Raw genomic sequence first — 144,179 nt, forward strand, 5'->3', positions numbered from 1 at the left:
TATTTTTCTTTTATGCCAAAAATCATTAGGGTATTAAGTAAAGATCATGTTCCATGAAGATATTTTGTAAATTTCCTACTCTCAAAACTTAATTTTGATTAGTAGTATGCTTTGTTAAGAACTTTGGTCAATTTTAAGGGCGATTTTCTCAACATTTTGATTTTTTGCACCCTCAGATTCCAGATGTTCAAATAGTTGTGTCTTGCCCAAATATTGTCCTAACAAACCATACATCAATGGAAAGCTTATTTATTCAGCTCTCAAATAATGTATAAATCTCAATTTAAAATTTGACCCTTTATGATTGGTTTTGTGGTCCAGGGTCACATACGTAAATTACAATAAACTAAATTGAACTAGATTTCAACTGCAAAATTTGGATTTGTTTGTTGACAATAACAAAAAATAGCACCAGCATGTTTTTTGGACATGTTACTATGGTAATACAATGATTTATTTTCAGTATGTGCCATTGTATAATTTCAGAAGCATGGTATATGAATGTAGTAATCATTTAGTACCATGGTATTGCCATGGTACTTACAGTAAAGCATGCAAAACCACCATACCAATAACATTTGGACATGCACAACTGCAGTGTGATATTATTAGAAGTACTCTGGAGTACCATGAAAATACCGTGGTATTATCACCTGATACATTCACGGTACCATAGGACCACCACAATATATTTTGTAGTAAATTTCCATAACAAAAACTAAAGTCTTTTCATGTACAATAAATAAATAAATTAAATGAATAAAAATCATGATACTACCATTTTATTTATTTATTTATTTTGGACATTTACCGTTGTAGTACTATGACATTTTTTGAAGTATTAGCCCATCAAAACAAAACCTACAAAAAAGCCATGATACTACCATGTTTTTGTTTGTTTTTTGTCTTTTACCATAGTAATATTTTTTTATAAAGTAATGTACTTTGACATCTGTAAACTACAGTAAGCCAAATAAGAAAAAGCTATATTGTCTCTGATGAGAGATTTCTACCCTAAAATTGGGATTTTAACAAAGTAGTACCATGATACTACCATGTTTTGGATATGGTACTGTAGTAATACTATGTTTTATCTTCAGTATGTACCGTGATATTTTTTTTAGTATCTTTTGCTATCATTTCACTAGCACGGTATATGTGATTATGGTAGTCATTCAGTTCACGATTTGTTTGTTAAAACTAAGTACTGTCGTACTACCATTTTTGTCACTGTTATTTGTTATTGTACTGGTTTGAACACCATGCTGTTTGTGCTTTTGTGCAAGGTAAATAACCAATACATTTCCATAAACCCAGCAAAACAAAAGCTAAATGAGCTCACATTACAATATCAGCCTTTATATTGTACGGGCTTGAGCTTTGAATAAAAATGGCACAAATTCAAATTAGAAACTGAAAATGTCCCGGGTAAGAGATTGATGATTACTGCACAGACTCATATAACATTGTTAGCAGTCTGAGTTATGCTAACTTCATCAGTTGATATATTTCTGCAGACTCACTCTGGATGGATAACCACCCAGAATACTAACAACAACAACAACAACCAGTTCAGAAAATATTGATTAATGTGGGTTTTGAACTTGCAGATTTAAAAGCAGCTTTTTCTTCTGACTCATTTGGTCGATAATCAGGAAAGGACATTTCTGAAAATAAAGTGATACAGGCTTGTGTGTGTGCCTTCAATTAAATCATAGTTCTTGGACAAGACCTCTGCAGCCCCTCATGAATCAAACTGATGGATCTCTCTCTCTCTCGCTCGCTCTCGCTCCACGCTTTTGCATTCCAGAATTCTCCGTCGCCGCGTATACAGTTACTGTAGAAACCGGCACGCCGATCCAATGAGACATTCCAGATGGAGAATTCCAAACGACTGGCACCGCCGGGAATGGAGCGCGTCGTATTTGCACGAAAGCCGCACATCTTCGTCTAAGGCGGCGCTGCGGATTCATTAACATCTGAGAAATTTCCCTTTCTCATTAAGATGTGCAATTACTGTCTAATTGAGACTGGCAAAGCGTAAATAAACTCCGAGGTCACACTTACTACTCCGATTTGCCTTCAGATGGATCTATATCTCGACCGATTTCACAAACTTGATTTCACGTTTCGCGCTTGTTTTCTTCTCCAGCTGGCATACAATTGGCTGGCCAGGAGCGTAATTGTGTGATTTCAGGGCTCATTTCCCAGTCAATTCCTAAAAACAGCTTGGGAAACACTTTGTATTAAACAAAACACCAACCCTTGCTTACAGATATGGTCTGTAGCAGGAGAAACATTTTATTGGTCAAAGGTTCAAAGCTCTGGAGACATTGTCTCAGATGTTTCTCATAAATAATATTTTATAAATAATAACAGTTTTTGTCACGGAATGTAGCCTTAAGAGTTTTAGGCGAGAATGCACTTGTTTGAACTTTAAATATGCAGTTTGTTAATAAAGATAACGTCTATTTGAAAATTAGCTTTAATGTTTTCGGAGATGTGAGCTCCTGGGCGTCAGTGGCCGTTCAGCGCTCATGAATCCGCAAAGAGCAGCCTCATCCCGGCCATATTTTCTGGAATTTTCTGCTGGCTCTGATGTCTCTATAGTGGTTAAACATGAGATATAAATCATTTTGGGTAAATCTAATGGGCAGTCTTTGGTCTCATTAATCTATTATTTGTTTCAGAGAAGATAGTTTTGGCTGAGGGCAAATCTTATCACATTATATTTTATACTACATATCAGAGGGCTGCCTGTGCGTTTTTGACTGAATTGCCTAACACTTTTATGATGGGTGTTGTTTTTGTTTATTAAATATTATTATTCAATAAATAATGCTTTATATAAAAGAGAGATATATTGAAAGGTTATAAACAAGGAGGTTAGTTTTACTTCCAACAACATCTTGTAAGACGCAGCCAGCAAATGCAATGAGCAGTGCTGTCATCGGAAATCACCCTTAACAGATGAAAGGATGCTACGACAAAGATATCGCTTTCCTCAGCAGACACTGAAATGAATGTTTTATTGCGAAAATGAGCCGTATCATATCTCTCTCATAATATTTTACATAATACAGTGAGCTTTTAATACAGTAATATGGTCGTTCGTTACTAGTTCTAAAGTTACTTTTTTCAAATAAGTAATGGAGGCTTGGGCTCAGCTGTTAAACTGTCAAACTGAGATTTAAATCTATGGCAGAAGGAAACAGCTTCTGAAAGGTTCTTAAAGAAGTTTCTTAGGTTTTTAAAAACACTTGTTGTTTCTTATGTAAGCAATTTCAGATGGGAATACTGTGGTTATGCTTTATATAATAAAATAATGCATAATCATAATTCATGCAGTTGAAGTCAAATGTTCACATACATGTTGCAGAATCCGCAAAATGTTAATTATTTTACCAAAATAAGAGGGGTCATACAAAATGCATGTTATTTTTCATTTAGTAATGACTTGAATAAGTTATAAATGCAATGCATTAAAAGCCAGGGCGTGTAAACTTTTGAACGTAATGAGGAAGTGTACATTTTTCTTTTTTTTTTTTTGACTAAATATCTATCTATTTTTTTTTTTTTTTTTTTTTTTTAATTTAGTGCTGCACTTCAGAAGCTACAGAAGATACTTACATGAAGACAAAATAAGTTCAATTTACCCTGATCTTCAAATTCAAACCGTTTTCACCCTCCGGCTATTAATGCATGGTTTTTCCTTATGGAGAATCAGTGAGCGTTTGAACCTTCTGTAATAGTTGCATATGAGTCCCTCAGTTGTCCTCAGTGTAAAAAGATGGATCTTAAATTCATTCATTGTTGGAAAGGGTTCAAATACACAAAAATGCTGAAAAACCGAAGAATTTGTGGGACCTAAAGGATTTTTCAGAAGAACAGCAGACAGTTTAACTGTTCAGGACAAACAAGGGACTCATGAACAACCATCACTAAACAAAAAACACAGCTGTGGATCATTCAGGTTACAACACAGTATTAAGAATCAAGTGTATGTAAACTTTTGAACAGGGTCATTTTTATAAATTAAAAACTATTATTTTTTCTTGTGGACTATATGTAAATGTCTTTTATGTGAAATTTCTCATGCAGTTCAGTACGGAATAAAAATAACATGCATTTTGTATGATCCCTCTTATTTTGGAAAAATAATTAACATTTTGCAGATTCTGCAAGGTGTGTGTGCATACTTTTGACTTTAATTGTACATGTTAGTTAAGATAATATCGGTTCTGAGATCCCTGCATGTGTTATCATGACAAAAGAAAAAGATTGGATGTGACTTTGCAACGTTAGTAAGTGTTATTTATCTCACTACTCTCATGCTGGCGTCTGTAATGTTTATGTCTGGTGGCTATGCTTAAAAAAAGCGTTTTAATGATTATTCATCAGCCCTGTTTACTATTAAGTCTCTAACTGTGCAAGAAAAATGCTGTTGATTATTCTTCATTTACATTTTGAAACTCGTATGTAAATTCAATTGATTATACCTTATAAATTAGCATCTGTCAAGCAAAACTGTTACTTTATTTTGCATTCCATAGATGTGCAATGAGCAGCGAGCGCTCAGTCATACAGACATAACAAGCCACAGCGATAGTCATCCATCCTCTCCCGCCCCCTTCTCCTTCACACACGCTCACTCGACCCCGATCACCCGTGAACCCCGTGACGGCCAACTGCTTGCCCTTCTCACTCACTCCTCTCTTCCTGCACAAACTTTCCATCCCTCTCTCATTCCTCTGGTTTGGGTTACCACCTCGCTAGGCTCTGACCGGCTTCACTGGACGCTTCAGCCGAGGCCTGGCATGACACACTGTATTCTGAGTCCCACCCGTGTGGATCTTATTCAACTTTTTCCATAGTCATCATCCATTCCAGGTGTGAAATGGCAGATTTTTTCCTATTAACTGACTTGTGTACATACAGAAGCTGTCGTGACATTCAAATGAGGACTGAGCCATGATGTTTTGCACTTTAGCACAGTTGTTTACTTTTGAGTGCATGTATTGATGTACTGCATTAGTGCATGTTATTCCAAAGAAAAAAATATATTTATATCTAAAATATCGTCTTTTCTTTTCTGTTAGATAATGTTGGCCAATAGCCAATTATTGTGCATTATTTAATATATTTAAAGTGAATACTCACTTTCACTTCTTGCCCCATTCATGTTACACCCACTTTAACCAATGCAGTCAATTCTAGTAGATAAAATTATGTGCTGCCTTACATTTTTTCTCATTAAAAAACAAGAAAAAAAAAACAGTCTACAGTGTACAGTAATGCACTCAAAATGGATGTTAATTAATACATTCTAAAAGGTGCATGCAACATGCAGCTTGATTTTTTTTGTCTTTATATTAATTCTTCCATAATATACTCATGCAAATACTTTTTTAGGATGAACTTCTGGTATCGTAAATAATGAAAGCTGATTTTTTTTTTGCATGTAAACTACTGTTCAAAAGTTTGTGTTCGGTAAGATTTTTAAATTGTTTTTGAAAGAAGTCTCTTCTGCACACCAAGTCTGCATTTATTTGATTAAAAATACAGTTAAAAACAATGAAATAATATTACAATTTCTGATAGCTGTTTTGCATTTTAATATGTTTTAAAATGTAATTTATTCCTGTGATGCAAAGCTGAATTTTCAGCATCATTACTCCAGTCTTCAGTGTCATATGATCATTCAGAAATCATTGAAATAAGCTGATTTTCTGCTAAAGAAACATTAATTATTATTATTATTAATTCTTATTATTATTATGCTGCTTCATATTTTTGTTGAAACCATGATACAATTTTTTTCAGGATTTATATTTCTTTATTTACTTTTTTATTTATTTACTGATGAATAGAAAGTTCAAATGAACAGCATTTACTTAAAATATAGAAATTATAGAAATATGGAATTATAGAACTTCACTTTTGATCAATTTAATGCATCCTTGCTGCATTAATGTATTAATAAAAAAAAAAAAAAAAAAACAGGAGTTGAAAGATTAGATAACATATATATATATATATATATATATATATATATACGTTTTTTTGTTTGTTTGTTTGTTTGTTTTTTGGTGTGTGTGTATTTAAACATTTTTCCCTGTGCAATATCTTGTTCCTTTGGATGTCTGTTGTACATGCATCTCCGTTTTTGTTTTACAAACTGAGGTGTCAGTTGTTTTCTGTGATATTTTTTTTTCCTCACACTATACCACAGATAAATGTGCAATGGCAATTGTTGAACTTTAACTATTGCATTTAAAATTTAATGTCAAATTAGCTAAATGTGCTGTGTTTTTAAAAAATAATTTCAAAGCATTAGAACTAGGGATGCTACTGGTTAACTTTTGACATTAAGTAATCATTTTCACTGTTTTGATACTTTCAAAATGTTGTAAATACTGATTTTGAATATTACACCACAATCTGTTTCTGTGAAATACAACTAACAAAGCTGAAGGAAATGTGAAGGTCAAGGTAACAGCCAAGCTATTGTTTCATTCCGAGCAACAACTGATAAGTCGTCTATGATAACGCTGTTGACATGAGCAAACGGAGGCCCTGACTCAAGGGTCCGATTGAAAACACACCCACACTCGCTGAGCTAAAACACTCACACTTGATTTCGTTCCTCACGCACACATCCCCGACAGGCACGTCCAGGCACACCTCTTGCTCCGACCGCCACCGCTGCTCTGTGGTTAACCTGTGCGCTCTGCCGGGGTCACGCCAAATGAAGTGTGCTGGGATCCGTGTATTTTTCAGGTCAGGGCTCATTGGCATTGGCCTGTGAGCGCTGGGAATACAGTGAAGGATGATATATGTCTGCGTACAGTAACACACACACACACACATGTTCTCATTGGATCTCAGTTGAGGAGGGGTGAACATGTAGGCAGGAATGGTTACACACTCTCACTTTCACTAAATGAATAGAGTGTAGTGCACTTGTGTGTGTGTTGGTGAGATGAGTGTGGAGGCGGTCAAAGGTGGCGCTCTGGTCACTGAACCACATCTCAAATCTTCACCAGGGGAACCTCGGGTCATAAATCACTGAATATTTTGACAGAAATAGGGAAAGAAAACCCCCCTCTCTGATATATTTGGCACAAAGTGCTATATCTGATCAGGGTTATTATAAAGCTAAAGTAAAATTAAATAAATAAATAAAAATACTTGAAATAAAATAAAAATTAAAAAAATAATAACCTTTATTTTATTTCAGCAAGTTTCCAAGGAATGATTTCTCATTTTTCTTTAAACGTCATGCACTAAAATAACTGAAGCTGAAATAAAAATTATATACACCTATTTAATATTATTATTATTAATAATAATAATAATAATAATGAAAAAACACACAACAAGGGACTAATGTAAATTAATATGAAAACTAGAGATCAACAAAAATAAAAAATGACAAAAAATGAAATATAAAAAATAAAATTTAATTTTATTTCAGCAAATTTCCAAGGAATCATTTCTCACTTTAATTAATAACTTAAAATTAAAATGATATCAACCTATTTAATAATAACAATAATGACAAAAACACACAAAAAATACTCAAACTTAAATGAATATGAAAAAATTTAAAAAATTAGAAATAAAATAATACAATTTATTTTATTTCAGGAAGTTTCCAAGGAATCATTTCTCATTTTCATTTAAACTTCATGCACTAAAATAACTAAAGCTGAAATAAAAATTATATAGACCTACTTAATAGTAATATTAATGATGATGATGACAAAAACTCACAACAGAATAGTAAAACTTAAATTAATATTAAATTAATATATTTTTTTTATTTTTATTTAATTTCAGCAAGTTTTTAAGCAGTTTTCTCATTTTAATTAATAATTAAATTCAATTTATATAGACCTACTTAATATTTAATAATAATAATGATATTGACAAAACACAACAAAATACTAAACCTTAAAATAATAGGAAAAATATTAAAACTATAATAATATTAATAATATTAATCCAACCCAAATTATAGTGCATATAATTCTAGTGTAGAAAATAGTATGCCATAAATAATGATTTGCGAAGTTCGCATGCATACATATATCACCAAAAACTACGAAACAGCATCACTTTATTCAAATTTCTGTATTATCAATACAAAATAATATGCTTTTTATTTGTGCATCTTTCTTTATAATGTATATAAAATATTATCGGATGTTGTATTGCATGTGTTTTGGGCTAATATTCTCTACATCCCACTTTCCAAACCCTAGCTAGCAAAGCACCTATGTGTGCTGCAAGTATAAGTTTGTGAAGTGTGATCTATAGCATCCCTATAGTACTTACAATGAAATATTGAATGTGTCTCCAAGACATATTGACAGAAGTCTCTGAATCTGTCTATGTGTGTCTGATGACTCAGTAAAACGTGATGCTAGCTCAGCAATCTCAATTTAGCATCTCTGAACAGGGTCAAGCTAAAGTAAGCTAGCCTTATTGCTAATTTTGCTCTGAGGAAAGGTGCTAATGCTCTGACCTGAATGTTTTATGAGATGGAGTTGCTTGAATCGGCAAGATATCCAATATAGGCCTTTATCCTCAGTAGTAGGATTTAACAGGTCTGGCTTTGAGTGATGGATATGCTGAGACCATTTATTGATTTGTTACAATGATTGGTGTTGTTGTAAATTATTAATTATTATTTTAGTAAGTATATTTAATTTTATTTTACTTAATTTGTAGTATTTCTGTTTTTAATAATAATTTATATTTGTTTGCTTTATTTATTTAATTTGTTTTATTTATTTTCATTTCATTTTTTTTAAAATGTAATTTATTTTGTAATAATACTTATTTATTATTATAATTTATTTATTTTTTATTTTAATGCATTTATATATTTTAAACTTTTTTTTGCTTTAATATTATTATTGTTTTTATTTTTTATTTATTTTATTTTTTTTTTTTTTCATATTATTTTTTACTATTTTTATTTTATTTATTTATTTATTTATTTATTTATTTATTTATTTATTTTTATAATAATTATTTACATATTTTCTCCAATCCAGTGCATGTGTGTACTAGTGTAGTGTTGGGGGAATTTTGATGCAGTTGGCCTGTGTTAAGACCTTGTCTCAGAGCCCATGCTGTCGTGACATTTCAACATGAGAGTCACGTCTCTCTCTCTTTCTCTCTCTCTCTCTCTCTCTCACTGTTAGTCTTATTGTGGTTCACCTGTTCATTACATGTCAACAGAAAGTGACAGTCTTCCTCAAGCCACAGGTATTTCTCAACATTCTCTCTCTCCTTTCTTCTGTTGCTGTGGTCTGTAGACATGCTTTTGATATAGACTAAGTCTGATGCCTACACACTCATACATAACATGTACTACTGTGCTGATTTCAAGTCTTAAAATCATTATAAAATCAAAACAAATTCTGTTTTCTTATTTTATTTTTCATGCATGGTCATCTTATACACGATTCATCAGTGCATAATAATACGTGTGGGAATCTTTTGGTAGCTCAAGCTTCGATTCATATTGATTCCTGGGGTCACGATTTGATTAAAAATAGATTTGAATCCATTTTTTTATTTTTAGTCACGATTTACTATTTTTTTTATAAAACATTCTGTGCACAATGGATGTTAAACGCACCAGTATTTTGATACAAAAACACACCAGTCTATAGTATGGGTAGTCCTGACTTAAGAAATCCAGGTTTTCCCAAAAAAATCAAAAATATTTACACTTCCCATTAGGGATGTGTCCGAATCCAAATACTGTGTTCAGAAAGGAAATGACGTGAAACCGCTAAAGGAAATAAATAGGAGTTGGGAAGAAAAATACATGTCAATGCTTTCTCTCGCAGTTATATCGTTGGGTAATTATACTGTATATTAATTGAGGACATCAGGGAACGTTATTTGTTTGCTCACTTTTTACTTTAACTTTTAAGATTCGCGATCACACATACTGTGTTTACTAAAGAGCAGCAGTACTTACCACGCTTTTGACAAGATTAGACATTGCAAATCATTCAACATCATCCTACCAGTCATCTCTCCTTACTCTGATTATATAGTAAGTGAAAATGTATGTACTAATGTAACAGGCTTTAGTGACGCCGTAGAACGCGTTGTTCATTTTCCGCCTTTCCGAATACGATTCACTATTCGGGCACATCCCTTCTTTCTATAATAATAAAAAATCAACAGTTAATATAATAGTTTTCCAAACACTTGCGCTGAAAATGGGACAGGATGTGTTTGTTTTCCTTATCCATCTTCATGTTATTATTATATTAATTAAAAAATATATATTTTTTGGAATTTGTGAATCAAATCGTGATTCGCACATGTAAATCGATTGTTTCCCCACCCTTACATATTAAAGGAGAAGTCCACTTCCAAAACTAAGATTCACATATAATGTACTCACCCCCTTGTCATCCAAGATGTTCATGTCTTTCTTTCTTCAGTCGTAAAGAAATTATGTTTTTTGAGAAAAACATTTCAGCATTTTTCTTCATATAATGGACTGATATGGTGCCCTGATTTTGAACTTCCAAAATGCGGCTTCAAACGATCCCAAATGCGGTTGTAAATGATCCCAGCCGAGAAAGAAGGGTCTTATCTAGCATAACGATCTGCCTATATTCATAAAAATAATACAGTTTATATACTTTTTAATGTCAAACGCTCATCTTGTCTTACTCTGCCTGGACTGTTTTTTGTTCCGGGTCATGACAGTTTGGGTATGTGGAAAAACTCCCAGCTCATGATCTCCCTCAACTTCAAAATTGTCTTATATCGCTGTTTTACCTTTTTTTGTTAAGGGTGTTTGATCTTCTTTGCATGTTTACTTTGCAAAGACTGGGTCGGTACTTCTGCAGTGATGTAGGATGATTTTGAAATGATTTTTGAAGTTGAGGGAGAAAATACGATTTTTTCGACATACCCTAAATGTTTTGAGCCAGAATACACAGACTAAACGAAATTGTTTTTTTTTTTTTTTTTTTAAAATGAAAATAACCGATCGTTTCGCTAGATAAGACCCTTCTTCCTCGGCTGGGACCGTTTACAACCGCATTTGGGATTGTTTGAAGCCACATTTAAACTGCATTTTGGAAGTTCAAAACCATTATAAAATCAAATCAAAGTCCATTATTCCTCAAAAAACATAATTTCTTTACGACTGAAGAAAGAAAGACATGAACATCTTGGATGACAATGGGGTGACTACATTATATGTGAATCTTTGTTTTGGAAGTGGACTTCTTCTTTAATGAAACAATTAATATAATATTTTTCCAAACACTTGCCCTCGCTGAAAATGGGACAGGATGCATTTTTTCTTCTTCACCCTCATGTTATTATTATATTAACTAGAAAATCGATTGTTAAAATGTGTGAATCGATGCAAATCGCTTGCAGACTGAATCGCAATTCACATGTGAATCGATTGTTTCCCCATCCCTACATATTAATGTCAAAAAGATTTGTCTTTGTAATATTTTAACAATGGATAATGTTGAAAATGAGCTTAATCCCTATTTAGGCAATGCATCAGTGTGAATGAAAAAAATTAGGCATTATCTATCCTACGTTTTATTTTTCAATATCCCTTTTCTCTCAGAAATCTGAGAAGAAAATTCTTTGTGAAAGATTTATTGACCAAAGATAATTTTTCACAAAAAAAAAAAAAAAAAAAAAAAAAACAAAATATCATATATTAAGACAAAAGTGTGTAGTCTTTATACCAGTTGGCACACTCCTAGTGGGCAGAATTATCTTTTTAAGGACTGCAGTCCAGCATTAAACCAAAACACACACACACACACGAGTCTCCTAATGGCCAGTTTGGCAGTGTGTCTCTGCAATTATTTGCCTGGCTTTTACCCAAGTGCACACACACTCTCTCATGGTCTCACTCACCCACCGACACAGATACGAAAACAGACAAAGCATGCAAAATACAGATACATGAGCACCTTAACGAAGAATACAACATCTTTATTAAAAGACGCTTGACGTTGAGCAAGTAATTGTATGCTGACCTGAAGTGCAACGCAGATAAGAAATAATTTCAAGATCAGACCCCTAAAAGAGTGACTCTCACAGGCTGCACGAACACACACGCACACACACACAAAAGCAATCTCCAAATGGATCTTAAATGATGCCCAACATCCATTCTTTTTATACCAGCCCACATCCAAACTCACACACACACATAAGTGATAAATAGAGCCCATTAATGGTCACAGGCATTGGATTTATTTGTGGATAGCAGGCCGTGTGCTCGCAGTAGCACTTTAAAATAAGCTGAGCTTCTGTATTATAAGACAAAGGACACTGCGCTTAAATTAAGATCCATTTACTGCGAGGAAGCGCGAGAGAGAGATTGTAGGGAAGTGAAGGCAAAAAAAGAATCTTAAAAGAGACAAAAAGGCTGCATCGAACAAAAGCTTCCTGTAATATCGAAATGAACTCCTTATCATTTCGTAGCCATTGTCAAAGTAATTGCCTGTTATTGTGGGATTATTGGGTCATAATGAGTCAGCGCAAATACTAAATAAAGGTTTATCGAACTCAATTTGTGGCATGTTTGAAGGAAGAGCAATGCAGTTAGCAAACACAGCGCACGCGTCTACGTCTATTATTGTGTAAATGTGATTGGCAGAAGAATAAAGTGAGAGCAAAATTGTTTTTAAATTATTTTTTAATTGGTTTAAAATAATATGATTGCTTTTTAATTGGTTTCAAATGCTTAGCAATTCATGTCTGTAACATCCATAAAACTATTATTGCGGTCTAGAAGAAAATGTTTCTCAGAAGATTACATGTTGACCTTTTTCTCAGATATGTCTCCTAAAACTTAAACTCAAAAATAAAAATAAAATAAACTCAAAATAAGTAATAATGCAGTTGTTAATATAGTATAGAGCTAATACCAATCACATAAGTTGGTCTTAGATGACTATTAGACAACACATACATGGGTTTTTATTGAGATTTAAGAATTTTGATTCCAAACTTTGGTATGTTGGCAAATCTAAACACATTTCGGAGACGAAGTGAGTCGTGTTATTATTGGCCTCTATCAGGAGAAGCTAAACAATTCACATACTTAAAACAGCCTATTTGTGATTTTGTGTTATTGTAAATATACAATGCAAATAGTCCAATCTTTATTAGTAATAGCCCATTCATGTAGCCATTAGCGAGCAGATGGGGTAAATGAAATATTCAATTGTGTTTATGTGTTTACATGCTTGTATTTGTTTTTGCATGAGTGCTTTTCCACACAGCAGACATGTGCACACATAAAAATGATTTGCATGTTATGTTGTGTCACTAATGCTATTTGTGTACATTAAAACTCCCCTCATTAACTGGGAAAGACAAAACATGAGCACAGACTCATTCTCATTTCCATAGAAACTCCAATCAGTGATGCACACGCTAACGAGTCCCTCCTTCAAATCCCCCGCTTAACCCCCCACAAACCCACAGCACAAACTCAAATTCACTGATGCTTTTTATTTTTCCAGAGCGCTCTCTCTGCACTTCACACTCAGACCCATAAAAATGACATTAAAACTCTCACCAGTACTGACTGTGTTGTGATTTTTGATTCATTTTCCTTGCAAAACTCACAACCTCAATACCAGAATGCACTATAGGTGTTTTCTAATGTGTTTTGGGTTGTTGTTAGTTTTTCATGCTTGCTAGTTTGTTTTTTTTTTCATTAATTTTATCTTGCTTCAGCTAAAATATGGTAAGTGTAATAGCTTAAAAGCAATTGGACACTTGTCCTCAACATGACAAACAAATGAATGAACATTTGCACATGTATTTAATTTATTATTATGGTGGAGTTACACACCAAAGTTTAAAAGCTTTGTAGCGTTAGAGGTTTAATGTTTGACTGTACACACTATAGCATCTGTTCAGATCCGATTTGTGGCGCTTTTTGGTTTTGAAGACGATCTGCATTGGTTTCTATGGCAAAGCGTTGGTATGTTTACGTTAAAACAACAATAACAGCGATACGGTTTTCAATGCAGATGCTGTCTCACAATATGATGACATTTTGCCATCACGCTGGATTGTTACGCTTCACGAGCCAGCGGCAGAAACATAGGACGCGCCATCTCCACTGGTCTCAAAACTCAAAGAGGTGCGTAGACCAGCAGTATGTCGTCATTTTCCACTTGACTTTGACTCAGCAACAACATAACCTTGCTTCTGCAAAGACATCCAGCATGTTTTCCACAAACAACGTCTGGTGTGTTTATTGTTACGTAGCCTGAGAAAGTGACGTAAAGCGAGGCTACGCTAAATCCGATTTGAGCAGCGTCGGACTGAAACGGAAAATGTGTATTTCTTTTACAGAAATGCGAATTTAAATAGGAATCTGAGAAATGAATGTGGCTTAAAATGGATTTTTGCTATTCAGACTTGCTAAATATGATCTGATATGCACAGAAATCAGACTGACAGTCTGATACTAGCAATAACGCGTCATCAATGGGCTATATTGGCGGGAATGAACGTAAACAATGCTACTGACCTGAACGAAACTTGCATATTCTGCTGATTATTTCTGCTGAAAATGGTCAATTATTGTCATATTTTGGGCTGTACTAATCTGTCAGACCGGGAAAAACATTTGGAGTACTATAGACAGCCAAAAGCTATAACAAATCAGGTAGAAGAGTGCAAAAAAATGAGAAACAAAAGGTGTTTGTAGTTGGCCGAACTAAAACAGGATTTCCAGGGCAATAATCTTGACAGCATTCATATTTGTTCTTATAATATCTGGTCAGGTAGGTGAAATATTAGGCTAATATCCTAATTAATACTGCTTGTACATATCTTTACCAGCTATTAACTTTAGTTTGTCAACATATTGCACCCTTTCCTGCTTACTAAGTCCTTGTCTATATGATTTAGCTGCTTCCACACATTTTTCCAGTGGTTTAGACAGCATAAATTAGCCGAGCAACGTATTCAGTAGTACATTAACCGTGCAATCCTTGCTGTTGTTTACATCTGAGTATCATCGCTATGGCTGTGCATCCGGGTAACAGACCAAATAGTGACACAAGTGCAAACCCTCTATAGTAAATATAGCTTAGCAAACATAATATGCATTTTTAACAGTGCATCTTTAGACAAACTAAACAGGCTAAATAGGAATTTACAAATTTTAACAGATTGACTTATTCTAAGCCTCTTACAAAACATAATCTCAGTTCTAATTCTTCTTTTTCATCTGAACACTGTTATTTATCTGTATTTGTGATCTGTGTGTGTTTTCTTTATCCTCAGTTTGCTAACAATTAGCAGTGAATTGTCTCTTAACACCCATTGTTAACACCTCCTCGAGGAACTCTTCACTGATAACGTCAGCCAATGAGAGTGTGTTAATGAGTGTTTAGATGGCTCAGTAAACGCTTCTGTCTGACAGGAGGAGTGGCGGCTTCCTGTGACAGAGACGGATAGAGAGTCGAAGGAGAACTCCAAGAGGATTTCAAGAGGACCACATTGTTTAGTGGTCAAAGTAGCTGAGGAACAGCAGAATTTTCTGGCTAAAAAGCAGCTTCAGGGCTTTTCTGGTCACATTTGGGTTTTTAAAAGGTGGCATGGAGTAGTGAAAAGGATTGTTTTACACTATCAAGCGTGTTACATTACATGTAGTGTGTTGTTAAACCAACAGTGTATTTACAATGTTAGCAATGTCCCATGATGCATCTGAGAAGCGTATTGTTTTGATTATAACGCCCTTCATATGGGGTCACTCATGGTGTTTGTTTTCTGCCCTCAGCGTCAGCGCGAGCACAGCTTTACCTTCACATCTTATATAATCAGCTGGCGTCTGATGAGAATGCTGTCATGTCACCAGCAAAAAGCACGTCCATCATCACATCTCTGGCCAATAGCCTGAGGAGAGGTGGGTCTCGGGGCGCTGTGATTGGCTGAGAGGTCTCTGGTCTGCCTTCAGGCTAGAAGTATGTCTGTCTGTGCCTGTCCAGCTGCTCATATGTGTCTGTGTGTTAAGAACAAAGAAACATTTATACCACAACAAAAAGCATTGCATACAAGATACCTCATAGAATGCCATGTTACATGTCTAAAAACATTACACAATTGCCATGGTATTACCATGTTTTTTTTTTTTTGACATTTACCATATTAGTAATGTGGTATTTTAGAAAGTGCTTTGAAGTACCATATAACTATCATTTTACATGATATTTTAAATTATTACTGTCATTGTACTGCCACATAGTACTGTGTTTAATTGTCAGAGTAGTTTAAACTTGTATTACCATGGTACCTTTTTTTTTTTGGTCTGCAGATCTGTCTTGCTGTCAAACAAAGGAAGTATAATTGAGAAATGAAGTATAATGTAATCTTTGGCACTTTCTCTGGCCGCTGGCAGTCAACAGCCATTACTAAATGAATCTACTAATGAATCTTTTATCATCCTCTTAAGGTAAACTGACTACTTTAATTATTGTCTAGATGCTCTTTCCACAAATGGTCAGAGTGCGTATGTACACTCACAGGCTTGTGTGATAGCTACTGTGTTAGGCTCTCTTCCAAGCTTTCTGCATTAGCCACTAACATACTAAAATTAAATCTCATAAATTGGAATAAATTTGGTGTACGGACATTTTTACTTAGAAATCGCTAATTAATTTCACAAGCAATTACAAAGAAACAACAAGTAACACATCAAATTAAATGTGAAATTTTGAAGTAGAAAACTGAAATGCTCTTTTCTTGTAAAATATACTCCAGTAAGCAATTTTATTTACAACTTCATCAAAAATAAATAAATACATACATAAATAAGACCTTAAATAAATAAACTGAAATATTGTTTTCTTGTACATCGTACTCCAATAAACTTTGTAACTTTGTTTTATTTACAACTTCAGTATATAAATTAATAAATAAACTGGAATAGCATTTTCTCAAAAAACATACTTCAGTAAGTTTTGTTTTACTGATAACTTCAATAAATAATTAAAATAAATAAACTGAAATAAATAAATTGATTAAAAAAATAAACAGATTTTTTTTTTTTGTAAAACATACTTCAGTAGGCTGTGTTTTATTTACGTCAATAAATAAAATAAATAAAATAAATATAAATAAGTTAATGAATTAATTATTTAATTCATTAACTGAAATATTGTTTTCTTGTAAAACATGCTCCAATAAACTTTGTCTTATTTACAGCTTTTAACAAAATAATAAATAAATAAATAAATAGCAGGCCAAACTGTGCTAAACTGTTATTTTAGTTTTTGTTTATGTATTATTAGAGTATTTATTAATATTTTAATAAGCTTTGATTTTTATTTTATATTTTTAGTACACTTTTAATTTTAATTTTAGTTTAAGTTTTAGTAATTCTGTCCTTTAGCCATTTTTATTTTTATTTTAAATATTATTTTATTTCATTTTATTATTTAATTTTTTAATGTATTTTTATTTTAGTAATTTTAGTACTTCAACTTACCTAATTTCAGTTAGTTGCCATTTAAAGTTTTACGTTTTCATGCAATATTTATTTAGGTTTTAATAGTTTTTAAAATGGTTTTGTTTCGACAATAACAGCTGTGGTGTGTAAACATTATTCACATGAAGCAACTCCACTAATGCTCACAGCTGATTTACAGTAGAATCTGATGTTAGCATGTTGACTCAAAACCTAATAAATATTCAGTAAATTGTGCTAATATTTTTTTTTTTTTAGATAATTTCAAATTTCAAATATCTACCATACTGAATGAACATTTCATTCAGCATGTATAAAGGGAGACAACAAAATATTTAGCTTTGGTTGAAATTAACTGAACATTGCATGTTTGTTTACCCTAAGTTTTCATTTTCGTCCACCAAATTTAGTTTGAGATCATACAGTAATAGACTTCTGCTGAATCTCTGTTTACTGAAATTGAATTTGTTTCACAACTGTTGAATTTTACATTAACGCTAATATGAAGCTGCTTTGAAACTTTGAGTCTGTACTATATAAATCTCTGTGTAAATGTAAATGTGAGCTGACTTGAAATATTGCAAATACAAGTTTTTTCTTGTCTCTGTGGCACCGATAAAGTTTTAAATTGTCCAGCTCCATGTGAGGCTGAATGTTTGATCATGAGGATGTTATTGCTAATTAGACAGCATTCGTGTTGATTGTAATGTATTCCCACTGTGTAAAAAATAAGGTGCGATATAAACTCCATTGAGTGAGCGAGTGTGTGTGGTGCACTGTAAGGGTGGGTCTCCAGCAGGATAGGTAGATTAAAGGATACATGCATAAATTACAGTGTGATGGAAGAGCAGTGGGTGGGCTGGGACGCTCTGAAATGAACTGTGCATATTTTTAGAGGAAAGACAGGCTTCAGTCGACGCTCCGCTGTGTCTCGCCACTTGTGGAAGACAAATTATTGTGCACTGTTCGTAAACTACCTTAGAGGAGTTCTCATGAATAATAAACAATGCTGTTATTCATGGCAGTGCAGGGGCGTATTTAATGCTGCTTCATGCTTGTGTGTGTCATGGACCTTTAGACGTCATAGTATTATCTGTTTGTGTACTGAAACATCCTCAAAAGGAAATTTATAGGGGTGAACATGTTCACAAATGTGCGTTTATCTAAACTATTACATTGCTTGACTTTTGACTATGAACATGAATTTGCTTAGATGTGAAGAAGCGGCAGTGTTATCGGTGTTATTTATATACTGTTATAGTATTTATTAGTGATTTCAATTAGCTTTCAGTTGTCACATAAATTGTTTAGTTGTTTTAAAAAACGTGTTACGCGCTTTCGTTAGTTGTTGATTTAGTATTTTTGTATTTATTTTCAATTTATTCAGTTTCAGGTTTATTTTAAGTAACAATTGTTTCAAACTTATGCAACTTAGGTCTGTTAAGTTTACATTTGAGAAAGAACCAATGAAATATGTGGCAGAAAATTTGATGTGCTTCTGTCATTTATCACACATTTCTGACTTGCAACTGCGAGTTTATATCACGCAATTTTGACTTCATTTCCCAGAAATGCGAGATATAAACTCACAATTCTGACTTTTTTTCTCAGAATTGCAAGTTAGACAGCATTCGTGTTGAATTGTGAGTTTATATTTTGACTTTATAGCAATTCTGAGAACACATCAGTTTTTTTCCCCCTCAGAATTGAATTTTAATTGGACTTCTGATGTAATAACTTGCAATTACTAAAAAAACCCCCTCAGAATTATGTGATATAAACTCACAATTGCGAGAAAAAAAGTCACAATTCTGACTTATTAACTTGCAATTGCGAAAAAATGTCAGAATTTCGAGATATAAACTCAGATACAATTCTGAGACCATATCAGTCTTTTTACACTTACAGATGGAATTATAATTTAATTTGTGATTGTGAGTTATTAAGTTAGGATTGTGAGATATAAACTCGCAATTCTGAGAACATTCTGAGAACAAAATTGGACTTTATAACTCACAATTTATACTCATTGCAAGAAATAATGTCAGAACTGCAAGATAAAAACTTGCATTTCTGACTTTTTTCTCACAATTGCAAGTTATTACATCAGAAGACCAGTTAAAGTGCAATTCTGAGGAGTAAAAAGACTGATATGTTTGCAGAATTGCAAGTTTATATCTCACAATTCTGACTTATTAACTTGCAATTGCAAAAAAATTGCGAGAAATAAACTGACTTTATTTCTCGCCATTGTATGTTTATATCACGGAATTTTGACTTTATAACTTGCAATTGCGAGTTCATAGCTGCAATTCTGTTTATATCTCACAATTGTGACTTTTTCTCAAAATTGTGATTGCGAGTTAAGTCAGATTTGTGAAATATAAACTTGCAATTCTGAGAACATATCAGTTTTTTTTTTCCCACTCAGAATTGGATTTTAATTGGACTTCTGATGTAATAACATGCAATTGCTAAAAAACCCCTCAGAATTACGTGATATAAACTCACAGTTGCGAGAAAAAAAGTCTTTGTCGAGTTTGTATCTCACAATTCTGACTTATTAACTTGCAATTGCGAAAAAATGTCAGAATTTCGAGATACAAACTCACAAACTCGCAACAAGAACTTGCAATTCTGACTTTATAACTTGCAAGTTTATATCTCACAATTGTGACTTTTTCTCAAAATTGTGATAGCGAGTTATTGAGTCAGAAATGTGAAATATAAACTTGCAATTCTGAGGAACACATCATTTTTTTCCCCCTCAGAATTGGATTTTAATTGGACTTCTGATGTAATAACTTGCAAAGTTATTAAAAAAAAGTCAGCATTTGCGAGAAAAAAGTCCAAATTTTCTTGAAATTGTGAGTTTATATCACAATTCTGAGTAAAAAATTCAGTTATTACGTCAGAAGTCCAATTAAAGCCCAGCAGTTCTGCAATTCTGAGAAAAAATTCAGAATTGTGTTTCTATCATGCATTTCTGAGAATAAGTCTAAACTGTGAGATAAAAAATCGCAATAACCTGTTTTTTATTACTAAAAAAAACACCTAATTGGTTTTGGAATTTTTAATACATGTGTCACATTCCTCCATTTATATTTGTGTGAGTTGCCCATTTCTGTTGTATGTTATGTCTTTCGGATGTAATGTGTAATATAAACAGTTGAGACTGGTTTATCCAAGTTCTGAATTCTAGTAGGAATGACTTTTAAGACTGTAGTTCAACAGAAAGAGAGCGATGGTTGGAGATTTTTGTTTTTTTTCTCCAATAAAGATTACAGGCTGTTTCATTTGTATTCTTAATGTGACAGCACCACCGCCAACCAGGCCTTTAGCACACATCTGTTCCTCATCACTTTTCAATTATCCCCGTGAAAGTGACCCAGTCCCGTAGCTGTCGCCCCATCACGTTCTCAGTTTGTGCCATTCGAATGACAAGCAAAACTATACTACTTCTTTCTAATGTTTTCTTACATTTCCATTCCTTATTGATTGATTAACATTTTCAGCACACTATTGTTTGGTGACACTCAATGAAAACACTTTATTGAAATCTATGAAGCTGAAATGTCACATTTGTTGTTGGTTTTATGTACTGTTGTACCCTAAAAAACCTTGCTCCTTCCTGAACATTTAAAAGCAGAATTAAGGTATAAAATAGTATTTTGCTGTTGTCTTGAATGGAGAAAAAGATTGTATTTCTCATTGAACTCTTTTGTTATACAGATGCAAAATATAATAGTATCATCATGTAGAATCAGAGATCAAATAAATCATTTTCCATCAAAAGCAATGAGATTAAAAAGAGAGCAAATGGCTCCTTTACTCAGTTGCTCCTCAACGTTTTCTCTTCATAGAAAGATCTAGACGTTTTTAGTAGATATTTCAACAGTGTCTCAAACTGCTCAGATTTACCAAGATTGGAATTACAAATCAGCGATCTTAATATGAATTCAGTCATTTCTCATCTAATAATTATTCAAAACCAAACTATGCATTTAACTTTGGTACTGTATGTCAACAACTGTCTCACTTGGTATCTGTTTTATTTTTCCAGATGCATTTTATAAGAAAGTTAATGAAATTTTAGAAGTTAATGCTTAATGAAACACATGCGATCTCCATTACGTCTCAAAATGGCAAACCTCAGAGCATTAGATGTTCTTTAATGATGATATCTCAACATGTTTGACTCATGTTTTCCAGATTCGGATGGGGGAACGGGATATGTGGATGTGCATAATAACGTAGCTGTACAAATGAGATATTTCATGCTGACCTGTTATGGAGTAGCTGTGACTCATGTGCTTGCGTAAATACCGAAGTTCCTTTGAGTGTCTGCAATGCCGCAAGAAATAAACACACCCTGAGTCTGTATGTGTGTGTTTATGCAGTCATGCAACAAAAGGAAAGGAAGTGCACAAGGAAATACCAGGAAAATAAAGGATCTTATGCATAATTATTGAATCATACTTTAATTACACACAGGATGCATCTTACATTCTGTCTTGGCTGTATTTTTAGCAGTTTTTCCATCCACATTGACGTCTTTAACTGTTGTGTCATAAGTTTTTAATATGAATTCAGTGAGGACTAAAGGTTAGAAACAGCCCCTTGGTGTTGTATAGCAAGAAAAATGAAAGTCTCAGAGTTCATTTCAAACAAAGATGTATTTTTCGAAGGTATAAAACAAACAGAGGCGGCTGACAGCAAGCTTATGGAGTGAAACAGGATGTGACCTCATAGTCTTTGAAGCCCTGCCATTGCTCCTGTGTACAGACGGGTGTTGAGTGAGACAGACCTGGTGGCCAATTGTACACATGGTTCTCACACACTGGAAAAATGATTTTGTGCTGAAGTAAACATAGCAGAAAGTACTTTCGCTGAATAGGTTACTTCAAGCCTGGCTTGGAAATGTCAAGCAAATCCAACATTTGTAGTCAGTTCAAGCATGAAGAAATGCTTTTGTTTATGTGTCCTCATGAATTGATTCCAAAGCGGTAATGTATATTTACAGACGGAGAAATGAAATTAAACTTGCTAGTGGACTTACAGACTAGACAACATGCATCAGTGCTTGACATCATTGTGCTGATTCATAATGTTCCTTAAAAGTCTACCTGTATGATTGAATTTGTACATATTTTATATATTAAACGTCACTTTTAAGTTATTTTACAGTTGAGCTCATACATACACGTTGCAGAATCTTCAAAATGTTATTTATTTTACCAAAATAAGAGGGATCCTATAAAATGCATGTTTTTTTTTATTTAGTACTGACCTGAATAAGATATTTCACATAAAAGATGGTTACATATAGTCCACAAGAAAAAATAATAGTTGAATTTAGAAAAATTGCCCCTTTCAAAAGTGTACATACACTTGATGCCGGGGGTGAAAACTTTTTTGACTTTGAAGATCAGGGTAAATTTAACTTTTTGTCTTCTGGGAAGTATCTTTTGTAGTTTCTGAAGAGCAGTGCTACATAAAAATGCAAAGGCAAAATAAGAGAAACTGTACACTTCTCATTCTGTTCAAAAGTTTTCACCCCCTGGCTTTTAATGCATCGTTTTCCTTCTGAAGCATCAGTGAGTGTTTGAACCTTCTGTAATAGTTGCATATGAGTTTCTCAGTTGTCCTCAGTGTGAAAAGATGGATCTCAAAATCATACAGTCATTGTTGGAAAGGGTTCAAATATACAAAAATGCTGAAGAACCAAAGAATTTGTGGGACATGAGTTTTTATGAAGAACAGAGGGCAGTTTAACTGTTCAGGACAAACAAGGGACTCATGAACAACTATCACTAAACAAAAACAAACACAGCTGTGGATCATTCAGGTAACAACACAGCATTAAGAATCAAGTTTATGTAATCTTTTGAACAGGGTCATTTTTATAAATTCAACTATTATTTCTTCTTGTGAACTATATGTAAACATCTTTTATGTGAAACACCTTATTCAGGTCAGTAATAAATAAAAAATAACATGCATTTTGCATAATCCCTGTTATTTTGCTAAAATAATAACCGTTTTGCAGATTCTGCAAGGTGTATGTAAACTTTTGTCCTCAACTGTATGTGCTATCAAATCAGATCTGTAAGTTACTCTGTCAGCTGAAATGCTTTAAGATGCTTTTACTGACTTTATTGTTATGTCACAAAATGTGAAAATCTCTTTTGTAAATCTCTCACCCGTCTCTTTTTTTGGTTTAGACCACACATGCACATATACTACAGACAGACAGAAGAAATGCAGAAAATCAGCTTAACCAGGAGCCTTTTTGATGAAGATGTGGTGATGGATGATTTTTGCAGGTGACATTATGTAAGATGTGAAGGTAAAACTGAGGTCACAAAACATATAAAGACCATGCATTATAATCAGAAAAGTTTCTTGCACAACAAACAGCCATAATTTAGTTTACCCACTTAGTTTGACCTTTTCCACATTCTAAGTAAGTCATTTTTGTTAATATACCTTTAAGGCTTGCATATATATATAAAAATGGCATCTGTTAGATTGGCTCTTCACCATATGTCGCATGGGAATATCTGAACTGGTCATTAGCATGTTTTTATTATCATCATTTCTGATTTTGTGGGAGAAAAATCACCCTGACCTTGTTTGCTTAAAGTTAACTAACATTTGCATAAATGCATACAAACTAACAAAGTCTAGCAAAACAAGACCAATAAATTGGCCTCTTTGAGTCATCAGCACTAAAACTGAATGTCAAACACGCTGCTGTGTGTTGCATGAAAATCTGTCCTTCCACTTGCCTACTGTAAATTCCTGGTGTGAAGGCCTTCCCAAAAGCAGTTCTCGGTGAAGTATTTTCAGCATGGCATAGCTCTGCTGTGTCATTAAAAAACCCTCTGTGTCTGTAGTTAGAGCTTTTGATTGTAGAGCAGCTTGGCTTGGGTGGGGTGGTTCTGTTCTGTGGCCGCTGGTCCAGAAACATATGACGTTTCAGCCTTAGATTACGGCTCTCATTTCGTCTGTGCCAATGGGCTGAGAAACACACATTAAATCTTTACTGTGTGGTCTGCACAAAAGACATGCGTGTCGTGGCTTTAGTGTGGAACATTACGGGACTGAATACTTCACTTGTTTTTTTAAAATAAAGTAGATATTATTAAATGATTTATGTTTAAAGTTTTATGCTATACTTGTCACATGTGAGTAGTGCTCAGTAATCATCTGTGAAATTAAGTTAACTTGCATGTATAATTCAACTCAAATCTTAGCTTTTGGCTCAAATAATCTGTCAAAAATAATCAGTGCTGTAATTAATTTCGATTCAGTTGTCACACTGGAAAAGGAAGGTCAAATCAAGTACTTTGCATTCTATACTACAATTCAAATGAAGTTTGGGATGAGTAAGATTATTATTATTTTTATTATTATTTATTTACAAATAGAAAATAATACTAATAATGCATTAAATTAATCAAAAGTGACAGTAAAGCCATTCATAATGTTTCAAAATGTGACAAATCAGCATATTAGAATGATTTATGAAGGATCATGTGACACTGAAGACTGGAGTTTTGAAGCTTTGCATCACAGGAATAAATTGCATTTTAAAATATATTTAAGTGGAAAATAGTTATTTGAAGTTGTAATAATATTTTACAAAAAGACTATTTTTTTTTTTTTGCATTTTGATTCAATAAATAGCATAATAGACTCAAAACCATTAAAAAAGTCCAAACTTTTGAACTGGTAATGCAAAAATAACAAGAGTAGTATATTAGTATGCCCTTGTAAACATAGGCATTATGTATGAGTAATGTCAAAGACAAACAAAATCCTCAATGTATCCTTTAACAGTCTAAACAGATGAGATTTTTTGAAATAAGAAACCGTGAAATGTTAGTTCATCAGGAAGGAATGGCTATGCACCAGACATTAATCTAGTCCAACTGCTGTGAAGGTCGACAGTTCTGGCTATGCTCCTGCTCTGCCCTTGACGACCCACGTTGTTCAGGTCCTGTGGTCAGGTCTGTCCCCCTGCAGGTCAAATCACGCAATGACTTGAGATTTCTGAGCTATGGCAGAACATGAAATAAACATTGCCACTCGTTGCCTCATGTAATTGTGCATTGCACACATTGCCTCATATCATGATGACCATTACTATGCATGTGGGCAAGACTGTGATCTCTGCATTTGTATTGCGTGCAAGACACCTTTCTAGAAAGGTGAACTTGAATTTGTATGATTTATCATGGTTTCATCATATCATGTGATATTGTGAAAGATAATTGCATTTCAGGCTGTGTATTATTGTTAGAGAGAAAGGCCAGTCAAAATCCAAAAATAACATGCACTGTAGCTTTGAGTGTGCATGTGTGTGTGTTTGTGTGAGTCTGAGTTACTGGCAACCGATGAGGTACACAAGTGTGTGAGAGAGAGTGAGAGAGAAAAAACCAGTGCTGATGTTTGATTCACAAATGAATCAATGTTTTGAAATGGTTATACTTTTGAATATCACATGACTCTTAGAACACATTGACACAATGTGTCTTATTTAAAAACAGTGATGAAAGTTTTAAAAAATGGCTATGTATTACTTCCAATTGGATGGTTGCTGCATTCAACAGATGTTTTTTTGTATAATGATGATAAAATTCTTCATAGTGCACTTTTGTGCAACAGTACTTGTAGTGATAAAAACATTATTTCATTACAAATTTTAAAAAATGTAGACTAAAATCCAGCACCTTTTTCTTCCATGCGGAAGTTTGCTTATGCACTACAAACCAGTGTGTTCATAATTAAGATAATACATTAAAATAACATTGTAAGACACACCAATTTGTAATATCAAGCAGTAAGACAAGCTATTGTGTAAAGCTAAAAATAACTGGACGCGGATGAGTCATACCCATAAAATTTACTAATGGCCACGCCCACTCTTACGTGACTCTTAGGAACCGAAAATGACCGAAACAATTAATCATTTTTGAACTACTTAATTAAAACGAAATGCTTTGCTAAAATGAATCAGATGGTCGGAGCTGAGAAAGCAAGAGAAATAAGGATGAATTACAAATATTTTAAAAATCGTGTTACTTGTACCATTCATATTTATTTTTCTCCTAAAATACTACTACTGATAATAATAATCATAAACAGTAATGGTAACTTATGAGGTATAACTAATTCTATGGATCTTTTCACCGAAATGAACTGATTCTCACAATTTAGAATGCAAAAGAAACTGATTCACCATGAGTCTTAAGTATATGTATTTATGTAACTACTATTTTAACAACAAGAACAACATTAACCTCTTTGGTAACTTTTAAGCAATGATCGATTCAATGAATGTGTAAATCGAAACGAACCGATTCGCTAAAATGAATCTTTTAGCTTTTAGAACGCCAGAGAAAGATGGATGATTCACAAACGGATCATTTTATTTAAACAAATCCTTTTAATGAATCACTTGAAGTGTACATATTAATTTAACTACTATTTTAACAACAACAACAATAACCTTTTTGACATAATTTTGAGCGATGATCGATTCAATGATCGAGTGCATAGATTAAAACGTACCGATTCGCTAAAATGAATCTGCCATTTCGCTTTAGAGAAAGATTGATAATTCACAAACGGATAATTTTGTTTAAACAAATCTTTTTAACTGTACGTATTTATGTAACTACTGTTTTAACAACAAGAACAACAATATTAACCTCTTTGGTAACTTTTGAGCAATGATCGATTCAATGAATGTGTAAATCGAAACGAACCGATTCGCTAAAATGAATCTTTTAGCTTTTAGAACGCCAGAGAAAGATGGATGATTCACAAACGGATCATTTTATTTAAACAAATCTTTTTAATGAATCACTTGAAGTGTACATATTAATTTAACTACTATTTTAACAACAACAACAATAACCTTTTTGACATAATTTTGAGCGATGATCGATTCAATAGTGATCGAGTGCATAGATTAAAACGTACCGATTCGCTAAAATGAATCTGCCTTTTCGCTTTAGAGAAAGATTGATGATTCACGAACGGATAATTTTGTTTAAACAAATCTTTTTAACTGTACGTATTTATGTAACTACTATTTTAACACCAAGACCAACAGTAATAACCTTTCTGGTAACTTTTGAGCGATTCTATTGATCCGTTCACTGAACGAACCGATTCGCTAAAATGAACCGGACTTCTGAACGCTTACACAGAGAGAGAGAGAGGGGGAGAAAGAGAGAGAGAGATGTTCTCTAATCAGTGACTGAGGGGAGGCGGGCCAAGAAAGCTCAGTGTAATGCGATAGCTGCGCCGCTCAGAAATGCTATTACACACATACTGACTGACTCACTCACTCACACACACACATACACTCGCGATCCCCAGCACATCCACACGCGCTGCCACAGCTCTACGCGAGCACAGCAGTGCGCTTCAACACGCTTCTGTGCGCAACACCAATTCCAATCCTGTCTGGCAGTTTGGACAAAACTTGGTGCCTCCCGAGTATGCCTGAATGACTTACGAGAGCAAGAAGGTATCAGAACATTTAACCAAGGAGGGCAGCGTGTTTTAAGCGGAGAGATCCCCGCGGAAACCTCTATCAAACCATCGGAGACCAATAAGGCAATGGAGCGCAATAACGCACGCAAATCCGTGACGGCTTTATAACGGAATACAGTCGAAGACCTCTAATTTAGTCTTGTTTGAGGAAAAGCCGGCTGTTTTATGACAAAGCATGACTTTATGAATACATGAAACAGATCATGTTATGCACAGTTTGCATTTGCTGTGCGCAACTGGCTTAAGAGAACTGCTTTTGAATATGAAACTCTAAGCACTCTAAAGACAAAAAGGCGTATTTTCATTTCTTTTCTTTTCTCACTCTGTATTGTCGGTGTTTGTTTCTTGAAGAAGATCACTAGTTGAATACAGGTCACTTCTTCAAGGCAGCGCATTTTTGGAAAGATGGATTTCTGGATATCTCACCAAGGGATTGCATTTATTCTTTGCTTCGTTTTGAAAGTCAGCGCAAAAGAAAGTAAGTTTGTCTTTTTTTCATCAGCTTTCATAACGGTATCTGTGTGTCTAAATTCCCATCCAGTGAGGCTATCCGCAAATGGCAAACAGATTTCTCTCCTGGCGAGGCGAAGCGACGTGTGTTTCTGCTGTCCAGGCAAACCATGCTGAGAAAAGGAGAGCTTCTGGTTTTATTTAGTGGGGGAAAAGAGCAGATTTATATCTAATAAGGGGAAGCCACACAAATAAACGAGAAACACTTTGTTTGAGCCCAGCGGTCTTATATTCTCAGAATAAGTGCTTTGCTGGAACATTACATATTTGTTTTAGATGATTTTCATGTCTAAAGATGAAACAGAGACATTCTGACTTAGGAATCTGGACAACTTAAGATTTCCAGAACAAATTGGGCTGAAATGCATGTCATTTGCAATCATAAAAAGTACCCAACTTTCACTAAAAACTTAAAATAATGGTTCCGATTTGAATGGTAAAGGTTTGATGGAATAACTTTTTAGAAGTTACTCCAATAAATCATAATGTGCATACCAATAATTTAAACATTAAGAATCTTTTCTATAAAAAAACATGTAGATTGGTCTCTATTTAAACAGTACAAAGAACAATTTTAAGAGAGAACAGCCATAATCAGCGCAATCTTCGCATAAAATATCACGACTTCGCATTACGAGTATAAAAAACATGATTTTCGGATCTAAACTAGCAGGATTTATCTGACTTGACTGCTATGTTAAGTTTCTTGCACTCCTGTCGATATCATGGCATAGTTATATGCTATATTAGATACGTGTAGTAACCTATAGTATGCAACTAAATGACTATGATATTCATATTTGCAGTATTCCGAAGCACCTCAACATATACCGCCGTAGCTAATGTGTTAATATGCAGGACCATAGATGGGGATTTTATATTGTATCCACAGAAAAGCACCGTGTCAGTACGACTGAACCGTTACAGGCTAGCGTTAAACAGGAATACTCACCAAAACTATCATTTTATCTGAAATATGCGGTTAGATAAAAGGCAAAAGAGGAGAAGAAGCTCAGCAGATGATTTCCTGAGGTGTTTGTGTATTTGGATCCTCACAGTTTTAGTCGTAGCCCACTTTTTGAAACGTTGTTCTCAGTCATTGTTGGTCTTCATAAGGGGTTTTCACTTTCAGTCGATTGTTCAAAACACGTTTGTGTTAATTGCGACGTTTTTCGCCCGGAATTGCGAAACAATGGTTCATTAGAGGCTGTCAAATAAGCAAAGTGATAAGGCTGCAACAACACAATCTCGTCCAAGTTTTCACAGGAGATTGTTTTTACAGATATGTCAACAATACGTCGTTAATTTGAACGTTGACAGATATTAAGAGAGAAGAAAGCATTTTTGTAAATGGTCGTTTGACTAAAAATCTCATAGAGTTATTGTGATAATATACTTTTACAGTCATCTCTGTATGCTGTACTCCTCTCAAAGAATATGTAGCTAGCTATTCATTTACAGTGCAGCTGCACCTGCAGTTTTAAACCAACAGGTTCAAAAAAAAGAAATGATGAAGCAGCTAGAATTAGTGGTGAAAGGTCTTCAAATAATGGAAAGTTGCAGCTGCGAATGAATGAACCCTGCTTGCTTATGGATGACACTGTGGCTTGATTTAGGCTCTCTGCCATTGTTGCATTATTGCTCTTGACAGATAGGCTAGAAACTTTCATCCATGGAGCAGCTGGCTTACGGGTACGGTGGCATTGCAAATGATATTACTTATTAGGAATAACCACTTTAAAGTGGCCAAACTGAAATAGGGTTTGCACTGAGTTGCAGCAGCTGAATAGAGATGGCGTTTTACAACGTTGTTTATTTTCCTGTGATCATTAGCAACGTCTGCAATTACATTTTGATAATTGTTTTCATATTTACTCAGGGGGTGATTTGTGTAAACAGTTTTAATTTGTGAGCCCATATCTTGTTGCACACAATTACGCCATTATTTTAAGGTCGGGTGTTGAAAAACCCATCTGGACTGCAGCCTGGAACCGTACACATGCGGTGCTCTCGTAGGTACTTCTGTAACGCCCCCTCCAAAAGCGGCATCGACCGCAACAAGCGCAACACAATGTGCTGAATTATGGACAACAAAGACACAGCATCTCTTGTGTGAGATCCATGCCTTTAGGGGCCCTTCTCAGTTTTTTGTTTTGTCCTGGCCAAAAAGTGACACGCTGACCCACATAGAATGATATCAGACTGTCCATGTGTTAACAGTGTCTTTTTCTTTAATTTGCAAAAACATTACTTTCACCTGCCTCTCTTTTGTGCCTATTTACATATCGTCAAACAGTGCCCTCAAATCTGGAACCTTCTTAATCCTTCCAGGGTGCTTACCAGAGATCTATCTCCTGTTTAAAAGTTCAATATTAAGGCACTGTAACATTTTTTGCTGGGTATTTTAAGTTTAAGGAACCTGTAACTTATTTAGAGGTAGACATGTATTATATTTCACCTTGTATTTGGAAAACAAACTGGCAGAGAGCATATTAACCTGCATTTTACTCTTTCTGAGTGATTTTTGCACATGCAAAACATGCTGGCATTATGCTAGGATGTAATGAGTGATTGCAATGTGGTTTCAGATGTGTTAATATATATTGTCTATCTATGCTTTTGCTAGGATATTTTTAGGGGTTACTAACTTGTAACGTTTCTACTGGATGTTTTTGCCCATTTTATCCTCTGCCAGATAAAACTCCCACATCTGATTGATCTCCAAGCTGCACAGTCTGTGCAAGTTGAACCAAAGTTCAATTTTTAGGGTTTGTTCAAATCAGTGATGTAGTATTTATGATGCTTGCCTACGTTAGCAGCTTTTCTTTACCTCTAGGACAACTTTTTTGTGTCCACTTTAGCTTGGCACACCTGATTAAAGGATAAAGAGACACATATAAATACTTCATGCGAACAAACAAAGCACTTAGTTTTTCCCAGCATTCCTGCAAATAGACAGAAAGACGCACACACGTATCTACACACGTCTTCGTTTCATCTACAACACCCCGAGTGGTTGTGTATGCCGTTTCATCCTATTTTTCTGGGTTCCGTGAATAGGAGAAGTACTAATCTATGCAGAAGCTAGCAGTCTCTGCTCCGAAAAGAAGGTCAGAAATTTGCATTTGGGGCCAGGAAACCACGACCGGATCAATCCCTGCGGAGGCAGTGGGTGCTGAGAACTCCCTGGATTGCTTGAATTGAGGAGGAATTAAAAATATAGCATAAATAATTGAAGCGGCCCCTCCTAGTTAGTGTCATTTTGAGCTTTTAGTGGAGCATGAGTGTGGGTGTGAGAGGGAAGACAGACAACGTGACACATTGATGTTTGTAAATTAGGGCACCGCAGAAGTTTCGGTGAGTGATAACTGTAAAATTCATGATGCACGATCAGATGTACACTGGGAATTGGTGACTGAAATGCATTATAAAAGCTCTAAAATCTCAGTGGATGAACTGCATTTCTGAGTTTTTTGTAAAATAGCTAATGCATGGACACCGATCATTTGTTCTTTGTTTCTTAGAAACAGCCAAAAGTTGATCTAATAAACTTACTATTAATACGTTTAATTACTAATTGAATATTGACATTGAATATTGACCTTTTTATACCACTTAGTTCTGGACCAATTGATCATCTTGTGGTTTATGATGCTTTAACAATTTCAGTTTCTGAAGGGCAGTAGCTCTTATAAATTATATAAAAGGTATAAAGCAATATAGAGGACATGTAACCAGTTTCAGAAAGTGAAATCTATAAGTTTCAGGCATGAAAATTAAAAAAATATAATGTTCTTTAAAGGGATAGTCATCCAATAATTGAAAATTCTGTCATCATTTACTCATGTTTTTGTAAACCTTGATAAAGTACACCATAAAAGTCATGAAAGTGGTCATTAGGACTTGTGAAAAATGTGACCCTGGACTACAAAACTAGTTTATAAGTAGCACAGGTATATTTGTTGCATAGGTCAAAATGATTAATTTTTTTATGCCAAAAATCATTAGGATATTAAGTAAAGATCATGTTTCATGAAGATATTTTGTAAATTTCCTACCGTAAATATTTCAAAACTTAATTTTTGATTAGTAATATGCATTGCTAAGAACTTTGGACTTTACAGGTGATTTTCTCAATATTTTGCTTTTTTTATTTATTTTTGCACCCTCAGATTCTAGATGTTGGCTAATTATTGTCATATCCTTAAAACATCATACCTCAATAAAAAAGCTTATTTATTCAGCTTCCAGATTACGTATAAATCTCAATTTTAAAAAATTGACAAATTTGACTGGTTTTGTGGTCGAGGGTCATAAATATGTTTTGTGAATTGATGTTTATGCTATTTAATTCTGGTTCAAGTGGCTCATCTTGTGATTTATGATGCTCTAACAGTACCATTTGAGCACTTTTATAACGAAATTAAAAGGTTTAAAATGCTAAAAGATTTAGAACCTTCTCCAAAAAGCAAAACCAAGAAGTTTCAGCCATGAAAATGAAAAATTCAATGTTCTTTAAAGAGACAGTTCAACTGAAAATTCTGTCATCATTTGCTCACCCTCATGTTTTAACAAACCTAGATGGAAAAAGCAGACCAAGTATCATAAAAGTGGTCAATATGACTTGTGCGCTGTATTTCATGTCTCCTGAAGCCATATGAAAGCTTTGTGAGAGGAATAAAATGAAATTCAATTCGTATGGACGACTATTGGACTCTTTTGGTGAGTGCTTAGACGGTAGTGAGACTCACGAGAAAGAGAGAATGAGAAAGAGTGAGCGAGAAAGCTTTGGTAAGGATGAATGGATCAGTGCTGATTTCCTCACCGCGGGTGACAGCACTTTTTAATTAAGGTGCGAATGCAAGGATGGAGAGTGAAACGGAGAGAAAAAGAGCGGGTGAGAGAGATGGAGATATATCATGGTCTCTCTACATGGATGCAACTTACCGCCACAGTGACAGCTCAGCACAGCGATGATTCCATTAATAGAAATTAATACCAGCAGAGAGAAACACAAAACATCTGTGTGCCTGCTCAAAACATACGCACACAGAGCTATTCGTATTTAGGGAGCTGTACATTTTAGATCTCCTTATGTTTTGTGGCATTTTGACACGTTTAGTCTTTAAAAGCATCAAGTAGAATCTCATACTATTAAAGGATTCGACTAAAAAAATTTTTTTTTTTAGGTTCAAAAAAATTTTTTTTTGTTATTTTCCCACCTTTTATGTTGTTCTAAACATGTTTGACTTTCAGACTGAAATATGAGTCATTGTTTACTGGTAATCATCCCTCTAGTGATCCTTAACCACTGCAACAGATCACTAAGTCAGTGAATCAAATTTGAGAAGTGAATCAGTGAATTTAACACCATGTCTAGGAACTTTAAATAAACATGGAAAAATATTAACCAAATGGGATACAGGGTATTGAAAGAAAACAACGCAAAAAAGAAAACAAGTTGGAGCAAATTACTCTCCACCCATTAATTATCTAATTAACAGTGACACCACATACAGACCTTATACACACTTAAAAACTACACACACAGAGCGATTCATATGTAGACAGCTCTACATTTTAGATCCCCTTATGTTTTTTTGGCATTTTGATTATTGTAGTCTTCAAAAGCATCAACTAGAATCTCATAGTATTAAAGGAATAGACTAAAAAAGAGAAAAATCTTTCTTTCCTCACCTTTTATGATGTTCTAAACATGTTTGACTTTCAGACCGAAATATGATGTCATTGTTTACTGGTAATCTTTCTCTCTAGTGATCCCTAACCACTGCAACTGGATCAATGAGTCGAATCAAATCGAGTTGAGAAGTGAATCGGTCCAAACTATGAACAATTTTTTGTTTATTAATTGAAAAGAAAAAAATTAACATGGCTAATTCTCTCATGAACGTGAACAAGAGCCAAGGATGTCAAGATTGAGATGGTGATGTGCAGTATTGTTATTTAGGGGTATGATTCTTGCTTCGGGTGCGAGAGGTCACAGGTTCAAATCCTGGACGAGCCCCCAATTTATGTTATGACCAGCTTGTTCCCAACCGTAACATAAAGAGGATCACACATACAAATGAATTAATCTAATCTAACAGTGACGTCACATTCAGATGTAATGCTGCCACCAACAGGCAGAAAGGAGAAAACAGGGACGTAACTAGGTTCAAATCCCGGACGAGCCCCCAATTTATGTCACGGCCAGCTTGTTCCAAACTGTAACATAAAGAGGATCACAAATACAAATTAATTCATTTAATCTAATTAACAGTGACGTCACAGTCAAACGCTATACTGCCACCAACAGGCAGAAAGGAGAAAACAGGGGCGTAACTAGGTTCAAATCCCGGACGAGCCCCCAATTTATGTCACGGCCAGCTTGTTCCAAACTGTAACATAAAGAGGATCACAAATACAAATGAATTCATTTAATCTAATTAACAGTGACGTCACAGTCAAACGCTATACTGCCACCAACAGGCAGAAAAGAGAAAACAGGGGCGTAACTAGGTTCAAATCCCGGACGAGCCCCCAGTTTATGTCACGGCAAGCTTGTTCCAAACTGTAACATAAAAAGGATCACAAATACAAATGAATTTATTTAATCTAATTAACAGTGACGTCACAGTCAAACGCTATACTGCCACCAACGGGCAGAAAGGAGAAAACAGGAGCGTAACTAGGTTCAAATCCCGGACGAGCCCCCAGTTTATGTCCTGGCCAGCTTGTTCTAGACCGTAACCTAAAGAGGATCACAAATACAAATGAATTCATTTAATCTAATTAACAGTGACGTCACATTCAGACACTATACTGCCACCAACGGGCAGAAAGGTGAAAACAGGGGCGTAACCAGGTTCAAATCCCGGATGAGCCCCCAATTTATGTCACGCCCAGCTTGTTCCAGACTGTAACATAAACAGGATCACACATATAAACAAATTCATCTAATCTAATTAACAGTGACATCACATTCAGACGCTATACTGCCACCAACAGGCAGAAAATAGAAAACAGGGGTGTAACTAGGTTTAAATCCCAGACGAGCCCCCAGTTTATGTCCTGGCCAGCTTGTTCCAGACCGTAACATAAAGAGGATCACACATACAAATTAATTCATTTAATCTAATTAACAGTGACATCACATTCAGACGTTATACTGCCACCAACAGGCAGTAAGTAGAAGACAGGATCGTAACAAGTATGAACAAAATATTCAGTCAGATAGCAGATCTTTTATGTGAATTGTTTGTTTCGGTTTAAAAAACTGGTTTGAATATCTTCACACAAACTCACCGAACCAGTGATTCAGTCACAGCTCAATGACTTTCAGTCTGTTCCTCACAACAAAGATGGCACACATATGGACTGTGTTTATGGAGCTTTTATGGAGGCTTTTGGTCATATTTGTTTGTCATCATGTCCATTTCACCATCTGCTTTTGAGAGAATAAGAGAAAAATGTGGATTTGAAATTACATAAGCATGAGTAAATATTTTATTTTGGCGTGAAGAAGCCATTTAAAGCTACACAAACCTTATTTTTATTCTTTGTTCATTCTAGCAACCAGGTCTGAAATCTCTTCTCGAGGCTGTCTGTAGCCCCTCTCCCCGTCTGTCTCGCTACATGAAAGGAGAGATCTGTCTAAAAAAGTGCCTAGCACGCAAAATCCCCCCTCACGGATTTATCCTCAAGACCCTCTTCTCTGAAAACACACAATAGCGAGATAGACACAGCCAGAGAATACATGCAGACAGAATGAAAATGCCAGAATGATTGCTATCTGTCTGTCCTTTTGTGTTCCTGTAATATATTGGGTAATAATACTGAGATGAGGTGAGGAATTCATCGGAGGAGGGCTGCAAGAGAACTGTCAAGTCATCTTCAGCACAAAATAAGAGAGGAAAATCAGGCAGAAGAAAATGAAACCTATTTTTAGGACCTTTTTTGCACTATTTTCATGATGACTGTAACCACAAATCCCTGATTTAAACTAATGTAATGCAAAATACTAATAATGTAAATATTATTATTAAATCATTTTCACTGTATAGAGGGATGATGGATGGATGGGTGGGTAGACTTGAGTGTCTTTGTGTATGCACTTACATTTCACTGGCTAGCTTTTCGCTTTCAGAGGATGTAGTTGAAAAGGGTTAGCAGGATTCAGTTGTTGCCTTAAATGCCACCTCATTTTAAGTGTACCTTTTAAAAAGACATAATAGCAGTGGAAATGTCAACTCTTGAAAGAAGCCGCAACCATCCTCACACCTTTTATTCAGGCTCTTATGACTGGCACGTATGGGAGTATTGGCTTCGGGCGATACTCCACTCCTTGTCTCAAGATTTTCCACCACACCAATGCATGGCTCTGAAGATCTTCAATGTGGTTTTAGGATGCCCTGCAGCTCGCCTTTGAAGGGCAATTTCACAAGTTTGCAGAAAATATCTTATCTTATATTGAGAGTTTTGGAGTTGTGCATTTTGGGTTTATGAGTCTCATTTTTTTATTTGATTCTCCCTATAGCTGCTTTGCTATTTCTGTGTCGCTATAATATTAGAGACTCCATCCATTCTCATCTGAGCTATGATCGTGTAACTCATGCAATGTGCCCACTAGTATAGATTCTGCTGTATGCTAGAAGCTTTTACCAGATACGGGATAAGGATAAAGTAGTCATGAAGTTTGTTCTCTCAGAGAGGGGAGGAGTTTTCCTAACGCTAGCTAGACAGCCGTGTTTATCTATGTATTTGCAGAAGCCAACATCAGACCTAGAACTGTCAATCAAACCACACTCTTCCTCTGTTAACCTGCACTATTCCCAGTTTCCCTTTCCGACGTGTGCTGTGATGTATCCCGCCAAACATAAGCGCGTTAACCAGTTCCACTCACTTTTTGTAGAGGTGTACATTTTTATCATACAGAAAATGTAATCTTCAGGCTTGTCTTCTCATAAGGTTGATGGCAGTAATCATGTGTAACCATGTTCTCAATGTCTGAGTCATTCCTTTCATGCAGTACCTTTTTAACTCTCTAACCTTTAAAAATGAATACGCTGCTATTTAATGAAATATGCACAGGTCAAGCTCAGACACTTCAGCTTTATTCAGTTTAACTTGATTATTTATTTGCACAAAATAAACTGAAATAAAAAGCTAAAGTTAGACAGTGCTAAATGAGGGAGTGACAGTTAGCTTACTAGAAGATAGTTAAAAGCCATCTTTTTGAATGCCTTTCAACCCTCTACAATGCGAAATCACTCATATATGCGACTAAATGATTAGTATAGTGAGTATATGTTTAAAACATGACTATATATGTTTAGAACACAATGACTATAATACTGTGTTCTTACCTGAATGGTCCACAGCTGTTTTTTTTAGTGATAGTTGTTCATGAGTCCCTTGTTTGTCCTGAACAGTTAAACTGCCTGCTGTTCTTCAGAAAAATCCTTCAGGTCCCACAAATTCTTTGGTTTTCCAGCATTTTTGTGTATTTGAACCCTTTCCAACAATGACTGTATGATTTTGAGATCCATCTTTTCACACTGAGGACAACCGAGGGGCTCATATGCAACTAATACAAAAGGTTCAAACACTCACTGATGCTCCAGAAGGAAAAAAACATGCATTAAGAGCCGGAGGGTGAAAACTTTTGAACAGAATGGAGTTGTGTGCATTTTTCCTATTTTGCCTAAATATCATATTTTTTCATTTAGTACTGCCATTCAGAGGCTACAGAAGATCACATATTTCCCAGAAGACAAAATAAGTTACATTTAGCCTGATCTTTAAATTCAAAACGTTTTCAACCCCTGGCTCTTAATACATTGTGTTTTCTCCTGAAGCATCAGTGAGTGTTTGAACCTTCTGTAATAGTTGCGTATGAGTCCCTCCGTTGTCCTCAGTGTGAAAAGATGGACCTCAAAATCATACAGTCATTGTTGGAAAGGGTTCAAATATACAAAAATGCTGGAAAACCAAAGAATTTGTGGGACTTGAAGGATTTTCTAAAGAACAGCAGGCAGTTTATCAAACAAGGGACTCATAAACAACTATAACTAAACAACAACAACAACAACAACAAAAAAACAGCTGTGGATCATTCAGGTTAGAACACAGTATTAAGAATCAAGGGGATATAAAGGTCATTTTTATAAATTCAACTATTATTTTCTCTTGTGGACTATATGTAAACATCTTTTATGTGAAATATCTTATTAAGGTCAGGTAAAATAATTTTACCTAAATAAGGGGATGTAAATTTTGACCTCAACTGTACCTGTATTTGATGTACCATAAGTGTTGAAGGCGCACAATTCATTCGGAATTCTTAAGCTTTTAAGAACAACCATAAGATACTGCTGGCAGGGTTGCCAGGTTTTCACAAAACTCACCTAATTGCTACTCAAAACTAGCCCAAAAGAAGCCCAATGGCTTTTCGAATGGGGTCCCCTGGTAAAATCACGTTATTCTTAGCATTCCAAGGACTAAATATCATGTTACTGGGGTCACTTCAACCCACAAACATGAAAAACAAGAAGTTAAAGTAGCCCAACTCTGCAGGAAAACCGTGAACTTGGCAACGCTGACTGGAAATAATGCACAAATGGCAATCTCATTGGTTGACGCTCACATATTATCATCCCTGTTTTGATTTCAGCAAATCAGTTCGAGCAAACGCAAATGACGTAATTAATATTCATGAACCCAGCATCTTATTAATCCTTAGTGCTTTTTATATTGTTATTACTAGTAGAATTTGTATTATTATCTTATCAGTATTATTAAAGACTGACAGTATATAAAGTGCATCAGGACATGGGGAAAAAAAACTATAAAATGATGACCAGTTGAAACAGTATTTCCAAGAAACATGCTAAATAATATTGTTTTTGCAGAGAATAGCATACATGCCAAAATGGCATCATCAATTCAAATCTGATCAGTTCTGATAAAAGAAAGCAAATGTATTTGATCTGCCTTTATGCAAATAACGAGTTGTGAAGGTGACATGAAAATGTGCTGCATAGTAGGAATGACCCTTCTGCTAATTCCTCAGTTGTCGTTTGGCTGGTATGCGGTTAAAAACCCCTCACTGCACCGGTTGTCATGGTGAAAGACCAGAAAGTATTTCTGTCTCCTAATCTTTGCTCCATTTAGAATAATAATGACCAGAGTGATATCCTCTATATGTGAGGGAGGCATGAAAAAGGGCTGTTGCGAATGTTAGCATGAACACTAGCATGTGGAAGGAGTGTTTGGGGAAGATAACAGAGAAACCACGATGGGTGAGGTGGAAGAAGAAAGGCTTTGTTATGCTGGATCCCATTGCAGCTTTAGAGGTGACCTCTTGAACCTCCAGAGAAGAGACCTGCGTGTCACTTCCTGGCTTATATCTTGCAAAGAGTATTGAAAATGTGTTGAATGCTTCCAGACTTCAACAGGAACATTGTGGGATAGTCTAAAAGAACATAAGGTAATTGGAAATGTGGGTGTCGTGTCACGAAATTGTCAAATTAAACCTTTATTTACTGTAGAAGTACAGTTTTCACATAGCAATGCCATTAGGTCAGCATTCCCAACCAACTTCTATAATGAGATATTTTCAGTGACAACACCCAACATGCACCAGTTACTTGCAGGAACTTATATTAATGAACACAATAGGGCTAATGTTGATTTAATGATGGTTTTAACTGCATATAGCATTGCTTTCGTCCCTTGTGTGTTTTGACAACTTGATAAGTATTCCTAGTAGCCACAAAGTGCACGCTCTGGGATTTGGTAGCGTTTGTGATTTATGTATTTAATTTGCTTTAAGTTCACGCCGCACTGCTTGACCAAATTAGCGTTAAGTATGTGGCTAATAACTTACTTATCTAACGCTCTGTTTCTGTTTGTCTCTCTCTCATTTGTCGTAGTTGAGACATGCGGAGGCCAGCTGGATGCCAGTAATGCTGGTTACATCACATCTCCAGGATACCCTCTGGAATACCCACCCCATCAGAGCTGCCAGTGGGTGATCAGCGCACCTGAACCCTCGCAGCGCATCGTGCTAAACTTCAACCCGCACTTTGAGCTGGAACGACTGGATTGCAGGTGAGGATAAAGGAAATTAGCTGGAAAAAAGGGGGAAATTAAGTACTAGTCCTATGGAATGATGAACAATAAGGATGTGCGTGCAATTAATTCACTTCCAATGGAGCATTTGCAAACCCCGGCCTGTGTGCGGAATTGTTGATGAGGCGAACGTGGAAGATAAAGGAAAAAAGGGTGTGAAAAAGGTAGACGTCGTATACACATAATTTATCGGATGAGAGAGAAAGATGTGAGTCAGGGGGAAGGGGTAAAGAGGACGTGTAAGATATGTGGTACCGAGGATTGGGAGTAAAAGCGACACGGAGAGGTGGAACTATGTGAAGAGAGGAATGACGTTGAGGGTGAAGTTAAGAGAGATATAATAGGGTTTAGAGCGAGCCTAAAGGGCTTACGCAGGGATGCAGTGCAGCTGTCACTGGGAAAGGGGGTCGTCTAGAAGGCTTTTTGTGGAACTGTTTTCCCTCAGCTGTAAAATTAATTACGTTCATCCACAGGCTCTTATTTCTCAGAGTCTGACTTACATTACAATTTCTACCAGTGTCATGTTTCTTTTACCTTATAGATCAGGGATTGGCTACTCCAGTCCTGGAGGGCCTCTGCCCTGAAGAGTTTAGCTCCATCCCTAATCAAACTTTAGCCCATCCATGTCCCATATAGCTGAGACTTGGTATATATAGTGTCCAGACCTGCTTTTGGAGGACCACTACACTGCAGAGTTTAGGTCAAATTCTAATTAAACACACTTGAACTAGTTAATCAAGACTAGAAACTTCCAGAAAAGTGTGTTGGGCAAGTTGGAGCTAAACTGTACAGGACATTGGCCTTTCAGGAGCAGGTTTAGACACTCTTGTCCTGCAAGGTATTTGTTTAAAGGAGAACTTCACTTCCAGAACAAAACATTAAAAGATAATTTACTCAACCCCTTGTCATCCATGAGTTTGTAACATTAGCTAGATAGCATGCTAACTAGCACATCCGGAAATGCGATTAGGAAACATTCAGAAAATATGAGTCGATTCTTGCTTGTTCTAGATATGATGTTTAAGTATAAACAGCTGGTATTGATCCATCTTTCAGAATCAGCTGAAACGGACTCCTGTTTACAAAGCAGTCCGGCATAGCAACATGAGAATATAAAAATCGTGACTGAATTTTCATTTTTGGGTGAACTATTCCGTTAAGACTGTCTAGACTAATGACAAATGGTTTTGTACTTTGGATGCATTAGTCACAATTACTGTCTGGAAGTTTACTAACTGAAATTACTATTTGTCATCCTTAGGGCTGTATTGTCCCTGGTGGTGTGAAATTGATGTTGTTTTTAAGCACTTTCTTTTATGAGTGGTTTAAACCCGCTGTGGTTTCCCCATGGGCCGCCCATGTGCATGACAGCAACGGCGAAGGGTGTATCTGCAGGATTCCCCTAAAAACCACCAGCTGTGAATATACGGGTACCATTTTAAGTGTCAAGTCCTCATGTTTATATTTGTATAAACAAGCAGGCCATTCACTGCTTTCTGCTGCATTTGGAGGTTTTATCTGAACAGTCAAGGAAGAGATATTGGGAGAAAGTGGTAGAGATAGAGAAGGACAGACACCAAAAATACACACCTCAGTGGCTGATCTCTTTTGCTGATACAGCTGAGGCTAATGCCCCCTCACTCCCCAAATGAACATTCTGGATTTGCTGTGTACAAATGTTCAATCTCTTTTCCTGCTTGGGTGGCTTCATCGGGTTGGACAGCTCTGGCTGTATTTGTTGTTCAGATTAGGCTTTTCCTAAATGAGATAGAGTGTACAGAGGTTTCAGAAAGGTATTACCTTGAAAGACATTCCCATTTGGACTCCAAAAACAGGTGAAAATGTCAGGCTTCTTAGTTCAAGGGAAAATGTAAAGGTGGTTGCTTGAGAGTTAGTGTTGATATTCTCTTGCATGATTTACAGTAAAACAGAGGTGTCCATTCCTGCTTTTGGAGGGACACTTTTTCTAGCTCTAACACACCTGCCTGGAAGGCTGCTTGATTAGTTGGTTTAGGTTTGCTTAGAAGGAATGGACAGCCCTGCAGTAAAGTAAACAGATTACTTAGCCATTTCAGAGTGGCCGCTCTGAAGCAGAAGGTGCACAAAGGTGCACAAGTTTGCACAAAACTTTTGCAATTAATAAATAAATGTTGATAGAAAACTTTAACATTAACCAATGTTATGCGGGTAAAATGTTATTTTTTCCTCTCGCAAGTCATGACGACCGACATTGGTAGGTTTTAGCCATTATTTTTATTCGAAGGAGACGTATACGTGTATCTTTAGCAAAGCAGCATGGAGAGCCGCTTCTGGGGTGCTTCTAAAATGTGTGGCAGCGCGGCAGGTATGAACACAAACACTGACTAGAGTGGCCGTGGCTGCTGTGTTGGAGCTGTAATGTGCTGTAGACGTGCACAGTGTAAATTAGGGGTTATTCACACATTAATGGCAGGAAAAGCACCTTATACTTGTGAGCGGCCACATATGAGGTTATAGTAAATTAAAGAATGATCATGTGACTTTTCAATACACCAAGTGAACTGTAAATGCAAAAAAAAAAAAAAGTTTCCATTGCAGTTTTGTGAAATATTCCTTTTTCTAATTGCCTGAAAAACCACCTCATGCTTTTTTGCAATATATGGGAGTTTTTGTGAAATTGACATGTTTCCATTGGGCTTATTTTCAATTTGCAATTTCAGTTTGCACAATTTGAAGGGTAATGGAAATGCAGTTAGTGACCGTTTGACGATATGACAACCAACAGTACAGCTACTTGTCAACCTTCAGCAATTTAATAACTGTCAGTAGTTGTTTCCATTACCCTTCAAATTATAAAAACTGAAATTGCAAATTGAAAATACACCCAATGGAAACATGCCAATTTTGCCCATATATCGCAAACATTTTTTTTTTTTTAACGTTTACATGAGGTGTTTTTTCAGGCAATTCGAAAAAGCAATCTTTTTTTTACAAAACTGCAATCAAAACCATTTTTTACGCATTTAGAGTTCATCTGGCGTGAGTAAAAGTCACATGATTATTATTTATTCTACTATACCTTCAAGAAACACCACATATGTGGCCACTCTCAAGTATAAAGTGCTTTCCTTGCCATTAATGTTTGGATAACCCCTTATTTACACTGCACAAGTCTACGACGCATTACGGCTCAGACACAGCCACCGGAGCTGATCACGGCCACTCTCGTCAATGCTTGTATTTATATCATTCATTTCAGAAGTGACTTTCCATGCTGTTTCAATAAAGATACACACCTACACCTCCTTTGATTAAAAATAATGGCTAATGTGGTGGCTGCAGTATACAATATCCGTCACCATGACTTATCGTTAGAGAAAAAAAATTACGTCGCATAACATCATTTATAGTCTCAGCCTCAGACATCATGGCCATGGACCGCTGGCGAAATGTTGGATGCATATCGCACAAAATTGGAAACACTTTGGGAGTTTCGATGTCGTCATCTGATTACTTGAATTCTACAGTATCTCGAGGAGATCTGTGTGTCACATTCTTTAATGTTCCACCTGGAAACAAAGATGTTGTGATGCCAAACCCTCTCTTTTGAGAAGAAAAGTGTTGTGATTGCAGCTATGGCAATGAACACTTATCAGCAACATCAACAAAACGTTGGATTTTCGTAAGAATGTCAAATATGTCCAACTCTTTAAAATTTGCACACTCCAGCCTGTTATTGTGGGAACATTTCCACATCTCTAAACATGTCGAGGCACAAAACGAAACGTGATTGGTTGCATCACCTGTCACTCATATGGCCTCTTGGGCGGTTCTTGGTCATTCAAAGTGGCCAAGGTTTCCAGAACTTCTGCTGTCAGTCTGAAGGTCTGGCTATGAGAGACGACGTTGTCATATATAAAACACTACAAAAGTTTTGCGCAAATCTGTAATGGAAACGCAGCTAGTGTGGGTGCCCCTTTAGACCTTAGTAGTCTGGTGTATTGACAATAAACAAGTGTGTTCAGGGATGTCTTCGTAACTTGCAAGTGCCTGAAACAAAACTCTTAAATAGATTTCAAAGATTCGATGCCAAGAACATCCTAAACTTTGGCGAATCAAATACATAGTTCCTTGGAAGTCTCATTGTAGTGGTCTGGTTTTCTGACAAACTGATATAAAGCTCTGCACCCTGCCACAGCGGATATTGAGTAAAACCAGCCCATCAGATTACAGTTTGCCATTTTGGGAAAGCCTTTGGCTTTTTTTGTTTGCTGTGTGCACCACACAATATCTGAAACAAAAATTGTACCTTTAGATGTACAACAGCTTGTGCCTTATCTATATCTAAAAGGTGCATATTAGTACCTTAGAAGTAGTATAATATGCCCTTTTATGGGTTCTGCCCTAGTGACTAACTGTTGTACCTCTAAAGGTACAATTTTCTGAGTATGTAGAGTCCATCTGAGTCTGATATTCGACATTAGCTGGAAATGAGTGTTGCTGTTTATATGCCGTCAGTTCGGTAGTGGGCTGAAATTGAGCTGTAAGGGCTTTTGTTGTTATGGTTTGCAAGATTATGATACCAGAAAGCACACACTGTCCATGCACCACGCTCACTCGTAACCCTCATTACTCCATCTCATAGTCTGAATGAGTGGATGGAAAGTGGAAAGCAATGTGTGATGAAAAATATGCTTCATAAACTGGTCTCTTTTTAATGGTCCACTTGAATCGTCCATCTCGTCCATCTGTATTTTGCTATATATACAATGAGTCATCGTCAGCACATTTAAGCAAGGTATGATTGAAAGGCCTGGCTCCGTCTTTTAGATGGCAAACACTTACACACACTAGCAAGCACATTTAAATTCACCTTGTGCTTATGAGTGCTGGCTCCGAGTCTCTGTTACTCGGAGGAGCTGCCTCGCTGTTTCGCTTAGCTTGCACAATTTGCTCTAGACAAGGTCAAAGCAGCTTCTTGTGCCCTAAACCATACTAACGAATGTGCTTCTAAAAAGCATCTTGTGGCTCGCATGATGTAGTTAGGCTAGGTGTGGTATCAGTGACATTTTTCAAGGGGCACTTCAGCAGGGAATTTTTATTCCAGGAGCAAAGCCATATGGCTTTTACCTGGAGGGCTGGGAGCAGATTGATCTAAGATAGATGCAATAAAAATGGCCAATGAAATATCTGGCCATATCTTTAATGTGATACTCTTCTCCTTTGAGATGAAAGAAAAAGGGCGGTGAGCTGAGAAGTGATCTCTGTTTTAGCTCTGTCTGTCCGTCTGTCTTCTATAAAGTAATTTTTTCTTCAGGTCTCCACCTAGTATGCCTCATTATCATTCTCCAAATAGATCTCCATTATATTTTCTCGCCCCAACGCATTACTCTATATGCAAACAGCAAGTTCCTTCTGAATGCTAAATACTGAGTTCACATAATGCATACAGAGAAGGAAGTAAATGGTTGTAGAAGGATTTAAATGTTGTACGGCAGTGGAAGGGCTTAAGTTGAAACCAGATCTGATTGAGAATCACCTCTCAGACATAAAATATTGACAGAGAGACAGTTGTTTGGGCTGAGGAGGGAATCTAGAAGAATTACTGGTAAGAGTGAGACAGATGCGTGCGATGAAGCCTGCATCACTCGAGGGAGTCTGCGCTCTACTAAAGTGATGAAAGTTCTCGCGTTTACTATGCAGCGCTATCTGTAGATGTTGAGGTGCTAAGCTATTGAGCAGCATCAGCGTTTCTAAACTGCAAGCATGATATCACCCTATTTCCGCTTTTCCTCGGGGACAAAGATCAATGCATGTCCTTTGCCCTTAATGAAGAATCAATGGACCCAGCACGTTCAGAAAAGTGAGGTCATGGTCAAGAAGGTCACAGATGAGCGGACCAAAGGTCACAGGGGTCATGTGCACCAAATGAGCATCACATAAATAAAAATACCACAATGAACAGTTATAATAACGGCTACTCTTAGATCAATGATTGCTCAACAAACGTTATAAATTGTTTCTAGCTCCTACAGTCTGATGATATTCGGCACAATACCAAATGTACGGTGTTTCCCGTTACAATGCCGTTACCATTACTGACAATAAAGCGTGGCGTTACTATAATTTATTTTAATTTTATTTTTCAGTTCATCTGAATGGATGTGCAGCATACCTGTATTTGATGAACCGTAAACTCTAGTTTGAAGGCACACGATTAGCCGCAAACAATATTCTTTGTTGTATTTTTGTTTGGAATTCTTCAGCTTTTTTTCTGCTGCGCTCACCTATTATCATCCCTCTTCTGATTTCAGCAAATCAGTTCAAGCGAATGCAGTCAACGTGATTAATATTCATGAGCTCATTAATCCTTAAGTGCATTTTATATTGTTATTAATAGTAGAATTCGTAGTAGATTTGTTATCTTGCCAGTATATTTTTTTACATTTTTTATAGAAACACTAAATAACATCCAATTTAGCATCCAAGTTATTTGATATATTTAAACATTTAGACATTAAGTTACTTTCCATGGTAATTAGTTACTTTTATAAGGATGTAACTTGGTTACTAACTCGGTTACTATTTGTGAGAAGTAACTAGTAACTATAACTAATTACTTTTTAAAAGTAACATTCCCAACACTAGTGACCACATATCAGTTCATTTCAAGCTACAGCTTAATGCAACTATATGTTGGTCAGCAATATTGGCAAGTACATATATTATTCCTTTGTCCACTAACTGGCCACAGTTAATCAATTTTCTGGATATCGATGCTCTTTATATATGTATACATCACAGTTATTAAAGACTTGTCATAGTAGAGCTTGACGATTTCATAATTATTCAAATAGGTCAATAATGTTTTTTTAGGACACAGTAGATTCAGTGATGTTTTTAGGGCATTGGAAACATATCAGCAACCCCGGAGTGTATCAAGATATTGATAGCTTTAAAAAAATGCAATCAGTCTGGAGCAGTATAAAGTGACACATTTGGGAATTCAAAGATTTAAAAAAGTCTCTCTTTACCCCGAGAAGCCAATTTTCCCCAGAAAAAAAAAAAGTTTTAATATCCTTGATGGAAAAAAAGAACCTAATGCATTCTGATAAGGCCTAAGGCTTTCAATGGCAACATAATGGGAATTGGTAGACGGCACGTTTTGACGGGAACATGCTGAGTCTCGGAAGGCCAGAAAATTCACTTTCTTAAAGGTGTGAGTTTTGAAAAAAAAAGTCACGAATGTTGCTTTAAAACCAGTTTTAGTATTGTTTATGAAAGCCTCAGGCTCCTGCGGTCTACCCCAGTCATCTGTAAATGTCAGCGCTGTATCGGACAGCCATGCTATTTGTTTCCCGACCGGATTGAAGATGGCAACCCTCCCTCCCCCTTGGGAACCCTCCCCGGCATCTATTTAATATTTCACAGGCACTTATAGCTTATTAGGCTGCCCCCCCGGGGGCAGAGTGTGCGGCTTTCCATGCAGACTCTCAGCATTATTTAATTTCAATTTTAGTGTCTTGGCCAGTTGACGAGCCGTCCTGGATCACGTCCTGCGGCTGCTGGCCTAAAAGCACGGCAGAATTCAAATGAGCGGCCATTGTGTTATTTGATATCGAAAAGCCAATGTGATTGTGTGTCAGACTGAATTATATTCTGAAAAAGCCATTGAGCTAAGTTTGAGACAGATAGAGCTACAGGACGTCTTCATAGGATAATACAGATATGCCACACAGCCTGTCATAATAGCTGTTTGTTCCCGATAAGTTTAGTTTCCAGGAATCAGCAAGGAAGTTACACTTTGGTCAGATGTGTCGTATGTGAAATTGCCTATTATGAGCAGTTTCTGTTCCTGTACTGTTGTACTTCATGAAAAAAGAGTGAGTTGAGGCAAAACATTAGGTCTTTTTTTATAAATAGCCAGTAGACCTTACAAGTTACATTGTTTACATTTGGCAGACGCTTTCATGACCTTAGTGTTGCTTACACTACAATGCTGTCCACTTTTTTTTCTTCCCGTAAGTGTGGGAAGACTGGCTGGTCTCTTCTGCATCCAGCTGTTTTTATCTGTACAAAACAGCTTGTTTTGCTGCTTGATATTGCAAAATGGTGTGTCTTACCATATTATTTTAATGAATTATCTTAATTATGAACACACTGGTTTGTAGTGCAAACAGTTTTACTGTTTACTGGATGTTGTTATTCTTTTCGATATTTTCCTATAGTGGATAATGAACCGGAAGTCTCATCCGTGGGCTTACTTTCACGTTGAAGAAAAAGGTGGATACTGTTTAGGGGTGTTGCGATATACCGGTATTGAGAGCGATAAACTCTCACTGTGATTTGTTCCATTCATACTCAACACCAGAGGGCGCCTTTGCGCATAAAGTCCACAAGCCAGACTCATAGGAGTAATTAAACAAATGACTTCCAAGGAAATCCCTTATATGGACAAAGGCATCAGTGTTGCCAAGTCCATGATTTTCCTGTGAAATTGGGCTACTTTAACACTGTTGCTGTGGGTTGTTTTTCATGTCCATGGGTTGAAGCAACCCCAGTAACGTGATATTTAGCACCTGCAATGTGAATTTTACCAGGGGAACCCAACGAAAAAGCGTGTATTTTACTCCCTGGAATTTTTACCGGGGGACATGAAACAAGTAGCAATTGGGTGGGTTTTGTTGTGAAAACCTGGCAACCCTGAAAGGCATCCATTTGTCGCTGTAGCTGAAAAAAATTTGGAAAGAAATGGTTTGTATTTTGAAACGTTAAGAATCAGCACACAATCACAACATTACATGGTTTGTCTGTGTTCTTCAAGCCATCTCAGGTGTTTTCATATGGATAATGTATATTTATATTGCAATGCTAATTGACATAGCCTTTATCATTGTGTAAAATGCTGTAAAATAAGAATCTGTTCATAGAAAAAAGTTATTTCAAACACGATTGACGCTATAACGCAAGTTTGGACTAAAAATATGTACGTATTCTCATAAATGGTCTTACTTTGACATTATGTTAAATGGTTAGCATTTTAGTCTCTTCTGTTTAGTGCAATAGAGGGTTTACACTTACGTCACGATTTGGTCAGTTACCTGGATGCTCGGCCATATTGGAGATACTCAGATGTAAACATCTGATGCATGGTCATTGTACTACTGAATACGTTGTATTCAGTGTGGAAGCTGCTAAAACTTATAGAGAAGGACTTAGTAAGCAGGAAGGGTGCAATATTTTAACAAACTAAAGTTAATAGGTGGTAAAGATGCATACGGGTAGTATTAATTAAGATATTAGCCTAATATTTCACCTACCTGCCTGGAAATGATACGAACAAACACAAATGTCGTCAAGATTCTTGCACTGGAAATCCTTTAAGTTTGGCCAACCACAAAAGCCTTTTGTTCCTCAGTTTTTTGCACTCTTCTTCTCTTCGCTTCTTCTTCGATTCTTCTCGAACTTTTGACAGTCTATAGTACACCAAATGTTTTTCCCAGTCGGACTGATTAGTACAACCCAAAACATGACAATAATTGACCATTTTCAGCAGTAATAATCAGCAAAATATGTGAGTTTTGTTCGGTTCAGTGGCATTGTTTACATTCGGTCCCGCCAATATGGCCGATTGATGATGCGTCATAAACGCCCTCTGTTGTTCCTTTTGTAAGCAATAGTGTGATTATATTTGTAATACATTTAAGACATGGCGATTCTTTTAATCAAGTCCATTTATAAACAACTATATCAGTAGCATAATACAGTCAGTGCTTGCATGTGGCAGTACCATGGCACTTACGATTAGCTTTTGTATATCACACCAGGCTACCATTAGTCACTTTTATGGTGCTATAAGGTACATAGAGGAACACATTATTATAGTAGTGTTCACAATGCATGATATTACCCTCAGATATTTTCATGCATCCATTGTAATTGTAATGTGCACATGGGCTCCTGAGCCAAATATAAAATTCAACATTGATGTTTAACGAGCCACAGGCTCTTATGATTTAAAAACACATGATGAAGTGTTGTTTATTGTGTAGGTAGCTGATTTCAGGCAGTTCAGAGATTAACAGGGTCCAGGTTTATGTTACGCCTAGTGTCGCCACAGCACATCTCTTCTCATTTGAACAGGGGCAAGAAACAAACATGCTGTATTACTATAAATGCACAAAACAAACACGGATAGTAGCATCCGTACCCCTGTGTATCTGTCTGTCTGTCTCTCTCCAGACAAACTGCTCTTTAGGGCAGCTAGTGACACCTCAGGGGACTGTGTAGGCCTGAAAAAATGCTTGAAAAACACCGTAGGTGTGAAAAGCAATTAGCAGTGAAGAGGCTGGAGGGGAGAGGAGACAGAAAGTGAGATTGGAGAGGAAGACATGTCTGAACATGAGACAGGGACACGGGCCCTTTGCCCTCCTCGTGTCAAGCCTCTCTTCCCCGCTCACACTTACAAACATACCAATGTCTGGGGAGTTTTCATCACTGCCTGTAGCACCTGAATAACCATTGAATCGTGCATAATTAGCATGCATAATTGCAGTGCTATTGCACCGCGGTAAACAATTTGAGCTTTACGCCTATAAAGCAATGTTATATTGCTGTGATAATGAGAAAAAGCTTCTCGCGTTCAGTCACAAGTGCTGTGAAATTGATACAAACGTGTTTTTGCGAGGTAAATAAGTGATTTGGGCATTTCTGTTGATCAATGGGCATCCTGGTTTGTTTCCACTCTCAAGCGCATCTCGAAATGCACCGGAGCCAAGTGGAGGCGTCTAGAGACGGTCAATATCCACATTTGACACACTCACTTGTCACTGCTAATCCAGGAGCCAAGAGCCCCTACAAAATCAATTACAACCTAATTACACTTGCACACAGTTTACAAGCCTTCATCCCAGCTTTTCTAGTGTTTGAGGTGAGATGGACACAGAAAGAAAGTGAGTGAGAGTTTGTGTGTATGCGTGTGGTTTAACTTTCTGTACAGTTCGTACAGTAGCTTTAAGGATAAAACTGTCTCTAAATATGTGTTGAATACATTCTGAAGACAGTGATGATTTTGATTAAGCCACTAAGTTTTCTAAAGTTGACTTCATTAGGCTAATTGCAGTGTCTATGATCGAAACTTTAGTAACAACGTTAAATTTATGTGAGTCAGTTCGGTTTCAACAAATTGATTTAAAAGTATGAGCGGGGAAGAGAGGCTTGACACGAGGAGGGCAAAGGCCCCGTGTCCCTGTCTCATGGTATTTTTTAAAATATTTGCATAATTCAGAAAAAATACAGTCTATGTTGCTTTTATTGCTGTTTTACTGTATTTACTGTATAATGGTGAAATATTCTTGCTTGTGTTCATTTAGTGAAAAACAGTTTGGAAAACATACAATATCACCAAAAAGCTGAAAAGTAATGAGATTTTTTTCCCCTAAAAAGGCAAAAACATTTTTCAAAATATTAATAATTATAGTATCAAAAGCTTAAAAATATAAAAAAATATATTATTTATTTCTCCTAGTGTAGGACTGTTCTAGTAAATATTAGGTAAATAATGTTTTTTTCTCCTAAAGTTGCAAAAAAAAGTAAAAATAAAATAACATTAAATAAAATATGATAATAATAATAATAATAATAATAGTTGTTTTTATTTTATTTTTCCTACTCTAAGAGTGTTCATGTTTAATAATAAATGTTTCATAAAGTAAATAGTTGTTTTCCAAATAATGCAAAAAAAAAAATTCCCCTAAAAATGCAAAAACATTTATAAAATATTACTAATTATAGTAGTATCAAAAGCCTAAAAATATTATTTATTTGTCCTAGTGTAGGAGTGTTCTCTAAACTAAAAAAATCAAGTAAATGTTTTTTTCCCTGAAGAAAATAAAATAATAAAATAAAATAACATAAAATAAAATATATTTATATTAATAATAATAATAATAATAATAACAATAATATTAATAATAATAATTATTTTTATTTATTTATTTATTTATCCATCCTACTCTAGGAGTGTTAATGTTTAATGTAAATGTAATAATAATATTTTTGTATCAAAACAAAGCCTATTTTGCTTAGTGCAGGGTTGTTTTCAAAAAAGTTCAAATGACAAAGTTAAAATAAAGTTAAAATTTTTCCAGGCAAGGGTAAGATTATAGTTCGTTGTTAGTAATTAGTAGTTGTAATTATTGTCCTGACCAGTGTCTCTGACATGTATAGATTTTAAAACTCTTGTGCATTTCTTATGCATTAGAAGGATTGCAGATGCTGGACTTGGATATGTACGTGTGTTTATGAATGTGTACTGTATGTAGTTGAGACGTCCTGGGTCTAAATATACACCGCTGTACCTGAAGTCTCCAAGTGTGCGGTCGGCCAGGGGGGTCCAGAGCAATGAAGAGTCAGAGACACCTGCCTCTTTATGTCATTCTCAGGGGCCCGGGGCCGTGTCAGGTTTTCACACACACACACACACACACACACATGCGCTCCCTGAGTGACGTGGAGCCAGCAGTTATGCGACTCAACCAGGGATAATTCAGAGTCAACCGGGAAGGAAATGTTAAAAAAGGCGCAACATCATGTCTTCATTCTATTTTGGTTTGTGCAGACACATTTGACATCAGTCTGTTTTTGAGTTTTGGTACATTTCTTTGGAGACTGCAAGTTCTTGGTGTTTCTCAGTTTCAAGAAGTTTCTCAGATCAGTGTTTTGTTTTTTTGCTACTTTAAAGCACAAGTACAGTGATGCATTTCTATAGAATTAGAACATTACAAGTAACGTTTTGAAATTTGATTCATTTACTGAATCAGTTCATTAAGAAATTGATTCACTGACTTTTTGAAGTTGCATTGCAAAACACCTTAAACTGACAGAAACCCAGATTTTTATTCTTTGATGCATGGCGTCTTTAGCCACTTTACTTGACTGTCTTTGCAAGATTACACACATTACAAAACAAAACAAAACAAAGCAAAATAAAATAAAATAAAAAAAAAAATATAAAATAATATATAATAAAAATGGTTTCTGTTTTGTTTATATAGTGTCAGATGTTTCGTTGGTTATTATTTTGAACCGTTTTGTTAACAAAATAATTAACATATTTGTTCCCAGTATTATTAATAATATGTATTAATAATGCTTATTATTATCTTTCCCATCTCACAGTTTTACCCCTAAACAAAGTCAGTTTAACTGAATCATTTAATAGAATTGCTTCAAAAGAATCATTTAATGAATTCAGTTAGCATGAGCCTATGAAATATCTTCTCAGATTATATTAATTTTTATTTTTAAGAGTGTAACACTAAGTTAAAATTAAATTGGAACAGTTTGAAGTGACTTATTTGCCTCCTACATTGTCTAAGTGAGTTTTAAAGGTGCATAGATTCATTTTCTCGGTCTGGCCGGCATGTTTTGCTCTGGAGCCATTAGGTTGGGAGTGATGGCGTGTGTTTACAGGGATCTTGTTCTTGTTTAGGGGTTAAATGGGGCAAGCATTCCTGAGGTGTGAGAAGAAGTCTGACTCATGCCTCTCTATGGCCAGATTTATTATAAGGGAGCACTCATGCAGACGAGCGGCTGGATTTTTGAGAGTCTTTTGCCTCATTTAGACATCGTGTGTGAAGTGTTTTGGCAAAAGAGGGCAACGCACATTAAGGGATTATTTTGGCCGGACAGGTGGTCATTGTCTCAGCTCCTTCAGTCGGGCTCTGAAGTGACATGAAAAAATGTGTGTTTGTTGTGATAAGGCAGCAGTCCACTGAGGGTCAAAGGTCACCCCAGCTCAAATTAAAATGACTCCTAGCAGTTCCTTCACAGTTACTCATTGCTGCAGAAGATATTGCATTGCACTTCCTTGCGTTCTTAATGTTTGTCCTTCCCAGAGGAACAGTTTTATTGCTCTAAGGTTCCTCTTTTATTGCTTAGGAGACTTAATGGATATCTTAGTTGTGTTTAAATATCAACTTTATCTAATGTAAATAATTTAGAAGTACTTCAGATTAGGAGAAATAAAAAAAAATTGAGGGAAAAAAATACATGTTGATAGCAGCTCAGATACTTTCGTATTGGCAGAAATGTTTGAGTTCATTTTGAGATGGGATTTTTGATTTTTTGAGATTATTTTTTGATCATTGAGATGCTATTATAGGTTTTATTCATATTTTGAATCATTATATTTATATCTATATTTTCAGTTTTCATTTTAGTTTTAGATTTAGTCATTTTGTTGTGCGTTTTTATCATTTTTAGTAATTTAGGCATTATATATATGTATCTATATATAATTAAGAAAATAATGCTTTTTCCCCTAAAAAACAATCAAACAAAAAACAACAACAACAACAACAAAAAACATAAATATATATTTTTCTTTATTGCATTCCAGTTATAGTTTCATTTTAGTTTATTTATATTGTTTAATACAAAATTTAAACAAGAAATATTGTTTTGATAACTCTCTAAAATATAATTTTTAAATATTAAAATTGTTTTATAGTTGATGTTTATTTTAAATAACACGGAGTGTTGCATCACAATGTACCTTTACTTGACAGAAACATATATATATATATATATATATATATACAAATGCACATTTGTATAAATATATATATATGCAAATATTAGGGATGTAACAAAAATAATGTGTTTTTTTCCCCTAAAGGAGCAAAAAATGCACACAAAAAACATAAAAGCAAAAAACAAACAAAAAAATAATATTTATATGAATAATAATAATACTGTTAATTATCAAAATATTTATTTTATTTTTTATTTTAATTTATTTGACCTATTTATTGCCTACTTTACAGTTTTTGTTTATTGTATTACAGTTGTAGATTCATTTTAAACAAGAAATATTGTTTTGGTAACTCATTTTTTTATTTTTTTTTTTATTTTTTTTTTTATAGTTAATGTTTATTTTATTTCAAGTAAAGATTTTTTTTATGGTTTTATTTTTAGTTACAGTTTTAGTTTTACTTACAGACTTTGGCTTTTTTTGTATGTAAGGTTTGCCAAACAAACAAATCCAAAAATAGCATTCATGCATGGTACTGTTTTTTGCTTTCAGGTATGACTTCATAGAGATCCGAGATGGGAATTCTGAGTCTGCGGACCTGCTGGGAAGGCACTGCAGTAACATCGCTCCTCCTGCCATAATTTCCTCAGGTCCCGTCATCCACATCAAGTTTGTGTCTGATTACGCGCACCAGGGTGCCGGCTTCTCCCTGCGCTACGAGATCTACAAGACTGGTGAGTGAGCTCAATCTTGGCTGCTGCCATGTGGTTAAGGAAACGGATAATTTGAGGAACACTTTTCCAAGGAAAATTTCTATTCCTGACAATGAACCGCCCAAGCATTCTCATCACGTACGTCCTTTCACATGTGCTCATACCATGCCAAGATGGGACGCTATTATATGTCTAGATTGCAGCTGTTATAGTCAACGAAGAGTGGTGTGACATAGTGCACCTTTACTTAACAGAAATTTATGTATATATATATATATATATATATATATATAGGGCTGTCAGTTTAATGCGATAACTTAATTAATTAGTTATGAAAAAGTATGATGCAGTGCAACAACTCCACAAATGCAGTTATGCCCTAATATTCAAGATATGAATTCTCTATGTGTTTAGTCTCATATTTATTTATATCACATTTCACACAATATCACACTGTCGGCAAGAGCAATATAACACAAGTGCTGATTTTGTCCTGATCTATCACAAGCTTAAATGTGATTTTTATACAACAGTTCAGTAAATAAGAAGATGATATTGTGCTAGATTTTAAACATTATATTATGTGTTTCTGCACAATTTTGCAGAGAATATATTACCTCTGAAGCCATAGCAGAATTGTTGAAAGTCTCCGAACAACACAGCGGTGTTTTGTTTCTGAATGAATCCCCGTTTTGAATGAATCGTGTGAATCAATGATTCAAAGGCCCATTCATAAAGAGAGGCGTTTATTGAATTCCTGAATGAATCAGTTGTTTGAATGAATCGATTGAATTAATGAATGACTCATAAAGACATTTACTGCCACCTGCTGGCAGATTTAGTTTCTTATTTAGAGAATCATTTAAATAAAAAATAAAATTAAAATAAAATAAAATAAAATAAAATAAAATAACATTAAAGGGAAAGTTCACCTCCCCCAAAAAATGTAAATCATTTACTTACCCTCATGTCGTTTTAAACCTTTCTTTTGTGGAACCAAAAGCTGTTTTGGTTACCAATGACTTTCATTATATAAACAAAAATAATACTGAGATTTGAGATCTCAAATTATCTTCTTTTACGGTCCATAGTTTACTATGGCCGTTGCAGCCTAAATGTTTATGTGTAATACATTTTATGTTGAATCGAATCAACTATTTCTTTCTAAAGCTACAATTTGTAATGTCTACTTGATAGTTTTTCATTTAACACAAAAATAGCTTTAAATAATATTTTGTGGGTATTTTCACAGTCAAATTTTGTGCTTAATTAAAAAATAAAAATCAGTTATTGGTGTACTTGACAAAGGGTATCGGCATCAGCCCTGAAAAACACACATTGTTCGACCCCTGATATATTTATATACAGTTTGGCATCAAGTTTACAGCTCATTTGAGAACATCCTGATGCGATTTGCAGCTTTGACATTTTCAGTGTTTGGTGTTTAGTGCTGACAAGATTCAGCAAATGTTAGGCTTTTGCATTTCAAAAAATAAATGAATCTGGTTTAGCCTTTCAACGAGGCAATATTTCTTAAGAAACGCTTGGCACATTTCACACAAGCGGTGATTTTTTTTGTAGAGACAAGCAACACATTTTCTGTAGATGTTTTCTTTCGTCACTCAGTGGTCAGGGTGTTTATGTGTGAACTCTCACTCGGTCTCAACCTTTGATTGATGGTTGATTGGAGCAGGCTGGTTTTTGAGGGTCACAAGTGGCTCAGGTTGATTTTGGAGGCGCTCTTGTTACGCTGTAAATCTCATTAGCTGAATGACCCCTGCGACCTTTAACTCGCGGTTCCAGAAGGTCGCGGCTCCTCCGTCCTGTTGCACGGCCGTCAGACACGCTGATTCTTAAATGTTCCCTCAAAGTTTCCGAAACGCTCCCAGACCAATTAAACATCAAGGGAGAGAAGAAAAGAAAATAAACTGAGTTTAGAGGAAAGGCGGGGAGGGGGCGACGCTTAACTCTTTTCATCCCTCCGCGAGCATGCCAGGAATGCCCACTTAATTGGACTCTGATCTCTTGTCCTTGGGGAATTCGAGTTTGGAGTACATTGGTAATTTGTGCATGGACTTTGGAGCCATTCAGAGCCATCTGTAGGGATTTTTCTGTACTAGTTCGAAGTACATACTTGCAAGGCTTCAGAAAACTGTTTTTATGTTTTGAAAATGCCAGTTTGTTCATGCAAGTTATTCTGGGTGAGTTGCTGTGTGATTGCTAAGGTGTTCTGGGTAGTTGCTAGATATTATTTTATTTTATTTTATTTTATTTTATTTTATTTAGTTTAGTTTAGTTTAGTTTAGTTTTGTTTTTTGTTTTATTTTATTTTATTTTTACCAAATCTCAAATCTCTACCAAATTATGTTATTAAATTCTTAAATATGATGTTAAAATAGTTAAATCAATCAATCAATCAAGCAATCAATTAATTAATTAATATTACATTTAAATATTACAAATATTACAAACAACTATTTTATATTTTAATGGATTGTATTATTATTATTATTTTTTATTTTTTATATTATCATAGCCTATCATGTAATATAAATAAATTAATATTAAATAAAATATTAAATATGATATAAATATATAAATATTACAAAATATACAAATATAAATATTATTATAATATTATTTAATATAAAATGCAGGTGGATTTATTATTATTATTATTATTATTATTATATAAATGTGCTAAATAAAGTATTATCATTATTAAACTTTCAGGTCATTTGTTTTATTCAATATAATCAGCAAGTTTTATCTTAGCCCAATTATTTAATGTAAATAAATTCTTAAATATGATATTAATATTAATAAATCTTATAAAATATAAATATATATTAATATTATTCATATAAATATATTATATTATTTATATACATATTTGTATAAAATATAAATAAATTATAATAATATAACAATATTAATATAAGTATAATAATATTTAATATAAAATGTAAAAAAAAAAACTAAAATAAACTAAAACAATTTAAAATAGTCAATTTACCTTTTTATACAAATGGACTTCTGTTTAATGGATTCATTATTATTATTATTATTATTATTATTTTTATTTGTTTTTTAAATAAATAACATTTGCTCATATAAGTTTATGTAATATTTATTTATCATATATTAAATATAATAGTGCTATTACATTATAATAATAAAATAATAATAATGACAAATTATTATTATTATTATTATTATTATTATTATACACAAATGTGCTAAATATAGTATTATTATTAAACTTCTCAGGTCGTTTATTTTATTCAATATAATCGTCAAGTTTTCAATAAATTCTTAAATATGATTACATTTATTGGGTGTTTGCTAGGTATATTTGAAATTCAGAGGACACCCTTAATTCCCTATGATATTGTGGTCTGTAGACATGGCTCAGGTGCCTCTCTTATACAAGCCTATGGGATTAGACATAGCTAAGTATAATCATTGGTAATAGTGATATTTGTCTTGGCAAACACCATTAACTATCACTACAGCGTTCCTTCAAGAACACCGCACTAGCCGCGTACTCGTGGGAGTGCCGCGATTAATGTTGTTTTGCAACAGCGATGATTAGCCTGGTAACATAAGCACCGTGGCTTCATCATGGCTGATGGGAAAAACAGCAGAGTTATTCTATCTCTAAGCCTTCACCTCAGCTCAGTAATTGCTGAAATCATCACCATTGCCCTCAGGTACTGTTACCACAGATACAGTTGCTAACTCTAGTCGTATGACTCGCGTGATAAGCCCACAATCTCATTTTACACTAACCAGAGACAGCCCAAGAACATCTTTTAATAAAGGCATGATATGCTTTTTCTCTTTTGGGATGTTAATATAGCCGCGTGTGGGTGTTGCAGAGATGGAGTGGAGAGGATACATATCTGACTTGTAAATGCTTTTCCGATCACTTGTCGGTGATGCGCCGTTTTTGTGTGTTAAGATGCCTTCAAGTTATGTTGGAATAATCAATATATTTAATTAATTTAATTAAATAATTCTATTCTTAGAATTATGCTTATTATATAGACATATATACAGACTCTATGTATTTATTTTTAAAATCTATGTACATATGTATGTATTTTATAAATTATTTTTGTATAATTTTTTACAATAAATATTATTACAATATGAATATAAAACTTAAATATATTAACTGTAAAAAAAATATATAAATTCTAAAATTTAAATCTAAATAAACAAGTCTTATTTAAATAATATTGTTATTGTTTTTATTAATTAAATATATATTCAACATTTTTATATGAATTAATTTAATATCAATTTTTTTTAAATCCCAAATGTTTTGATTGATAGTGTATTGTAATAATTATATATTTACCCAGAATAAAGTGTCAGATGCCTATAATGTTTAACTATGTTTGACATGTTGTCTAAAATAAAATAAATAAATTAGTAAAATAATATTTTATATTATTAATTTAAGTAAAATATAAATAATAAAATAAATATAACAATCTTATTTGAATAATATTTGTACTGTTTTTATTAATAGATTGATAGTGTATTGTAAAAAATAATATATTATAATAATAAAATTAATTAATCAAATAATATTTAAAAATATTAATATATAATTAAAATAAAATAAAATATAAATTAAAAAATCTAATTTGAATAATATTGTATTGTTTTTAATTAATTAAACATATATTTTAAAATATCTGTAATTAAAAATATTAATATTAATACATTGACATAATACTGAGTGACATATTTTTTCAATCTTACAGACCATAAACTTTTCATTGATAGTGTATTGTAATAATTATATTATTAACCTATTATATAGTGTCAGATGCCTATAATGAACTAGTGGCAGTTGTAAAACATCATGTTCAACTATATTTGACATGTTGTCTAAAATGATAATAATAATAATAATAATAATAATAATAATAATAATAATATAATAATAAATATTATTAAAATATTAATATATAATTAAAAAATAAATAAACATTAAACTCTTATAATAATAATATTTATATTGTTTTTATTAATTAAATATATATTTAAAAAGTAAAAAAAAAAAAAAAATAGAAATATTCATGTTAATTAATTTAATATTAATTTTAAAAAATCTCACAGACCCTAAACTTTTGATTGATAGCGTATTGTAAAAATTATATTTACCCAGTATATAGTGTAATATGTTTATATGTTTATTATTTGTATGTGTAACATGTTCTCTACAATAAAATAAAATAATATTTTAAATAAATATTATTACAATATTAATATATGAAATAAAAATAAAATAAAATATAAATAAACATAATTAGAATTGTTATTAATTAAAATATGTATTTCATATATTTGTATTATTAAATAAGTATTATGACATTTAATATAAAATTCAGTATCGGAGTCTAATTACAACGTATGATCAGTACCATTGACCACCTAGTTTTATTTATTTATTGTACATTTCTATAAATTTTACTGTACCTTGTTATAATTCTCTGTTGCAAAACAAGAATAATAAAATGCACATATAAAGCATTAAATACACACCTAATGCACATCCTTTGATATTTTTGGTCTAGTGCTAAAAAGCTTTCTGTGTTTGTCAGGGGAGTGAAATATGAAATATGTCCATTTTTTTCTGACCATAATCACTTGAGCGTACATGATTTCATAATTATGATTTTCAAACTCATTAGCAACATCCCATGAGGAGAACATGTAGACAGCATTAGTCTTTGTGCGTAATATCCTCTTTGCCTTTTCCTGCGCCACAAAATAATGGTTATTTATTTTTAAAATTCCAGGTTTTGAGGCGAAGTAACTCAGAAAGTCAGTCTCTGCAGGTTTTAAAAGTTATAAAGACTGCCAAAAATGAGTACGAAAAAACACCCAGCGTTCATCTTTAAGGGACCTGTTGTTTACACAAACTGGTCCAATCACTGGAATTGTGGGAAAGTGTTAGCGTGGGTGAGTCTCAGCGTTTATGTCTGTTTATATGGAGAGGAGTCGCAGCGATAATGATCTCTGGTGAACACTTTCCTCCGATGCGTGTTCTCTTATCCGGCACTGGGAGCGAAAACTTCAAACCCTCATTCATCTTCATGCAGAAATCCCACACTGGTCTCCGGCTGACCCGCGGGTGGTATGCAATCACACTGTTATGCAGACAATCTCTTAGGGCCATTATGGCTGACTAACGCTACTTGATTTAGTTTTTTGGCCTTTTGCCGCTTGTTTGGCTCAGAGCAACAACATGTTCGAAACCTTCAAAGTTGAACAGTGCTGACAAGGCACCTTCAAAAAGTTTACAATATACAGCTCCAAGTGGATGAGCTCATGCTTTGCTTGGTCTTGAACTGAATCTCCACAAATATCTGCACAAATATCTCAACACCTGTCATTTATGAAATTCAGTGCATGCCATATTTTGGCTGTTTTGCTAATGCTCTTAGTTACCAGTATTACTGTAGTGCTCTCAATGATTAGTGGTTACTCGCTTTTTTTTGGCAGCATACGAATGAGTAAAATGAGTTTTGAGGGTGTGGAAAGAGCTGGGAATCAGGTGAGAATATAAATGGACTGGGAATTAAGTGGGAATAAGCCTTTGTGATGCTCTAGACACATCAATATGAATGGTTTGCAGCTTTGTTTAATGATAGTAACCAAACCTTTATGATTTTCTTGCTTCTGAGGAACACAAAAGATATTTTGAAGAATAAGAAGAATAAAAACAGTTCTCGTCCATATGATGAAAGTCAATGGGGTCCAAAATAACATTGAACCACACTGAATTTTATTGTACAGACAATAGTACAGTATTGTTTTTGTTAACTAAAAACAACAAATATTAAAATACAATTTAAATAAACATAAAAATCTTATTTGAATCTTATTTGTATTTTTATATATGTATATATATATATATATATATATATATATATATATATCATGTATATTAAAAATATGAATAATTAATTTAATATTACGTTTTTAAAAATCTTACCAACCTTAAACTTTAGATTGATTGTGCATTGTAAAAATTATATATTTACTCAGTATATAGTGTAATTGGTTTGACAAAAAACATATTATGTTCTCTAAAATAAAATAAATTAATTAAATAATACAACAATAATATATAATTAAAATAAAATATAAATAAGCATTAAAAATGTTATTTGAATAATATTTGTATTGTTTTTTTTATTAATTAAATATTAGACTAATTAGCATTATTAATTTAAAAAATATATATTTAATATATTTGTATTAATATTGCATTAAAAACTAACAACAAAAAATATTTTTATAATAAATAACCTTTTAAAATAAAGCTGAAATACACGAAAATATAAATATTCAATAATAAACCTAAACTTTTTTTTTTTTTTTTTTTTTTTTTTGTTAATTGAAAAAAAAAAAAAAATAAAAAAAAACCTAAAATAAAATGAAATAAAATAATACATTTAAAAAATTAGATTAATATATAAATTTACTTACATTTATTTTGGCCTAAAATTAGTAATACTAAAATAACACTCCAATAAAAACCTCACAGACATTATTTTCAAAATAACTTTGTGTTCTAAAGAAGAAATAAAGTTTGGAACAACCTGAAAGAGCTAAAGATGACACGATTTAATTTTTAAGTGAACTCTCCCTTTAAGCTCATGCTTACGTCTCAAGGATGAGTCTTGCTGCAAAGTTGTTTTAACCCGTTACCCTTTATCTCCCATGGTTGTATATGACCTCATGGGCCTGTCAAGACCCATCGCTCCCTTAAACCCCCATTCCTCTGCTTCCCGTCCCGTATGCCGCCCCGTTTCTCTGCCCCAGTTTAGTCACGCCAGACTGTTACCCCCAGTGGCATGTGCAACACAACAACCCCTCCTGCCCCGGTCACATGACTCTTACGCTGTTGCCACGGTTACTGCAGAAGACTTCCCGCCGAGCAGCCTTCAGGCCCACCGCCGCTGCCGCCTTTTGAGTGCACACTTAAAAGAAAGCACTAGAAGAAGCGATTAGGTCCATAGGTCTCTGTCGCTCTGGGTAACATCAGCACTGCCCCCCACCTGTGGTGGAGAAGCGGTCTGGAGGCTATCCTGGTCGGCCAATGGAATTTACTGCCACTTTAACAGTTGCTTTGAATCAGGTGCCGTCTGTCTTGCTGTCTCGCTTCCTCTTCTCCTATAAAACGCCCCATTTAAAGCCTTCAGCTCTAACAACCTCTCCTTAAAGCAACCAAACCCAGAGGAAAGAAATAGCTTTCTTCTAGATAGCGCTGAGATGAAATACAGAGCAAATGAATGGAAGTCGTTTTAGATGGAAGTCGAAGATCTTAATAATACAACAAACTTGTTTAGATAGATTGGTAATATGACTTTATCCCATAATTATGATTTTTTAGGTTATAGATATGATTTTTATTTCATAATTTTTACTTTTTATAAATCTATTACGTAGTATGTCACAATCTCACATTTTTAACACTTTATGTCATAATTATGACTTCTTTTTAGGTCATAAATATAATTTAGATTAGATTTAGATTTAGGTCATAATATAGATATGATTTTTATTTCATAATTTCTACTTTTTATGAATTTATTACTTAGTATGCCACGATTCTGATTTTATCTCATAATTATGGCTTAGTATCTTAAATTTTTAACATCTGATGACATAATTATGACTTTTTAGGTCATAAATATGATTTTTTTTAATCTCATAATTTCAGCTTTTTTATACATTTTTATGTATGTCACAATTTCGACTTTTTATCTCACGGTTATGGCGTAGTATTTCATATTTTTAACATTTTATCTCATAATTACGACTTATTAGGTCATAAATATGATTCTTGTCTTATAATTTCTACTTTTTGCTGAATTTATTAATTAGTATGTCACAATTTCAACTTTTTATCTCATACTTATGGCTTAGTATTTTGTATTTTTAACATTTTATCTCATAATTACTACTTTTTAGGTCATAAATATGATTCTTGTCTCATAATTTCTAGTTTTTTATTAATTTATTACTTGTATGTTACAGTTTCAACTTTATTTCATAATTATGGCTTAGTATTTTAGATTTGTCACAGTTTATGTCATAATTACAATATGATTCTTATCTCATAATTTTACTTTTTATGCATTTATGTATGTATTTAGTATGTCACAGTTTCTAATTAATCTTATAATTATGGCTTAGCATCTCATATTTTTGACATTTTATGCCATAATTATGACTTTAGGTCATAAATATGATTTTTATCTCATAATTTCTACTTTTTATGAATTTATTACTTAGTATGTCACAATTTCGACTTTAGCTTATAATTATGGCTTAGTATCTCATATTTTTTTTTTAATTTCATGCCATATTTATGACTCTTTACATCATAAATATGATTTTTTATTTCACAATTTCTACTTTTTATGAACCTATTATTTAGTATGTCACAATTTAAACTTTATGATAAAGTTTTCCCCTATTTTATCACAATTTGAACTTTATTTTTTAAATTAATTAATTTATGTCTTATTTTTTCTTTGATTTTTGGAGAAGCAACTGATATGACTCTATTTCAAGTATGTAATTCTGCATACTGCATTTTCTCTAGTATACACTACCATTTAAAAGTGTGGGGTCGAGAATATGTATTTTTTATATAAAGAAATTTATACTTCATGCATTAAATTGATCAAAATTGGCAGTAAAGATTTTTTTAATGGTACAAATGATTACTATTTCCAATAAACACTGTTCTTTTTAACTTTTTATTCATCAAAGAATCCTAAAAAAAAAACTTTTGAATGGTAGTGTTTTAAAAGAATTACATATTTACTCAGTATATAGTTTCAGATGGCTATAATAAACTGGTGGCAGCTGTAAAACTTCATGTTCAGTTATGTTTGACATGTCCTCTACTGACTCAAATGCTTTTCTGAATATCTCTTACGTAGATCCTAAAAGCAGATTTGAGACTTAAATGAGCTTAATAAGAGTCCCAGTGCGGCGCTTTTCAATTGTAAGCACAGATAATCTATTAATAAAACCATTTAATCTTGCAAAACTCTACAGCAGACCATAATAAACCATAACCAATCATCCGGGAAGATGTTCCATTTGTTATTTGTTAAAAATCACTGCCATTCACTCTAGATAGCAGAATGATCATTTTCCATTTATTCGTTCAATTTAACGGTTAGATGCATGTTATTTTTATTGTGAATTGAAGTCCTGGAATGGACGAAAGACAGTCGGAAATTCACAGACATCAAGGTGATCTGGAGCGACTGGTGAAAGCGTGTAAATAATGCGGTGAGTGAACACAGACTTCGTCGTCCCACAAGAGGTCAGACTGAACGAGTGACAGAAGGGGAAACCCCTCGCACGTTTGAGCACGAGGGCTCACGCCACCCGAGTTTCTGCCCAGCAACTAACCCTTTCGCTGCCACGCCTCCTCCATTACTGTACGGTCAACTGTGGTGACAGGCGGGCCGCAGACACTGTAGCGCAGCGGGAGGCATGTCCCGAGGTGGAGGAGGAAGAGACTGTTTTTGGTGTGTTCATAAGCATGAACTAATAAGCAGTCAGGGTGGGCGCTCATGCATGCATGCTCCCCGTGACTGCGTTTTTCACACACACAATGCAGTCGTGCAGCGGCGGTATTCGTGGCAGGGTTGAGTGTGTGGGGCAGTCGGCCAAGTGGAGTAATCGATGCGAACTTTGACGGGACGACCCACTGCTAGAGGAGACTAAGAACCACTATGTGAAGAACTTAATTTAGAACAAACACAGACTCAAACCCTTACAGGAGTGGGTTGTGCATGTGCTTGTGCCTCAAAGGGTTCAGTCCTGACCTGCGTCACTTATACTTGTTCTCCTTCAAGATTTCTGTCTCACTTCTGTCATATAAGAAAAATAAATAAGCACTGTGGTGATAGTATATATTGTGTTATGTAAACCATTAGTATGTTTATATTATATGTCATATTCATGTTCGTCATGATCAAATCATACGAATACTGTCCAAAATGTTCAAAAACCACTGAAATACTATCATGTTGTTGTTAGTGTGGGGGAAACTAGTGTAAATTAAGCCAGTGTTATTTTATTTTATTTTATTTTTATTATTTTTTAATTTAATTTAATTTAATTTAATTTAATTTATTTTATTTAATTTTATTTAATTTTATTTTATTATTACTATAACTATTAACTAATAACTTTATTATTTTATTATTATAACTATATCTGGTTCATTTGGCCTTGGTAATCCTGAGTTTAATATGTAGTTCTTTTAGTACATGAAGTTAAACAAAATGAAAAAAAAATTGCATTGGCAACTAGACTTTATTTTACATTAAATGTATTTTTTTATTTTTTTATTTATACAGTATATATATCATTTTGTTGAATATAAATACAAGATTTTTTTATATACTTATTTGTACATATATATGAAAATAATTTAAAAAGTGTATTAATTTTGTTATATGAAAATATCAGTGTATTAAAATTGTATGTAATTATCTGCATAATTATTGTGATTTTTCTTGTCAAAGAACGTTTAATATGTCATAATCATAGATAAAATGACATTAAAGTAAATTTAGATAGATCAGTCAGAAAATATATATTAAACATGACTTACATATTACCGTTATATGACATTAATGTTGTACAAGTGTTCTGTCATTTAAGGAAATTGATTAGTGTAATTAAATTGATTTTATATATAAATATATATGTATATATAATATATCAGCGTTAAATGCAATGACCCTGATCTCTAGATCTCTCATACTTTGCATTGGATTTTCTGCAAATTATGCAAATTTCTCTTCATATAGGTGCTTTCTTTGTGTAATATGGAGGCGTGGTGTAACCATCCTCCACACAAGCTGAAGCCATGATATTTACATCGGCATGTGTGGGAGAGCGAAGGTAGCGTTTGAAAAGCAAGAAGGCTCGTGTGCGTATGTATGTGCGCTACATCGCACCTCGTCTCATTTTTTGCTTTCTTTGCTCTCGCTTGTGTGGCTTCCTGGGGTTTTGTCTGTGCTCAAGTGAGCATGTGTACCCAACACATATATTTACCGCGGTACCAGCCGTCACTCACATGTGTGTTGTGTGTCACAAACATACCGGAACCTGCTGTTCATTTAGCCTGCAGTCGCACAGGTCCGCTGCTCCTCATTAGGCACGTCGAGACACTGACCTCTTGACAGCCGCCACAAGTACCTATAAGGCCTGTCTCTTCTTTTTATAGAATTCTGGGTAATTTGCTGCCCTCCACACAGGCTGTTTACCACAAGGAACACTGCAGTGGAGGAAACGGCGTTGGTTAGATGGTGTCACTGGTGCGAGAAACAAACAAGAGAGACCAACAGTAATTTGCACATGGTTTTACTCAGAAAAAATCTGATTGTAGTGGCCGTATTAGGCACCAGAGCCAGTCTCAGAGATCCTTAAAGGGACAGTTCACTAACAAATGACAATTCTGTCATCATTTACTCAAATGATGATGTCATCCTCATGTAATTCCAAACCTGTAGGACCATCTTACCTCTGAAGACCACAAACTGACATGATCTTTTTCATATAATGACGGTAAAAGGCCATAAAGCCTCAATATATATGTGTGTGTGTGTGTAAATAAATATAAAATATATAATTTATCACATCCAAAATAAATGTTTTTGTGTACATAATATATGTGTTTACTATGTATATTTATTATGTTTATATAAAGACACACACATACACTATATATTTTGAATATTTACATGTATATATTTATATTAATATAATTTATATTATATATAAATATATTTAATATATAAACATAACATTTTTCTTATATATATATATATATATATATATATTTTGTAATTGATTAATATTGATAAATAATTTGTATTTGTATTTTTGTGTAGAAATAAATATAAATACATACATTTACATTTGTAATTATATATATATATATATATATATATGTGTGTGTGTGTGTGTGTGTATAATTTATAATTTATTGATATTTATAAATAATGTATTTGTATGTGTATATATATATATATATATATATATATATATATATATATATATATCCTTTTTGCAAATTATATATACTAATTATATTATTATATTATATTATATGTTATATTATTATTACTGATATGTGAAATGTATTTGTATATTTATGTATAAACAAATTAAAACACACTTATTTTCAATTTAATATTAATTATTTTATTTACCTAATATGTATACACACACACATATAAACACACATTTAACATTTATAATAATTTCCTTATATTTATTTGACAAATATATATATATACATATGTATTATATAATATAATTTTATTGTATCAATATAATTTTACTATGATTAATTGAAAAACAGTATGTAAGACAAATGTATGATTCATTAATATGTCTAGACATTTTTTGTATATTTATGTATAAATAAATCTGAATATTTAAATAATTTAATACATATTTATTTAAAATATTTATGTAGATTAAACAATATATTATTTATTTATTATTCATTATTTAATTAATTTTTTTTGCTGTTAAAAGTCAAAATTTGCCCCTGAAAAAATGGCATCGTGAGGCAAATATTGCCTCTTAAAAAAACAATACAATTCTAAAAATTAATGTCATGAATCATCATAAGTGGCTGTTTTCTATTATATTGTAGTTCCTAAATATGGCTCTGGTCCCTCCTTGATCTTTTATCCAGTTATACTGTTAACACCTTGTCTTGGTTCGTCTTTACCAAGTTTGAGAGCAAGGCATGACGGGCCGCACATTTGCTCAAGGTGAGCGGCATGCATAATCTGTATACTTTACAAACTACGTCCATCTTCTGCCACCCACTTAGTCTTGTTTGTTTAGTTTAATCTCTCTTTGTCTCCCTCGCTCCCCTCCGCCTCACATTTACGCTTGTTTTCTCTGCGTCTCTTCTGCTCTGCATTCAGACGGCGTGCCGAGCGCGGTGGCATCGCGAGCAGGGGAGTGGAGAGGTTGAACAGCAGTTTGAAATGTGAATTAGAGAGGGAGAGGGGCGTGCGAGAGCTCTCCGAGGCCAGGAATCAGTAACCACGCTTTCATTTTATGACATTCTCTCGCTCGAGTGTGTCTGGTAAACACATGCACAGAATACAGCACCACGGCACACCTCTGAAAAAGAGAAGCCACGTTCGCCAGAAAATCCCCTAAGGTTTACGAGTGGTTGAGGCATTGCTTACTTTGGAAAATGTGTCTCTTTGATGAAAACACACACGTTTACACAAATGTTTTCATTTAGCAAACTGAATTTATTCATTGGTTCGAACCTGAAGATCCGGTACGCGAATATATTTCCTAATATATTAACAAGCAATATATAAAAATGTAATGTATATGTAAGGAATAATTAATGACGAGCCATTATGTAATTACAACCGTGGCATAACGGTCACTCGGCCTAGTGGCTGCATCACCACCAAGAATTCAATGGACCGCAATAAATTCTTACGCTTATATTACCATTACCACATCTCAAGACATTGATCAAATTATATATTTCAAGGCATTCCTCCGGTTTTTGTCCTTAAACGCTATTGTAAGTAGGATTAATGTCTTACGCATCTCATCCAACACCCCGGTGCTAATTCCAAAACGTCATTCTAGACCTAGTAATAGAGGCTTGAGCCGTTGGTAGCAAGCTAATGCAGTAATTAATGAAGTTATTAGGCAGACAGACAGACGGAGAGAGATTAAGCGTGTGTGAATTTACCTCAGTGCGTCTGTGGGTCTCTCAAAAGTGATCGGCAGCAGTGTCTCTACTAATACTGAAACTTTCATTTTCATTTTCACGAACAACGCCGTTGTTACTTTGCTTGTGAGAAATGTCATGTAGTTTTTAAGGTGTTAAACTAGGTTACTGATAATATCGTCAGAGCAGCGCTATAACATCATTAGCAAATATGCTAACGTGTGTGCAAACTATTTGTGTGCATGTGTAAGGGAGAGAGAATGGGAGAAATAGATTATGTGCTTTCCGTACATAATAAAACGTAAATCACAGTGTTTATTGTATTTTTGTTGTTTGGCCAGTGTGGATTTTGGTTATTTTGTTGCTGTAAGACCTTTGAAAATCATGTGGCGAAGTGATATGGGCGCGTAATGCGGTCAAGAACTGACTGGAACTACATTCGCCTTGCGTTTCCCAAGCTGCAACCTCCGGCTCTCTCTACTTACTAAACTGCAATTCATCAACTGGCCGCTAGAGACTGGCTCCAAAAGGGAGTCAGACCCATAGACTCCCCATTTTAAAATGCCCAACTTTACAGCAGAAAAACATGTTTACAGCCTGTTACAAAAAGTGGTTTTGGTCTATATAGATAATTTTGCCCTTCATGTCAGCTGTGAGGGGGTGAATTTTTTTATAACGCATCCGTTTAAATTATATTAAGCCTTAAAGTTCTGCATAATTTAGGGCGTGGCCACTTGAGTGACAGGTGGATTGCCGCTGCTGTCACCACCACCGCGCTAGCAACCAGCTCCACCCACGTCCCGCCTCTTCGCCCATTTTCGATTATCAGGGAGTGGCGTGCAGTGACGGGATTCCAAGAGCTTCAAAAATGCTCTTCAGAAACCTACGGGTGACGTCACGGACACTACGTCCATATTTTTTTACAGTCTGTGGCGTTTCCCTGAAAATAATTGCATACCTTAGATTAAAACATTTGTCAGCCAATCAGATTGAGGCATTCAACTACCCATAGTATCAATATTTATACAATGGTTCTTTCTGGTCCTCAAATCTGACTGGCTGAGAGGAATGCGATATTCTAGTGATATCAGAGCTTTGTATCATTCTCGCAATGAGTGTTATGGCGGATGCCCAAATCCACTGTAATTTTTTAAATAGTACTGTTTTGTCTCACGGAATGTAGTTTTAAGAGTTTTTTTAGGCGAGAATGTACTTGTTTAGACTTACAGTATGCAGTTTGTAATAAAGATAACGTCATAGATAAAATTTGCTTTAGTGTTTTTAGAGACGTGAGCTCCAGGGCGCCAGCAACCGTTTAGAGCAACCTTACCTCGGCCAGACGTTCTGGAATTAGTTACATTGTTACACTAATTAATTGCAGTCTGTCATGTTATCTTAATCCACATTTCTCTTTTGCGTTTCTGTTTGTTCTGCAGGAGCCGAACACTGCTTCCGGAATTTCAGCGCTCCAACCGGAGTGATTGAGTCTCCTGGTTTTCCTGACAAGTATCCTCATAATTTGGAGTGCTCCTTCATCATCATCTCTCCTCCTCAGACGGAGGTCACACTCACCTTCCAGACCTTTGACCTGGAAAACGACCCTTTGCTGATGGGGGAAGGAGAATGCAAGTATGACTGGCTGGATGTTTGGGACGGCCTGCCACAAGGTTAGTGTCTATATTTATATATATACTGTATATACACACAAAAAGCTACCATTCTGTTCCAAAGTTTGGGGTTAGAAGGTTTTTAAATATATGACTACTTTTATTCAGCACGGGTGAATTAAATTGATCAAAAGTGACAGTACTGTTACAAAAAAATATATATTTTGAATAAATGTAGTTCTTTTGAACTTTCTATTCATCAGAGAGAACTCTGAAATCCAAATTTATTTTAATATTTATATTTATAATATTTATAATTTATTTTATAATTATTGAACTGCACAACTGTTTTCAATAGTTATAATTATAAATGTTTCTTGAGCAGCAAATCAGCATATTAGAATGATTTCTGAAGGATCATGTGACACTGAAAACTGCTTTGAAATTCAGCTTTGAATGAGAGGAATAAATTATATTTTAAATAGTATTAAAATAGAAAGCAGTTATTTTAAATAGTAATAATGTTTCTGATTTTATTGCATTTTTGATCAAATAAATACAGCCTTGGTGAGCATAAAAGACTTCTTTCAATTAAAATTTTTACCAACCCCAAACTTTTGAGTGGTAGTGTGTGATTTCTTACCTCTATCCCTTATATCTTTTATCAAGTCGCACAAATAGTGTGCAGAACATAGTGTTCATACTATTGTGACCATCTCAACTACTTGCACAGTAAGCCAAATTTCTTCACTTTCCATCTCACACACTATCAATCTGGGATCAAACTCAGCTCTTGTCCTGCTGACATCCAGGGATCACAAGAGCAATGGAGAGGGACAGTAAATCAGGGATAAGTAGGGGAGAAATCAGAGGTATACTGCGAGGAAAGCTTGTAATCCATGGAGCCGAGGGAATTTGAGGCACGCGATGCCTCAGCAGATCCACTTCACACTGAGAACCGCTTCTAGCCTCTCTAACTGATCTCAGATCAGCTCATTTTCCCCCTTTCTTGTGTTCAGTGGGACCCCTGATCGGACGATACTGTGGGACAAAGATCCCTCCAGAGATCCAGTCTTCCACAGGTCTTCTGTCGCTTTCCTTCCACACTGACATGGCCGTGGCCAAAGATGGCTTCTCTGCTCGCTATAACATGACTCGCAAGGAAATTAGTGACAGTAAGTATTCCTTTTGTAGGTTAAGTGTATCATTTTCTGATTGTGTCAGTAGTCTATTACAGCAACCGAAAGTAAATACTCTGTTTGTTGGAGTCCCTACCAGCCTAACTTAGCTACATTAGACCAATGGTGAGTTTGGAGGCGGGGCTATCTAGTTGACCAATGACAGACAGGGGAGTGTGAAACCCATTTATAATGTCACCATTTTAATGGCACTAGTGGTGCAAAAATTACCGTTAATTCATGAAATTTCATTTACAATGTGCATATATATATATATATATATATATATATATATATATGTGTATATATATATATATATATATACATATATATACACATATATATATATATATACATATAAATAAAATAAAAATAAAATAAAATAAAATAAAAATATAAATTAATTAATTTTAAAAAAGTATTTTATTTTATTTGTATATTTAAAAATATATATTCAATAATTTGAAAAAGAAATACATGTAAATAATAAGAAAAATAAATACTGTAAAATAAATATTAAAAATTAAATTGTTTAGTTTGAATTAATATCTCTCTTTCTGTCTTTTTCAGCATTTCACTGTAGTAATGCATTTGGAATGGAATCTGGTAAGATCTCTGATGATCAGATTTCAGCCTCCAGCTCATTTTATGATGATCGCTGGCAGCCCCGTCAGGCACGTATGAACAACGAGGACAACGCCTGGACGCCGAGTGAGGACAGCAACAAGGAATACATACAGGTGAGCCAGTCACACACTAGAACTTATTGGTGCATTTGACATTCCTGCAATATTTCATTTGTACAATTTTTGGACTATTTTAAATGTTTAATTTGAAGTTGAATAGTTTTAATGAGGTATACCTGAATGTCAATTGGTTATTTTATTTTATTATTTTTGCTTTTTCATTATTTTATTTTATTTTAATACACATTCCTGCCTTCAATTTAACAGTTTTCTGTTTTTAATATATTTTAAAATGTACTATATTCCTGTGATGCAAAGCTGAATTTTCAGCATAATTTCTCTAGGCTTCAGTGACCCTTCAGAAATCATTCAGATATGCTGATTTGCTGCTCAAGAAATATTTCTATTATTATCATTGTTGAAAACAGCTGTGCTGCTTCGTATTTTTGTAGAAAGAATTTTAATAGAAAGTTTTAAAGAACAGCAATTATTTGAAATATAAATCTTTAGTAACATTATAAGTGTTTTTCACTTTCGATCAATTTCGTTTTTAGTTTTTTAGTTTTATTTTATTTGCAGAAGAATAAAATAAATACTAAAAAAAAAGAAAGTACAATCATTTTAATATACTGTGCAGAATAAATAAAGAAAAACAAAAACAACACAACAAAAATACTAAATTACATTAACTAATGTATAAATGTAAATAAATACAAATTAATTACAGCATATGTCAAAAAAACAAAAAAAAAAAAAAAAAACAGAAATAATATACTCCAAAAAACAAACCATAGTACATAAAATGCATAAAGAAAAATACACTCTTACAAAACAGTGTTAAAATGATCCTTTATAGATCTTTTAGAACATATTAAAGAGGAACATGTTTTCGCTAGGTGGGATAAACCATTCCATAATTTAATAACTAAAATTTAATGCATCCTTGCTGAATAAAAACATTAATTTCTTTCAAAAAAAAAAAAAGTAACTGGAAATATGTCATATTATGAATGAAAAATGGGTTGCAAATGTGTTTTCTGTTGACTTTAGGATATTAACACATATTAAACGATTCTGTCCCTCGCAACCTCATTTGCGTCACATTAAAAATGCTGTTTACCCTGTCCTTGATTCGTTCCCTTTAATCCATTGGGATTCTCAATCTCTCTCTCACACACACACACACACGTGTTGTACTGTATATTCCTACACACCACTACATTTCCCGAACCTTCTACACCCTCAATAGAGCACTCCATCTTGCCCGTCAGCATACGCCCCTTAGCTTGAGCGCTGCGTTTGTTGTGTTGGTGCAGACCGATGATGCACGGAAGGTTGCTGTGATGCTAACCGCTCGATGATGGATGAGAACAGTCTAGAGAAATCCGTAGTTAGCAACCTTCTCCAGTGCTATTGATTTCAGAGTCCATAGCGTCTCTCCCCACACCCCTCACCTGCATCTGAACACACAGGATCCGGATAACATGAGGGTCTGGGAGCCTTTGCCTCATATATTTGACAGATGAGCAAGTGTAGAGGTCAGGGAGTGTTAATTAGACGTGTGATTCATCATTTTGTTGAATTCTACTTTTATTGCAAATTACTTGAATGCATCAAACTAAAATGACATACAGTATCGTTCAGCAAAAAATATTTGTTGGCCGGTAGTGTATATCACACCACAGTTTTCAGAAAAATATTAAAGCATAATAACTGTTTTTAACATTAACAATAATAAATATTTCTTGAGCAGAAAATTAGAATCAGAATGATTTCTGAAGGATCGTGTGACACTGAAGACTGGAGAATTGATGCTGAAAATTCAGCATTGCATCACAGGAATAAATTACATTTTGAAAACACATTAAGAGAGAAAACTGTTATTTTTAAATTGTGATAATATTTCACAATTTTTACAGTTTTTACTGTATTTTTGATCAAATAAATGCAGCCTTGGTGAGCATTAGAGACTTTTTTATTAGAGACATTTAAAAATGTTACCAAATTGAAATTAAATGTTACCAATTTTGAATTTTAAATTTAGAATTGTAATATATATTCAAATAGAAAACAGTTATTTTAAATGTAAATAATATTCCACAATATTATACTTTTGCAGTATTGTTGATGAAACGAATGCAAACTTGATAGACTTTCATAGTTAAAATTAAAATGATTCCAAACAGTAGTGTATGCAAATAAATTAAAAATGATATGACATATACAATAAATAATGAATTAGTATAACTTAAGTGTAATAATAATAAATTAAGGTTTTTGCAACCACAAACACCTAACACTAGACTAAAAATACTAAATTACTTGGTAAAATTAAGTAAATCACTGTAAAAAGTGATAAGTTGACAACTTAAAAAAATTGAGGAAAAAAAACTTGACAATTCACTTGACTTATTTTTTTGCATGACGTTTATTTACTTAATAATTTTAAGGCAAGGGGTTTCCTATTTTTTTTTTCTTTAAGTTAAGTCAACTAATCACTTTTTACAGCGTAATTGTTTTTGCATTTTGCTATTGTCACCATAAAAAAACACACATTTTGCGATTTTGTTGACAAGGCAGTTAACCTGTTTAGCATGTTGGCATTCATGTAGATGAGTTTCATGCTGAATTGTAAAGTGTAGGTCTGGTTTACTGTGGTCAAATTACTGTAAAGGGGGTTATTGCTTTAAAATAGCACCCTTGTTTTTTACAGTCACAGATATGGCATCACCAAATATACATGTTCAAAATAGATTTATAAACTGCAGAGGAACTGTTCATTACTCATTTCAGAAATCCTCATTGATCGGCTGTCAAAAGAAACTAAGTTTGGTCCGATCAGTCGGCCATTGTTATCGCTCCCCGTTTCCCGCTTTCATCAATCACTCTCCTTTCCCAGGTGGATCTTCACTTCCTCAAGGTTCTGACCGGGATCGCTACCCAAGGAGCCATTTCCAAGGAGACTCATAAGTCCTACTACGTCACCACCTTCAAACTGGAAGTCAGCACTAATGGAGAGGACTGGATGATCTATCGGCACGGCAAAAACCATAAGGTAAGGAGCATGCAATACGTTTGTGTTCACTATGTATTTATAACTGACAAAAAAAAAACAGAACTACACTCTAAAAATACGGTGTTAAATTCGACCCAGCGATTGGATTGTTTTGACCCAGCGGTTGGGTTTAATGTTTAACCCAACCTTTTGAGTAGTTATATTTAACTCAACTATTTTTAAACATTTTCTATATTTCTTGCTTTAAATGAACCCAAAATAGGTTGAAAATTAAAAATCAGACACATAATTAATAGAGGCATCAGCAATATCAAAAGGGGAACACTTATTAATAAGCAATTAATTTTTTTTTTTCCACAATATTATACTTTTGCGGTATTGTTGATGAAATGAATGCAAACTTGATAGGCTTTCATACTTAAAATGGTTCCAAACAGTAGTGTATGCAAATAAATTAAAAATGATATGACATATGCAATAAATAATGAATTAGTATAACTTAAGTGTAATAATAATAAATTAAGGTTAAGGTAACACCTAAAGCTAGACTAAAAAACTAAATTACTTGGTAAAATGAAATAAATCACTGTCAAAAGCGATAAGTTGACAACTTAAAAAAAATTGAGGAAAAAAACTTGACAATTCACTGAACTTATTTTTTATGCATGACGTTTATTTACTTAATAATTTTAAGGCAAGGGGTTTCCTACATTTTTTAAAGTTAAGTCAGAGTTTGGAAACAGTATATTTATTTTTTATTTTATTTTATTTTTTTTGGGAAAGAAATTAATACTTTTATTTAGCAAGGATGCTTTAAATTGATCAAAGGTGATGATAAAGAGATTTATAATGTTCTAAAAGATTCATCATGGGATGATGTGACTGGAGTAACGATGATAAAAATTCAGCTTTGAAATCACAGAAATAAATTACATTTTAAAATATATTCAGATAGAAAGCAGATATTTTAAATAGTAAAAATATTTCACAATATTACTGCTTTTGCTGTACTTTAGATCAAACAAATGCAGGCTTGGTGAGCAGAAGAGACTTTTTAAAAAACATTAAAAATCTTACTATTCAAAAACATTTGACTGGTAGTGTATGGCTTATTCTAATGAAATCAGAAGGTAGATGTTCCATTTTAGCACAGATCTATTGAACTGAATTAGCATAAGCTGCTGTAGGCATTTGCAGGAAGGAGCAACTCAAGTTCCAGGTGAACTTTGATGGTCTAAACAGAGAAAGTGACATGGGAACAGGTTGAGAGATGGTTATCTGATGGCGCCGAACAATGAGGCCCTTTTTGCACCCTTATCTCTCTGGCCGTTCCTATTGCCTGTGAGCTACCTGCCGTAAACACACCTGTGTGACCGGTCACACCTGGACCAGCGTGGGATATGCTGGTACGTGTTTGTACATTAGCGGAATTCAGGGTTTTGACCCATTCGAAGACTGCGTTTCAAATCATTTTCCCTTTCTAGATAAGTTGAGACTGATCCTATCAAGACTAATATGACATTTGTTCTGAGAAAGGCAGGAATTTTCCAAATTCAATCATGAAGCTTTGGACATCCCTCGGTAACTCCATCAAAAACATTTAAGAAGGATATACGGCTTTTGGGTTGTGAAGATTATTACGCCAAAGTCAAATTATGATGAGGACACAACTGAGCAAACCCGACGGAAATGCTTTTGTTTGGCTAGCATTAGCGCGGCTAGTAATTAAAGCATCAATCAACCGCCATTGCTTCATTTGCCCAACGACATCCTAATCTCTATTTGTTTTGACGCTGTCCGTCGCTCGAAAGATCTTCTTTCTCCTTTCGTGACAACTAATCCCACTATAACCGCATTGGCCACAGTTTAATCAGAGCCTTGGAAAGACGCTTATGCATTTTAACTCTACGTTACGCCAAGGGACGCCGTGTAATAGAAGTGCTAGGATTAACCTTTTGCTCGTCTTTTTAGTGGATCTGCTTTTGATTAAAAGATTAGTCTCCTGTTTGGGAATAAATCGCATGTGAAAGTAATATTGACTTGCAGACGTGACCGGGATTAACGCTCCGGACGTATTCCCTGTCTCAAACTGCTTTGATTATAGAGTTTGGGATGTCAATTGTTAAACTAGTTTGTATACTGAATAGTGAGTTGTTTATTATTGTTAATCATTTTGAACATGCATTGAAGATCAATTTATGATCAGTTTGTTTATCAATACTACATTATTTGACAATTTATTATTATATATATTTATTGAAATTAAAATGCTTTTAATTTAAAATAAAATTGTATTTGATTATGCAGGTTGGAGAGTATGTTTTTCAGAAGACTTAAAATAGAAGCTTATTATTTATTAATTAATTTATGTAGATTATTCTTTTTATATATTTTATTTATTTGACAATAAATATTTTATAAATATTAATACATATAGTATTAATTATGTTTATTGGAAGGAAGACATTTCATATTTTATTTGTTTAAAAATGTATTTAAAACTTCCGGTACTCCAGGTAAATAATTTAGATTTAAAGGCATTAAACAGCAACGACAAAAATCTGTGTGAAGTATAAAGGTGTAAGTTTATTTAATATTTTTCCTTTTGAATTTTATATTTAATAACAAAACATTTTTAAACAAATTTTAAACTATTATAAAACAACACTATTATATTTATTTATTTATTTATTTGTCTATCTATCCTTTTAACAATATTCAGTCTATATCCTCATGAAAAAAAAAATATCAAAATAGAATTTGATTATTGTAAAAATGTATATGTACTGATGCAAAGACTAAAATACACTAAACAATACTTATATATATATATATATATATATATTCAGTGTATACTGTGATTAAAAAATATAATCTTAAAATAAAATGAATAAAAAAAAGTCAAAAGGCTGGAATTCAAATATATTTTATTTTATTTTATTTTATTCTTTCTGCTGTCTATTCATAAGAGAACCACTTGATGATTAAATAAATAATGATTAATTACCCATGTCATATTTGAAGTACTCATGTAGTTGCTTCTGTGGAGTGACATATGGACACTTTTTATTATGTTGGCTGTTTATATTTGGTGTGTTTTGTTGGATTTGGGTTTGTACAAGCACAGATGAGCAAAGTGAGCTGTCAGCTCTTTTATAAGCATAAATATATAAAAAATTTATGCTGCTGATTTTTGCTACTGAAATTTGAACATCTGCTTTAACGTTCTTGTGCTTGCCAGAAACGGGACAACGAATGACTGCAACCTTATTCTGAGGATAAAAGCGCTTTAAAATATCACAGTATTCACTTTGTTGCTTAATTTTTTACATATACAGTAAACTCACTGCAAACATATCATGAATATTTTATACCACTCATATATACAGTCACTAAATGGCAGAAAGGCCCCACAAGTTGTGAAAAATTGTGACATATCCTGTTTATTATTGAAATTCCTATAAATCCCTGTGGACAGAAAGTAATAAATCTGTCACACACTCACTTGATACATGATGAATATAGCATATAAAGCCATTTAGCTTTTTTGTTTGCTGCCCTTGACAGTAAAGTGACGATTGGGAGAGTTAAAAAGGATGGAAGAAGAGACACAAAGATGCAGGATGATGGAAAACAAGAAATTGGTATTAAGGGGGGTGGGTGTGTTTTGTCATTTCTTTCCCCCATTGAGAGAAAGCTCACTGGAGGGGAGCAGGTATTGTTGAGTAGTGAACACTTCAGTGTTCATTTGCTGTCTCTCTCTCACACACATTGTCTGTTTTCCTTCTCTTCAAGACGTTGCTTAAGGCTGGTGAGCCACCAACCGGAACCAGCTTCAACTGTCAACATCTTCATCTATAGAGATGAGTGAGGGAAAACAGGTGGACCAAGAAAAGATAGAAAGATTTGGTTTGAGAAAAGACAGCTGAAAAGCATGAATTCATGAATTTATCTTAGCATGAATTTCCATTTTGGTTCTATCTGATTAGTGCTGGTTTAGCTGGATTTCCAGCATATTGTTTCTGGTGTAGCTGGCTGATGTAGTTAAGCCGGTTGAGTTAAAAGTTGAGGTTTATCTCACCCACAAAAATAAATAAAATAAAATAAAATAAAATAAAAAAATAATAATTAAATTAGGCTATTACACAGTAAATGTGTTTGTTTGTTTGTTTAATACTACATTATTTGACATTAAATATATATATATATATATATATATATATATGTAGTAGACTTAAAGTAGAAGCATTATTTATTAAGAAGTGTTATTTATTAATTAATTAATTTAGATTATTATTTTTATATATTTTATTTAATTGACAATAAATATATTATAAATATTAATACATATATTATCAATTATATTTATAGGAAGGAAGACGTTTCATTTTTTATTATTTGTGTAAAAATGTATTTAAAACTTCAGGTACGCCAGGTAAATAATTTATGTTTAAAGGAATTCAACAACAACAACAACAACAAAAATGAATATTTTAATGAATCTACATGAATGTTAATAAACATTAGGTGTAGGTTTATTTATTTTTACTTTTGAATTTTGAATTTATTTTTCATGACATAAGAATTCTAATGTAAATAATAAAATCCGATAATTGCTCTGAAGACCTTTGGTCCCCTTCAGAATATTTAGTTTCATAAACTTTAAAAGATGATCCCTAAAGAGCTCTGTTTTAAGCACCAGACGTTAGAAGTTGGAAATTTTATAGCCAAAGACGCATTTACTATTTTCTCAACTTAGTTTCTCCGCTCATGTCTTTTGCTAGACATGCTCTTTCACGACTTTCATTAATACTTAAACACCTCGAGACCTTTTGTCCCCTAGCAGTCTGCGTAGGATGTCTGTTCTGGCCAACCCCGGGGTGGAGATGGACCCACGCAGGGTTTCACCTCCTAGCGTTGGAGGGACAGCGGAAAAGGTCTTTATAATTTTATGATCTATCACTCGTAGACGCACAACATGGCAGGTTTAATTATTTAGTTACCCTAGCTAACGTTCTACTTCAGCTGGATAGGCGGGACCATCCCGTCACGGGTCGCCGCCAACTCTGTTGTTGTCAGGCAGATTTTAGTCTTGTTTATGACTCTGAATGGCTTAAAGATTAAACAGCTTATAGCTCTATAGGTTATTTGAAATTTGGTCATTTAGCGTGCTAAATTAGGCTACACAACCTTGTCCCAGCAAAAATATAACAAATTACTCTACAAAGTAAGTTTTAAGCCATCCATCTGTTTGTTATTGCTAAAGCCTGGTTCTCAAGAAATTATCTCCTATTATGAACAAAAAATAGCCTTTGATTGATTTGTACAGGAAAAGGTCTTTATTCAAGATGACTTGGTCAGACATTGCGTGTTGCTCAGACTTCTTTATAATCTTAATTAACCTCTGAACTGTGTAACTAGGCTTATTGACAGGGGTCAAAGATCGCCGTTGAACCACTGATGGAATCTTTGATCTCTGCAGGTGAAGAAAACCTGAATGCATTAACCATAAGCAATTCGACCTCCGACCCTTCTTGACTGCTCTTAAACTGTACCATACTTCTTTTCCTTGTGTTTGATGTTTAATAGTCTTTAGTCGATGCCATTTGATGTGAAAAGAACAAGGCTGGTAGGAATGGAAATACAGGTTATTTATTATGCCAGTCTTTCTTGAGGTTCTAGATAATATTTAATTTTTACAACCTGTTTCTTTCTGTTTTTCGTTTGTTTGTTTGTTTGTTTTGTTTTGTTTTTGGTTTTTTTGGCGCAAGAAAAATGTGTGCAACTACATTGTTTCAATGCAAGAGAAAGATAACTTAGTACATAAAATTAGGCACTTCATTCTTGAAAAATAACAATTTACATTTTTATAATTTAAGAATGGTTTTACGCATAATTGAAATATTGAAATGAATTGCAGAAGAATTATGTAAGGATAGTTTTGCCAACAATGTGTGTAATTTGCTATATTTTTTTATATTGCTATATTATATTTGCAAAATTTCAGACGGCTGAAAAGCAGGATTTTATGAATTAATCTTAACATGAATTTCCATTTTGGTTCTTCCTGATTAGTGCTGGTTTAGATTTCCAGCATGTTGTTTCTGGTATAGCTGGTTCATCTAAATAAACAAAACAAAAATAAAATAAAAAAAAAATAATACAATAAAATAATATAAAATAAAAAACAAGGCTAGTAGACATTTATTTATTTATTCATACTAGGGCTGCAAACCGATTAGTCACGATTAATCGATTCAAAATAAAGGTTTATGTTTACATACTATGTGTGTGTACTGTGTATATTTATTATGTATATATAAATACACACAAGTGTATATATTAAGGAAAAACATATTTTTCTTTTTTTAAATATATACATATGTGTGTATTTATATATACATAATAAATATGGACAGTACACACATATATAGCATGCATACATACACTTTTATTTTGAATCGATTAATTGCGACTAATCGTTTTGCAGCAGTGAAAATTGTTTCAAAGTAAATCCTACACCAGTGTTTGTTTCAGTGTTGTTATATGAACAGTTTACACAGAAATGAATGAATTGCACTGAATGGACTCTGCTTCAGCCTCGGGTTCATTCCTGTCAAATTAAATATGCCATTTACTCTGACTGTGGGCCAGTCCTTCTTTCTCACATTTTTCCAATTCATCTGGTATTTCTGATATTTCCCCCCCATGCTTTTTCAGTCTTGTTGATTGGTCTATGTTATCATCTCTCAGAGCCTGCACTCCTCCTCCCCGTCTCTTTCGTTTAACCTCTGTCTTCTCTTCCATCGTTATCCGTGAACTCTGCAGAGCTGCCACAATGTTTTGCCACAGAGTTGGATGGCTGACTGCGTCCTATTGCAGCGTCTGGAAAGGGGTCACCCGTCTAGTCAACTGTCTGTCTGTCTGGCTTCAGCAGCCACAACACACTCGAGATCAGCATTTTAAAAAAAGGGTTCGAGAAAACCTTCCCCCACCTCTCCACCCTTCCGTCACTGCATCATTGAAGCATTATGAGTGTGGTCCTTTGTGAGTGTGCTGAATTCCCCTACTGGGAATAAACACACACACACACACACATGCACACTCACACGGAGTTGATAGAGCATTTGTAGCCTTGAGCGTATAGCACAGAAAAGGGATTCTTCCATATGGATTGCTCTGCCCAGAGCCCGTAACTCTCGATGGGACGTGACTTGTGGCCACTGGATAGAGAGGATGAGGCGAACAATGGGTATGAATGAGGTTTAGGCCTTGAGGACAAAAAGGAATGGGGAAAAATTTAACGGTGGTGAAAACGAGTTCAATAGACTCTTTGTTTGTCTTCGTCTAATCCACTACTTTTTCTAGTGCCACTTGACTTAATCAGCCCGTTTCACTGCCTCACTGGTGTTGGTCATAGTCGCAGCTTTGTAAGTAAGCCAGGATACTTGTGTGTGTGTCTATGTGTGTGTTCGCTTTTGAAAGCCCTTACAGCCCATCTTGGCCTCTGTTACACTTGATCTCAGGTGAGGAATGTTTTCGGTTGGCTAAGAATCCAGCGCTCAGCCTCCCACAAGGATGGAAGAACGCGGATGTGTGTGTGCACGAGGTCATGTGTTTTCAACCGTTTTAATAGTCATAAGGTTCAATATCCTGTGTATTTTTTAAAGCCCCATATATCTATATCAGTGTGCCAGTAGGTGGTGACCAAGTGTCTCCCTTTATAAATGAGTCATTGAATCATTTAAAGCAAATCATTCACAAACATAACACATTTGTTACTTGCATTGTGATTGTCATTGAATCATTCATTCAACCAATTCAAAGTGACTATTCTTTAAATAATGCGGTCATGTGATTAGTTCAGTAACAAAACAAGGGTTTCTTTATGAGTGAGTCATTGAATCATTAACTGAACCTATTTGTTCAAAACAGTCATTCATTCATGAAAAAACCATGTGACTGGTCTTAAAAATCCAGATAGCTTAATAAAGTCATTGAGATATTCATTCAACCAGTTCATTCAAGATCACTGATTTATTCAGGATTTAAACTAGTGCCTAAACGTTATGAATCGTTCTTTGAATAATTCGCTCATCCAGTTTGTTCAAAAGAACCGTCTTTATGAGTGAGTCATTGAATCATTTACTGAACCATTTTGTTCAAAACAGTCATTCATTCATTAAGAAAACATGTGATTGGTCTTAAAAATCCAAAGAGATTCACAAGGTCATTGAATCATTCATTCAACCAATTCATTCAAGATCACTGATTCATTCAGGACTTAAACAGGTGCCTAAACCTTATGAATGAGTCTTTGAATTATTCACTCATCCAGTTTGTTCAAAAGAACCATCTTAATGAGTGAGTCATTGAATCATTTACTGAACCGTTTTGTTCAAAACAGTCATTTATTCATGAAGAAAACACATGACTGGTCTTAAAAATCCAGATAGCTTAATGAAGTCATTGAATCATTCATTCAACCAGTTCATTCAAGATCACTGATTCATTCAGGATTTAAACAAGTGCCTAAACCTTATGAATCGTTCTTTGGATAATTCGCTCATCCAGTTTGTTCAAAAGAACCGTCTTTATGAGTGAGTCATTGAATCATTTACTGAACCGTTTTGTTCAAAACAGTCATTCATTCATGCAGAAAACACATGACTGGTCTTAAAAGTCCAGATACGTTCCTTTAAGTGAGTCAATGAATCAGCTGATTCACTGATTCATTTAGAAACATCACTACTATGTGTTGCTGGAGACTCGCAGTAGCTGATTCTGCCGTGATTGGAGCTGTTTTAGTTGGCGGACTAAGTAACTTTCAATATTGTTTCAAAAATGTAAATTACTTAATATTTAACTTCTTGTTTGTTGGACTGTTGCATAAATCTTCGAGAAAACGATTGTGTGCATTTCATTAGCTTTAGAATTGTTGGTCACTTCTTCAAACGCGCATCTATGCAGTCATAATTCCTCTTCAGCTTTGATAGCTGTTATCTTGTCGTGACACCATTATGTAACTCAAACCTCAAGCGTACTAACGGCATGTCTTGTGTTTTCCTCATTTTGAGGTTATGTTAGTTTACATTTCAGTTATCTGTCAACCATTCGTCTCTACATTGGAACTTCCTCTCTTATCTTTAGAGATTTTTCACTGGTGCTCAGTTTAATCTAACCCTTATCACGCTCCACAGAGAAACTGTAGGATTTCTTGTGGTTCTGAGGTATGTGGGTGAGAGTGTTTTATCGCAGCAGTTTATAATGTCCCCACCTTTAATTTGTAACATGCTTTAAGGGATGTCTTTGAGAAAAAAAGATAACAGCAAAAAGGAATTTACATTTGTACATTTACTGAAGTAAATGCTAGGGTGTTTCTATGCAACTACTTGCTTTTAAGACATTGCTAGGGTGTTTTAGTCATCTTTATTGTATGTTTACGGTTTTGTCATCCGCTCAGATACAAGTATGATCACTGCACACCTTTCCTTAACAAGCCGGGGAGTTTGACTTTTTATTGATGTTTAAAGCACAAACAAATTATACACCACAGTTAAATACTTAAGGGGCAATAATACTGCTGATGCTTTAATTAGGAAGCATCACCAGTAGGCTTTCAAGCATGCAAATACATCATTCCTAATGTGCTGTCCTTCAGCTGAATGTTTCTTAAAACGAGAGGAATAATAATTCTTTTTATTGATCCTGACTGTTTTGCATGCAGAAAAACAAAACTCTGAGATAGGAGTATCATGAAAGAACATGTTTCCTTTGGGAAGAACTCTTTCTAGTGTGGAAAAAGTCCACTTGTTAAAAAAAAATAATAATCAATGAATAGATTTGTTGATGCTTTGCAGCAAGTGTGTTCAATGCTGTGTGTTTTCTCTCTTTGCAGATTTTCCATGCCAACACTGACCCGTCTGAGGTGGTGTTGAATCGTATTCCTCAGCCCGTTCTGGCCCGGTTTGTTCGTATTCGGCCACAGTCGTGGAATAATGGCATTGCGCTACGCTTTGAGCTTTATGGCTGCCAAATAACAGGTGAGTGTTTATAGTCGAGAAATTTGTTTTCGTCTTACCATACAATGTACACTGCCGTTCAAACATTCTAACATGCTGATTTGTTATTATTTATTATATTATAATATACTGATTAATTTTTTTTTGAACCTATGATATATTTTTCAGGATTCTTTAAGGAATAAAAAGTTAAAAAGAACAGCATTTATTTGAAATAGAAATGTATTGTAACAGTATAGACTTCTTTTCAAAATTATGGGGTTAGTACATTTTTTTCTTCCTTTTTTTGTAAGAAATGAATATTATTTGTGTCAAATTGATAAAACTTAAATATATGTAATACTTAAATCTTTATAAAAGATTTCTCTTTTGAATAAATGCTGTTCTTTTTTTTATTTTTTTTAATAATCAAATCCTGAAAAAGGTATCACAGGTTCCAAAAAAAAAAAAAATTAAGCAGCACAAATAAATGCATCCTTGGTGAGGATTTTTTTTTTATTTGGAATGGATTAAAAAAAAAATATAATATTTCTCTTGTCTGAGAGATGTCGTAGATCTCATATCTAATGTGTGCACATTCTGTTATAAAGCAAAGACACATCACATCAGGTTTAATAGCAATGACATGAAAATTAACCATGCATTTTTTTTAACCTTTAGACAAAATAATCTAAGAAATTAAAAATATGGAGCTTATATTCAAAACGATTCTATGACGAAGTCGTGTGTACATTTCTCTTGTTCTCTTTTATCTCAGATGCTCCTTGTTCGGAGCTCCAGGGAATGTTGTCCGGGCTCCTCCCTGATTCCCAGATCACAGCTTCCTCAGTAAGGGACCTTCACTGGGCTCCTGGAGCAGCACGTCTGGTGGCCAGTAGATCAGGATGGTTTCCCGGCCCTACCCAGCCTATAGCTGGGGAAGAATGGTTGCAGGTGGACCTCGGGATGCCCAAGACAGTGCGAGGAGTGATAACCCAAGGAGCACGAAGCGGGGAAGGAGCAACCAGCTCAGAGAACCGGGCTTTTGTTCGGAAGTACCGTCTAGCGCACAGCCTGAATGGGAAAGACTGGAACTTTGTAATGGATAGCAAGACTAGCATGGCCAAGGTATTGAATTTATCCGGAGTGTAATATAATTATATGCAGCATGTTCACTAGATGGAAGTCCAGCTGATCAACCATCTAGACCAGCTTGGATCATTTTTACTAGCAGGTTAACCACACCTGTGATACCTGTTTAGATGCCTACATTCAATGTGTGTGTAAACCATTTTCTTTCCATAGCTTTTTGAGGGGAACACACACTATGACACCCCAGAGCTGAGGCGTTTCGAGGAACTGGCTGCACAGTTTATCCGCATCTATCCAGAGCGCTGGTCTCCGGCAGGGATCGGAATGAGAATGGAAGTCCTGGGCTGCAACCTGCCAGGTAGGACACAGCTCTCAGCTGCACCACTGTCGTGAAATCATAAGCTAAATTACTCGGTGATGATTGGGCAGTTCCAGCTGTAGGGTGAAATTTATTCTCAGTCTCTACAACTGACACTGAGCAGCTGCTCAAAAACACACCGTCAGCTGAAAGCTATTGCAGCTTGTAAATGTTTTTATTTTTTTCATTTTTGGTGGGGAGAAGTAAAAGAAAATGGATAAACTGATGTGAAGACAAAATAGAAACATGGAAACGGGGATTGTCTCTAAGCGAAGTGGATAGGAGAGAACAACCATTAAAAATTGGTGGAGCCTGGATGAATTTTAAGGCATAAGCTTTTGTATGACGTCTCAGTTGTGTGTGTGCTGCATACACTATTGTTTAAAAGTTAGGGTTTGGTAAAATTTTTTAAATATGTTAAAAACAATAATATTGTGAAATATTATTACAATTTAAAAAATCAGTTTTCTACTTGAAATTTTTTTTAAATGTATTTTATTTCTGTGATACAAAGCTGAATTTTCATGTGATGCGAAGCTGAATGATTCTTCAGAAATCAGTCTAATATGCTGATTTGCTGCTCAAAAACATAGTCATAGTATTATCAATGCTGAAAACGCTTGTGCTACTTAATATAAAAGTTTTTTGTGGAAACCATTGTACATTTTTATTTTTCAAGGTTTATTTGATGAATAGAAAGTTCAAAAAAATAGCATTTACTTAAAATGGAATTTTTTTGGTAGTGTATTCCCATTTATCTTTGTTTTAGATGTTTCTCTTTGAAGAAATAACACTGCGTTCAAAAGTTTGGGAAAGATCAGTAAGATTTTTCATCTTTTTTAAAGAAGTCTTTATGCTCATCAAGGCTACGCTTATTTGATTAAAAATACAGAAAAAAGGTAATATTGTGAAATATTTGTGCAATTTAAAATAGCTGTTTTCTATTTTAATATACTTTAAAATAGAATTTATTCCTGTGATGCAAAGCTGAATTTTAGCATCATTACATCAGTCTTCAGTGCCACATGATCCTTCAGAAATCATTCTAATATGCTGAATGTAGAGCAATTAAATAGATGTTGATGGCACTTTTCTATTAGAAGAGTTTATTTTGAAATCACTGATTTTGTGCGCATTTTAAGATTTCTTTAACTTATGAGGAGCTCATGTTAAAGTCCTGAGATCTATTTCTCAGTAAAAAAATATAAATGCTCACCATTTAATCACATCACTTTCTAGAAGCTACTAATGTGAAATTAAAGAATTTTTTGTTTCCTGTTGGAGCACCTGCTATTATCAATTATTTTGCATTGTTTGTCTCGATCTGACCAGACTTACTAGAGCATCACCTGCAACAAATACATTCCCACGTCTACAATATTATAAACATGAAAGCCACACTCACACAAACACACTCACGCAGCACTACTATAATCAGACGGCTACCCTCTGTGCCAATTATCCTCTCTGTTGTATAATTTATCATAGAGCTGCTGGAGATACGTCTGATTGAGTGTGTGTGTATGCAAATGTACAGTATGCTCCACTTTTAGGTGCGGAAACCAAATGCTCAAAGTTCTAGAGAACTTCAACATGGATTGATTGATCAGCAATGCAAATGTAGAAACTCTCACACTTATAAAATGTGGCAGTTCGGTAATGGTATCAGATATATAAGATATATAAAATCTACCAACCCAAAAACATGCTTGTGAAAAAAACAAGCCACGCAGATTTCACTTCCCTCATGATGTAGAAAGGGGATTTTAATTATAATATTACCACCTCTTAATCTGCATGTTTCCACCCACATGCTGTCATTTTGTTTTAGTTCTAACGCCGTGGCAAAAGTTTGAGCAAAGCAGGCTAATTGTTCTGTCACTGGCTGCACAGACAAGCACAGAACACTAGTTAAGAGTCCCAGCCTCAGGAAACAAGAGAGCAGTGGATTTATTGATTTATTTACTGTATATTACGTTGCTGCCACACAGATCTAATATAAACATGCCATTTTTTTTGCAGCTGTTTAACTTCACAGACATAACCGACTGTTTTTGTAACTCATGTGTTTTTAACATAAACTTGTGTGTATTTGACAATTTAAGCGCAATAAGACATGAAAGAGAGCTATTGATATGGTTTAAAACGCATGCAGCGTGATAGACATGATAATAAAAACCAAACAGATGATTTTTAGCAGAGTATCTGAGCTACGAGCCGTACAGGCACAGTCCTATTCTGGACAAGGGGGCTGGAAGCAGCAGCTCATTTGCATTTAAAGAGACATTGCATGAAAACAGTGTGTTTTCTTCCACTCAAAATAGGCATTTTCAAGTGATATAATAAATGATCTGTGGGGTATTTTCACTTTTTTTTAAATTAAAGAAGTTCACTTCCAGAACAAAAATTTACAGATAATTTACTCACCCCCTTGTCATCCAAGATGTTCGTGTCTTTCTTTCTTGAGGAAAACATTCCAGAATTCCAGACTTCTGTGGTGCCTGCAAGTTTAAACTTCCAAAATGCATTTACCACGCAGCTTCAAAGGGCTCTAAATGATCCCAGCTGAGGAAGAAGTGTCTTGTCTAGCGAAACGATCAGTTATTTTCTAAAAAAAAAATAAATACATTTTACAACCTCAAACGCTCGTCTTGTCTATTCTCTGCGATGTGCATGCGAACTTCCATCTCATTTTCTCCTCCAACTTCACAATTGTCCTACATCGCTGCAGACGTACCGACCCAGTGTTTACAAAGTGAACTTGCAAAGATCAAATGCCCTTTACAAAAAAAAAGGTAAAACAATGATGCAGGATGATTTTAAAGTTGGAGGAGAAAATGAGATGGGAGGTTTTGGACATACCCTAACTGTAATGACCCGGATTACACAGAGTTCGCAATCGCATCACAGAGAATAGACAGGACGAGCGCTTGAGATCAAACATTTTCCAAAATTTTTTGGGAAAATAACCGATCGTTTTGCTAGATAGGACTCTTCTTCCTCAGCTGGGATCGTTTATAGCCCTTTGAATGTGCACTGAAACTGTATTTTGGAAGTTTAAACTAATTAAAAGTCCACTATATGGAGAAAAATTCATGCAATGTTTTCTTCAAGAAACATAATTTCTTTACAACTGAAGAAAGAAAGACACAAACATCCTGGATGTTTTTTTTTTTCTGGATTTTTATGCTGCAAATGAACTTCTCCTTTAAATGTTACTTCTCATTTCTTAGTAATTGTGAAATTTGACAGCAGTTCCTGTGTGGATATTGTTTCAAAGTAAATACTATACAAGTTTATTTCAGTTTAAGTTGTCAAGTATGAAAGTTCAATGTGTTAAGGTCTAATTTTTCATTATATATAGGCAAATAAATGAATTTTTGGGTGAACTATCCCTTTAAGAAGCACAGCCTCTCTCTCAATTCCATTCTTTTGTTTTAACGTTGTTTTCTATTCAGTCTTTCTCTCTGTTCCCACCATTTGTTTTCAGGGAGTGTTCTTGCTGTGTAAATGTTTTTCTTTTGGTCCTGTGCTTCTCACTTCTCACTTCTCCTCCTCTTTCTGTTTCTCATCAGAGACCATATTACACTCGTTCCCATGTTCTCTCTCCCACACACACAAGTCATATGTTATACATGTTCATCCCACAGAACAGCTGTTGTTGTGTATGCAAACATATACCTGCCCACACTCTGTTACTTAGTATGTACTTGTGGATAAACAAATTAGATTACTAGCATTCTGAGTGGTTGCTAGGATGTTGCTGGGGTGTTGAATTGAAATGTTACATTTGAAGTTACTTTTGAATTTAATTCTTGTGTTTGTCAAAATAGTATTTTAATATGTTTAATTAATCTTTTTGTATTTTATCTCAGCAATTTTGTCATGTGAACATTTTCCCAGTTCCTCAGGTTTTATGTGCTCATCATGAAGCGATCAAATGCATATAATATATACTACATTGCATGAGTCTGAGGTAAATTATGGGGCCCTAAAGGCAGCTCTTTATTTTCCCAGCATGCACTATTGCTCTCTGCTGCCTTGCCAAGCTGTGATTGACAGGCTGAAATATGCAGAAAAGCTTTATGCATAATTGAGGCTCTGTTATTTATTTATTTATCTATTTTTTATTATTGATTTATTATTTTTTGCTGAATCAGGGTCTTTGGGGAACGATGTGACAGCTTTCCTGTAGGAAGGCTGAGAATGTGATGAAAGCAGAAATGACAGGACAAGAGTAGGGGGCTAGAGGAGAGAATGATGGGATATGAGCTGAGAAAGGGGGAGCAGAATGGAATGGATGGAAGACAGATTACAGCTATCAATAATATGCTTTCATTTCTTTGCCTTACTTCCCATTACTTCCAACACACTCAGACAACACACACACACATGCGTTCATACACACACTGGAGGCAATGATCTTCCCGCTAGTCTTAATCACATTAAGGCAACTGCAGCCTGCGGTGAGGTGTACAGTTACACGTATGCTTTAAAGAGACGGATAACATACACAGCCATTTTGAAACAGCAATAACCTTCACTCTAGGAAATGTCTATAAAAACAGGGCGCAGTGCACTGTTAATATGAAGGCTTTTTCTGTATTGATTTTTGTATCCATATTTTGAATCGCACATTGGATTGTGTTGTGTTTTAGGGCTAAATAATATCACCGTAACTTGGAAGATAATGTCCTGGCGGAAAATTACCAGCACCTTTTCTGTTTTCTACAGTTTTTTTTCTTATTAATATTTGAGAATATGTTGAAGGCTACTAAATTTAACAGTTAATGCATTTAATGAATTTGCCATTAAATAAATAGTTCACATGCAGACATATATGCATGTACACTCATAAAAAGAAAATTCTGTCATATAAATTATCCATAGTTAAGTATCGCTTTTTTTTTTTTTTTTTTTTTTTTTTTTTTTTAATGCAAATTCTTGAAAATTCTTTTTGGTAATTGAAATAAAGTTGAAATAAAATAATAGATGAAAACCTTACATTGTAAACAAAACAAATCAAAACAAACAAACAAAAAACTTTGAGAAATTACTAAGGCAACTAACTGAAATAAATTGAATTCCTAAAGTTAAAACTGAAATAAAACAAATTTAAGCTAAATAGAATTATTTTAAAAAGACAAAAATAAATAATAAAAATAACAAAATTACTAAAAAAAATCTTACTAAAATTGAAAACTGAAAAACAAAAATAAAAGCTACTTTAGATTATTAATAAATATAATAATTATAAAAAATAATAATAATAATAAAAAAATTTGAGAAGTTACTTTAGCAACCAACTGAAATAAGTTAAATTGCTAAAGTTAAAACTGAAATGTAAAAAAAATCAACTAAATAGAAATAAAAATATAAAATAATAAAAAGAAATACTTAAAATTAAAATTAAAAACTAAAAAACAAAATAAAGGCTACTCACTCACCATCTTGGTTCAGTTTTTTGTGTGAGCCCATCGCAGTGCATTCTGGGATTGCAGTGAAATGTACACGCTGTCGTTGACTTGGAAGGATGCATAATTGTGCTTCCTAGCTTTTACAACAGCCTTGTAGTGTGACGGTAGCAGTACAGCGAGCGGTTTGTGACAACGTTCCCTATATTTGTCTTGTCTGTTGTGCTGACACAACTGTCACATCTCTGAAAGGTCAAAATCATTACACCGTGACACACAGCGACCTTTAAACACTGACAGAGCATCTTCAAGGCGTGGAGAAGGTTTGCACACGTGCGTACGCGCGCACGAGCGTCGTCCTGCACAGGTGATGATATTTATCTGTCATCCCTGCACTAATTGAATCAGAAAACAAAGAAAAACAAATGGACAGAGGCTGCAGGTGTGGAGGCATATGAAAGAATGATCGAGGGAAAGAGGACGGCGTAGAGAGGGAGGCAGTTAGCGATAGGGCAGAGGAAGTGGTATTAGCTGGCTAATTGCTTCAGAAAAGGCCATGGCATTACAGTGACAAATATCACCAGCTGTGGCTCACCTTTTATGAATTCAAAATATTAATGTATGCACCGATTCGCTTCCTTTGCAGAAACTACTGTGAGTGACCGTTCGGGTGGAACGCTAGATGTACTTCTGTGCTTATTTAAGTCTAAAACCTTTTCACTTGATTCTGTTGGTTTCCTAGGTAATTTGCAAGATTGCTAAAGTATTATTTCACCAACTAGAAATCTGAATATTTTTCTTAAAGAAAGAAAATTCACTCCAACATCATTGCATAAATAATTTCTTAATCTGTATTTTTAAAATTGTTTTCCAGTAAAAAAAAAAAAAAAAAAAAAAAATATATATATATATATATATATATATAGTTACTAATATTAATGTAATATTATTGATTTAAAATAATAATGATTATTTTCAGAGGACATATTTTATTTTATTTTATGTTTGTTTTTATTATTTTATTTTATTTTATTTTATCTTCCCTTTATTATAGGAGGCATTTCTTAATATTCATAATTACTAATGTTAATGTAATATTATTTATTTAAAACAATAATTATTTTTAAAATACCTATTTTATTTTATTTTATTTTATTTTATTTTATTTTATTATTTTATTTTCCCTTGATAGATTATGTTTGTTCTTGTTTTAATGGTGAAAATGTTTCAGGCATTATTGGAGTCATTTCATAATATTCATAGTTACTAATATTAATGTAATATTATTTATTTACAATAATAGTTATTATTTTCAGTGTACATATTTTATTTTATTTTATTTTATTTTTTTCCCTATTGGTAGATTATGTTAATATTCATAATTATTAAGATTAATGTAATATTATTTATTTAAATAATAATTATTATTTTATTTTATTTTGTTTCATTTTATTTTATCTTGTTGACAGATTATGTTTGTTCTCGTTTTAATGGTGAAAATGTTTCAGGTCTTATAGGAGGCATTTTGTGGCCTGTATAATTTAAAATTCGTAGCAAAATGTACTCTTTTGAACTTTTTTTTTAACAGCTAAATTTTTTTAAGCATAATGGATTGAAGGTCCTATATATTAGTATGCGTGTATGTATACATGTGTTGTTTTCATTCAACACCCCATGGCTTGTCTGGTTTTTCTCCCTAAAGCAACACCATCTATCAGTCTGATGTCATCATTTAAGACAGATGCAAAGACCTGCAGGCGATACGGGGACAAAATTATAGTTTTGCATACTGTGCACATAGTTTATGTTCGCCTCTGCACTGGCATAAATTCAGAAATTGGAGCTTTATGATTTAATTTATGGGTATCTGATTCATGGCTGGCTGCATAATTAAAATGAAAAGGAATCTCATTTGAAATGGAAAGAAAAAGACATTTGTTAGAATGGAAATGCATTCTGGTCTGGGTTAAGATAAGATTGGTAATTATGTGTTTCCTCTGCAGAAACCTCCACACCAGCTGTAGAGACATCCAAACCAACTCATGCATCCTCTGTAGGAACCACCACGACGCAGAAACCTAGTCCAGGTTGGTTTAGATCTAAGCACAGAATGTATGCTTTTTTTTTTACAATACATGAATACACTTCACAAACACCCTAAACCTAAGCCACATTTGGGTTGTTGTTTCATGCATTTGTGAAATGGAAATCAGTCTACCACGCATAAATGTATTTTCACAAGAAAAGCTTGGGAAAATATGTGCATGTGTGACCTATAAGCACTTGCATAAGTTATACCACTTTTTTATTCAATAAGTATCCATAGCCCTTAAACATAAGTTACAGTATCAAGATCTTCTTTTGGCAGAGTTGTTGAGATGTTTATATTTTTGCACACTGATGCAGCTGAGGTCAAAGGTCAGAGCTCAGTTTAGCTTTAAGTGCTGTTAGTCGTCCAATGTTTTGCCAGGGTTGATGAATATTAATGCGAATGTATTGATGTACTCTATCCGTCAGTTACCAGTGCTGCCCTGCCGTCTCACAAAGGACTGTGTGATTTTGAGCAAGGATTGTGTGGTTGGACCCTTGACCCAGAGTCTGACCTCAGCTGGGCGCTACACAGCTCCAGCAAAAGCACCGCCTTGGGTCAGAGTCAAGATCTCTCCATGGGCTCAAACAGTGAGTATTACATTCACACACAGACTCACACACACATTCACATGCGTAGAGGTCGTCATGCCTGTAGGCTCTCGTCTGTGTGCAGGCTTGGAAAGGGAGAGCTTTTGAAAAAACAATCTTTCACAAAAATTTTATTATATCGTATTATATAAGTCACATTTTCTTGGTTAAATAATCATCACTTACACTATCAGAAAAACAGTTCTATTTTATATTCTATTTATTAAAGCCAGGTATAAAAAAGTATATACAAAAGTTTATATACACTTGATTCTTAATACTGTGTTGTTATCTGAATGACCAACAGCTGTGTTTTTTGTTTAATGATAGTTGTTCATGAGTCCCTTGTTTGTCCTGAAAAGTTAAACTACCCGTTGTTCTTCAGAAAAATCCTTCAGGTCCCACAAATTCTTTGGTTTCTCAGCATATTTGTGTGTTTGAACCCTTTCCAACAATGACTGTATGATTTGGAGATCCATCTTTTTACACTGAGGAAAACTGAGGGACTCATATGCAACTATTCCAGAAGGTTCAAACACTCACTGATGCTCCAGAAGGAAAAACAATGCATTCAAAAGTTTTCATCCCCTGGCTACTGCATTATGTTTCCGGGGGATGAAAACTTTTGAATTCGAAGATCAGGGTAAATGTAAATTATTTTGTCTTCTGGGGAACATGCAAGTATCTTCTGTAGCTTATGAAGGGCAGTACTAAATGAAAAAAAAAAAAATACTTGGACAAAATAAGAAAAATGTACACATCCTCATTCCCTTCAAAAGTTTTCACCCCCCGGCTCTAAATGCATTGTTTTTCCTTTTGGAGCATCAGTGAGTGTTTGAACCTTCTGTAATAGTTGCATATGAGTCCCTCGGTTGTCCTCAGTGTGAAAAGATGGATCTCAAAATCATACCATCATTCTTGGAAAGGGTTCAAACATTCTGAAAAACCAAAGAATTTGTGGGACCTGAAGGATTTTTCTGAAGAACAACTGGGAGTTTAAGAGGACAAACAAGGGACTCGTGAACAACTATCACTAAATAGAGAGTGAACATCTTGACTTGCACCAAACTAGTACTAACCAGTATAAACCAGATTGCCCCCCACATAGAAATTGATGCCAATGTAGATAGAGGGGGGTATCTTGTGCCCTGTTTTTCATATAATATGACTTTATTCTGATTCCAAATCAGTTTCTCTTAATCAGTTTAACACCTCACCCAGCAGAGAGGCACCCTGACTGTTCCCAGAACAGTTCCTTTTCTAACTTCAGTACGTGTTCTCGTAAACTCCTGTGACCTCATTCCCTCTGTACACGGCGGTCTGCTTTCCACATGTCAGCCACTGGCATGAGATCTAGAGGAGGAAAACAGGATGAATGCTCGGCATGCTTTCTCTCCTCCTTTCTCCCTCCCGAACACTGTCACACTCCCTCTATTTCTATCCCATGACACATCGCAATTAGAAGCGTACACCAGGAACAAAGCATGGCAGTGAAGACAGAAATAATCTGGGAATGCCGAAACAATCATTGTTTGATTGAAAGCTGGAGACCAGTGGGCTGCAAATTACTGCATATTTGTCAATATAAAAGCAAGATTTAGTTTCCTAGTACAACTTTCTGATGAAAGAAAGAAATGATGTAATGCAAAACTTTGCTTTTTATACATTGCGTCAGCCTCCCTTGTAGTTTTCAAGTTTGGCTTAATTCCACATTTTTAAATGTTTGTATTCATTAATATTTAGTTTTATTCTGAAACACGTCAGACTGTGAAAGTAAAATAGGGCACCTTTTCACACTGCCTTCAACAAAGCAACATGCCACTTTAGGACATGTGTTGCAGTCATTTCACCACATTTAAGAGTCAAGTCTTGACAATGCTTGGTCTCGACTGAAATATTGCTTTATAAAAAAGCAACAACAGCAAAATGATTGGGATGGCACTGTTCAATAAATAACTGGATTCATTATTAACAATAAACACAATAAATAATTCTTTCGCCTAGTACTATAACTGTAGGCTGTCTACAGTTGCCAAACATTAATATAGAATTCAATTGATGTGAGGTCACTGGTATACATATTTTGGCTGTTTTACAACAGTTTCAAATGTGGCTAATTCTGTCAGATTTTAGAACTATTTTATATTTTTATAAGTTAGAATTCATTTTATATTTTAGATTTGACATTTCCAGTATATTTTCAGTCATACACTACAGTTTAAAAGTTTGGGATTGGTAAGATTTTTATTTATTTATTTATTTATAAATTGTAATTTATTCTCACATGGTCCTTTAAAAATGGTTTGCTTATCAAGATTTTTTTTTTCATTATTATCCATGTTAAAAACGTAATATTAAGCGTAATACAGGAACAGCATTTATTTAAGAAATGTTCTTTTTTTAAATTCTTGATTCTTTTTTATTTATTTTGTTTATTTAGGCCACATAAAATTTTAATGAAAATTTATAAGGCCACAAAAAATACCTTTTATTATTTTCTAAAATGAAATTTAATTTTTAACAAATTCTGTGTTTTCCATTAATTTTCTGGATTCCATTTTAATGGTTTCACTGCATTTCTAAATAATTGATCTTATAAAAATACTGTGAATATGTTGTGTATTTACATTTTTCTGGTAAATATTTCTTAAAAATAATGTTTTAACATTAAGTAATATATTTCTATCGCAGTTTGAAGTTAAATCCAATTCAGGTTAATATGTTTATGTGTTAATGTACTCATATTTTGAGACGGCAGAGAAATTCCGTAAATTCCGTAAATTCAGTAAATTCAGTAAATTCAGTAAATTTAGTAAATTCCATTTTTATGACTGGAAATCATAGGGCCCATTAAATATCATATATGTGCTGTAGATTGTGCTAAGTCATATTGTTTGATCATTTATTTTGTTTCAAAACCATTTAAAATGTAAGAAGCATTGCAATTTCCCATGCTTCCTTTCTGGAAGTTCAGAAAACCCCTAATTCAGTCTCTTTCAGCTGCCGTGTGGCAAAGGGTTGAATCCGAGTATGTTTAATTGACTTCAGAGGCGCAGATTCTTGTGGAAAACTGCATTTCCAACCATGTATTCCAGTCCTTCACCTGCCTTCCAGGCGGATTTTTGCATAGACTTCCATGTACTTAGAGCCTCTTTCAAGAGATCATTATTCGTTTCCCCTTATAAATATAGTACTTACGATCAAAAAGGGGATTTTTTTTCACATAAATTAAAGATATTCGCTTCCCATCCCTTCACATCTCCTCATATATGCATTCCCAGTGAAGTTAAGGGGATTGTTATCCTAAACCTATTTTAAATTCATTGCCTTGGAATATTTTAAATGCCCTCTCTGAAAGACTTAACAAGCCGTGCCGACAGCTGCAAGGTGTTATAGGCGCTTTCTGACAGTCCTCAAAATGTTTAAGACTCCAGTAGGTCACATGCCTCCTCCTCGTCCAATCGGATTGCCCAGAGAGCTGCCGGCCGCCACTGTGTGAGCTTTTTTTCAAGATCCTTTTGACCTTGAAACGTCTGGAAAGATTATTCGCAAATATATAGAGAGATAAAAGAGTGTGCACCTGTCTCTCCGCTCTTTCTTCACTGTGGGGGTCGTGCCTTGCTCCCACTTAACGCTCTTTCACTCTCGGCTTAGCAAACAGACACCTGCCGTCACCTAAAGTGCCTACAGTAGAGCCTAGTGGGCTACCGTCGCTCACGAACGACACTAATACTAATGACGAAGTGCTTGACTTTTCCCACAATGACACACTTGACTTTTCCGTATAATCACACAGCATGACGTTTAGACGGGCGGGACGAGAGAAACATGTTGCTTGGAAACACAGTTTGGGTTCAGGAAGCGCTCGCTGGCTGTTTGATAGGTCGGACCCGTGGTGACACAAACCAGACTGTTAAAATGTCATGTGCTGAATGCCACTTTTTGCCCAGCAGGGAATGAACAAGATTACATGCGACTAACCAAAAGACAGCAACATTTTCATCTGTCACTCTGTAGAAGATAGTGATATGCTTTTTTTTTCACAGGTTTGGGAAACTACCTGTACATTGAGGCCAGTCCTGAGACGCAAGGCCAGAAAGCCCGGCTGTTCAGTCCCACTGTGGATCCCGACACCGGACCACTCTGCCTGATGTTCTCCTATCAGCTGGAGGATCAGGGGACCCTGAGGGTTCTGCTGCAGAACAAACACCAAGAGGAAACCCTCCTCTGGTCCCTCCGTGGAGACCAGGAGCCCATCTGGAAAGAAGGACGTACCATCATACCTCGATCTCCCAATGAATTTCAGGTAAGCAGATTAGACATGTAATATATTATATTATATTATATTATGTTATGTTATGTTATGTTATGTTATATTATATTATATTATATTATGGAAGCCCTTTTCCACCACTGAATAATAAGTTGAAAAAGGTAATTGCAACTTTTTATCTCGCAATTCAGACTTTTTTCTCAGAATTGTGAGTTATCAGCTTTGCAATTCTGACTTTTTTCTTAGAACTGCGAGTATATATCTTGCAATTCTGATTTTAAAACACACAATTGTGAGTTATTAAGTCAGAATTGTGAGATATGGATATGAATTGTGATATATAGATCTTATTTCCCCTCAGAATTGGACGTTATAACTCACTATTGCGATTTTATATCCCACAATTCTGACTTTATGACTCATAATTGCAAGAAAAAAAGTCTGAATTGCACGTTTGTATCATGCAATTTTGAGAAAAAAAAAAAATTGTGAGTTTGTGTCATGGAATTTTGAGAAAAAAGTCAGAATTCTGAGTTTGTATCAAATAATTCTGAGAAAAAAAAATCTGAATTGCAAGTTTTTATCATGCAATTGAGAAAAAAGTCTGAATTGTGAGTTTGTATCACAAAAAATAGTCAGAATTGTGAGTTTGTATCATGCGAATTTTGAGAAAAGTCAGAATTTCAAGTTTGTATCACGCAATTCTGAGAAAAAAGTCAAAACTGAGTTTGTATCAATTCTGAGAAAAGTCTGAATTGCAAGTTTGTATTACAATTCTAAGGAAAAAAGTCAGAATTGCAAGTTTGTATCATGCAATTCTAAGAAAAAAGTCAAAATTGTGAGTTTGTATAATGCAATTCTGATAAAAAGTCAGAATTGCAAGTTTGTATCATGCAATTCTAAGAAAAAGGTCAAAATTGTGAGTTTGTATCACACATTTCTGAGGAAAAAGTCAGAATTACAAGTTTGTATCATGCAGTTCTGAGAAAAAAGAATTCAGTTTATATTACACAATTCTGAGATAAAAAGTCACAATTACCTTTTTTATTTTTTAATTCAGTGGCAGAAACATGCTATACTATATTATATTATTTAAATAAATTAAAATTGATCTAAGTGATCAATTTTCATTTTGTAACTATAAATGAAATATAACTATATTGTACTGTTGAAAGTTTCTTCACCAGGCTTCTTAACTAGTTTTACCAGCCTGACTGCCATGTTCAGCTAGCTTTTTCATTGAAGATCATTTTGATGGTCTTGTTTGCTTTCCTATTTGTCTGTTTTGTTGTAAATGAAATAATGTTGCGATCACATGGAAAACATGTTTTGGTCTTGAGAAAACATATATTGTAATAGTGATGTTCAATGTTTGAGATTAATAAAGTCTATCAATGGAAAAAAAAGTATTCATAATAATTGTTGCACTGCTTTTGCAGTTGTTAATATTTAAAAAAAAATAAAGCTGAGGAAAGTGAGAATATAATTAGATTCATATGGAATTATGGAAATGCAAACAATTAAAAAGTAAACAGAAATAATGTCACACTACAAAAATCTTTATGGTCCCTTTATGGTCATTTCTTATTTTCTTTTGATTGTAAGGTAAAAATTGACAGAAATATAATAGTGAAATTCACTACTTGAATCTATTGACAGCCCAAATGATTACTTATTTGAATCATCATTAATTATTAGACATTGTTATTAGGCTTGTAAACCTTTATATATTTCTTTAGTCTTGGTAGTATGACAGAAATCATAGTGACATTTTACTATGTGCTCATATTTCATCACACAGGTGGTAATCGAAGGATTTTTTGAGGGTATCAAAGGCCACATCTGGATCGATAACATCCACATGAGCATGAACACACCACTGGAGGAGTGTACTCGTAAGTGTGCAGGTTTCATCTTTTTCTCCCATCATTAGTTTTGTCCTTTTGTTTTCATTCACAGCAACAATTTAAACCAAAGCCTTGCATTATCTCTACCAGATGTTTTTTCCCGCCACGCTCTTTCTGGTTTCCTGTGAAGTCACCTTTATCTCTTCATTACAGACGCCACATATTCCAGTTCCACCATTTCACCATAATTCGTTGAGAATCTCGCTCAATAAACCTCTCTATTTACTGTGATCAAACCTAGCCATCACAGCCACTATCTCAAAGAGCTTCTCAAAATAGAATTTATTAACATGAAAGGAGGACACGCACAAAAAAATACTGCGGCTCGTTGTTTGCCATCAAACGCAAAATGTAGAATCAAATCTAGGCCACAAATGCCCCTGGGCCTCGATGCTAATCTATGTTTCATTATTTCCTTTGCGCTTCTCCTTCCATGTTTGTAAACAGAGATTTTTAACGGAATTAGTTGATAGCCCGAGCTTTTTGAGGATGGATCTTGCACAGAAGCTTCACGGTTTATGGTCTTAAAGACATCAGAACGTGACCATGTGCTCGCCGCTGCTACGATTCCCAGTCCATAACTGGAAACCCTGATTTAGTCATTTTTGGCTCGCGGCGTCGCCGCTTGGCTCGCTTCGAAGCTACGGGACTTGGTGGTTCATTTCAAATCCAAAAATTGGAAGCCTCCTGAGCCCGTGTTCCACCATGCGCCTGCTGTGATTCTTCCCAAAGCATGCTGGGAGAGTTCTTATCGACCCCTGCAGTTGGACCTGCAGTTCCCGCCAAAAAGAGATCCCCGGGCCGCTGGCCCCCACGATAGTTTCTCGTCTGTTTCTAATTGTTTGCATTTCAAGAATTCGAGCAATCTTCTCCATCCCTCCATGTTTGCTCCCCAAAACAAAACCTTCACTACATGAAAACAGCTTAAAACTAGAAAACACGCTTCTGTGCCAACAAACTGAGAATCAAATGCCTTATCTGAACACTGAATGGAGTTTGGGACAGAGTATTTAGCTGAAGGAAAAATGCTTTTAAGTAATAGCGTTTGGAAACAGCACCTGGGTGAATCTCAAAACCTGTTAAGAACATGTCCAGGTCGTAACTCGTCATCAAAAAATCAAGGACTGTGAAGATTTTTGGCATTGTTACATTATTTTCATGACCATTATTCACTTTATGGAATATTTGTACTTTTAAAAGCCATCAGAATTGTGACAAACACAGAAGGACCATTTAAAATGATCCAGGAAAAAAAAGAAAAGGTGATACATTCTGTGATACACACTTTCCTGTATTAATTAAAATGTAAAATTAATTAATGAATTATCTAAAGTTTTTAATTAAAAACAGAATTTCAAACATTTGTACATCATAGTAGTATTTGTTCTTATTAAATATATATATAGGTTTTAATTGGAACTAGAGTACTAGATTTGTTTGTATTATAGTAAAATAATAATATAATAATAATAATAATAATAATAATAATAATAATGAAAAAGCATTAATAATTAATAATAATGAGAATAACAATCATAACTGATTATTTATTACTAGTAATAGCATTACTATTTGAAAATATCAGGAATAGTAGTAATAATAATAAAAATGATAATAATTGACGATAAAAGTATTAATAATTTAGAATAGAGAATCAAAAGTAAACTTTCAGACACCATACAGTAATGATAATGTTTTTGGGTTAATTATCATGAAAATAATGTCAAAGTCCATAAAATAAATAATAATGAGAATAAAAGAATAAGAATAATACTGTAAAAAGCATTAATAATTAATAGCAGTGGAAATAATCATAATTCATTAATTTTTATTAATAATAATAACAATAATGACATTATTAATATATGAAAATAATGGGAATAATAATACAAATAATAATAATTGATGATAAAAGTATAAAGTATTAATAATTGAAAATAATTAATCAAATGTAAACTTTTCAGACACATTGTAGTAATGAGAGTTTTTAGGTTTGTTATCATAAAAATAATATATTTGAGGGTGATTTGAGGGTGAAGTATTTCAGTTTCTGAAACCTCTTAGTTTGATTTCCTTTGTGGTCTCTGATGTAGATTATTCGTTATTTTGTGAAGTTCACTGCATGTTTTCAGCATCATCAGCATTAGATACAGTAAGGCATGCATTTACCCTGCCGTTAACCTTGCATTACAGATTAACATTTTGCTCTGCTTGTCTTTCTCTCTTTTTCTGCCTTTCCTCATCTTTCCTTTCCTCATCTAGAGCCTTTCGTCGCGTTCCCTCCGGACATGACCGGTGAGTTTAAACTCTCTGCCTCGGGTGTGAATGTTTGCACTTCCTGCTCTCTGCCCTGCTCAGCAGTTATTGTTTACAGCGGTGGTCTAGGGTTCGTTTTACTGCCTAGCATGTGGTATTTATGCAGTGAGTTGAGGAGCCTGGGGTCGGGTCGGTTATTTGAGGTGACCAGTCCGTTTCTGACATTTTTTTTTATTACCTTGTGCTCCTGTTATGGTGGAAAGATGCTCAAACATGGACTGTCAGACAGCTGAACCCATAAGGCTGATCTGCCACAATATGACATTAAAGGAATAGTTCCTCAGAAATAAAATTGTATGACTTTCTTTCTTGTCATTATTCGCTGAACATCATCCCTTCTGTCATAACTCTCAAATCTCACTTAGGTTGTGTCAATATTACATTGTTTGATGTTAGTTACTATTTGTAGCAGTCCTAACCGGATGGGCATCCTGTCAGTCTATTTTTGAGCATCTTTATCCCTTCAGCCATGCTAACACTTGCACAATCCTAAATATTTCACGTTTTAACATTTTGGTCAAACTTTAGTTTGGGGACCAATTCTCACTATTAACTACAACTATTGCCTCAGTAAACTCCTAATTTGCTGCTTATTACTAGTTATTAAGGTAGTTTCTAAGTTTAAGTATTTTGCTTTAATAAGTGCTTTATAAGTACTAATAAACAGCCAATATGATAGTAATGCGCATGCAAGTATGCAACCATTTAATAGTGACAATTGTGACCCTGAACCACAAAACCAGTCATAAGGGTCAATTTTTTTAATTTGAATCTGAGGGTGCAAAAAAAAAAAATCAAAATATTGAGAAAATTGCCTTTAAAGTTGGCCAGATGAGTTTCTTAGCAATGCATATTACTAATCAAAATTAAGTTTTGATATATTTACTGTAGGAAATTTACAAAATATATTCATGGAACATGATCTTTACTTAATATCCTAATGGTTTTTGGTATAAAAGAAAAATCGATAATTTTGACCCATACAATGTATTTTTGGCTATTGCTGCAAATATACCCGTGCTATTTACGACTGGTTTTGTGGTCACAATTGGTCCCTAAGCTAAAGTGTTACTAAACAATTTTAAAAAAATTCATACTATTTTCAGAGTTTCTATAACAGTTTCTATAACAAATATACATCTATCTGCTGAAGGAAGTTTCCTTTGTGACTCATTTGATGACAAAAAAGGATATTTAAACCATAGTTTCATGTAAATGCATGTCTGTTTTTTGGAGACATTTGAACTCTAAAATTTATATTTGATTTATTATAGACCGGCTTATGATCCTGTGCTGACAAAATAACTGCCTATACTGTGTCTAAAATCTGTTTTAGACATAATATTGATGGCTGTAAATTACTTAAAACCAATATCAATGTCACAATCACCTGTATGCTTCTAGAATGCATTCATTCCAAAGATTGGTAGCTGACAGAATAAAAAAGAATCAAATCTGATGAAAGGTGTAGGATACCTCAAGTATTTGTCAGTGTATATGAACACATAGACATGGACTGCCATCCAACACTGAACAGCGAAGCAGTATGATGGTTTTTATATTTGGATCTCCGTTCCATTACAAAACTGTATTTTTAAAAAAACTTGCATTGGCAAGAATCCCCAAACAAGCTATACCGGCGTATTAGCACCTCCACTTTCTTTTGTGAAATGAGTGTCAATAAAAGACACAGGCAGAGCCAAGTCGCTCTCCCTAATGAGTGGCTCAGTCATGCTCCGTGGCTGAATATAGCATAACAAGATGTCTGCCTGTGCCGGGTTCTGCTCAGATGGCAGCATTGCATCAGAGACCCAGGGTATGTCTCGTTGGAGTCCCTGGAGAACTGCTTTTTTGGTGTCATTCTTTTCTCGAATGTGCGCTTCTCACACGATGCTTACTAATCTGCGAGATAGACAAAGCAGGGCTGACAAGAACCTCTGCTTCCACTTGTTGTGTGATTGTAATATTTGTTACTATTTTGGTTGTTTTCGTCAAGATGTAGGGTTGTTTTTATTTTCAGCGTGTCAGAAATTGCTCAAAGCTGTTTCAATTTAAAGTCAACATGTGGCGGTTCACGTTGGCTTTCGAAGGCAGCTGAACTCATCCAGTAGCTTTGTGGTTGGTGTGAAAATTAGCTTATTACAATTCTTGGAGTGTTACACTAGGTGGTTTAATGGTTGTAATTACGCAGATTCAGTTATAGATCTAGAGTGACTTTTTTCACAAGATATTGCATCTGTACTTTAATTCCATATATTGATATTTTAATTATTACCTTGTGTGTTTTTCAATGTTAATTAACTTATTATTTATTTAATTCATTATTTATTTAACTTTTTATTTTTTAGTTAGTTATGTGTGCATTTATATACAGTTGAAGTCAAAATTTTGCATGTTATTTTTTATTTAGTACTGACCTGAATAAGTTATTTCACATAAAAGACATTTACAAATAGTCCACAAGAGAAAATAATAGTTGAATTTATAAAAATTATTTGATACTGTGTTGTTACCTGAAAGATCCACAGCTTTATTTTGGGTTTTGTTTTGTGATAGTTGTTTATGAGTCCCTTGTTTGTCCTGATCCAGTTAAACTGCCCACTGTTCACGATGCATTAAGGGGGGGGGGTGAAAACTTTTGGAATTTGAAGATCACGGTAAATTTAACTTATTTTGTCTACTGGGAAACATGTAAGTATCTTCTGTAGCTTCTGAAGGGCAGTACTAAATGAAAAAAAAAAGATATTTAGGCAAAATAAGAAAAATGTACACATCTTCATTCTGTTCAAAAGTTTTCACCCCCCCGGCTCTTACTGCATCGTGTTGCCTTCTGGAGCATCAGTGAGCATTCGAAACTTCTGTAATAGTCGCACATGTATCCCTCAGTTGTCCTCAGTGTGAAAAGATGGATCTCAAAATCATACAGTCAACATAGTATTAAGAACCAAGCGTATGTAAACTATTAACAGGGTCATTTTTATAAATTTAACTAGTATTTTCTCTTGTGGACTATATTTATACATCTTTTATGTGAAATATCTTATTTAGGTCAGTGCTAAATAAAAAATAACATGCATTTTGTATGATCCCTCTTAGTTTCTGTAAAATAATTAACATATTGCAGATTCTGCAAGGTGTATGTAAACTTTTGACCTCAACTGTAATTTCTCACAGATCAATTTATGATAATCAGTGAACGCCAAATTAGGCAGAAGTTACATGTAATTGTATGCCGTAATATAATTTTAAAACATGGCATGCTTGACAAAACTGGAGCAAGGCCATGCAAAAAGTATCAAAAATGTCACATTGGGTCTGTCTCAGTCTCAGTTGTGATGCATCAAGATGTATTGATGAAGTTGGCGATCCCCAGCCCAAATATAAACTCCTGTAATAATCAAAAATCAGAAGACCGAACTGAGGGAGAACAGAATGCATGTGCCTCTGCTTGGCAAAACAGCCTCTTTTTTTTGAATGCAGCCCCAATGTACCCCTAAGACATAACGGTTTAGAGAACTACCAGCACTTGTAGTCATGTATCTGCCCTTCGAGTAGTCCTGGAGAGAGACTTGTCCCAAAATCCAGCATGCAATATGATTTATAGTAAGGCATTCCCACTCCCCAGGACTAGAGCGGGGCAGTCTTTATTTGCAACATGCTTGGAGTCTGACTCAGGTGCCTATTTGAAAGCACGTTACATAACAGCACTGCATTCACTCCCATTGTTTCACTGTACATGCCTCTATGTAGATCCCTCAGCGCTGGACAGAGATTATTTCACGGTGATATCGAACAGTGAAACATGGAGCATGAAGCTTCTACCCTACATGATTGTATGCCAAAACAGTCACTACAGCATCTTAGTGTGCTTGCATTTGAACCTAGCAGTAGTGTGGCGTGTTTCACAGTTTGTATATCTCTCCACCAGGGGGAGCCCTACCTGACAAGAGTGAGCCAACAATAGATACGCTGTCAGTACCACCTGTTTTGCCCAACTGGTATTACATAATGGCTGGTGGAGGAGCCATCTTGTTCCTGCTCATTGTCATTGTCATGGCCGTTAGCTGTCGCCATCTTACGGCCAGGAGGAACCAACCCACAATGGCCTACTACAGCCCTCACAATGCACATTATCCCAACGGCGGCACGCACAGGGCTGGGGTGACGCCCAAGTTGACTGTATGGGTTGAGAAGGGTGATGGCAATTCCTACTGGTGAACACCTGGATTAAAGGTTTAGAGGTTTGCCTGCAAATGCTGACTTCATGAAGGAAGTCCTTGACAAAAGCAGATCTCAGACTGAAGAGTTGGAGGAGAACCTCAAAGAACGCTCTCAGATGCTTGGATCCGGATGCATCCAACACTTTGATTTTCTGTTTCCTCGTTCTGTTCGTCTTCTTTTCTTTCTTGGATACCGACGACCCTGTCTTACTAGCGTGCTCAGCTTGTTTACCACATCTAGAGCCTCATGATGAGCGCCAAGCCAAGAGGACGTGCTATCCAATGACCTGGACTAGACTGACTTTGATCCAGTGTGCTGTACTTATGTTAAATCAATGTGATTAAACACTGAGGAGTTCAGAGCTGTTGTGGACACGCCACGACGTTTGCACTTTGACTAGTCCCTGAGATTGATTACCAGTACTTTACCTTATTATAGCAGAACATGGGAACAGACCTTTGGTGAAAGAAAGAACATGAAGCTTTCAGAGAAATCAAAGCATACGGGCGGAGGCTCCATTACTGAGAATGTGCTTCTTAGCACTTTTTGAATACAACGCAAGCATGATTTAATTAGTAATAAGGGAAGGCGAAGTATTGCTTAAAAGGTTTCTGCATGTAAACAACTTGAGTTAAGTCTGATAAATGAGGAGTCCACCTAAGATGATGTCTTGATGAACACTGCCTTTAAAGTCAACATGAAATCGAAATTGAGTTTCTTAATATGTCTACTTAGTCTTATCGTGAACAATTGATCAATGCATCGTCCACTGACGTCGCTTAGATCACACTTGTTTTAAGCTGTGGTTGTAGGTAAAACCTACGTAATAGAATAATGCCAGTTGTCAATAATGTAATAAAGAGTGCTTCAGTAACCGCAAACAGAAATAGATTGAACCAGTATGCGGGTTTCCCAATTAAAAAGTGGCAGGAGCAATGTGAACTTACATTCAGGCTGTATCCTTGTATGAAACGCCAACTTTTCACAATCCGTTTTTTCATCATGGAACTAAAATGCATTGCAAATGTTCGTTCATGTTGACTTTAAACATTGTATTTGGCATGGTTTTATATCAATGATGTGCTCAACTTAAATGAAGGGATGGCACCACCAATGAGATAAGAGCGATTATGTAAGGGAGTCTTCATGTTTTGTGTTTGTTTCTGTGTTCTCTGGCAGTATCTAGGTTATTCCTTTCTTATCTCGCATTTCTCACATTTTTTTCCCAAAGATCACCCAAAACTGTGTTGGCGTGTGTTATTCTGAGCAAACGCTTGCTGGTGTGGAGGCTCCAAAAACAAGTCCCATAAACAAAGACAGCTGTTTCCTTTCTTCGTCTCTATGCGATGAGGAAGCGCTGAGAGAACTTGTGCAGATATCAACACCTGGTAGCAATTTTGGTTTACTGAAGCATCATGAAGCTTCAGGAGTGATTAGCAGTGAATGCTGTCCAAGACTGCCATATGCTTTTTCATAGCCATGTTGAATCATTTACTGAATTGAGTTGTCATTCGGTTTTATAGGTTATGTTAATCAGTTTTGTATTTGGAAAGAGGAGTGTCATGAACATACTATTTGATTATTATATCGTATTAGTACAAATGTCTGAAGCAGTAACGGTAACTGTTTTGAAGGAATAGGTCAAAAACTTACTCCAGTGTTATTCCAGATTTTTTTTTTCTTCTGTGCAACACAAAAGGAAATGCCTTGAAAAATGTTCATGCTGCACCATTATGTAAATGAAAATGACACTATTTATGTGACCCTGGACCACAAAACCAGTCTTAAGTAGCATGAGTATATTTGTAGCAGTAGCCAAAAATACATTGTATGGGTCAAAATGATCAATTTTTATTTTATGCCAAAAATCATTAGGATATTAAGTAAAGATCATGTTCCATGAGGATATTTTGTAAATTTCCTACCGTGAATATATCAAAACTTAATTTCTGATTAGTAATATGCATTGCTAAGAACTTTGGACAACTTTAAAGGCAGTTTTTTCAATATTTAGATTTCTTTGCACTCTCAGATTCCAGATTTTCAAATAGTTGTATTTTGGCCGAATATTGTCCTAACAAACCATACATCAATGGAAGTTTATTTATTCAACTTTCAAATCATGTATCTTAATTTTAGAAAATTGACCCTCATGACTAGTTTTGTAGTCCAGAGTTGCATATCATAAGTTTTTCCAAACCATACAATAGATTTGCGTGAGCAAAAATAGTCATAATCGAAGTTCACGTATAATCAAATATGGTGGCAAATTTGCCATTAGTTACAGTAAATGGCATTGGTTCTCAAATGTCGTAATGTCGACAGATTCTTGGAATGTATCACACAAGTTTGCACTGTTTTCGAGAATTTTTGTGCTTTTATTTTAGACTAAAACACAATATAAACATTTAGCATTTCCTTTTGTCTTTCACATTTGAAAGGAAGGTTTGGAACAGCTTGAGGGTGAGTAAATGATGACCGAATTATCGTTTTCATGCCAACTATGTCTTTAAGAATATTCAGCAGATCTACAATGAAGCCTCAAAGCATTTCAAAAGGTCTTCATGTCGATATACGAAGTATAGAGCTGTTCAAAATGGAAATAAAAGGATAAAGACCCTTGGCTCCGGAGGGGCTTTTTAATGCCATTTCCTGCTGTGAGGTGGTAAGAGATGTTTTGGCACCGTCATGCAATGTGCTTTTAAAGCAGCCACTTTATCGCTCTTTTCTTCCCTAAACCGTGCCCCCCCCTCTTCTTTCTTCACTCTTAATATTTTTAATTAGTTAATGGACCAGATACCATTTATTAAAGCTGCTATAGGCGTTCCGTCTCCCGCCCCGTGTCTCTCGTCGACTCGGGAAACCACATTAATGAGTGCGAGCGCTCTCTCGAGAACTCCGTCGACGCGTCACTCGGCGAGGCATGATGCCAAACAGCCATTCTTCTTGGGCTCTTAAATGCATGAACCGAGAAGCTTCTGATAAAGCAAAACAGTCTGTTTTTCAAAGAGCGGAGGATTGAGGTTGATGTTCACGCCCCTGCCGATGTTTTCTCGGATCCCGAATGACTCATGCTACTTTTGGACACGGGCATCTCAGGGGTTGTCGAACAGTCGACTGCGCTTTCCTCGGAGGTTGGGTAGAATAGATCGCTCACAATGGATCCAGTCAGGCTACCGCCTTCGCATCCGTGGTGCGCGAGCTCTCACATTGATTTCTCTGCTTTTAGACACAGCGGGCTCCAACTCGGACATTTTTGGAACAAAGCGACCTGATCTATAAAGCCATTTGAAAGTTATGGGCCTTTTATTGCACCGCTAAGCTTACCTAGGTGGTGGTGGTGATGCAGACTATGAATTTAATCATAATAATGAGGATGATGATGATAATGCACTTTGCTTTATGAAAGTACCTTCTAACTGTGGTCAGCCTATACCTCAACTTTGAAATTAGTAAATTGTTTAAAATGCGAATGTGAACAGAATATTTTTGCTTGATGAATTTGTGTCTTGAAAACCTGCTTTTAAAATGTGACAATAAAATCTTATTTTTCTAATCCTCACTTCTCTTTATATCTATTTATATCAGCGCAGTAACAATAGACATTGGCCTATTTTTGCTGCTATATTTGTGCGTTCCCTTAATGTTTAAATGCTGCTGTGCTTCAATTAGTAATTATGTAGGTCACATGGTGTTATTCTCTGTGCTCTGTAATTATGTTACATATCTTGCGACCCTTTAATAATTTATCACTTAGCCTCAAGTCTCAAAATACACTTAGATCTCTGTCAATCCAAAGCCCAATGCTCTATGCAAGTAAATGAATGGAAACACTTCAAGTTTTCCCTGAATTCTCAGAGTTGGCACGAGGGGCACTATAGCAAGAATTCATGTAAATTAAAAGTTAAAGACATAATTAATAGCTAGATTTCTGAATAATCCTATGATGTTTTTTTAAATCAGTTTTGTTAAATCAATAATGCACACTATATATTTTTTCATATATATATGGTTAATAATAATTTTGAGCACTTTTTGAATTTGAATTGTATTATGTATTTCAATACAATGTCTACATTTCTATCCACAGTTAAAAAACCAACGGTTGGAAATGGGCGTCTCTTCACTGGGAATAACCATGTAAATGCAGGTTAGTTCCCACTACTACAATACATACATACAATATATGACTGCTTCCTGGTTCAAAGAATGGAACCAGAAATGAGAAATCTTTCATCTATTGTTTTTTTTCCCCCCTTAAGGTTTTTAGATTAGTCAAAAACAGATGGTTAGTGAACATGAACTCAAAATTCACCCTAATTACTTCAACAATGCTTGTTTCTGTTCTTATTGTGAATGATTTGTTTGTGCACATTATCTGTCAGATCAAATCCCAGTCTTTTTTCTCTTTGAATATCCTGTTTATTTGTAAAAATATACCACATTATGTAATTAAACGGGTTGTGGATGCTGCTTCCCATTCCGTAATTTTTTGGCACATGCTGTGGAGCTCCACAGTGCATCTGTGCATACGTTTATATGGGTAGAGCTGAGATGATACAGTGTGTTTGTGTGGGTATGTACGTGTTTGTTCATACTCGCATCGCCCTCACCCCGCATTTCTGCAAAGAAGTGAAAAAAAAAACATCTCCGGTTATCATACTTTCCGCCCGTCCCTTCCCGCTATCGCCCAGTTGGAATCCATCTCAACTCATAACGATGTCTTTGTTTTGGCTCTTAAATAAATAAATAATAAAGACAAGGACGAGTTAATTACCCAGCCGAAATCTGTTCATCCTTAAAGACTGTCACCCCCCTCCATCTGTCTTTCTTTCACTCTCCCTGACTTCCTTTATCAATGTCTTCCATCTTTTTCCCCCTACTCTAATACAACGTAATGAAGTCTGTTTAGCTTACACTCTTCACAAGCTGTCAATCACCTCGAAAGCCTTTTGTTGGAACGAAAAGGGCAAAAGCTTTAACAAAATGCAACAGATATCAGTCAAAGTGGAAAAGCAGCTCAGCTGGTGCGAGTTTTGGCATCAGCTTGCTGTCAAAAGCAGCCTAATTAAGCCTAATGCAACCGCTAGCAAGGCACAGGGTGCCACAAAAGAGTTTACGGCTTAGTTTTGTCAGCTGAAAACAGCCACTGTTCTCCCACAGACCAGGCCATTAGTTGGTTATATGTATCTTCCTCCACAGGATACTGTGCGGAAAAATAAACACAAAAACTTTTGTTTAGCCTTCAAAGGCTGTAGTTGTAAACAAAACATTCTTTCTGTATAAGTTTAATAATACCACTGATTACTATATTAATTTACCAAGGTTATACCTTTTAAATACTTTGGAGTACCGTGGTATTTACTCAAGAATACTTCAAAGAATGCCAGTGTACAAAAACATGTTAATACCATTGTACTTTTTTCTTGCAAAAATGTTTTTGGACATGTGTCATGTTAATACTGTGGTAATCTTGAAAGCACCATGGTTTGCCTTAAAATATGTGCTACATGAATTTCAGTAGCATAGTACCAGTCGAACGTTTTTGAACAGTAAGATTTTTAATGTTTTTTTTCTGCTCATCAAACCTGCATTTATTTGATCCAAAATACAGCAAAAGCAGTAATATTTTTACTGTTTAAAATAGCTGCTTTCTATTTTAATATATTTATTAAATCCTCCAGAAGTTATTCTAATATGCTGATTTGCTGTTCAAGAGACATTTCTTTTTGTTTTTTTTATTATTATTGTTATCAAAATTTAAAACAGTTGAGTATATTTTTTTTCAGGATTCTCTGATGTATAGAAAGATACAAATAATAGCATTTATCTGAAATAAAAAGCTTTTGTAACATTATACACTATACTATTCAAAAGCTTGGGGTCAGTATAATTGGATGGATTATTATAGAAATATATAATACTTTTATTTAGCAAAGATGCTTTAAATCAAAAGTGATGATAAAGACATTTGTAATTTTACTGTTCTTCTGAACTTTCTATTCATCAAAGAATTCTGAAAAGATTCTACTCGGCTGTTTTCCACATCATAATATTACCTCACAGCAAATCAGAATATTAGAATCATTTCTGAAGGATCATGTGACTGGAGTAATAATGTTAAAAACTCAGCAGGAATAAATTACAGGAATAAATTACATTTTAAAATATATTTAAATAGAAGAAAGTTATTTTAAATAGTAAATATATTTCAAAATTTTACAGTTTTTGCTGTACTTTGTATCAAATAAATGCAAGTTTGGTGAGCAGAATAGACCTCTTTAAAAAACATTAAAAATCTATATCTCAAAGCACCATGGTATTACCATATGATGCCATCACTGTACCACAAATACTTTTTGTAAATGTACCATCTGATACAATACGAATATGTGACCTTGGACCACAAAACCAGTCTTAAGTATCACAGGTATATTTGTAGCAATAGCCAAAAAAATATATTGTATGAGTCAAAATTATGCCAGAAATCATTAGGATACTAAGTAAAGATCATGTTCCATGAGGATATTTTGTAAGTTTCCTACTGTAAATATATCAAAACTTATTTTTTGATTAGTAATATGCATTTGGACAAATTTAAAGGTGATTTTCTCAATATTTTGATTTTTTTGCACCCTCAGATTCCAGATATTCAAATAGTATCTTGGCCAAATATTATCCTATCCTAACAAACCACATATCAATAGACTGCTTTTGTCATATTTTATATATTTGCTTTTGTTAATACCATAGTATTCTTCTAAAACTCCAAAATACCTCAAAGAATACCATGGTAGTACCACAATATCTGTGTACTTTTTCACTTACAGAAATGTTTGCCATGCTATTACTGTGGTTTTATTGAAAAAGTACCATGGTATACCGTAGTACCTTCTCATGCACAGTACTTTTTTGGAAGGCAACCATCTGATATATCACTATTTTGGGTGAGAGATCATCTCCTTCAAAGACTACCATGATATTACCATGGTATCAGTAAAGTTTATGTGCATGAGATTGTCAAGAACATCCTCTTTATGTGCTCTCCCTTCCTCTTGTTGTTGTAGGTTTCCAGTTTCCAGAGTGGAGCACAGCCGAAACGCCATCAGAGCCTCCGGTGACGCGCGTGGTCGATAAGGACAACACTTGGCTGTACTCTCTGGACCCCATTCTCCTGACCATCATCGTCATGAGCTCTCTAGGCGTTCTACTAGGTGCCGTGTGCGCTGGCCTCCTCCTTTACTGCACCTGCTCGTACGGCGGCTTGACATCACGCTCGTCCACCACGTTGGAGAACTACAACTTCGAGCTGTATGATGGGATTAAGCACAAAGTGAAGCTTAACCAACAGCGCTGCTGCTCCGAGGCTTGAGGAGAACAGATGGGGAGATATCGAATATCCTAAATTGACCTCAAAGTAACCCGATTTGACTCTTTGAAGAGACGAGCCTCATCTCTTAGTATTCCTGGAATGCATGTCCATCTCAGCTGGAGAGCTCCTAGACTGAACTTCTCCTGGAGCTTATTTTCCAAGCAGTTGTGCTTATTCAGCTCTAACACTGCTGCCAAGGACTTCCTCATCTTTCACTGGATTATATCAAAAGTGGAGAGTTTGGTGCCACAAGGATTGAAACCCTTTCCAGGGCTCAGCCTCAAAATAAATGTCGATACATATCAATGTTCTGCTATTCCAAAAAAGATGAGAGTATATCAGCTTAGATTTCTAAGAGGTCTAGTTTTGAAAATGGGAGATTTGGGGCTGGACTTTCAAGCCGCAAACTTCCATCCACCATCATTCCCAAAAGTGTGGCCTAGGATGTGGTGCATTGTTTTTTAAAGGCTTTGATGGGTTTAATGTTGCTTTATTGTTTTTCTGTCGCAGAGAAGTTCAGTAGCCTGGGGTGATTATACGTCATTATTATCGTGTGTTTACAATCCATTGCTTTCAGCCAACCGTTTTGTTTCTCTTGTCAGTCTGACAGTTTGAAAATGGAAAAGCAAGACAGATTGAGGGTTCTTAGATTTAGTTTTCGGCACAGTGTGTTTTGTGGATTGTGTTTTGAAAAAAAAAAAAGGCACCGCACTTGTTTGAAACGACTGAGGATTTTGTCAGTGCAACCTATGGATTGCTATAACTGGGAGACTAAGACAGCCAAGCTAATGTGTAAGCTTTAAGCTAGCAAACAGGCATTAAATAATGTGAAACAAGGGTTGAAAGAATGACAGATACTGAAGGATTTGAAATACAATTTCTCTTTTTTTTTTACTCTGGGCATTAAAGAATGCTACAGTTATTGGCTCGGAGAGATTCAGGTCCACTGCTTATATTTAAAAAATAGACTAAAATCTATCAGTGCAGTATATCTTGGCTCTTGGGTCAAACAGATATTTTTTTGAAAGTTTAAACGGTCTGTAAGAAGTAAAACAGTTTAGATTTGGACTGGTGTGAAACAAAAAGTGTATACAGAAATATTTTATATATTTTCTTGAAATCCTTTTTGAGATGCCAAAATGAGTGTTACAAAACCTGTCAACATTAATTCACCTTAAAAAACATTTTACAGTTTTAGGTTATGTGCAAACCAGTTAGGACCCAACACAGAGCCTTGTGGAACACCAACACTTTCAAATGTACACCATACAGCGGTTCTTTCCTCAGTTTCATTCCCAATTGATTTTTTTCTCTCTTTTACTCAGTTTTATGTTTCCATGCTTAGGCTTTATGTTAACAGGAGACAGGTTTGGTTGTAAACCTGCTCCCCTGTGGTTTTCAAAGACTGGAAAAAGGTGGAAGACAGATGCCGTAAATCTTTACCTACTTGCTCAGATGGGATTCCCCACCCTCATACATACTCAAAAAACACTCAGTGTTGGAGTTGGTGGAAATAAATGCACCCAAAGCACACTACACCTCTGCAGAATAAGACACATTATGAGAATCTGGGATCTCTGTGAGTTTTGAGGCACTGATAGGCGAGCCTACTGAACCCTGCTTGACTCATACACGTACTTCTTACCTTCTTGAAGACTCTTGCTACTGGACCCCTGGACTTTTGCAAGTGCCTTGGAGCTACTCTGTTCCAGCCTCGGCTCTGGACCTGAAAAAAAAGACTGCTTTGGAGCGTTCGTCTGTCTTAAACACTCGAAATACTTGAGAATCACAGCACTGGGTAGAAATCCAGTCTCTCTTTGGACACTTTGTACAGAAATTGTGCTTTTTATGATGATGATTATTGTTATTATGATTATTTAATAAAGGATTGTTAACATATTGGATGATGTGGTGTTGAACATTCCAAGGTGACTGATGTTGATGTTTTACGATGGGTTTTGAGTTTCGAGGTTACAAGAGCAGGGGATTGTTAAAGGAGTTGAATACTCATTGCTCAACATGTTCACACACATGCAACTGATATTACAAATACCAGACCAGTACATAGCGTACCTCCACTGACAACAAAAAGAGTCCATCAATAGAACCTCTGACTCTATTAAATATCAACACATTCAGTCATAAAACACATACAAACTCGCTCTTGCGCTCTCTTTCCAGCTATGTCTGCTACAGTTTCTCTCATCTCCCCATGGGCTCCCATTAGCACGGACCTTCAGTCGCCTTCATTTAGGGGCTCACAACATCAAAGCTTTGAAGTGCCTTACTGTTCCACCCCCCAAAGTTCCCTTCATCCCTCCACCTCATACAACCACCCGGTTGCATCCATTTAACTATTTCTCTACCTCAGCTTCCTCTCTGTTCCATAGTGTGCCTGCCTTTGCCTTTACCACTCTGGCTGTTTCACTGACTAATGATGGGAACAGTAAAATACAGTATAGTAAGGTCAATTATATCAGTCATGGCCAAGGTCCAAAGAACACCAGTAGTGTTGGAGTTGTGTGGCTTGTACATGTGCAAACTATAATAATAATAATAATAAACGTATTATTATTATCAATCCATTTCATTTAGTTACATGTTTTAAAATAAATGGAGGGTAACAGCAATGGCTCAAATATTGTATATTTAAAAAAAATGATCAAAAAGTCAATGGGGGTTCAAAAACTTTTGAAACTTTCAAAATGTCATCTTTCGTGTTACAGGATTGACATTAATGAAGCCAATGACCAGCTGGTTAAAGGAGAAGTCCACTTCCAGAACAACAATTCACATATAATGTACTCACCCCCTTGTCATCCAAGATGTTCATGTCTTTCTTTCTTCAGTCATAAAGAAATTATGTTTTTTGAGGAAAACATTTCAGGGTTCATTTCTTCCCTGGTCTCTCTGTATTCTGGTTTAAGACAGGGTATGTTGAAAAAACTCTGATCGTATTTTCTCCCTCAACTTCAAAAATCATTTTAAAATCATCCTACATCACTGCAGAAGTTCCAACCCAGTGTTTGCAAAGCGAGCATGCAAAGAAGATCAAACACCCTTAACAAAAAAGGTAAAACAGCGATATAGGACGATTTTGAAGTTGAGGGAGAACATGAGAGGATATTTTTTTGACATACCCTAACTGTCACGAACCGGAAAAAACAGGCCGGAAAGAGCAAGACAAGAGGAGCGTTTGACATTAAAAAGTATATAAATTGAATTATTTTTATGAAAATAACCAATTGTTTTGCTAGATAAGACCCTTCTTCCTCAGCTGGGATTGTTGAAAGCTGCATTTAAACTGCATTTTGGAAGTTCAAACTCGGGGCACTATATCAGTCCATTATATGGAGAAAAATTTACGACTGAAGAAAGAAAGACATGAACATCTTGGATGACAAAGGGGTGAGTACATTATCTGTAAATTATGGTTCTGGAAGTGGACTTCTCCTTTAATTAAATCAGCTGAAGAAACAACAAATACAGCACAGTCCGTCAGCAGTTGTGAGCGGGGCCTGAGCAATATGACATCATATTGCTCAGAAAAATCAAAACAACTTGAAGTGAATGGATTTTTATCATTGTGGGGTGGTAGTTTCCACACACTGCTAAGGCTCAGTTATATGCGAACATCATGTGAAAGTGAATTTTGTATCCAATGTCACCCTTAAAGGGTTATTTCACCCAAAAATTTAAATTAGCCTATAATTTACTGTGAAAACAGGCCTCCTGTAGCAAATCGATGCATTTTTGTACGAAAAATATCCATATTCAAAACGTAAGAATCACTTTAATCTAGCTTGCGCCAGGTGGTCGTACCCGGAAGCAGCTCCAGGCGGATGACTCGCAAAAGTGACGAACCCGAATGTGCCGTGGAGAGATCAAAACAAAACAACAATCACAAATTAGAAATTCTAAACGAGGATTTGTAAAGGAAAATGTCAGAGTATGTAAACCAAGAGGAGACTGGTTTTCCTTTGCTAAAGTAAGGAAACTTTGCTTCCTTTCCTCATGTAAACAAACACTGGTTTTCACGGGACTCATCAGCGCATGTACAGCGCCGACGTCTTACGTCATCCACCCGGAACTGCTTCTGGGTATGACCAGCCGGCGCATGCTAGATTAAAGTGATTATTAAGTTTTAGATATGGATATTTTTCTTACAAAAACGCATTGATTCGCTACAGGAGGCCTTTGTTTACACCCCAGAACCGTGTGAGGCACTTTTTATTATGGATGCACTTTATTGGACTTGTTTTGGACTGATGAGGAGAAACACTTGCCCAAAATTGCCCATAATTTTTAACATAACTCCGCTTTGATTCGACTGAAAAAAGGTCATATAAAAGTCATATACAGAATGTCTGGAGGGTGAGTACATTATGAGCTCATTTTCATTTTTGGGTGAACTAACTCTTTTAAATGGACAGCCACATAACGTTAGATATGTAGGACATAGAAGCTTTCAAGACAAAAAGGGTCAGCCATATGGACATCATCAGACTCTGGACACGGACTGTAAACTTCAAATGCTGTAGTCAAGCTTTGACCATGATCTAGATCTAGAGAAATATCATTTACATTTCTCACGCTTCTTGCTGATCTCTAGATCAGAATTCTGACTAGCACATCAGTCATAAGTTGTAATGTAGAGTCCCTAAAGTCATTTTAAAGAAATATAACAGTGCTTTTGTTGACTGGAATAATGGCATTTTCAAATATGTGACCATGGACCACAAAACCAGTCATAAGGGTCTTTTTTTTTAAATCGAGATTTATACATCATCTCAAAGCTGGATAAATACATTTTCCATTGATGTATGGTTTGTTATGATAGGACAATATTTGGCTGAGATGCAGCTATGTGGAATCTGAGGGTGCAAAAAAAAATCAAAATATTGAGAAAATCACCTTTAAAGTTGTCCAAATGAAGTTTTTAGCGATGCATATTACTAATAAAAAATTAAGTTTTGATATATTTATGGGAGGAAATTTACAAAATATCTTCATGGAACATGATCTTTACTTAATATCCTAATGATTTTTAAAAGAAAAATCAATCATTTTGACCCATAAAATGTATTTTTGCCTATTGCTACAAATATACTTAAGCTACTTAAGACTGATTTTGACGGTCCAGTGTCACATATTTCAAAAATATTCTATTGGCTGATTCTTGATTAATGAAGTTCTGTCTTTAAACTCAACGAAAGGCAGCTGCGTGTGTGGCTTTGATCGGCAAGCTGGACTGAGCGATGGAGAACCAGGAAATTGCACAGAGGAGCCCGGCCGTCGGGCTCTGCTTTTCCACCCAAATTATTCTAAACTTTTGTTTCGTAAATGTTGTTTTCCCTCCCTGTCAGATTGAAATCTAATTCTCCACTGGGGCCTTGCTAGCGAAGATCAGAGAGCTTTCCCTCTTTCTCAGTAAGCTGGACTTTCCATCAAAGCTCAGCCTTGCACGCTTGAAGCTTATAGGTGATCAGCTTTTGAAGGAGCCGCACTAAGAAATACAAAGAGAGCACAGCTAATTCATCTCCAGAGAAAAGAACCTGACAAATGATGGAAAACCAGAGGCACACAACTGTACTCCTCCATTCCCGGATGGTTATTGAGTCTAATGTCAGTTTCTGATGTAAGGGTTTGGTGCGTCTGAACGTCTCCGTTGGCGGAGGGCTTTCATGTTGCAGATTATTCATTTGCTTTAATGATTTTAGCAGATGCTATTTCTTAGCAAGGTCACTTACAAGACCTCTTCGGTCTGGTCGGTTGCACATCAGAACGGATACAGAAACATTTAGGGTCAAGAGTTCATGGTTTCTATCTTTGAAAACAACATATTGTGCCACTGAGTGTCAGTAACAACACAACAAGCTTTACTGGTACTATTCATGCCAAAATAACTTCCTCTGCTCTGTCCTTGTACATCCAACAGATCGAATGATTTCCAAGCACCTGCGGTTTTAGGAAATATTATTTAAAAAAAAAAATAATACATTCTCTTAGTGACCCTCTTTAGCTCTCACTGGAAGTGCTGGGTGAAAAAAAGCTTGATATGATTTTACCAAATCAAACAGCATTTGCTAATCCTGCAAAAACATTCCATATATATATATCAAATAAAATATATTTAAATAATTAGAAGTATTTTACTCCAAATATATGTATATTTTTATATTTTTGTTTGTAATTATTTTTATAATAGAATTATTTATGATAATATTTATTATGTGGCCTGTGCATATTTTGGCAAGTTTAGAAAATAATAATAACACTTATAATTATATATATATATATATATATATATAATAAAAAGGTGGACAAAACGAGAAATGTTGATTATAAATAAATACTAAAATGTAAAACTATAAAAAGTATAAAAAATGCTTTAAATAATTAAAAGCTGAATATTTTATGTTTTTTTTTTTTTAATTTATGGTTATTTTTATTATACAGTAGGCCTATGTGCTATGTACATTTTTGATTATTTTTTTGGGTCTCTGTTGCACTTTGAATTCTTGCCGTTGTATAATGTTCCAAATTGTTGTGCCCCAGACAGCTCTGGGTTTTAAAACAAAGTGAATATGTTGATCTAGGAACATGAACTACTTGCAAAATCATGGTCACTGGTGAGGGAAAAGGGCATGTATGAATGTAACTCTATAAACCACAAATCAACTCTTTATTTATCAGATGAAAGTTTATATTGCCTGTCAAATAGTATTAATTTCTCATATCTGTACCCTATCTCAAGCTCTACTCTGGCCTTTGGCTCACTCAGCAGATTGTGGGACATCCTCCCAGAGCAGCAGCCCTCCTCTCCTCTCGGCCAGCAGTTGAAAGCTCTTATCTGGGTCAGTCGAGGGGAAAGCGGGGATCTGTGTTTGCACTGGAGCTGGTGACAGCAGCAGTCACTGCTTCAGACCTCCTGCTCTCCTGCATCTTCATTATTAGCTGCACAGGAAATCAGCTCTTGAAGTAAATAAGCAAAGGAACTGAATTAGAAAATCGGGCGGTCAATGGAAACTAAATGAGGTCAAAACAGTTTATTGTGGAAAGAAAAAAATCTTGGGATAGGAAAAATTGTACCAAAACACAGCACTATTGTAGCCTGTTGTAGTGTGTTCCTTTTTGCAATGAAAATTTATGCGGTATTGAACTTTACTGACAAGAAAATGCAAAGTGTTTTATAAAGAACATCTTTCCGCCTGCTCTGTTCCTCTGGCAAAGCATTTTAATCATGGCTGTAAATGGAATGGGCATTGTAATGTGAGGTAGTTAAAAGCAACTAATCATAGTCTACTGTGCTTTACAATGTCAGTTTCCATACATCTGATTTTAGCTGCTCTGCAGACTCTTTAAGTAAAGTAATATATTGGAACAGACGTGAAACGAATTACATGAAAATGTAGTGTTTATGCAAGTCGTGCTTGTGTTACAGCTCTAAATGTTGTCTGAATTGAAATAAGTAAGATTTAAGGCACTGGTAATGTTCTGCCCAGCTGTTTGGACATTTAGCATTGATTCACCTTCACCAGACCACAATTAATGTCACTTAAACACATTTATTAGCATTCAATCAGCTGAGTGCAAAAAAATATTTTATTTGTGTGTGTGTTTTTTTATTTCATTTTATCCACCATATTCTTCAGCACAGAAGTAACCCTACACTGTAAAAAACAATTTGTTGAGTCAACTTAAAATTATCTGTAACCTGGCTGCCTTAAAATTTAAAGTTAAGTCAACTCAAAAAAAGTTTATTCAACTTGAAATGTTAAATTATACTAAGTGACAACTTAGATATTTGAGTTGAATCAACTTAAAATTGTAAGGCAGCTGGGTAACAAATTATTTTAAGCTAACTCAACAAATTGTGTGTTTTTTTTTTACAGCGTATGGGCGAGACTTACTGCTTATAAGGATAACAACAAGCAGAAAACGGTAAAACTGTTTGCGCATTACAAACCAGTGTGTTCATAATTAAGATAACATATTAAAATAATATGGTAAAACACACTAATTTGCAATATCAAGCAGCAAAAACAGCTGATTTGTACAGGTAAAAATAGCTGCACACGGATGAGACCGGAAGCCAGATCCATAACATTTACAAAAGGCCGCGCCCACTTTTACTAAAAAATAAGGTGGATAATAGAAAAACATATTGTACAGTTATGTCATCTACCAGCAGGCACAACTATACACTTTCCAAACACTACAATCCAGCAGGGGGCAGAAAATCCACATCAAACGCCAATAAAACAACCAAGAAAAAGATTGTGCGTTAATAACAACATTTGTCCCTCACAAAAGTCTACCGTATAACTCGAAAATATAGCGCACGGATTATATGGGCTACTTTTATCGTGCTATTTTGTCAGTCGTTGGTCGTATGAATTTGTACAGAAGAAGCGTGATTTTGCGAAATATCTTATTTGGTGGCCATACGGATTTGATTCTTGCAGGTGAGTAAATGATGACAAATTTTCACTTTACGTGTTACTTTCATGTCAGATAACTAGTGCTAGGGTTGCCAGGTTTTCACAACAAAACCTGCCCAATTCGAACCCAAAACTAGCCCAAATGCGTTTCGAGGGGGTCCCCCGTTAAAATCGCGTTTTTGGCGGGGTTTCACTGGTAAAATTTGCATTCCAGGGGATAAATATCATGTTACTGTGGTCACTTTAACCCGCGGACGTGAAAAACAACCCGCGGCAACAGTGTTAAAGGAAAAGTCCACTTCCAGAACAACAGTTTAGAGATAATGTACTCACCCCCTTGTCATCCAAGATTTTCATGTCTTTCTTTCTTTAGTCGTAAAGAAATTGTGTTTTGTGAGGAAAACATTTAAGGATTTTTCTCCATATAATGGACTGATATGGTGCCCCGAGTTTGAACTTCCAAAAGGCAGTTTAAATGCGGCTTCAAATGATCTCAAATGCGGTTGTAAACGGTCCCAGCCGAGGAAGAAGGGTCTTATCTAGCGAAACGATCAGTTATTTTCATTTAAAAAAATACAATTTAAATACTTTTTTAATCTCAAATGCTCGTCTTGTCTTGCTTTGCCTGAACTCTGTATTCTGGCTCAAAAAAAAAAGGGTAAAACAGTGATATAGGACAATTTTGAAGTTGAGGGAGAAAATACGATCAGTTTTTCGACATACCCTAACTGTCATGAGCTAGAATACACAGAGTTCAGGGAGAGTAAGACAAGTTGAGTGTTTGACATTAAAAAGTATATAAACTGTATTATTTTTTGAAAATAACCAATCGTTTCGCTAGATAAGACCCTTCTTTCTCGGCTGGGATTGTTTGAAGCCGCATTTAAACTGCATTTTGAAAGTTCAAATTCGGGGCACCATAACAGTCCATTATATGGAGAAAAATCCTGAAGTGTTTTCCTCAAAAAACATAATTTCTTTAAGACTGAAGAAAGAAAGATATGAACATGCTGGATGACAAGGGGGTGAGTACATTATTTGTAAATTGTTGTTCTGGAAGTGGACTTCTCCTTTAATGTATCCCAAATCTGCAGTGAAACCGCAGACTTGGCAACACTGGTCGTAGTGCTGCACATACCGCTCTTTTGACCAAAACGAGTTGCACTACTTTTTCGTCTTTTGTATCACTCCCCGTACTTGCTCTCGTAAAAAATGACCTCAGAGGACTAAAGTATTATTAGCTTATTTCTGTCAAAATGATCGTCTTTGCTAGACCGATTTCTTTGTAGCCCTACATTATAGTGCACTGTGTATTTATTTATTAAATCAACAGAAGCTTTAAAGGTCCACGTTTCCAGTTCACTTCTAGAACAACAATTTACAGGTAATTTACTCAGCCCCTTGTCATCCAAGATGTTCGTCTTTCTTCCCCAGTCGATAAGAAATTGTTTCTTGAGGAAAAAAATTAAGAAATGATCTCCATATAGTGGACTTCAATGGTGCTTGAACTTCCAAAATGTAGTTTAAATGCAGCTTCAAATGGCTCTAAACGATCCCAGCCGAGGAACAAGGGTCTTATCTAACAAAATGATCGTTCATTATCGAAACAAATTAACAATTTATATACTTTTTAACTTCAAATGATCGTCTTGTCTATGTCTGCGTGAACTGAGGGGTTTTTCTTCCGGTTCAATATAGTCATTAATAAAATTAGGGTATGTCGAAAAATTTGGTCAATTAGTCTTTTTTCCCCAAATTCAAAATCGTCCTACATCGCTGCAGAAGTACCAACCCAGTGTTTAAAAAGTGAAAATGCAAAGAAGATCAAAAGTTTTTTTTTTTTTTACAAAAAAACAAACAAACAAACAAACAAAAAATTTAAGATTTAGGACGATTTTGAAGTTGAGGAAGAAAACGAGATTTTCAACGTACCCTAACTGTATTGACCGGATTACACAGACTATGCATGCGCATGGCAGAGACGAGTCAAGAGGAGCATTTGGTGTTAAAAAGTATATAAATTGTCAATTTGTTTCGAAAATGACCGATCGTTCCACTTGATAAGACCATTCTTCCTCGGCTGAGAGCCATTTGAAGCTGCATTTAAACTGCATTTAAGAAGTTCAAACTTGTGGGCACCACTGAAGTCCACTATATGGAGAAAAATTCTGGAATGTTTTCCTCAAGAAAGAAATACATGAACGTCTTGGATGACAAGGAGGTGAGTAAATTATCTGTAAATTTTTGTTCTGGAACTGAACTTCTCCTTTAATCTAGTATAAATCCCTGCTGAAAAAATTAAGATGGAAGTAGGCTAGCTGTTTGTAGCTGGTCTTCCAGCCTGACCAGCTAAGGAAGTGGCCAAAACCCCTCTAAAAACAGCCTGCTGACCAGCTATGACCAGGCAACCAGATTAGGCTGCTTTTAGCTGTTTTTTTTTTTTTTTTTTTTTTTTTGCAGGGATATGAATTAATTTTAAAGATCAAATACAATTTCGAAGTTGGTTCCTGCTCATAAGGCTGTTTTAGATTTTTTAGTGTTAGTAAAGAAGGTTTTGACTGGCAGTGTATGTTTGTGAAGTCAAGAAAGTTGCCTTCTTGGAGATCCATCATCATGTGGACTGAATGAAAATGCAGGTAGTGAAAACTGCGGGCTCTGCAGATACTGTATTGAAGTGTGGGAAGTTTGTGAGATGGAAATCTCTGGATGAGCTCGGGGGAGATTTGAATTTTCAGAGTCCGCCCGCTGCCTATGAATCAAGATAAAGGCTTTTGTTAAGTAACAAAAATCTTTCCACAGCAAAACAAGACAGATAAAGACACAAGATATCTATCGAAGGAAGGAAATCTAGAACAGCACAAACAAAAAAAAAGAGGGAAATAGTCCGAAAATCTGTCATGCGTCACAGGACCAAACCTGGTAATAATAAAATATTCAGAGGAAGAGAAGTTTTATTCACCTGAGGTAAAATTAAAACTCTAGTCTCCCTAAAAACTGTATCTTTCAGAAGATAAGCAAACCACACATATGCAATTCCTTTCTGCACAGCCCACACACCCTGAGCCAGGAATACACACAACGGCCATCTCTAACAATAAAAAGCACAATCCGCTACACATATATTCTCAATATCCGCTCTTTATTTGGGGAAAGGCGTTGTCATGTGTCATATCCCACGGGCACTCAAACTAACATCTGCTGGAAAAAATGGGATAATAAACATCCTCTTGCTCTCCTACTCATATATCTGTGATACTATATTACACAAAGCAATATACAATATAATTAATATATTGAAGCAGAGGAAGATTTTAGTGCTCAGAGGTCACATATTCACAATTTCTGAATTATGTTTCATTTAGGCCTAAGTATAACCTTTCTCTCTAGATAAATGTTTATAGCTCAAAAAAAAAAAAAAAAAAAAAAAAAAAAAATATATATATATATATATATATATATAAAAAATGTCACGTTACACAACATTACATCACTTTATTTATTTATTTAATATTGATCTGGTGTTTTTTGTACACATTATATATAAAATCTTAAGTCATTTGTTGAGCTGACATGTGTATTAAAAATAAATTAATATAATTCATTAAATGTATTATATATATATATATATATATGTTTTTAATATATAAAATTCTAAAATATACAAATATAAAATTATTTCAAATACAATATATTATTTTTTTAATATAATATATAAAAATATTTTAAAATATATATTTATATTTAATATTTATGTTGCTTATATATTATATTAATATTTATTTTAACATTTAAAATTTTCATTCACTTGTTGAGTTTTCATAAATTCATTAAATAAATAAAAATATATAATTATGTTTATTATAAAATTATTATTAAATATAAAATAAAATATAAAAATATATAAAATATAATATATTACATACATATATAATATATACTTTTTTAAGATTAATTAATTTATGAATGTAGTTTTTTTATATACTTTAATTTTGTAAATAACCACAAATCAAGAACAAGCAATTGTTTTCATCTAAGAAGCAAAAGACATGGAAAATGTTAGCATTTCATTTTACTTCTATAGTGTAATGTATGAAATAAGAAAAAAAGTATTTTTTTGGACCAAGTAATTAATTGAAATTAGATGTTTAGATATTTAGAAAACAACAGGCTGAAGTTTGATTTGATTTTTCTGACAATCTCTGTTTGCTTTCCCAATAGTCTCATTGCAGAAATATAGTTGTAATATTATAAAGATCTCATTTGTGATTTGTCTTTCCTCTAGGTGGGCACATGGCTTCCTACAGACATAAGCCGCCACCATTATATCAGCTGCTAACAAGGATCTTGCGGAATCAAACCGAATAAGCAGGCGGCTGATCATAGACCCCATCATCTGACAAAGTGGCGAGCCAAAAGTATCTTCGCGAGAACATGACAGAAAGCAGAACGTTTCAGGGTGGCAGAAACACGCCTCAGATCCGGTTAAAGCAGTCTTGGTGGCAGTTGTCATGGAAACAGAGGTGGGCGGCAGGGCTGTCACAGTCCCATTAGTCGAGGTGATGAGTGTGTGGCACGTGGGCAGCGCCGAAGTGTTGCACTGCAATAATAAGGCATCATATACTGTATGATATGTCTTATTAGCATTTCATAAAGGTTTCGTGCGAGACCTAGAAGTCCAACATCAAAACGCGTTTTGCACATTGATTGGAAAAACAAAACGCATACATCTAAGAGGGATGATTTTCGAACAAAAAAAAAAAGAAATTTATTAAATATATATTGTAATGTAGGAGGGTGGAAGGTGCAACGCAAAGACAAAAGCATAAGAAACAATGGAAGAAAAACCCTCACTTGTTTCTCCTAGACAGCAGTGAGATGAAATTGTAAGCAAATGGTATTTTTGTCATGAGAAAAATAGACAAGTTGGCTGTCAAAATTCATTTGAATATAATCTCAAACATTTCTTACAAAGTTTTCAATATCCGAGCTATGCCACCCACATTAATTTTACAATTATAATTAATATTTTATTAAATGAATATACACTTCTGTCCAATGATTTGAGGTCAATAAGATTTTATTTTAAAAGAAATTAATGCTATTATTTAGCAAGTATGCACTTTTTAAAAAAAAATTCTATTCATCAAAGAATTCTGAAAAAAAAAAAAAATATTAAGCAGCACAACTGTTTTCAACATTTATATTAATAAGAAATGTTTCTTGAGCAGCAAATCAGCATATTAGGCTGATTTCTGAGGGATCATGCTATACTGAAGACTGGAGTAATGATGCTGAAAATTCAGCTTTTTTTTATATTAAAAAAGAAATTAGTTATTTTTGAATTGTAATAATACAATAGTCACAGTAGTGTGGTTTACTGTATTTTTAGTCAAGTAAATGCATAAGCGGCTTCTTTCAAAAACCAATTTAATTTTGTTTAATTCAATTTAATTTAGTTTCATTTAGTTTCATTTGATTTAATTTAATTTAATTACATTTTTGACATGCTATGTCAATGATCCCCCCAAAATAAAAATAATAAAAATTAAAAAAATAAAATAAAATAAAATATAGTAAAATCAAATCAAATAAAATATAGTAAAATAAAATAAAATAATGTATGTGTGATATGTGACTATACCAAAAAACAAACAAACAAACAAAAAACAAAACAAAAACAAAGATCTCCATTAAGTCTCCTGAGATATAAAAGAGCCACTCCTGAGCAATAATATGTTCCTGAGGGGGTGATTTTTAAGAAGATGGTCTCATATGAGGTAATAAAGAGGTTTAGTTACAGAGGATCCAAAAATCACATTGTTATGATCAGTAGATGCATCATGACAAATGGCATCTAGCGAATGTTTTGACGTTGACTAATGAATACGACTTAATGTTGCACATTAACGTACAGCACAAACTTGACCGACGGCAAATAAACACCGCAGTCATAATAAAAAATGAACCAATGCTTTCTACAGCCCTCGAACGATCAGCGAAGTAAAAAAACTCCAGCCCAGCTGTGCGTCTATCATGAGACGTCAAGTCTGACTTCTATTTTCACCACTCCAAACGTCCTCTTCACAGATCTGGCTGGAGCCCAGTAGGCGATCATATTACCTTCATGTCACAGCACACAGCTATGATGGATGGCCGTTGTTGGTACTGTAACGCTCATGCACATTATTCACCAGCATTGCTCCTCCAAACAGAGATTGTCTTTCTCATATGGGGCCACCATAGAGCAGGAATGGAGATTGAGAGGTCTCTGAGAGGGACTGCTTTCTCATGATGGACCAATGGCATGACTTGTTTTGGGAGCTGTAGTTCATGAGGGTATAGTGGTACCACGGTTCAATAGTTGCGGGTAAAGGTTGAAGGTCTGCTTCATGAAATCATGGGTTCCCAGGCTTTTTTGTCAGCTGAAACTCTAATACAAATGATTTACTTGAAGAATCTCTTGAGACTGCAACTAGTATTGCAACATTTCTATATAATGAATAAGTTAAGTTATAATTTTAATGTTTAATATATATAATTATCATAATAATAATGTTCTATTTTATTTATATTTATAAATATATTTTAAGCATTTAATGGTTTGATTTTTAAAAATATATATGTATTTTCTTTAGTATTTTGATGTTTTTGTATTATATACATTTAATTTTTTTTTATTATTTATTAATTTTAGTGATTTTTGTATTTTACAATGTAACATAATTTCTTAATATTTACATTTATTATGTACATTAATAGGACTATACTAGTCATTTTTCATTTATATATACAGCAGCGTTCCTAGACTTTATAATTTTAGAGATGCGCCGATATTACAGTTCTGTCTGAAACTGACAAGCTGGTAATTATATATTAAAAAATTTAATGCTTAATACAATAATTTGTATACTAATACTTGTAATTTTTAACTTCAACATTTACATATTATAAATGTATTTTACTAATTTAATATTTAGATTTTTGTAATTTATTTTTCTTTCATATTTTAATATTTTGGAATATGAGCATTTATATATATATATATATATATATATATATAATTTTTTGTATAGCTTTATTTTTGTTTTTTATTTCAAAAACTTAAATATTTATATTGTTTTTAATTTTAGAATTTTAATATAAAAATATAATTAATTTCTTACTACTTAAATTCTCACCATTTAGCACTAATCTTTCACTATCTTACTATTTTAATTTACTTACATTTTTCTCTTTTACAGCATACAGTAATCTGTATATTTGGAATGGCATACTACCTATTTATAGACAATATGATAACTAAACAATACTTGAAAACACTTGCTTGTGACAACAAAACAATAGCATACTGCAAACTGCATACTGTTTCACATACAGACAGTATATAATGTATATATACTGTACAGTATTTAGTACATTGTGCACTACTATTCTATTCCAGACAAAGCTAGAATGGAATTAAAAAAATGAAATGAAATTAAACATTTAAAAAAAAGTTGACCCCTGACCTTTGTTTCAGTGGTTTAGAAATGTATGCATGAAGAAATGTATGTACTCAGTATGTACCGTGTTGATCTCTGTGGGAATTGTTAATATCACAAAGCAGGGCATATCTGTGTTTTCTTTGTCATCCAGTCAGTCAGTGATAAATAGAGGATGGCTTCAGTGAGTCTAGAACAGGTCTTGGTGTGTACAGAATGAGAAGCTTAACACGAGGGAGATCTTATCCCTCATTTCTCTGTTTAACTTCTGTGTGGTTGAGGAAAGGTTGCCTGAGCTTTCCCACAAGCACTGATCTGTGTCCCTCTTTCTTTACTTATTATACCTTCATTGTTTTATCTCATCTGTGGTTCCTGATGTTGACAGCAGTTTATACAGGACTGCAAACAGTGATATATGTGTATATACTGCCATCAGCTGGCCAAATGGAGCTCTGCAATCAATATTACCACACTTGTATTTTTCCTTTTTCCTTTTTTGGAAGACAATTGGTTCTGTATTAAAATCTAAAAATATTTGGACACATAATTCACACTTACAAATGTCTGAATTTTATTGCATTAGACAAAAAATATCCAACCAAGTGTTTTTTGTTACATGGTTCTTGTTTAAGCATAAAAGAAAACAAGCAGTTTTGAGAAATAAAATAAATGTGACAAATCCATTTTGATATCCGTTTGGTCTAAAAAACATTAGCGCTTGATATCCACGAGGCCACCAGTGTTGTCCACAGTGTGGCTGTGACTGTAATCGCTGAACCTCTGAAATTCTTATCATGGATGTAGTTTATGATAGACATTGCACCCTGGTAAACTTCTTCACATGTGGGCTGGATTTGATCCTCGGGCAGAATGAAGCTGAATTTCCCTTCATCACGTAACTCAAAGGTAAAGGAATATGGGATCCCTGTGAGCCTCGCAAAATCACATGAACCACCAGAAAATGCATCTGTGAAGAATAAAACATTGTCATAAATGATTAACTTCATTTTTGTTTATGCATCACTGGGTGACACAACAGTCATTTTTAACCCTTATGAAGATTAACCAGAAATCCTGAAATGTTTTCCTCAAAAAACATAATTTCTTTACGACTGAAGAAAGAAAGAGAGGAATCTTTTGGATGACAAGGGCGTGAGTACATTATCTGTACATTATCTGTTTGAAATAGCATCACACAATGCTGAAATTATGAACATTTTTGATAAAGGCAATGTATGTTACTACATAATACAGATAATACAAAAAAAAAAAAAAAAAAATCACGCTTTTGGGGTTATTCATGATCTGTTAAAAGTACCTTGTTTATGAGTTTACCTGGTTGAAGGGTGAGTAAAATAATGTCATTGTACCCCGTTTTTTTTTTTTTTTTCAATGTAGAAATAAGCTTATAGGTGAGACTTCCGAAATAATGAGAAGAAACGGTGGAACTGCACTACAAACCAGCGTGTTCCTAAATAAGATAATGTATTAAATTAATATAGTTAAGACACACCAATTTGCAATATAAAGCAGCAAAATGAGCTGTTTTGTACAGCTAAAAACAGCAGGTGCAGATGAGATCAGAAGCCAAACCCATAAAATTTACAAATGGCCACACCCACTGAAGAAAAAGGTGGATTATTGTGTTTATAGATCGAGCCTGTCACCGATTGTTTACAGTTTTAATGAAAGTTACACCCATAATTTGCACAAAACATCTGCAACTGTAGTGTCCGGTGTAGACTGGTGTAAACTTTAAAATAAAACCCTATAAACAAATAATACAATACAAATATTAAATACAGTATTTTAGGTATTAAGGTATCAATCACTCAAAAAGTATCTAATAATGAAAGGTTTACCGGGATAAATGAGCAATATTTGGTTGGTCGTTTGATTTCAAAATGGCGAGCGAAAACCACCTTTTTAATAAAGCAGTTTCTTCTAGGCTGTTGGAACGACTCTCTTCATATTATGTGAGTGTACACTAGTTTAAACATACTCACACAATATATCTGGTGGAGTGCCCACTTTGTAGCTCTTTCCATGAACTGCTTTGATGGCATTAGCTGCAGCACGACCTACTTTCATCTGCAAACACATTGACAGACATTTCTTTTAAAGCTCACATTCCTAAATTGTCCTGTAATAGTTTGCTCTTCTACTTACCAGTTCATCATAATTGGGTGCTGAGATGTTGGGGTGTCCATATGGGACGAGGATCTGTTGACCGTACGAGTGGATGGTGAGATAACAGAGCAGTTTGTTTTGATGTGCTACCAAAAAGTCAGTGACAGCTTGGGCCTCTGGTTCAGAAAGAGGAGTCGGTCCGTTATAGACCGCTGAACAGCAGTTTCTGGATATCCCAACCACTAGTGGTGAACAAGGAGAGATGGAGTAGATGATCGTTTTATTAGCTCCTTTAGCCTTAATTAGATGTCTGCTCATGATAACTGCATATGTTATACTTGACATTCGCACAGCAAACGTGAATGAGTTTTGTTGGGGTTATCCTTGTAAACTTTTATTTGTTTACTCTACTACAGCATTAGGTTTATCTCTGCCAGCTTAAACACACCTGTCATTTATGACCTGTAGAAGGTGGGATTGTGGGAAAGTCAAGATTAATGTAGTACACTGAGTGCTGTTGAGTCATCTGTTAAGTCATGTTTATAACCCTTATCTCTCATATATTGCTGATATTTGAAGTAATTTTTGAAATCAGTTTGTTCAGTTATCTAAATTGTTTTCTTCCATTTTGGAAAGAATTGTGATGCCTTTGATACAGAGACTGAAGCTTGATGATCATTAGACTTTCCTGTAGGGCAGCCATCCCAAAGTAGCTTTTTTAAGCAAGGAATGGGCCAAAATGCCTTACAGGCAGTGTTTATGGAAGATTCAAAGCCAGTTATTTCTATCTTTTGCTGTAGTGTGTCACAAGGAAATATCTGTTTAAATTTCCAAACATTCCTTTTGCCATTAATTATAGTAATTCAGTGATTTTTGAATGCACAAGGAGTTTGTGCTCTGCACAGAGATCTGATATCACCATCCAGTCCATCTGGGATTACATGAAGAAACAGAAAAAAATGAGACTAAATCCAGAGGAACTGACAACGTATGCAAAATGCTTCAAGAAATCTACCTGTAAAACTACAATACTGTTAAAACTTTTAGGCACTTGTGTTAGGATGCTTTCAAAAATAATGTCATGAATAGATTTTATTTATCAGTTAACTTCTATTAACTAAATCAAATCAACATTTGGTATGACCTTCCTCGCCTTAGGTAGTTTTTTTGAACATCTTGGAGACGTCTTGCCACAGTTCTGGATTTATTCTATCTCATTTTTTTTTCTCTTTCTTCATGTCATTCTAGACCGACTGGATGATGGTGAGATCAGATCTCTGTGTGAAGCACTGGCTGTTGTCAGACTCCTGTGCATACAAAAATCAATGGCTATTTGCACTAAATAAAAAAAAAAATAGCAATTAGATGCTATTTACAGTAAGTGAAAATAGCATGTTTTTTTTAGTGGTAGATGCTATTTATTTTTGCAAATTAATGATAGATTCTATTTACACAATGTAAAAACAGCAGTATTTTCTTTGCAATAATTTTAGTTAGATGCTATTTATAATAATTACTGCAAGTGGCAGACATTTGCACCTTAGTACAGAACATTATAAAACAGTATGCACGTAATAACGTATTGAGTGTAAATTATTAAATCTATTAAATGCATGCTGCCTTCTTAGGATGACACATCTACCCCTAACTCCAGCTGATAAACACCTGTGAGGCACTTTATTTTCCATTTTTTTATTATTTTCTTAATTTTATTGAAAATAAATGCCTTTCTGATGTGATATGTGATGTGAAAAGGAGCAGAATGGATCTGAACTATCGCGTAAAAAAAAAAAAAAATTTACCACTTACTGTTCACCATTTGAGCTGTCATTTAGCAGGCAACTATTGTAATGTTGTCTAGCCCAAACATACATTGGTGGGCGGAGTTACAGTAAATAGCCTCTGTAAATAGGGGGCTATTTGCACATGTACACAAATTTCACTGGATTATTATTTAATAGCAAAAAGAATGTTTGGAAATGTAAACTGATATTTCCTACTGAAGAGCTACAGCAAAAAGATTTAAATTACTGGATTAAACCATTTTTAGCGATTTATTTATTTTTTATTTAAAATACTAGTGGCCTAACCTAAGACTAATGTTATCTGTAACGAAAAGAAAAATGTTACTTACTCCCCCAGTTAGCATTAAAGTTTCGGTTGAGATCAGTGCCAATGCATGTGCAGTCTCCAGTGCCTGGTGATCTGGACTTCCTCCATAGTCGAGTCTTTAAAACATATCACATATTTTGTTAAACATATGCAGATATTTTACCTTCATTAAATGCATGTCTTATAGAAGTACTCAGAAGGATGAAACTCACTGTGTTATCCTTCCAGGAATAAATATATCCATCCATGTTCAGCACTGGGGTGATGTAAAAATCCAGGTTTTCAAACAACATTTTAACCTTCGGGTCTGTTTGGTAGGAGCCCAGGATCTTTTCCAGCATCACAAACAGTTGCATTTTATGTTCATGGAAAAATATAAATACCTATCTATATGAATCTTAGGGTCAACATATGAGCTTTACATTCATTATAATGGCAGTATTAATATTTGTGAGCTCTGCATGTCTATTCATAAGTATGAGAAAATAGCATAAAATAACAGCATTTTTAGAATAAAAAAAAAAGTTCCTGAGTCCTAAAAGCATTTAGCAGTGGCATTGCATTTACAGACAGTATATTAAAAACAATAATAAATGTGATATTTCTTTAAAATTACATTCTGCATATATCTATTTATAAGTACAAGAAAATAACATACAATAACAGCATTTTTAGAACAAAATATATCAAATGTAGCATTGCATTTACAGACAGATGCAGTACATTATACACAATGGCCTGTCATGTAATATATGTGTATGTTATTATGACTAAATACATCATATTAAGTTCAATGTAGTAAAGTCTCACCTCTTTAACAAAATGCTGGCAGAAAGCTGGAGCGATCCATTCCCTGGCATGAATCCCACAGTCCATCCAAACGGCTTTCTTTGGTGTGGCGCTGGTGAAGCCAATCTGCATATTAGATGCAAACAAATGAGCAAGAAAGTACTAGGTAATATCATGACCTTATTTCAAGTGCCTTGAAATATTATTACACAGATAGTACCTTTAGTAATGTAATGTTCCTCTTCTCATACGTTTGTCCATATATCATGCTGGACACAACGTCTGGGTTTTCCTTTTCCATCTGATTCATCCAGGCTGAAATCTGTGTGGAGAGAATTATCAGGCCTATAAATGAATGAATGAATGAATCAATCAATCAATGTGAATTGTTAGTCCATGATAATCTCACCTCATCCATGGTGTGGTACTTCGTGTAGTCATACGATTTGTGTTCCTGTCCACCTGCCAGTCTGAAATGAATTAAAATACATTACTAAATCAAATGAGGAAACAAATCTCTCATATGTGACTGATCTTATGCATCCAAGTCTCTTTTCAAATGGCATCCCATGTCCCAATGTCAAATATCCCATTTCACAAAAGCAGTTTTGTCTTTTTCCATTAACAATACAACGCTAGACTGATCTCAACTTACCAAACTAAACTTAATATTTCATTCTGTCTTAATTCATCCTCAAGAAACCATTATGACAATGTCATAACTTTAAAATCTTACCTGTCCTGGGCCACCAGAGCCAAGACCACCAAAACAGACATTACTGAGCCCTTCATGGTTGGTTTTTTATCCAGTCTTGTTGAACCTGACAGTGTGAACCTAATACAGCCTGACAGTGACTTATAAAACAGCTGTCATCTGATTAGAATAGAGACACCACCTCAACTGATAACAGTGTTAATATGTAACCCAATGACATGTATTTGGCATTCAACTTATCATAAATCTGCTCTAACACACAGCTGTTATAAAGTGAAGCCTCCTGTAATCAGGGTGTAGTTGTATGTGACAAGTTCAAACTGTGCACTATTTTAGCTCACGTCATCAGTAATGATATCTGAGCTATTTAACATCATGAGAATGCAGACAATATCCAGTAATCACTTATCAGCAATAATTAGTATTTCATGGGCTGGGCAATATTAATTATCATCATAAGTTATTTCCGAGTCAAGAGTCATTCAGCTCTACATGTACATTGCCTGTACACAGCAAGACTATAAAGTGCAATTGTGTGTACAGGAGGGACATGCTACATGAATGGAAGAGCAGCATACATGGTATACGAAAACATTTTTGTGCAATATTGGTTTAGATTGGTTTAAAATGCATGTATGTGTGAGTGTAGTTATTGTTCATTGTGGTTACAGTTCAGGAGCCTGATGGCTTGGGGAAAAAACTGTTCTGCATTCTGACTATGACTACTGTATCTACCTTCTGCCTGATGGCAGTAGGGTGAAGAGCTGATGCAAGGGGTGTGTGGGGTTGTCTGCAAAACTGATACCATTGTGGATACAGCGTGTGGTGTAAGTGTCAGTGAGGGAGGAAAGAAAGACCCCAGTGATCTCAGCTGTCCTCACTATCCGCTGCAGGGTCTTGCGATCTGAGGTGGTGCAGTTCCCAGAAAGTGATGTGGCTGCTCAAGATGCTCTCAGTAGTTCCTCTGTAACATGTGGTGTGTATGGGTGGTGGTGGATGAGCTTTCCACAGCCTTGTAGAAAGTAGAGATGCTGCTGGGCTTTTTCACTTTTAGCTTGTGTTAAGAAACCAGGTGAGGTACTCTGCCATATGAACACCAAGGAATCTGATGCTCATGACAGTCTCCACAGAAGAGCCATCAATGTTCAGTGGATGCTTTGTGTTCTCTAAAACTCTAAATCTCTTTTGTTTTGTCCATGTTTAGAGACAGGTTGCTGACTCATCGCATGTCATTTTTATTGTGATTCACTGCCATTTTATATGACATCCAGACAGAAGTATTCCAATGGTCCAAATGTCAATAATATAAAAGGTCATTTATGATTTCCATTTTAACTTTATATTATTATATGCATACATATATTCAGAAAAAAAGGTACAAAATCACATTTATATTTAAAAAGGCCTATATTGGTATTTTAAAGATACAAAAGTGTAGGCTAGTACAATTTCTCTAATGCTTAAAACAGTAGCTATGTGCCTGTGTGTGTGTATAGTGTATATATTATGCAAGATATTCAAAAAAGCTACAGTATTGTATGCAACCTCTAGATGGAGACAGAGGTGGTGTGAAAGTATTTTAGAGATTTTTTTTTTTTTTTTAATTCACGTGTAAAATTAGTCACGCCATTAGTGACACTGAATAATGAACATAATTGTTGGAGTAAATTGAAACAAAACAGATATTATTGAATAAAATGTTATATACTACTTTATTTAAAAATAATAAGTAATAAATTTTATTCAATATTAACAAATTAACACGTTATGAACTCCTTTGTAGGTATTGTTCATATAAGCATTCAGCCACGAAATAAGCTGCAAACTCCTGAATTTCTTTAGAATTAAATTATATAAATTGGTGAAAATTTTAAAAGCAGAAAGTACAGTCAAATCGTCATAACTTTTTCGAACTTTACGTGATTTCCCGCTAGCGGGCAATCTCTGTAAACCAATGAACCAATGTTAATGTGGTTTTTACCTGATCTCAGATCAGTTTTATACATTTGTACATATTTTAATGAGATATTTGTATAATTGATCGGAAGAATAGTTACTAGTCTCTTTTAATGGCCTGATTAACTAAGCTTTCCATAAAACAAGTCAATAAGCCCAGCAAATAAAAAAAAAAAAAAAAATAACACATTAGCTATACAGACTTTTCATATTTAATGGTATTAGATGATTTGTTAATTACATTTAATGCTACACTTTCAGCAAAATGATTGCAGTTGGTTTGTAAAAGGTGTTTTTAAGAATGAATGAGCTGAGTTTTAGTTTAGTTTAGTTGCATTTACAAATTTTGACCAACCACTGTGTGGTGTTTTTAGTGCCTCTGAAAAGTGAATGATTTTGTGAAGCAGTGGTTTAGTGGATACAATAAACTGGCTCATGACAGAGAATACAGAGAGAATAACTATAAAAGGAAATGAGGAGGGTAAGAAGGGAGAGCAGATGAGAAAATTGAACTAGCTAATGAGGTAACAAGGGGGTGGGGTTGCCAGGTCCCAGAAAATTTCCAACCCAAAGCTGACTCAAAACCTGCTTCAAAAGGAATAAAATATATTTCTACATATATACAGACATTATAAAAGTAACCCGTGGCTCTGTAATTTTCAAAATAGCTCAATTGTGTTAAAAACTGCAACCCTGGCATCACTGCAAGGGGCGGGGCCAAGACAAAAGACTGGCAAAAGAGCACATGGCACAAAAACAAACAAAAAGCCACATGGCAAACAAACATGACAGAAGCCATGTGTTCAAGCAAGACAAAATAGCATTTGACAAACTTTCAAATTTCATGAACTGAAGTGAGTGTGTCACATAAGGAAGACATACAAGATGTGCAGAGTGGGGGTCCTCAGGACCAGAATTAAGAGCCCCTGAAATAAAGCAAGACTAATAGGAGTTTCAGGATCCCATCATCACAGATCCAGAGCTGACAGAACCTTGATACAATGTGTCGATAGCTGTGTACTCTTATTAGCTAGCATCCATTCTTTTATTTTTGTGCAATGTTGCACCGTAATTAACACTCATAAATTCCTTTCCCAAAAGTGCAAATAAAGCCTTCAGCTGACTCTGTCATTGTTTTGCACGTTTTAAGCCCCGTGCTGCAATTTGAACATGGTGCTGTTGGGTAGGATGAGTAATAGAATACTGTTTCTGCACATAAATATAGAGAGGAAACCAAAAACGTTTTAACACCACTTGTGTAGAGAAAAGATAAAGGCTGAATACACAGTCTGAACATGTGTTTTGGTGGATTTCTTGGCATGCATTGTCATCAGTAGTTGTTATTTTGTTAAGTCCAGAGGAGAAAATGACTGACACATAGGAAGTGTTTTGATAAAAGCTGTTCATGCCAGTTTATTCTTAGCCGATAATAGTTATTATTATAGTTTTATGTGTTTGGAAGTCCACATGCATGACTGAATTTGGCTTTAATGTAATAATTTTGTTGCAAGGGGAATTAAAGGAACAGTTTATTCCAAAATAAAAATTTGCTTAGATTTTACTATTCAAGATGTAGATGAGATTGTTTCTTCATCAGAAATAGCATGTAAATTCACTGTAGTGAATGGGTGTGTCAGAATCCACACCACTCCAGTCCATCAGTCAATTGTGTGAATTAAAAAGCTGGGCGTTTTAAAAGAACAAATCCATTATTAACAAATCCAAGTGTTTTAACTTCAAACTGTCACATCTGGCCAAATTATTGCATAATGCATAATAACACTTTTATACTTTCACTTTAGTGAAAAAATCCATCCCCTATTGTCCTCTCACATCAAAATCCACTGATATATTTGTTTAGAATTATTTTGGACTCGGTGCATTATCTGTGCATATTTCTCTCCTGATTCAGATGAGGAATAGAGGACTCATGCTTTTATTTCACAAGAGGTTAACTGATGGACTGGAGTCGTGTGCATTACTTGTGGATTAGTGTGATGTTTTTATCAGCTGTTTGAACTCTCATTCTCAGCCTGACGGCACCCATTTACTGCAGATGTGATGAACACACAGTGTAAGTATGTGTTTTTGTGGATGTCTTGGCATGCACTGTCATAAGTAGTTATTATTTCATTAAATCCAGAGGAGAAATTGACTGACTCTTTGGGACCCCACAGGAAATGTCTTGGTACAAGTTCTCAAACTGGCATAAGCAGTCCGATAATAGTTATTATTACCGTTTTATTTGTTTAGTAGGAGGAGGAATATATATGTTAGCTGGTATAATGTGTATTGCATCATATTATTGAGATAAAATGAAATGAAGGAATATTCTAATTTAACATAATTATATTTAGCATTTCTGCAAGCAGACCATATTGCCACAAGAATATTTGTAATTATAAGCCACAGAATATGGAATATTAATAAGAGATTAAATGACGTTTTGAAGCGCAGCTGCAGTTTCAAACTGGTAAATTAATTTTGTAATGCAATACTGAGCATTTGTTCAGTCTCTTTTATTTTTTTGCAAATGCTCTTACACAAGCTGTGCATGGAAGTTATATCATGCCTGGTCAGCGTAATGTGTCTGGTATGTTGGGAAAAAGATCCACATCACAGGCAGACAAGAAGCAGAGCCACTCCTGCTGTTTTACTGTGTTTGAGAGCAGTTCCTGTTAACAAGCTTTGTTAATGAGGATAGCTTGTTTACATAGATTTGTGCATTGTCTATGTAGTTTCCTCATCCTCTTTTTGTGAAAAGAATGTCAAAAGTATGGTATTTCCATAAAAATGACTGAGAAAGCCATTTGACATATCTATAAAGGTAATACCGTAGTATTTTTAGTAGGCTTTAGTACTTTACATAGTAAATGTCCATAACCACTTTGGACATTGAGAAGGATACATCCTCATATCCAGATTATTAATTAATTAATATGTGTTTTCAATATAATACGGCATCATTATTTGATGAATGGCTGTTCGAATGTGTGGACTATATTCACTGCTAAATGTTTCCAAAGATATCATAGAGGTTTATCAAACAAATAACACTGGTAAAATATCACTTGGCTTGTCTTAATTCAAACAAGCACAGTTTTCTCTTAATGCCTTAATGCTGTGCACTCGTTTATGTATATTTATTGGTAACATGTAGCCATTAGGTCATTAATTTATGCTCATAAATCAGTGCCTTTGAAAGGGAAGAACATTTGTACATTATTGTTACATTTCAGGTCTTTTATTTTGAAAGTTGTTTTTTACATCAACATTTAAAGCACTTAACCAAACAAATGGGTTGCAAAATAGACTCCAGGAGAGAGAATAAACAACAAGAGCACTTTCAACACTGAAAGCCATTTGTGTAAAGAGCCTTAACCCATCAACAGTAAATAACAGGGTATTTATGACAATATGGGTGCCATTACCCATCTGGGATCTCTAACAAACACAGCAATTAATATCTGTGCAAATAGTTTCCTTAGTGGTCTCGATTCTGGTTGTTCTTTCTCCGTAGTGGACGTAATTCGAGTGGTTTCTTTTGCTCTTTGAATATCTAAAAAATAAATAAATAAAAAAGAAATTGTTCACCCAAAAATAAAGATGTACTCACCCTCACTCAGGCCATTCATGATTAAAACAGATTTGGAAAAATTTAGCATGACATCACTTGCT

At 34.6% G+C, this 144,179-nt stretch overlaps 2 protein-coding genes across 4 annotated transcripts; one reads left to right on the top strand and one right to left on the bottom strand.

Moving 5' to 3' along the window:
• The first annotated feature begins 27,871 nt into the window (after window positions 1–27,871).
• nrp2a (neuropilin 2a) lies at window positions 27,872–118,773 on the top strand. 3 transcript variants are annotated; one of them, XM_051111020.1, is made up of 17 exons: window positions 27,872–28,568; window positions 40,534–40,711; window positions 55,800–55,981; window positions 72,191–72,421; window positions 73,381–73,536; window positions 74,110–74,279; window positions 77,125–77,280; window positions 87,140–87,284; window positions 88,021–88,370; window positions 88,548–88,692; window positions 96,110–96,193; window positions 96,624–96,785; window positions 100,832–101,091; window positions 102,860–102,953; window positions 105,228–105,260; window positions 113,593–113,652; window positions 116,570–118,773. In XM_051111020.1, the coding sequence occupies exons 1-17, from the start codon at window positions 28,496–28,498 to the stop codon at window positions 116,872–116,874; spliced, it is 2,784 nt and encodes a 927-aa protein (XP_050966977.1). In that variant the 5' UTR covers window positions 27,872–28,495; the 3' UTR covers window positions 116,875–118,773. The 3 variants fall into 3 exon arrangements, with proteins under 3 accessions (XP_050966977.1, XP_050966983.1, XP_050966993.1); XM_051111026.1 differs by lacking the exon at window positions 105,228–105,260; XM_051111036.1 differs by lacking the exon at window positions 116,570–118,773 and having other exon boundaries at window positions 109,210–113,641.
• A 14,581-nt stretch (window positions 118,774–133,354) lies between these two features.
• Window positions 133,355–138,692, bottom strand: cpo (carboxypeptidase O). Its single transcript, XM_051111067.1, has 9 exons — window positions 138,567–138,692; window positions 138,240–138,300; window positions 138,051–138,152; window positions 137,852–137,956; window positions 137,254–137,370; window positions 137,064–137,157; window positions 134,969–135,171; window positions 134,806–134,890; window positions 133,355–133,766 (listed from the first exon to the last, which is right to left on the bottom strand). Exons 1-9 carry the CDS (start codon window positions 138,620–138,622, stop codon window positions 133,501–133,503), a joined length of 1,089 nt encoding a protein of 362 aa, XP_050967024.1. The 5' UTR covers window positions 138,623–138,692; the 3' UTR covers window positions 133,355–133,500.
• Between the last annotated feature and the right edge of the window lie 5,487 nt (window positions 138,693–144,179).

This window comes from Labeo rohita, chromosome 1, assembly GCF_022985175.1.
Source record: "Labeo rohita strain BAU-BD-2019 chromosome 1, IGBB_LRoh.1.0, whole genome shotgun sequence".
NCBI classification, from domain to species: Eukaryota; Metazoa; Chordata; class Actinopteri; order Cypriniformes; family Cyprinidae; genus Labeo; species Labeo rohita.

Excerpts from the sequence above, each read along its gene's own strand:
- nrp2a (XM_051111020.1), top strand. The coding sequence starts at position 28,496 with ATGGATTTCTGGATATCTCACCAAGGGATTGCATTTATTCTTTGCTTC. Across the intron at positions 40,712-55,799 it reads CTGGAACGACTGGATTGCAG|GTATGACTTCATAGAGATCC; the intron begins GTGAGGATAAAG and ends TTTTGCTTTCAG. Across the intron at positions 77,281-87,139 it reads GGCACGGCAAAAACCATAAG|ATTTTCCATGCCAACACTGA; the intron begins GTAAGGAGCATG and ends CTCTCTTTGCAG.
- cpo (XM_051111067.1), bottom strand. The coding sequence starts at position 138,622 with ATGAAGGGCTCAGTAATGTCTGTTTTGGTGGTCTTGGCTCTGGTGGCC. Across the intron at positions 138,301-138,566 it reads GCTCTGGTGGCCCAGGACAG|ACTGGCAGGTGGACAGGAAC; the intron begins GTAAGATTTTAA and ends AATTCATTTCAG. Across the intron at positions 133,767-134,805 it reads CACTCCACCAGATATATTGT|ATGCATTTTCTGGTGGTTCA; the intron begins GTGAGTATGTTT and ends TATTCTTCACAG.